The sequence below is a fragment of the Mytilus edulis genome, chromosome 2 (genome assembly GCF_963676685.1).
Source record: "Mytilus edulis chromosome 2, xbMytEdul2.2, whole genome shotgun sequence".
In the NCBI taxonomy this organism is placed as follows: domain Eukaryota; kingdom Metazoa; phylum Mollusca; class Bivalvia; order Mytilida; family Mytilidae; genus Mytilus; species Mytilus edulis.
The window spans coordinates 95519459-95639144 of NC_092345.1; the positions used below are offsets into that span (position 1 = coordinate 95519459).

The 119686-nt window shown below is 32.6% G+C and overlaps 3 protein-coding genes and 1 long non-coding RNA gene across 5 annotated transcripts; 2 read left to right on the forward strand and 2 right to left on the reverse strand.

Annotated features, from left to right (window-relative positions):
* Nucleotides 1–4380: 4380 nt before the first annotated feature.
* Nucleotides 4381–10076, forward strand: LOC139511093 (dipeptidase 1-like). Its single transcript, XM_071297664.1, is given in 9 exon segments — nt 4381–4509; nt 5090–5153; nt 5155–5232; nt 5553–5619; nt 7387–7563; nt 8689–8718; nt 8720–8795; nt 9174–9249; nt 10010–10076. Coding segments are annotated over 9 exon segments (711 nt in total). The 5' UTR covers nt 4381–4433.
* Nucleotides 10077–28997: 18921 nt separating this feature from the next.
* Nucleotides 28998–31208, reverse strand: LOC139510722 (uncharacterized). Its single transcript, XR_011661971.1, has 2 exons — nt 30664–31208; nt 28998–29440 (listed from the first exon to the last, which is right to left on the reverse strand). It is a non-coding gene; the product is annotated as an uncharacterized lncRNA (long non-coding RNA).
* A 6585-nt stretch (nt 31209–37793) lies between these two features.
* LOC139511094 (uncharacterized) lies at nt 37794–38540 on the forward strand. The gene has a single exon (XM_071297665.1). The coding sequence runs from the start codon at nt 37794–37796 to the stop codon at nt 38538–38540; it is 747 nt and encodes a 248-aa protein (XP_071153766.1).
* A 28885-nt stretch (nt 38541–67425) lies between these two features.
* Nucleotides 67426–104225, reverse strand: LOC139513550 (parathyroid hormone/parathyroid hormone-related peptide receptor-like). 2 transcript variants are annotated; one of them, XM_071302170.1, is made up of 14 exons: nt 103654–104225; nt 92955–93169; nt 88591–88684; nt 88291–88401; nt 80390–80523; nt 78730–78824; nt 76859–77006; nt 75152–75311; nt 74181–74241; nt 73312–73378; nt 72225–72310; nt 69092–69230; nt 68725–68766; nt 67426–67682 (listed from the first exon to the last, which is right to left on the reverse strand). In XM_071302170.1, exons 2-14 carry the CDS (start codon nt 93033–93035, stop codon nt 67440–67442), a joined length of 1461 nt encoding a protein of 486 aa, XP_071158271.1. In that variant the 5' UTR covers nt 93036–93169; nt 103654–104225; the 3' UTR covers nt 67426–67439. The 2 variants fall into 2 exon arrangements, with proteins under 2 accessions (XP_071158271.1, XP_071158272.1); XM_071302171.1 differs by having other exon boundaries at nt 67426–67940; nt 103654–103815.
* Nucleotides 104226–119686: the final 15461 nt, after the last annotated feature.

The following is a 119686-nucleotide window of genomic DNA, read 5'->3' on the forward strand; positions in this document are numbered from 1 at the left end:
GGCGTGAATCAGATGTGGATACTTAAAAATTCAAAAGATCTTTTAGAGTACATACAATCTAACTCTCTTTCATCTTGTAACAGTATTAACACATTTGACTTTTCTACTCTGTACACAAGTATTCCACATTCCAAACTAAAAGACAAATTGAAAGAGTTGGTATTACTTTGCTTCATAAAAAAGAATTGCCAACGTAGATACAAGTATCTTGTCTTAGGGAGGGATAAATCCTACTTTGAAAAGAATCACTCTGATTCAAACAAAAAATTCTCTGAAATTGATATTATCAAGATGCTTGATTTCTTGATTGACAACATATTTGTTACGTTCGGAGGACGTGTTTTTCAACAGACTGTCGGCATTCCAATGGGAACAAACTGTGCCCCTCTACTCGCCGACTTGTTTCTTTATTATTATGAGGCTGACTTCATGCAGGAACTTCTTAGGAAGAAAGATAAGAAGTTAGCAATATCCTTTAACTCTACTTTCCGCTGTATAGATGATGTTCTTTCACTAAACAATTCAAAATTTGGTGACTATGTGGAACGCATCTATCCAATCGAACTAGAGATAAAGGATACTACAGATACAGTTAAGTCGGCTTCATATCTTGACTTACATCTAGAAATTGACAATGAGGGTCGGTTGAAAACAAAACTTTACGACAAAAGAGATGATTTCAGCTTTCCAATTGTGAACTTTCCATTTCTAAGTAGCGACATTCCAGCAGCACCTGCATACGGGCTATATATCTCCCAATTGATACGATATTCCCATGCTTGCATTTCCTATCATGATTTTCTTGATAGAGGTTTGCTGCTCACAAGGAAGCTATTAAACCAAGAGTCCCAAATGGTGAAGTTGAAATCATCCCTTCGTAAATTTTACGGACGCCATCACGAGTTGGTTGACCGTTATGGAATAACCGTTTCACATATGATATCGGATATGTTCCTTACGTCGTAACTACAATCCCCTTCCCTTTCATAAACATGACCTACCGAATTAGACTATTTACCGGATTTGTAATCACATAAGCAACACGACGGGTGCCACATGTGGAGCAGGATCTGCTTACCCTTCCGGAGCACCTGAGATCACCCCTAGTTTTTGGTGGGGTTCGTGTTGTTTATTCTTTAATTTTCTATGTTGTGTCGTGTGTACTATTGTTTTTCTGTTTGTCTTTTTCATTTTTAGCCATGGCGTTGTCAGTTTGTTTAGATTTATGAGTTTCACTGTCCCTTTGGTATCTTTCGTTCCTCTTTTATATGCCTTCGAAACTAAGAAGATACTTTTTGTGAACTTTGGACTTATTCTTCATGAAAACTATTAATTCTTGTCTTGATTGTTTGTATAATGTACACAGGTGGGCATAACACACTTCTCAGTTTTTGGACTACAAAATGTGTGCTCGAAACACTAAATCGAGTATTTTGACTGGTTTAATTTTGAGTACGAGTACGATAATCTAAATAGTTATTTTTCAACAGCCAGACCCTGAGCAACCTTTAAGGACCCATCACATCAACATAGATACTTATTATATTTGACAAGAATGGTTGCGGCTGGTGGACTTTTTTTGCAAATTTCGACCATTGTTTTTAATCAGTAATGAGTTTTAATTCTTAACATACTTTAACACAATGAAATTGAAAATAACTGCTTTGTCATGTCACGTAGATTTGGTTGATATATAGGGTCAGTCCTCATAACTCCCTCTACTCCAAAGGATCTTATATTGTATAAATGGTTACAATCCCGACCCCTAAGCCATATATATTTATAAGTATTATAACGAATGAGAATGGGATATCGCTTGATATCAACTCGAGCTAGTTAATTTCAATTCAATAATAAACGAGACTTTGGCGAGTTTATTATTACTATTTTACGTAAATAGCGAGAGTTAATAACAAGCGATAGCCAATCTTCACAAGTTATTAAACCTATTTCTCTAATGGTCAACATGTGTTAAAATTAACAAGTTCCCGAAATGTTGATCTATAATCTTTTGCACATCCCAGTATTCTTTCCAGTGTCAAACTTTAACACCACATATTTTAAGACTTTTTGTACGCTTCAGAATTAAAAGAATTGACAAAGAAAATACTGTCAGGTGAAATGTGTTTGGTAAAATATTGAAGACATTACATAGATGTATGTTGCCATGGAAGACATGTACATAGTCTAAATCTTTGAAATAATATCTTCTCGATAAGCCAATCAAATTGAAGCAGATTTTCGTATCAATTTTATATTTATTAAATAAATTTTCATACAAGAAATAGGTTATAATTAAATTTAAGGCCACTCCACAGGGGTCATTAGTGCATATTACTTTAATGTGCCAAACTATTTGTACTGGGATTTGCAAAATTTCCTGCATTTTCATCTGGGAATGACTATAATTATGAGAACTTTGTTTAAGAGACCTTGTAACAGTATCCTGGTTCATTTATTTCTTGTTTATAATGTATGTTGTCTGTGTTTAATAAGGAATTAGAAAATATCTAGGTTATTCCGTGCATGAGTGTTATATATGTATTTTATATATAGTGGTACAGTTTTAACCGTAAAAGGAGTTCCTATAGGAAATTGCATTGTCAATATTTACAGAAATGCAACCTATATAGGGTGAAAAAGGGGAACATTCAGAATTTAACCAAATTTGCTTTATTTCACAAATTTTAAAGAAATTAACTCAAATATGAAGTTTTATAAATATTTAATGAAGATTGATAGAATCCGGGGCCTTAGATATGATGACTTAGCATAAATTCACAGTTTACAGTATGCATAGTTTACTTTAAAAAGTCCTGGATACAAAATTACTTCATAATATTTGCATATTTGTAAGTTAAAGTGCTTATATTTACTCCTCGCAGTCATTGAAACTCATAGATCCTTCCTAAATATTATTTATGAAGTATTTGTGTCCTTTCGATAACCCAAAATTAAGCGCAACACCTAAATCTGCTTTTTTGTCACCACGGCATAATAAATACAAGCTAAAAACAAAAATATCTCAAGAAAACTGGTTATAGTGTGTTCTATCCTGAATATGTACTAAATATTCCAAATTGCTAGAAACAGCAGAATGATTTAGGAAATTTGAGGCCCCAGGGGCAAAAAACATCGAAAATTGCCTATCCCCTGGGTCATAAAACAAATAATTTAACTTGTAAATGCTGATTTTATGATTTTAAAGTTCTTGATATAGAAAACAATAACTATGCTTGGAAGTTATACAAAAATCAGATGTTAGCAGTCATCTCTACAACATTTTAAGTGAATGTATATCTCAGACTGGTATCTGCATACATACAACTATTGCAAATATGGCTTTGTTTGAACACTTCTAGTATATATAGTAGCTAAATCGTGTCAGATATATGGTTACAGATGATACTGTTGTGACAAGAATTCTAAATTGACCATTTGAGGCAGAAAATGTGTTCTTTAATTGACAAATAGGCATACAGTAAGATGTGGACTGGAGACAGAGGCTGGATTGAATACTTTATATAATCTTGAATGTTGTAATGATTGACTGCTAAACATTACATTTATAATATTCTGATATGCTTTCAATATGTTATCAAAACAGTTTTTAACAGGTTCTAAGCATTTTTTATTAGAAAATATGCAAATAGGGTAAGCTGACAATAATTAAAGTCTTGTTTTCAAATTCTTTAAAAAAAAAATGAAACAGGGGAGGGGGTATAAAATGTATAGTAAAGAAAAACATAGAGTATACACAGTGATTTCTTTAAGACTATAAATCTGATAAATGAGTATTAATGTGAGAAAAACTGATTTTTAGAAAGTTTTCTATTTGTGTAAATAGGTTGCACTTTGTAAATACAGCTGTTTCTGAAAACACGCCTCTTTTGGGGAGAAATTGAATATTCATAGAAAATAAATTTTGTTTACATACTGGTTCCCAGTTATACTCTCTGTGTTCCATATCGCAGAGACAAAACTTAGGAACGTTACCAGTAAATAAACACGTGCATATTGTTTACATTGAAATCTGTGGTAACCTTTCATTCGATGTAGGGGTAGTTAAGAAAATTAGTGTAAGTTTAAACTCTGAGAAGGAAGTTCAGAGCATATTAACGTTGAAAATATGCCGCACAGCCCTATATTTTGACCTTTGAAAAAAATTGTGGTGCAAATGAACTTTCAATTCTAGGATAAGATTTTTTTCGAAACTTCATAGTAAAAGTGGTACAGTTTTAGCCGTAAAGGGAGTTCCTATGGGAAATTGCATTGTCAATATTTACAGAAATGAAACCTAAAGCAAGAAGAGATATATATGACCTCGTCGTATACTGCAAAGCAAGTTTTTGATAACGTCTTTCTCTGTTTATTAGTTTTGGGCAACCTTCGGTCCATGCTCTGCACCTGGAAAGGATGCAATACGTATTGGTATGGACCAAGTTGATGTGATCCATACATTTGTTAATAAGTATGATGACACCTTTGAACTAGTGACAACTGCACAAGGTAACTTAATCAATTACTAATTGTAAATCAATTATGATAAAGTTGGAGGTTTCTGTACTTGAGGGGGTTGGTTATTGTTCCAAATCTATTAGACCTATAAGACATGAAAAAAAATATGCTGTTGTATTACAAAATTATCATAATTATATATGCACAATCATGCAACCTATTGATATTATACCTCATGTGTTGTTATACTAAGTACATTGCATTTGCAATTACAATACATAAACTACAATATTAACTTAAACATTTTCCACTTATTACATTTGCTCTAAAAGATATTGTCTAAATGTATGAGTATACATGTTTGAAAATGATTGTATATAAAAGAAAGACATTGTCCACTCATTGTGGTGAGAGAATTATACTTTTGGTTTCCTCCGGTTGTGTGTGTCGCATTTTCAGTCGAATCCTATGAGTTGGCGGATATCATCTGTTTTGTTGTTCGATGTTTACGACATTACCTTTTATTGTCAGATTTTGATAAAATAGTCTGTAATTTTCCATTCAATTGAATTGCATTTTGAAAAAAGAAAACAAGGATTATCATTTACAATTATACTATGTTCTCTTTCAGGTATACTTGACGCATACCTCTTAAGGAACATAATTGCGAGTCTGATTGGTTTAGAAGGTGGTCACATCATTGGGTGTTTTGCGGTCATTTTATTCATTAGGAGTTAGATATATGACACTAACTCACAGGTGTGACACTGCATGGTAATATTTTTTCCATTCCATATATCTGTTTATTTTTTTACTAAATTTAATGTAGTCTGAGTATATATTATCATTGATAGTTGAGACTTTAATGAAATATTAAATTGGGAAAAACAATCTATCAGAGTTTGATATTTTAATGCAAACTATAATTCATAAAATGACATAGCAGACATATAATCTATTATTCTAAAACATGTGTGTTTAATATTTTGACAAAAAAAAAACACCGTATGAAACATCCGTTTTACAATTTAATATTATGAATATTTTTGTTTGGAATGTTTAAATCAATTATTTTAATGTGTTTATTCATACCAGGCAGATAACTGGAAGCAAGATTGAAACCTGACCGGTTCACGACGTGGTTTGTCGCCATTTGGAGAGGTTACACTATCAATATAATGAATTCAAACGGGACAGTGTTAAAGCTATAAAAGTAAGTTTAAAATAAATAAAACCAGCAATCAAACACAACATGATAGACCAATATGATTACAGATTATTTTGTTTTGTATATCCACCGATTGACTTAAGGAGGTATTTGTATTATTTGTTTTCAAACCTCACAGATAAGTTACCATATGTCGCATTACAAAAAATTAAACATGTTCCATTCCAGCATACTTCGCTACATTCATTCTCCTTAACTTACAGTTGGTATCAACCGTACAAATGAAGATTATAATAAAATACGTGTAATGTGCGGACGCAAATGATATCATAAGAGTTTGGCTTCCAATTCAGATAAAAGTTGTTCAATTTAAGTCATTGGTAACATTTGATAATGAATCATTCGATGAAGGATGAATGTCTACATACAAATACTGCGTCATTGAAATATAAATCGTAGGATGAGTTTTATGATGGTTTTGGAAAGTTAACAAAGATGCTAATATACAGTCCGCCAAAAGTTAAGCACCACTGAAATATAACTGGCAATATTTTTTTAACTATTGCGAAAAATGTATTAATGTTTGGTGTTATGAATTACGATCAAAAAGATTGAACTCCGATAAAGCAGTCAAGCAACCTTTTATCAATTGTCATCTGAGCGTTTACAAATACAGTTTCTCCAGGTGGTCGTGTTATTGTTCGTAAATTGGTCCTTCAAGGCAACCGAAGGGCAAGTCGTGGTGTATAGAGACCTGTACTTACAGGCAGACACTCTACCGCCAGGTTCCAATAGAATAATGACTATCTATGCTTCAACATAAGAAGCTGACAAAACACTCATTTATCAGATGGGAGTCAGTTAGTTTCTTTCACTGCCAGTAGACGCCATAATACGAATTTCGCGAGGAACAATGTTTGCACAATGACTACATTCAGTGCAGGTGGTGTTCCAGTACGGGGTTGCTTCTTATACCGTTATAAGCTGGGTATGCATATTCTGCAGGGTAACATAAATGGACAGACACAGAGATTTGGTGCTTAAAACATTGTAGTCTTTCATTTTAATAATCCCCCACTTGCGTCAACATTGTCAAGACCCTTGTACATGGACGACAACGCTAGACCACACAAGGCAAGGATTTTAACCGATTCCAAAGAACAACAAGCCATTTTCAGTGACTATGTTTTTGCTTTCCATGTCTCCATACATATACATTATCAACCATGTCTGAGATGCCATCGCAAAGATCCACCTTCACAATATTTTGTCGATTTAAAAGTGGCATTGTTGTTTAATGCGACAGATTTTCTCAACTAAAGTTTTGAAGGCTTGTACCGAGAATGATACGACGTGTTATGAAACTGTACCGGAATAGAGGTTGTTACACATGCTATTAACTCAAATATTGACATTAAATTTGCCGAACATACCAAAGATTATGTGTAAAAACATTTAATGATATTGGGTGATCAATTGTTGTAAAAATTAAAAATCACAGTGAAACTTAAATTCCGTTTCTGAATTGTGTAATTTACACCATTTCTATGAACGAAAAACCTACATGCATAGAACCTTCATAAATGACCAAACTTATATTGTGGTTTGTTTATGGTATACATTAGCAAAATTGCTATATGATTGTTTTCTTTTTTTCGAGGAATAATTGATTTTTTATATTTGAAAAAAAATCGATGCAATAAAATTAGGTGTGCTTAACTTTTGGCGAACTGTATACTTCTAATTGAATCATTTTGTAGATTGTTGTCAAAGAAATGAACCGCATTGGCATGCTAATAGACCTGGCGCATGTAGCAAAACAGACGATGATTGACGCCATTAAAACATTAGCTGCACCGGTCATCTTCAGTCATTCGTCAGCTTTTGAAAAATGTCAGCACTACCGAAATGTACAGAACGATGTTTTAGAGATGGTGGTACGTATTATAACTAAATGTATTAGTATCGTTATGCACTTATATGCACAATGTTTACATAAAGACAACAGTAGTATACCGCTGTTCGAAAGTCATAAATTGATTGAGAGAAAACAAATCCGGGTTACAAACTAAATTAAGGGAAACACATCAAATATAAGAGGAACAACGAAACAACAGCAAGACTAAAGTGCAACCAAATCAAACAAACGACTATGCAACACACACAGAAACGAACTATAAGATAACAATTGCCATTTTCCTGACTTGGTACATGACATTTTAAGAAAAAATGTTGGGTTGAACCTGAAAAATATACTACGCTTCAGTGTTAAATTAGTATTTGATCTTATCTGAAGGTCAATTTCTAAATAACAAAGTAAAGATTAAGTCTTGAAGATTTCAAGCTTTTCCTTTAGATATTTTCACTCAATTTACACGTACTTCATCTTTAAACTTAGCCAAACAGTGCTAGTTTTGCACATGTGCTGTAGTAATTTTGTTGGCCGGCTTTCGTTCTTCTTTAACGACGTTGTGAAAATCTGCCTGCACTGTGTCTACCGTTCTACATATCCCGGCTGAATAAGGGGTAGCATCGATAGTTGAGTTATATGTTACAATGGTTTGAATAATCTGGTGATGTAAAACAGTGCTTACTGCATGGTGGACTTAAATGCAAAACTGCAAATCAGAAGTTTATATTAAGGTAAATCAGTGAAAACAGAATTATCAATAATCACCGGCTTGATTTCTGAAGGAACAAAATGAAAGGACTGTCCGAGGGGTTTTTGCTCCCGTCAGATTTTGTAACAAGCTACCCGTAGCGTTATATAAATAAGGAGATTTGTACGATTGCCAAAAAGACTAATATCCACCAAATTTGTTGTTTTAACAATTTGATTGATTGATTAGTTTTTCTGACTAACATATCGGAGTTTTTTTAAACCAGTTTTTTTTATTGACTCACACAATTGTATTAATATAAATGATAACATATAAACTAAAGAATGAGTGTAGTATTTTATTGTTAACATGAGTATAAACGACCAACCTGTTTAATTCAAAATACAATGTGCTGTAGATAATGTATGCAAGTTAACCAGATAGATACTACTAATTTAACAGAAAAACAATACTGGTTTAGTCATGGTTAATTTATTTTAAAGACGGCTACGTGAGGAAAGGATGCCTTCCTATAAATGCCAAAGAATCAACCATACAGCACGCGATTGGTAATGATAAAAAATAAACAAAATTAACTAAGTTTTAAGAAAAGGGGTTTTATTCCATAACAAACTGACTACATTAATTTGTTTCTCCAAAGGTTTAGCAATAATTATTTCCCTAAAAGTAAAACAAAACCCAATGTTCTGTAATATAGAGCGAACATATTTAAATGTGTAATGCCAAAAGATTTTTATGACTCTTGTTGCATCTTTATGAGTCTAGAGGCAACCTATATGATTTATCGTATACAGAAGTAGTTATGTAGTGAAATTTCATTAGTGTTCTACTATATACATTGTTATTACATTTATCAGTTAAATAATAATTTCATGTTTAATGTGTAGATACCACTAATGTATGACGCTGTATTTATTTTAAAACAGATCACATAAATTACATCAAAGACTATATTGGTGTAGAATATGTGGGTATTGGTGCAGATTATGACGGACTTCCAAGGTCAGATTTGTTTTATTATCTAAATGACATTAGTATACTCGCTGTTAACAATGATTGTACATGTTTGTACTACACTGGTACATTTGTCCCAGTAAAGTTGTATGTTACCTTTGTAATAAGTGACAGAAGTCCCAGGTTTCATTTAATGTTTATATTTAGCTTTTTTGTTTCTTTTTCTTTTTCATGTTCATGATATTTATATAAACCAATTTAAAATGAACCAGTATCAACTTGTTATGTAATACAAGTGAGAGGTTAGCTAGCTATAAAACCAGGTTCAATCAACCAAGTCAGGAATATGACAGTTGTTCATTCGTTTGGTGCGTTTTATTATTTGATTTTGCCCTTTAATTAGGGACTTTCCGTGTTGAATTCTCCTTGGAGTTCAGTATTTTTGTGATTTTACTTTCTACTTATTTGCTAAAGTTAAGAGTTACAAAAACTCTCATTAAAGATCTTTTCTATATACTAAGGATTTTCTTATTCCAGACATACATTACCTTAGCCGTATTTGGCACATCTGTTTTGGAATTTCGGGTCCTCAATGCTCTTCAACTTTGTACTTGTTTGGATTTATAACTTTTTTATATGAGCGTCACTGATGAGTCTTATGTAGAAGAAACGCGCGTCTGGAGTATTAAATTATAAGTCTGGTACCTTTGATAACTATTTCCCCATCTTTGTTATGATCGTAGCATTATCCGTTTTGCTAAATCATATACAAGATGATTCAGAATAAAACTTTCTTTTTAATTTTCAGCCTACCTGTTAGTTTAGAAGATGTATCTAAGTATCCGGATTTGTTTGCAAAACTCAGACAAGGTTGATGGTCTACCGATGATCATAAGAAGTTGTCAGTAGAAAACTTTATACGAGTTTTTAAAGATGTCGAAAAGGTAACCATAAAAAAACTTGCTCACAGAAAATGGCAACGTCTTTATGATCGAGCAAATGCCATGAGGCGGCATCTGAACTAGTTTTTGAACAGAAATAGTTGTATATTCAATGTCAGATTGTTGTGGACGACGTCATCAAGTTTTAATTCAATGGGTCTGTAAAAGGGAAAATATCATGAGTTGGTTGTATTTTGTAATGTTATGCCTCGATCACACGTACATTCTGATTTCAATTGAATTCGAATCGAATGTTAATCGAATTTTTTAATCGACTTCACATGTGAATGTTATTTTTGACGTAACGCACGGGTTTTGGTGCTACTCAGCGTTACACGACAATCCTAATAAAACGATGATTTTGACGTAGTTTCACAGAAAGTTGCAAACGTTAAAGCTTATAACCTACTTTTGTCAAAAAAAGTGTTCATATGCAGAGATTTTCGAAGTTGCTTCTTTATATTCTTTCATTTTTTCAACCGACTTAACATTAATAAATGCAAAATTCCATAGAAAAGTTAACAGAATTTTAAACACAGAAAAACTGTTTACAACAATAATGTTAAGCACTGAATAACAAGTTGATGTCTAGTAATAGGATTAGAATAAAATTGAGAATGGAAATGGGGAATGTGTCAAAGAGACAACAACCCGACCATAGAAAAAAACAACAGCAGAAGGTCACCAACAGGTCTTCAATGTAGCGAGAAATTCCCGTACCCGGAGCCGTCTGTTTTTATATTGTTTTGCTTATTTTATTTTCAAAATTCAAAATGTTTTGCAACTTAAAAACTGAGTATTATTCTATGAGTGAAACACATTCAGGAAAAATCCGAGGCTACCTCTTTACTATTATGACAAGCGTGCCTCAAACATATATATTTATGACATTGACTGTCTTTGCTTATAACCTTCGATGTCTTATTTTTTTTTAACTTCGTTTGCTAGTTATGTTTTATAAGTTTCTTCTCTTTCATAAAATTTGGCAATGTTCTCTTTGCCAGAAGACGTATGCAATATTGGCTAGTGAAATTGTTGATATTTCGTTTCTTGTTTCTGTCTCTTCTCCCCAATTACGAATGAGTTTGCTGTAATTTGGTAAATTCTCTCCCTAATTTTTTTTCAATTTACGTAAATATTCAAATGCTTATTTAACAATTGGATTACGTGACAGATGTTGGTGGTAGATCGCCAGATATTTTTCTTTTTATAATCTCCTTTTATCAACCCTTAATTTTCTACATTTGCAAATGCCCGTACCAAGTCAGGAATATGACAGTTGTTGTCCATTCGTTTGATGTGTTTTGTCTTTTGATTTTGCCATTTGATAAGGGACTTTCCGTTTTGAATTTTCCTCGGAGTTCAGTATGTTTGTGATTTTACTTTTTATTCATTAAAAGTCTGTTTTATTTATTTTTTCTTAAAAAGTGGGTTATATTAGCATTATTATTCATATAATTTGTTTGATCGGGTAATGCTAGTGTAATTACACAATCTTAACATCATTTTCGATTTTATGGAATTTATGGTTTTCAAAATTGCATTTTTTCAGGATAAAAAGCTGAGGAACCAAAAACGTCTAGAATTAAAATCTTTTTTCGTCATCTGATTTTGGGGTTTATATGACTGTAAAGAAAAATAATTGGCAAATGAAAAATCATATGGTGGTGAATTTCTTTTTTTTTTTGCTGAAGCCATATGAAAGTACCAAATTTTGATGATTTTGCCATGTTATCAATTTATAACCATATTGGGCATTAATATGAATCAAGCACAGTTTCACAATTTAACATTTTGTGTGACTTTCACTACACCTGAATTTTTGTAACATAGATCTAACAATAAATGTTCGTGTATCTTTTTTAACACATAACAGTTCTTATATTCTTATTTGTCATTTAGGTTGAAGAGAATCAATAGACACTCCAACCATACGAGGACTTTTTACCAGAAGATGAGGCCGTTCCAAACCGCATGTGGTGTACATCGTTTTAAGGCAAAAGATGATATATTACATTTAGGTTTTCAATAAATTTGAGATATGACGCTTATAGTATATATCATATACTGCAATATACTGAACTCTTTACAATTCTGTTTATGAAAATTAATCTGAATTTTATATATACCCATATAAATATAGAGTCTAGTTCAATACTAAATATAATTATAAACCAAGCGGGAATCACTTAATGAATATAGCACGATCAATTGTATTGTTATTCATTTTGTAATTGATATAGATGATATATTTGTAAACATGGATCACTGCTTTTTCAATTCTTGCAATTGTATTGCTGGGAGTGTGTATGAACTGTCTTCTGAATACATTTTTTTTTTTATAAAATTGGTCTGAATTTTATTTAAGTGTCATATAGTTTTATTGAACCTTTGGTACTAGTCGTATCTATAGCTTTTATCAAGTTGGAACTTTTATGATGAGAATTAATATGGGAAATGTGTCAAAGAGACAACAACCCGACGAAAGAGCAGATAACAGCCGAAGGCCACTAATGGGTCTTTAATTCGGCGTGCTTAACCTGGCTCATAAACAAAAATCTATAATAGTTCAATGCATGGTCATGGACGTAATACTAAACTCCGAAATATATGAAAGAAACTAAAATTAAAAATCATACAAGATTAACAAAGGCCAGAGGCTCTTGATTTGGGATAAGGGCAAACATGCGTCGGGATTAAACATGTTTTTTGATATCGCAACCCTTTTCTATACCTCTAGTCAATGTAGAAAAACAAACACACAATAATTCTCACAGTAATACTCAGATTATTAGAAGTCCGAGTCCGATGTCAGAATAAGTAACAAAAGAAACCAAACAAAATGACAATGATATATTAATTAACAAAAGACTACGAGCAGTTACTGACATGCCAGCTTCATGCCTCAATTAAATTGATTGAAAGATTATGTTTTCAATTATTTTGTTTTACATGTTGTAAAATGAAGATCAAACATTTTACATAATCTACAATGTAATATTTTTCGGGAATATTACTGTACGTTTCTTATCTTTTCCATGTAATTACCTAATTTCCCAAGCATTATCACCAACTAGTTCTATCAATACTTGGAGATGCCCGCGAAATAGCGGTTCAAATGGGCAAGTGTTGAAACAAAGAGTGGGGATACAGAAATAAGAATAACACAAAACGGATTTGAACACGGTTAATGCATTTATTTATATTCCTTTGAAGAGATGAAAACGAGAAACATAATGCAAAAGACCCCATTCATCTCGGACGGAAAATAAAAATAATACCCTAGAAAAAGTGTGGCAAAGTGTGATTTTCAGTAGTTGTTTTACCCTTTTAAGTCAATAACCGTATGAGCTACGTAAATTCGTTGGCATTACCGAAAGCGGTCAAAGTGAGTAACACTATGTAATGGGGGACAATCTCATATAAATCGGATGAAAAATAAAATCTTACTACTACAATTTGATATTAATAAGTATTGTAATTTTCATTGTTATTGATAAATGGAATATCAGAATTACAAATCTAATCTTAAATAAATTCTTATTTTTACAAATTCAAATGTGACGTCACTTTGTGTTTTTTTTTGAGAATTTCGAATATGACATCACTTTGTACGTTGAGGTTTTGGCTAACTCGGCTGTGTATTTTTATGTGCTGGATTAAGTTGTTTGATTACAAATAAAGTATTAAAAAGAGATCAAGGTAAACTTAATACCTATTTTTCCTTTAAAACTCTTTTTTGTTTTGAAAAATATTTGGATCTAAAAGCTTTTAGATTAAGGCAATCAATTTGTAAGATTAGAACAAGCATTCATTCATTAAGGGTTGAGACTGACAGATATGCCAAAATCTATGTGAATAGACACTTAGAAAATGTTTATACTGTACGTTAAATAAAGTTGAGGATGAGATGCACTTTGTGACTGAATGTCCACTATATTTTGATATTAGAAATGATTTTTTTACTGAAATTTCTTTAACTTGCAATAATTTTAAATCATCAGACTGACTAAGATTGAAAAAAAGAGTTAATTACATTTGAAAATCGTCCAACTCAGTTATTCATATTATGTCCATTTGATATGAAAGCGTGATGTCAAATAAAAGCTGATACATCACTCTGTCATCTGATAACAACTTTTTGACGATATCGTTATACGGTAACTTATCATAAGCCATTCTGTGTTTGAAAATGAAAAAGAAAAAAAATCAGAAAGTCACACTTTATCGCGATTTAAAAAAAAGGCTGCACCGTGGGAAAACTCTACAACAGGACTAAAATAAAGGTATAAAGTTCATTCTACTAGACTAGTATCTTCATGTGTATTTCAGCCGTGAGGTATTTCGGTCCATCCAACTCATTAAATAATCGACCTTTTCCTTATTTTTCACTCCACTATTTTTATATAATGTTCTCACTGTCATAACTTATGAAGGATAAATAATGATCCTAATGAAAAAACATTATTTATTGTTATAGCCAATAGGCGAAGGTCAGTTGGTGGTTAGTAAAGTTAAGGTATGTACGCAAATAATTATCTTCTTCATAGTTTAGATATAATTTCTCAACTTTCATTTCTAGGGGGAGTCATTAAAATTTTATGAAATAAATGATGTTTTATTTTATGTATTTATAATGGGCAAATTATAAACATCTGATTTTGGAAATATTTTAAATAATCAATCGTCAATGACTTGTTTGCAAAAATATAAAAAAGAAAAAGGAAGATGTGGTATGGTAGCCAATGAGACAACTCTCTACAAGAGACCAAAAATGACACAGAAATTAATAACTAGGGGTCACCGTACGGCCTTCAACCATTAGCAAAGCCCATACCGCATAGTCAGCTATAAAAGGCCCCGGAATGACAATGTAAAACAATTCAAACGTGAAAAACTATCGGCCTTATACGTACAAAAAATGAACGAAATACAAATATGTAACACATAAGCAAATGACAACCACTGAATTGCATGCTCCTGACTTGGAACAGGCACAAACATACAGAAGGTTAAACATTTTAGCGGTATCTCCCTCCCTAACCTGGACGGTGGTATAACAGTACAACATGAGAACGAACTATAAAAATCAGTTGAAAAAGGCTTAACTCTCCAGATGAAAAAGTTTTGTTGGAACTCGTGTATTTCAGAATTATTTTACATTTTTGCATTTCGTTATTTTTTTTACCCCTGTTTAACTATATACATTGTATCCTTTATTTTAAAACTATATGCGTCGTGTAATATGCTTTGATGTTCCAAAATTTCGATAGAGTAGCTAAAAACAACTAAGGCAATCTGAGACACTGCCTTGTATTTAAAATATTTTGCACCAACATTTGCTTCACAGGTATGTTAGCGTATACGTAAAATACTTGTTGGGTTACTGTTACAATAGTTTACAAATCTATTAGGTGTAAAACGGCATTTTTAAATATCATTGACATTGTAGTAATATCGCAACGGATAGTTCTGTACTAAGGTGGCATGTTTATTAGAAATTTTAAAATTTTCAAAGTGTTCGAAGATTTTACTAGTTTAAGGACATGGGAAGGAATCATAGCTGTTATGATTAATTCTTCTTTTGTGCATCATTATAACAAATTTATCCTTATCGGGTACATTTAATACCTTTGTTGCTTTAAAGTTAATTGTTGTTTCTTTGTAACAGCGAATTTCCGTAGCCTCGATTAGATAATACATATTTGTATACAGAAGCCATACGGCCTAGAATGGTATTAGTTTTTATGTGTTTGCCACCCTTCCAATGGTTTCAAGTGAACGTCTCTCGTATGTTAGGCGCTCTATGACTGGTTTCAAATGTCAAAATTAAGTTCACGTTATTTAGCTTACCTTTCGTGTACTTAGGATGATAAGTGAGATGAATAGAGATTTTGTCAAATTTCATGAATTTAATATTATTTGTAATTTAAATCGCTGGTTTTGTTTACATATTTTCTGGTTTATTCAGGGAATTTAAAACAAGATTCCCTGAATTCACACAATAAAATAATACTCTTTGATCTATATTTATTCTGAATCGGTTTTCCTAAGTTTTGAGCACCAACTCTGATAATCATGTAACATTTTTGATAGCAGTTTACTTTTTAAAATTATTATTTGATGGAGAGTTGTCGCATTTTGGCACTCACACCACATCTTCCTATATCTATTAGTTATGCAAAAAAATAACAAATTGTCCTGTTCCCTAGTATCTTTGTAGAATCGCAGTGAATTAGGCGCAAAGGAAGCGCACAGGAACGGATCCGCTAGCTAAAAAATAAGAATATGATCAAAATCATTACCGCATAGTAAGCTATGAAAGAATCCGAAACATATAAAACAAAGAAAAATCTAACGATCTAACAGGCGTATGAGGAAAGTGGCAGAGTTACATGTTTGTGAGCACTCAACCCTAACCAGCTATATTTTTTGTATCCCAGACCAACTTACCAAACCCGATCTCTACGCAACCACATTCGATCACTCTTCGATTTCTTCTCGGCCATACACGAGTATACATAACTGCTACAAGATTCTATAAAAATGTGTGCAGCTCTGATTCACACTCATAACTTTGCTTCTGCAAAAATATATTGTTTCTCTCTATTTTTAACTGTACACAAATTGCTCCATGTACAGTACGCGTCTGTACTTTTGCAAGAAGGTGTAAAAATTTTAAAGAGAGAACACAAATACCAAAGGAACAATCAAACTCAAAGTTCAAACCGACACAGCCAAAGCAAAAAACAAGAGTCGATGAGAGGATTTTTCAAAAATAAAAGTAATTATGCATTAAATAAAATTGAGAATGGAAATGGGGAATGTGCCAAAGAGACAACAACCCGACCATAGAAAAAAACAACAGCAGAAGGTCACCAACAGGCCTTCAATGTAGCGAGAAATTCCCGCACCCGGAGGCGTCCTTCAACTGGCCCCTAAACAAATATATACTAGTTCAGTGATAATGAACGCCATACTAATTTCCAAATTGTACACAAGAAACTAAAATTAAAATAATACAAGACTAACAAAGGCCACATACTCCTGACTTGGGACAGGCGCAAAAATGCGGCGGGGTAAAACATGTTTGTGAGATCTCAACCCTCCCCCTATACCTCTAGCCAATGTAGAAAAGTAAACGCATAACAATACGCACATTAAAATTCAGTTCAAGAGAAGTCCGAGTCTGATGTCAGAAGATGTAACCAAAGAAAATAAACAAAATGACAATAATACATAAATAACAACAGACTACTAGCAGTCATGCCAGCTCCAGACTTCAATTAAACTGACTGAAAGATTATGATTTCATCATATGAACATCAGGTACATTCCTTCCCGTAAGGGGTTTAGTATCATACCATCATAACATATATGAGAAGAACATAACCCGTGTCATGCCAACAACTGGTTTTTGAATAAATGTGTTTAGTTCCGATGCAAAGACCCTATAAGTGAATCAATATTAACGCCAAAATATGCAATCTTTAATGACCTGAAAACAGTATCGTAACTATATCCCTTCTTAATAAGTCTATTCAAAGGTTTTGTTAGTTTTTGAGGTGAATACTGACACCTTTGTGCTTTATAAAGAATATTTCCATAAAAAATTGGATGTGAAATACCTGAACGTATAGGAAGTCTGCATGTTGAGCTATATTTACGAATGATGTCCTTATACCGATGATAAAATTTAGTAAATGTTTTGACTAGTTTGTGATATCGAAAACCCTGGTGTAATAATTTTTAGTAATACATAAATTTCTCTCGTTAAAATCTAAAACATTTTTACATACACGAGCGAATCGTACAAGTTGAGATAAATAAACACCGTAAGATGGTGACAAGGAAACGTCACCATCTAAAAATGGATAATTAACAATACGAAATGAAAAATCATCTCTTTTATCATAAATTTTAGTATTCAGCTTTCCGTTAGTGATATAGATATCAAGATCGAGGAAAGGACAGTGGTCATTGTTAGTATTAGCTTTATTTAAAGTAAGTTCAACGGGATAAATTTCTTTAATATACAATAAGTGGTGCACAGTTAGTCCCCAGTGGAATTCCGATAATCTGACGATATACGGAATCCCCAAAGCGAACAAAAATGTTATCTAGTAAAAATTCAAGGGCATATATAGTATCTTGTCCAATTGACATAGTTTTTTTGTTTATTGCTACTAAAAAATGACCTAAAAGAGTTTGAACATATATATTCACATTCTGATTTTTTAAATGCCCATTTAATTAGGTGTGTGAATTTTTTCTTAATGAGAATGTGAGGCAATGTGGTATACAGGGTAGAAAAATCAAAACTTTGAAAAGATTCAAAATCACCAATATAAGCATGCAATTTATTAAGTATTTCCAACGAGTTCTTGACACTCCAAAAGTAATTAATTCCACTATTTTCGAAGGCCTTATTTGAACAATTTATTATCAGGTTTTTAATGGTACCAAGTGTGCTGGTAAGAAGAATAGACAATTTAGTAGTGGAACAATGGCTTGAAGACGAAATAAATCTATATTTGTAAGGTGTTTTGTGTAGCTTCGGAAGCCAATACATAGATGACTTTCATTGTATTTGGCTCTGCTTGTAATTTAAAGCGGTAGCTAAAAGTTTATGTTTGTTACAGATGTCGTTTTCTGAAAATGGAGTCAGTTGGAATGTCAAGGTGAATTGGTGATTTCTTTTTTCAGAACTTCAATGTAAAATTTACGTCAAACAATAATAATATTATTAGCAACTTTATCAGCCGGGACAAAAACAAATTTCATGGCTAGTGCTTTTAGTTTATGTTTGATACGAGAAATAGGTTTATTGTGGTTATTGTTAATAGTAAAATGTTCTTTATAATGTTGAATACGTATATCAACTATCTTCATTACTGAATTAAAAAAAGAGTCCAAAGATTTATCGTCAGCTTTTTCCCGTTTTATCCATTTCATACAGTAAGTATGGAGTGAGTCGTGGATGATATTACGACACTCATTCCAATAAATAGTTGACGGGGACGATATTTAGGTCCTTTACTGAGGAATGATTTTAACTATCGGTCTTGAACGATGTTAAGATCTCCTGTTATAACATGGGAAATGGGTCAATAAATATATTCGGAGGTACTACAATTACATGAAGTAGGTGTAGTTTCACTGATATTAACATCTTTACACAATTGACTATAATTAAACACAAATTTCCGGGTAGATTTCTTGTAAATGTAACAAATAAGAGGTAGCTCAGTATTGTCAAAATATCCAGGAATTTGCTCTTTAACAGAATGGTCGTTAAATATACCGGCAATATTTACAAAATCAAAACCTTTATTGACATAATTTATTTCAATAAAATGTTTTTTATGATCTTCAGGGCGATCAATTTTGGGAAATAGTTTAGAATAACAATATGCCATAATAATTTGAACAATTTCATACTTAGGACTGCTATATGCAGTCGGAAACCCGGTTGAAATAGAACAAAAGAATCGAAGCTCTTTGTTAGTGAAGGCGATAAATGTTTACTGTATTGTTTACTATAGTGACAACATTTTAAAAAGTTAATAGAAACAAACAAAATTGCAATTTTCTTCTCAATTACGAGGTGTTTTATTTTAAAAACACCATTTGCATAAGTTTTTAATTTATCTAGTACATAGTTAAGCAGAACAATTAGATATCAAGTCGACGACATGGGTATCTTTCAAGTTGGATGAAGAAAATGCATAACCTCCGATTTTTATGAAAAAATTACCACGGACGGAAAACATATCAGTCTATTATTTCAGTAATTTTCGTGTCTGCCCTTCCATTATGTGACTGAAGAAAAAATTCCCAAAAATGGGTAACAATTGTATCGAAAAGAGAAAATCGAGTGCACCTTTTTATGTTAGGGCGTGTTTGAGTTGAGTATTCTTGTCTTGATATCGTACAAAATAAGAATATTTCATACATCGTCTCGCTTCAGATTCTATCATTTTTATATATTAAAGCTACAGGTTGGCTTTATAACACAAAAAAATAACAGTACTAAAAGATGAAATATATGGGTCAAGTGAAATACCTATCTAATGAGTCAAAAAAACAGAGAAGGTGTGTTCGAATAGCTATTTTTTTTTACTGAAAGTACTTGACGACAGTCTTTCAAGTTGGATGATGAAAATGCATATCTTCGAAAAATTCTAATTTTTTTGTGTGTGATTACTAGGGTTTACAGTCTTCATACACTAAAAAAATCTAGTCTGCCCTTCCACGAAATATTTAATTAGAATTTTTTTTAAATGTTTATGAATTTTCGAAAATTCCACCTGACAACCGATCAGACAATAGTTTTAAGTTGAATCAATGCAGACAAGATTATTAACTGATGCTAATTACATGTAGCTAGTTGATACATTTGTCTTTTAAAATACAACTGACATATAAGGATCGTAATGATGCAATGTGGATAAATTTTTATCGGTTCCCAAGAGCAATATTGGTAGCGCGTCATCCCTACAATGGCTTCCATTTCTACGATTGTGAAAATGAACTGGCGTAATGGGGAGATAATTTTGACGAAGTAGACTCCTGACTGTATACGATCAAGTAGATTTGTTCTGGCAGAGATCAGGCTGAGACCGAGCATAGTTGATTATGTCTAGCTATTTGAGTAAAGATCGTACATAGAGATCATGAATTTGTCGGATTTATGGAATATGTATTCAATTAGTGGTCGGGTTGGAGTCGTGATGGAATCATCAAGGAGTCAGGAATGGTCAACTAAAGCTCGTATACAGTCGTAACTATAGCAGTCGGTTAGAAGTCGTGAACAGGTCCAATCAAGAATTTTGTCACGTTCAGTCGTGGAAATTTGAACAATCGGGATCATCGAGTTGGTGTGATAGGCATTGTGTAAATAAACAACAAAAACTATAAACATCAGTTGCAGCTGTCTAACTCAATATATCAGTATAAATGGCCAGTGTAAATTCATCTAATCCGGTGTAGATGTCGATGCACCGGGAAAAGTAAGCTGACCCTGCTCAACGTGAGTCACCTGTCGTGTCATTGTGAAATTACAAACACAATAATTTGGTCTAATGCAGTAGGTCATCTTCGAGGAAAAGAGGACAGAATTGTGGCTACGACAATTGAACATATAGTATCTGTTGTTTCCCTGTAACTTTGGTGTGAAGATACCAGGATTAAAATTTGTATTTACGCCAGACGCGCGTTTGGTCTACAAAAGACTCATCAGAGCTCACAATCTGCCTCCGGAAAAAGCATACATTTTTGTTAATGTCCCTTTTTTCTGTTGAGCTAATAGGAGAAACAGAGGTAATATCGAAATAAAAAAATAACCTAATTACAGAAATCGCTTAAATTTTACAATTATTTAGTTTATGTTCAGCCTATTTGAAAACAATAATAAAAAATATAGGTCACAGGTGAGTTAAAAAAGATATTTCACATTTAATGCCAAAAAATGTCATTTTTGCACCAAAGGGAAATAATTTGGAGCTTTTTCAATGATATAAACATTTTAAAAGTCATCTGGGGCCATACCGAATCGTTTTTTTTGGGTTGATTTTTGTACCATATCATAAAGTAATAACTAATAGTGTAATAAATAAAATTTGTAAAGAAAAAATAAATGTTTAATTTTTTGCTGAATTTGTTGTACCCACGAGCCACCTTAATGGGACAAATAAAGCACAAAGTTGAAGAGAATTGAGGATCACAATTCCTAAAAGTTTTGCCAAAATCTATTCCTGAGGTAGAAATGTATTTTAAAAGTTCAAATGCTTTGTAAACAGTTTTGTACACAGTTATTTAATGAAATGATTAAAAGTGATTCATTTGATGACAACAAAGTACGGATTTGTGTCGAGAATAGGTTGTAAAAAATTTTAGCACATCGAAAGATAGGTATTTTTTGTTCCCATTTTTGATATAGCCATTTAATCCTATAGTGCAGAAAATCAAAATCCGAAATTCTATGTTCAGATGTAAAAAAATCAGAATTCCTTATGTTTCAATGATCAAAAATGAAAATAATATGTAAACTCATATATTTTTCTCATGTAGATATGCTTGAAATCGACAGTATTTATCGTCCGCACTTTGCCGCAAACGAATTTAAAAAAAATACAAAAGCGCGCCATTTTTCAGTTGACGTTGGCCGACGCAAAATAGTCCAATTTTCGGCGTAAGACTACTGAGCGCCGCCGAATCACATTTTGGCCGAAAAGGCACATCCGGTTGTCCTACTGACTAATGTCGTGGAGGTGAGACACAGCAATTCTTTATTCCGTGACGTCGTCGTCAATGACGTCGGCGTCTTTTTTATTTAGATCGTATGTTTCTCGTGTGATTTTTTTTTTACAAGTGTCATTTCGGGATGTTTTTAGCTTACTATGCGGTAAGGACTTTGCTCATGGTTGAAGACTATACAGTGACATACAATTGTTTCCTTCTCCATGATTTGATATGTGGTCGAGAGATATCTATATGGCTATCATATCACATCTTCTTATCTTTATACAAGGTTAGGATTTTTATTGCAGTTAATAAAACTGTTTTGTCGTGATAAATTTGCAAAACTCCATGAATTGTTATTAAACTTGCATTGAAGTTAATCTTTAAGGTCAAGATAAATCATCTACAGAAAAAAAGCCTTTTTTCTGAATTTTGTATGTTACAGAAAAATTAGCCTTTTACAGTCAATATTACAAATTTTGCCCTGACAGCAGCAATCTCAGGCGTGACGGAAGGTTTCATGCAATCCTTCACGAATTTATTATAATACTGATTCCATTTCAGAAATAGGAAGGGGAAAAAACAGCCGTACTAGTGTGGGGATATCCCCCTTATGTTCGAAATAGGTTTTTTTTAGTATTTTGATTGCCGTTACCCCTTATCATACCAAATAACTCCGAACATCAACTCGAACTTTAATTTGAAATTTAACTCAATGGATAGCGACACTCATCCGACGCACATTAAACAAACGACATATGGAAATCGATTTAAAGATGGATGATGGGGTTTTTTTTTCTTTCAAAAATAGTCACGTGGTTTTATCTCATCATCAAATAAGTTGCCGGCTTAATCAATTAACAAGTTAAATTCAACATGTCGACTTCTTATTACCATGTCAATATATTTATATCAGCAAGTCGACATTGTAATGCAACTTTTTCTTCATCATTCCAAATCGACGTGATTTACGATACCCCCATTAACACTGTGCTTAAACGGCTGTGGGTAACTTAAGTTAAGTTACCCACAGCCCAAGATGGCGAACTCTAAACTCGTTGATATTTAATTCATACAAAATGTACCTTTTGCGACGTTTTTCATGCAAAATGTAAATATTTATAGGATTATTGAATAAAGAAATAACTAACAATTACCATACATTTGTTAATATAGAGTTCACTAAAGCACAAGGCCAAATTTAAAAAATGCATAAGACGTCCGTAACTTTTTGATCGAAACTAAGCAGACTGTCCGTAACTTTATTTTCAGATGAGCGTATCTTTTGATTTAAGATTTTAAGAATTATAATTTCAACAATTGAAAGACAATTAACATCATATGTGTAACCTTCACGGCCGTTTATACTACTCATTCACCACTAAATGTGATTTTATTAACGCATCATACTTACACCACAGAGGTTTTATGTGGGGTTTGTGGTACTCGATCCTGGTTATGGTTTGAACTTTTATTAACTGATGTGCGTCTTATCGACGGTTTCGATTCGCACCATGGATTTGTCATACTCTTTAATTTTTTTAGTTTTATTATCTGTTTGCGGTTTATTTTCACCCCTGTTTCTTTTTATGTGTATTTTGATGAATACTCTTTGACGCTGCTCGGTATTTATATATCCCACCAGTAAGTTATAGTGTTATGTTTTTTTGAATACGTTTCCTAGTATGTTTTTTTTTATTATTTCTCTTTGTATGTTATCAGGAATTGTTAAACTATTAAATTACCCTGTTGTCTTAGTTATTTATATTTTCATATACTATTTCTAATTGTTACACTATTTTGATTGCTCTATTCCTTTTATGTCACTGAATTTTAACTATTGTGTCTTTTAGTTTAGTTCAATGTAATGAAATTTAATGCAACTTGCATACAAGTGAAATATGCAGCTAGCTGTAAAACTAGGTTTTATACATTTTTACAAAATGTCCTTTCTTCAAGTTTTCTCATTTACTGCAAATCTATAAAGTTCGAGCATCGAATGCAACAGGCCACTATAAATTGTAATCGAATCGTCATTGGACTTAGAATTAAGTGATTATTTTTTAATTTAATGGAAATGAATATCTTTTGAATATAATCGTTTTTGGCTGAACATTTGATAATTGTCATGCAATTGTGCAATTTTGGCACCCTCCCCAAAAACAAAATAATCCCGGCTTTACGCATGATCTACTCTTGTCATTTGCTGGCAGAAAATCAATTAGTGCATTCAGCATTTGTAACCGGGTGCATACACGCCACATGCATGTGTAAAAAATACTTGTGTAGTCTACTTGTTCAAAAATAAAAAAGATCAACAATGATGTTTCAACAGATTATCTGCAATGGTAGGAAACCACCCTCCGAACTGGACGATTTGGGTATCCCGACTTTATAAAAAAATCAAACCCGAGTTAAACGGATTTATCGTTATTTTTTTCATATTATTCCCAATTTTGTCTTCCATTCTAATTCAAATGAATTATATCATACTAGAGATCTACTTCATTTCTGATTATGTATTTGATGCAATCTCTATCATAAAGTTACATTACATCCACGTATGTCGATTCTTTGAAAGTTACGGACATTCCTATTGGTATAATGAAAAAGTTACGGACAAGTTGTTTTTAAGTTACGAACAGCCTATTAAGCGTTTTTTCAAATCGTGCTGTGATCGTTTATTTTGTAGAATTTAATCAGCTGTTAAGTTTAGGGTTTTCCCTAAACGATTAATACAACTTTTTAATTCAGTGGTTTAATTGATGCCGATCCATGGTATTGTTATTCTATAGAAGAGAAGTCCCTAATCGACGCAAGGCGGCTCCATCTTGGGCTGTGGGTAACTTAAGGGCATACGATACAGTTACAGGGGAGGTAATGACGTTGCTAACGTAAAATGTTATTTTCGCGACGTCAAACTGTGACATATCGGGAAAAGATGCATTTTTCAACCGATTTTTATCATTCAAACTGATTTAATTTGAAAACGAGTGCATGGACCCCCATTTTTTAAAACGACATTTTGTTTCATTTTTCAGGGAGATTATATGGACCAAATTTTATAAAACTGTAAATAGTGCAACTTTTTTAATTTTGATAAATATACAGCAAAAAATGACGGTTTTTTTTCTCAATTCATGACCATTTGATAAAAATGAGTTATTTCTGAACAAAAAATGCACAAATTTTTAGAATACTAATAAAATACAGAAATTACAAATTATTTAACAAAAAAACAATTTGTGTTTATCTTTTAAAACAAAAAAGTTATGTCTTTCTTTCAAAAGGGAAAATACGGCCGCAAATCCGAATTTTGAGCAAATATACAAAATATCGACCTCATTTAACTCAAAAAGTAGCACATGAAGGTATATTTTTTATTACATATTTGATTTAATCAGGTAAAAAATAGCCTATATGCAAATTTTCATCAACTTGTAAATACGGGATCAAAACTGTATCGTATGCCCTTAACTTACCCACAGCCGTTTAAGCACAGTGATTAACACACTCCACGATGAAATGAGCGAACATATATTGTACAAAGATATCAGGTCATCGACTAGAAAGGTGAAAAATAGAGGCAAACTCTATTGGAATAATGAATTGAAGAATCTGTTCAAACGAGCGCGTAACACGGAAAAAACTATCTTAGGTTCAAAGGTGATCATCACAGGAAACTTACATTGAAAATGGAGTTGAAGAAGGCAAGAAAAACATTCGATAAGACACCGAGACAGGAAGAACGAAAATTCACCAGTGGCGTAGCTATGCTATTTTTAAGTGTACGCTCCAACTTTGAACATACTTTCGGGACTTTTAAAAAAAAATCTTTTATGTTTAATCAGGCGGAAACCCGGTTGAAACAGAACAAAAGAATTGAAGCTCTTTGTTAGAGAAGGCGATAAATGCTTACTGTAATGTTTTCTATAGTAACAAAAAATTTAAAAGTTAATTGAAACAAATAAAATGACAATTTTCTTCTCAATTACGAAGTGTTCTATTTTAAAAACACCATTTGCATAAGGGTTCAATTTATCTATTACATACCGTCGGAAACCCGGTTGAAACAGAACAAAACAATCGAAGCTCTTTGTTAGAGAAGGCGATAAATGCTTACTGTAATGTTTACTATAGTAACAAAAAATTTAAAAGTTAATTGAAACAAATTAAATGACAATTTTCTTCTCAATTACGAAGTGTTGTATTTAAAAAACGTCATTTGCATAAGTTTTCAATTTATCTATTACATAGTTAAGCAGAACAATTAGATATCAAGTCAACGACATGGGTATCTATCAAGTTGGATGTAGAAAATGCATAACCTCCGATTTTTTTGAAAAAATTACCACGGACGGAGAACATACTAATCTATTAGTTCAGTAATTTTAGTTTCTGCCCTTCCATTATGTGACTGAAAATTACTGAAATAATAGATTGATATGTTTTCCGTCCGTGGTAATTTTTCAAAAAAATCGGAGGTTATGCATTTTCTACATCCAACTTGATAGATACCCATGTCGTTGACTGGATATCAAATTTTTGGTAGAAGTTTTAAATTCAGTTAAAAGGTTATATGAAATGGGCATGACAAATGAAAAATAAATCTTTAACGATAGCTTTTTTCTGAACTAATACCCGTTTTGTTAAGATATACATGTACCTTTTCACAGTTTTGGTCTTTTTTGTGAAAATGTTGTTTGTGGTGTATTTATAGGCCCCTTTAACATGAAATTTGTTTTGCATGCACACGTATACAATTGTGGTTTTTATCCAACGCAATCATAGGTTTGAACGTTGTTTTCAATTTAGAAGATATAAAAAGATGTGGTATGAGTGCCGCAACGAGACAACTCCCCATCTAAGTCACAATTAATAAAAGTAAACCATTATAGGTCAAAGTACTGTCTTTAACACGGAGTCGTGGCTCACACCAAACAGCAAGATATAAAGGGAAAACCAACGGTCTAATCTGTATAAAAAACGAGAAACACTTATGAACCACATCAACAAACGACAACTAATGAACATCAGATTCCTGATTTAGGACAGGTGCAAACGGGTTTAAACGTTTTAATGGTACCCGTTCTAGATGGTCAAATCTGACCCCTTCAAATGCAAGGAGAAAAAAACATAACCCAATTTCAAACAATTTAGCTGAAAATGCAACCCCGTGTGTCGGATCATACCCGCCCCGGTATCATATATATGTTCCAGACCATATGAGTATTTGGACCGTACGCGTACGGTCCGGACCGTATACGTATACTCGTACGGTCCGACCATACGCGTACGGTCGGACCGTATGAGTATACGCGTACGGTCCAGCTGAGCAGACATGTTTTGGGATCATATGGGTTAAATTTAAACAAACATTTATCAAAATCTGTATTTTTAGTTATACAAATTGTTATTATTACAAATAGATGAATAAAGTGAATAAGCGAACAATTGACACTAAATATTTGTTTAATTGTATATCTGAATCCTATTTTGTTACTCTGGACCAAGGTGACACTTGCTACAAATGTACCACAAGGAACGTCATATTTTGTTTTACATTAACATGATTTGTTCATGCATGTTCCTTTGTCTTTTTTTGTAAAGTTCCTAAATATTCTATAACAATTGTCTCCCACATTATGTTTACTTCCGATAACTTCAATTTCAATGAGCATAATGGGCTGCATGCAGTTAACGAATTACTGACATGCTAAATACAGGAGATTAACAGATTAAATAAGCGTGATTATTTTAAATAGTTAAAATATTAAGTTTTTATTTTCATTACTATTGAACTTTTTATATTAATTTGAGACTTAAGTTCTTTTGATCTGTTATATACATTTGTATCTAATAAACTTGATTAACTTCTTAATGTTAATCAGACCGTACGCGTACGGTCCGACCGTATGCGTATTTTGAAAAAGTACGCATACGATCCAGACCGTACGCGTACGGTCCAAATACTCATACGGTCTGGAACATATATATATAGTGAGTATCTCCCGGGTAGATGTAGAATGGTTATTGGGGAAGTGTCACACAAAACAACTATTTCATGTATAGATTTATTTACCGTTTTGGTTGTTAACTGTACTTTCTAATACACCAACTGATATGAGAAAGATAGCTAAGTACATTCAAACTTATAAGTGGAAAATGAACTGACAACACCATTTCTATAAACGAAAAAGACTACTAAACAAACAAAGAGTACACAAAACACGACATTGAAGACTAAAGACTGAGCAACTCCAGCAAATACTAGGGGAGATCACAGGTGCTCCGGAAGGTAAATTAGATCCAGTTACACATGTGGCACCCGTCGTGCTGCTCATGTTATTACAAATCCAGTCTTATTTGGTAGGTCGCATTCGGAGAACAGGGTTTTACTTTCTAAGACAAGCATTTAATTCATATGTTTTACTGTGACAATTATAGACTTGAAACGCGTTTTTTTGTTTGTTGATTAAATAGGAAATCTCTGAGGCATAATTGAAGCCCCCCCTCCCCCCCTTTATGAAAATTGTGGATCCCCCACTGAATCATCATCTTAACGGTGAAAATAAAAAAAAATAAAAAAATGCATGAAGGATGAAATGCAGCTTTTAAACCAAACTGTATTCAAACGTATTACATCTAACACCTTTAGTGCATTTTTATAACAGTGAAAGAACTATGAACATAAGCGATCTTCATTTTGTTTCTCCAGGCATTGGCATATAGAACGTCTCCTGTATTAATCTGGACGGCAACAGTTCCCGATCCTGAATAATAAGTGCCACTTATTCCATCTAGAACAATCAAAACACGCGATATAAGATCACTGTTTTTGTATAATTCAAAATCACCATTCCGAGCATGGTCTCCGCATTGAATTGCAACATAAACGGAAAAGAGGTATATACCGGATTTTTCACAAGTGAAATGTCCAGTATTCTTGAATTTGGCAATATTACTGATTCCTATAGATGTTATGGTACTTTGAAACTTCATGGTATTTCCACTATTATAAACTACATCGGCTGCACCGCGCGCTGTTAGGGCCACTGAAAGAAAAATATTATAGAATTCATAAAATGAAATCAGATTGAAATAATATTTTTAATGAAACTAAATAACTCTATATCTAAAGTTATGATTTTTGTTATCTCTACGCATATCCATATAGTTGTTTGCATTCTTGTCGATTGTACCGTGATAAAATACTATCTTACTGACACTAATACCACACATCTTAACACTTACAATATCGATATGCATGGGTGAAATTACTGCTAACAAAATATTTTTTTTGGCCGATCAATGCATATAAAAAAAAATATTTAAAAAAAATTACATCTTCAAGCCTTATATGTCATGTACTGTAGTACGAAGCTAGATTAACACTGACGTGGAAAGGTAACACCCGGCCACTGAAAGCTTCATTTTTATGAAGCCCAGGTAGTCGTGTGGTCTAGCACGCCTGTTACCGTGCAGGCGATTTGGTGTCACGATATCTCAGTAGCATTGGTAGCATGTTATTGTTACAGATCAGTTAAATTATCTATATAGCAAAGGATCCTACAAATTAATGTAAGATACAGTCATTGGCGGATCAAGGGGGAGGGGGTTCCGGGGGTTGGAAACCCCTTTTTTTTTGCCGATCAATGCATTTGAATGGGGACATATAGTTGGAACCCTCACCCCTTTTGTCCTGGGTTGGGAACCCCCTTTGAAAATGGCTGGATCCGCGCCTGACAGTCACAGAAATAATTATATTTATAAGTACGTCTGAACCAGTGGGAACTCTACAACAATAATATCATTGTTTTAAGAAATTTTATCAGCAAGAATAGCAATCACGCAAAACAGTATAATTATATATAAGACTAGTAAACGATATTATCTCCGTGTCATGACGAACTTAAATTTAGTAAAAAAAAAAAAAACGTCAAGAACAGGGTTGACTTCAATATCGTAGCAGCTACATTTGGCTACGTTGATTTTTTACTATTTAATGTGTAGCTATAAAAAAGACGATGTGGTAAGATTGCCAATGAGACAACTGTCCACAAGAGACCAAAAAGCTAGCCTAGTTGTGATCTAGATCTATTTATCAGCTAGGATCGCTACACAGTTAAAAGTAAAATATCTACGTAGCCCTATGTAGATCTATGTAGCTGCTACGATATTGAAAGCTACCACCCTGGGTACAGTTGTAACAATTATATTAAGAAGATTTAGGAAAACACTAATATCATATTGCCAGTATATCGATTAATATACGTACCGGGTTGGTTTATTTCATTTAAAACCCGTATATCCTTTGAAACAAGCGCATAGTTCTGTTCCAGTGCATCAAGTCGGTTGCCGGAGGAATTGACTGGCGATTGTATTTCCAAATATTTCTGTTCCAACCAATCAAGTCGATAGCTAGACGAATTGGTAAACGAATGTAATGAATTAAACTGTCTATTTGTATCGTTTTGAAAGGAGTTTATTTGATCACTTAAATTCGAATTTTGAATTTTTAGTGCATCATTATCATGTTTAAGAATATTGTTTGCGTTTTGGAGCGTTTTTAATTCCTGCTGAAGTTGTAGAACAAACGTTTCCATTTGTGCGAGTGACTGTTTCTGTATACTTAGCGCATCCGTCAAAATAAGGTAGTGACCGTCGGTCAAGCCGATTGGTCCTACAAAAGATGTGCTTGATCTATTGGTCAATAAAAATCCATAGCAAATTGACAAACTAATGCAAGACAGAAAACAAAACTGCACAGTTAAAACCATGTCTCCTTATCTGGTGCAAGTCCAAATATATACGAATGAATGATTGAATCCCGACATAATTATGTTTGTACTAGTTTAACTTCTACCTCAAATCTTATCATGAGCTATTTTAGTAGAAACATTGTTTATGGCCTACATGGGTGTGTTCACACAGAACTAAACTCTGTGTGGATAATCGTGTAAGTGTACTCAACTCTTCAACTAGACTAGACCCTATTACGTTCCCATTGACAAACACCAATGGCACGACGGGTGACACATGTGGAGCAGGATCTGCTTACCCTTCCGGAGCACATGAGATCAACCCTAGTTTTGGTAGGGTTCGTTTTGCTTATTCTTTAGTTTTCTATGTTGTGTCATGTGTTCTTTTGTTTGTCTGTTTGTCTTCTTTTCATTTTTAGCCAGGCATTGTCAGTTTATTTACGATTTATGAGCTTGACTTTCCCTTTGGTATCTTTCGTCCCTCTTTTGTGTCTATGTATTTTGGCGTTTTTGTTTAGGTTGCTCTTCAGTGTTAGTGTTGTTCAATTGTTTTCTTCTTATAGTTGATGTGTTTCCCTGTGTTTTAGTGAATAGTTTTCTTTCAATCTATTTATGACTTTTGAACACATGTATTCTATTGCTGCCTTTATTTGACTATGTGTAGTCGATAAAGTCGATAGGCAATGTGTGGGTTATGTGCACATGAAACTAGATATTCAAGCCTGAAGGGTGGCTGGAGAATAGAAATATGGTCACAATCTGCATTACAAAAGTGGGGCGTTCCTTTGGGTGTGCTGGATGTACTAGCGTTCGATCATAATTGAGACTTTAAATCGGACGTTTAAACGTTGAATGGTAGGAACAATTTGCAACAACACTAAGCAACTGCTAAGTATTTAGTTTTCTATGTTGTGTCTTGTGTGCTGTTGTTTATCTGTTTATCTTTCTTTTATTTTGGCCTTGGCGTTGTCAGTTTATATTCAATCTGTTAGTTTGACTGACCCTCTGGTATCTTTTGCCCATTTCTTGTATATATGTATTGAATAACCCAGCCTTTCCCTTTTTTGATTCCGTACATTAAAATAATATGTAAACATGTTTACAGTGCGACTTTTGGTGTAAACATGGTCTATATTGCAAGATAAGTGCACGAATGAAGTAATTGAATGTCACGAATTATCGATGCACATTTCTCAATTTATCTTTATTAGAAACGTTCAAGGTAAATAGTAAGAACGGACTGATATATATTTAGCACAAGGTGACAGTGATATTGACTCAAATTTGGACTGATGTTATCTCTTTATCATGTTCTATTGTATTCTAAAAAAGGCACTGGCTGTCAAATTCAAGTTCAGGGCTCATATTTTGATTTATAACATACTAAGTGATACGTTTAGCTAGCTATAAAACCAGACTTAATAACAAAGTCCTAATATATTTCAATTTTCATAGTTTTGCATTAATTTAAAGTTACGTACTTTAAAAAAGTAATTAAAAATTTATCTTAACTATATATATCAAAAATATTTAGTCGATATTGTCGTAATAGTTCATATTTAAGATAAATTTTTAATTACTTTTTTAAAGTACGTAACTGGTGTAATAACAAAATCAAGATAAAGTTGTTCCATATTGTTATCATGTTTAATTTCTTTTTTTTTTTTTTTGCCGTTTTCGCTTTTTATTTTCGATATTAGTCATGAACATGATGAAATGTTTTGCTGTTCGATGATTTTAATGTCTTTTCAGAGATGCTGTTCAGTGAAATTTGACGAATTATTTGTTCCTTCTAATTATAACGATCTCCAATTTGTTTTAACCACTGACAACTTTGCAAATGACTGTAAACGGTGACATACATGTACATGTAAACATGTAGCAAATTTACCTGACGATATCTGGATATGGGTATTTAGTCGGATCTTAACACGTACTTGTGATTTGTTTAAAACCGGTTTTAACGAAGAAATGTCGAAATGTTCAGAACTTAATTAAATCTGTTTTTGGGTAAGATGGTGCAAGCATACGATTTTTATTGCGTCTTACACTTTGAGAAGCGAATAATCTTTAGCTACTTTATTTAAATATTGTGTAAAAACGTTAATTATGAGCTACATGTATGAAAGTCAAGTGGCTCAAGCATTTTACTGAGGAAGTTTTAAAAAAATGCAAAGAAATATTTAAACAGTGGGTTAGATTTCATTAGTCTTTACTATCTATAGATTAACAACTTTTGGTTATAATTATAATTTAGAATCATCATTGAAGGTGGAGCGCGATTGTACAGTTAATTAATTATATTGATGTGCCATTTGTATGCAAGAGTGACATTCCGTTGTATTATGTGCCAATTCGAAAAAGTTATGCGAGTATTGTCTCCCTTTAACAGGTTCATTATTTTATAATTAAGTTTAGGTTTCTGATATAAATTTGAATAGTTACATTATGTATCAATTCAATATATTTCAGTTTTTGTTATTGGTGTATCAAAAACATTAAGGGTTATTTATATAGGTTCACCTAAATAAATTGGTTTTATACACACAAAACTATTTTTCACGTGCACCTTATGGTGCCTCATGCATGAAGAGTGAAGTCATACAGCACGTGACCTATGCCATTATTAAATTGCAATGGAGTAGTGTGGTCGATTCTATGTAGACTAAACTCAATATCATTTCATTTTCATTCATGATTAACTTTATACACATTCATATTTACTGGACTATCAACAGGTCGAGAACTCTAGATTTTCTGACGTCAGAATATATTTGCATAGTAATTTCCAAAACACAAGGCCAATATGGCCTTGAAAAACTGACCAATCGACTCAATGAACTACAATGCATTGTGGGCTACTACGAGTAAACTACTACTTAAAACACGTGGAATTAGTGGGAAAACAGTCAATTAATATATTGTCTGGGACTCTCATTACCAAAGTTTTTATTCTGCAAATATATTTAATGTAAAATATATAACGTAATCTTCAATTTGCATGCTCAGATTAAAAAAATATTGTTTATTGGCTTCACGATTCGACTTTCTTTTTCGCCTTGCAAAAGTAGTTGAACAGGTTTTGTGCATTGTTTTAAATTGACCTGCATTAATTTCACGACATGACACAGTGAAATATCCAATGAAGTGACCACTGTCCAGTAAGAAAATCATTTGAGCTCTTTTAAACCTGTAGAATGTCATTGCAAAATCATTTCTGCCTAGAAAAACACGAAACTTTCATTGAAACACTTCTTTCTGTACTGAATGTGTATTTTTTTTTATCAGGACCTGAACTAATAGTAAGAACATCATAATATTCAGTATGCTAAAAAGAAGTGTTATGAAAGCGGCAGGGGCGGGTCCAACCATTTTAAAAAGGGGGGTCTTAACCCTGGAGAAAAGGGGAGGGGTTCCAACTACATGTCCCCATCAAAATGCACTGATCGTCCAAAAAAGGGGGTCCATCCCCCGGAACCCCGCCTGGATCCGCCACTGAGCGGCTACGGTATATAGCTCAATACATTTTTTATAGTTTAAATTCATCCATCGATAATATCCGTTTGTTGCTAATTTTATCACAAAATATACCTCAGAGGTTTTTTTTATCGTTCGGCTGCTGTCCTGTTGACATATGTAAAATATCTCCAATATTAAAAGTCTCTGGATCATAGTGGATGCCATATTACCTATTATTTTTTTTTCTAAAATGTGCTTTGTATATAGAAATAAGAAGATGAGGTATGAGTGCCAAATGAGACATCTTTCCAACAAAGACATAATTTAGTAAAGTAAGCAGTCATAGGTCCAATGCTGAAAAGTAAGCTATTAATGACCCAAAAATTACTTGTGTAAAACAATCAAAAAAAAAAAACAACAAAAAAAAAAAAACGTCCCATTTAAATATATAAAAGGACAAGAAATCTATCCCATAAAAAAAATATATTGTATAGGAGCCTGTATTTCAGTGGTTGTCGTTTGTTTATGTGTTACATATTTGTTTTTCGTTCATTTTTTTTTATATAATTAAGGCCGTTAGTTTTCTCGTTTGAATTGTTTTACATTGTCATATCGGGGACTTTTATAGCTGACTATGCGGTATGGGCTTTGCTCATTGTTGAAGGCCGTACGGTGATCTATAAATTTTAATTTCTGTGTCATTTTGGTCTCTTGTGGACAGCTGTCTCATTGGCAATCATACAACATCTTTTTTTTTTTATTATAGATCCAACGCTGCAATTTTCACAAAACATATCAAATTTTCCACCTTGTCGCACATACATATTGATAAAATCATTACAGCTTATTTCTTATGCATGTGGAGCAAAACTTTGGTTAGCTTGCTTGCTTGTTTGTATTTTGTACAAAATATAAAATATACAAGTTAAACTATGCCTATATAATTATATATATTGTTTAAAGATGTCAATCTTATTTTCAAAGCTTGTATAAACAACTATACAAACAAAGCCAGCAAGCCAACCAAAGTTTTACTTTGCAGGTTTAAGAAATCAGCTGTAATGATTTTAGTCAGTTTGGCAAATGTCCGAGCCCGTTAAAAAACAAACAAACTGAAACTACAGTTGCTGACTTCACTACCTTCAAATAAAAGGGAACAGTTTGGAAGTCCTATATTCTGAAACCAACAAAAATACTTATAAATTTTGTTAACACTGCCATGTATGTAAATATTTCTTCGCCTTTTTTACGAACACAAAATTCAAGGATCCCACATTTGCCTTTAATTATCTATACGAACATTGCTGTACTCTTGAATATCAGCACCGACTGTTATCGACGGCTTACTTTACACCAGTAAGTTTGTCTCATGGGTAAATGTGTTTTTTCGCTGTTGTTTCGTTGCTTCTGGTGGACAAATACATGAAATCTCTGTGCCATCATCAAACATGTTAATGGCTATATATCGGGTAATTCAAACCCTTTTTTCTTCACATAGAAACAACTCTTCGTTAATCTGAGAATGGAAGTAATACTTTATATCACGAACTATAAATGAGGATACACAAAATGAAAAACTATGCGAAATTGTGAATCCCGCATTGCACGAAAAAATGTGTTGTATTTCAGTAAATAACACGTGTTCTTGGTTGATTGTAAACACGTAGTAGTCCATCATGCATTGTGACTCATTTAGTGGATTGGTCAAAAACCTAGGTAAAAATAAATTGCGTCACATGTAAATAAACAATTACATGTGCGAGAACATAAGTATGCTAATTTATGCATTTCCATATAAGGTAGTGGTCCCGACCTGATCAATATCTTTCCACAATGAGTAGTCGAAAGCGGCCAGCGCGGCATGATCCAAATGATCCAATGCATTGGACCAAAGAACAGTATGTTACCCATTTGAAAAGTATGGGAAATACAGTAAAATCTACTTGGAGATTAGACATGATTCGACAACTGTATTTTGTCAATCAAAAGGACGTTGCAAGTTCAACAGAAAGTGGTCAAAATGGTTCTATGGAATCAAGTATTAGGAATATTGATGAAGTGACAGTTGCTGCCGATGACCAACCTAACGTGGACACTGACCAACCAATAAATGAAAACAATACAATGTCACGTACAGCAGACATGCTAAAGGATTCTACTTCCGCACTAAAGTCGGCAAATGAAGCTAAGTCGGCTATGTCATCTATGGTTGTAGGACTTCTAGCCAATAAAGATGCTTCATCAAACAGTAGTCTGCAGAATCTTAAGTCAAACTATGACTTTGCCTCGGCATATCAAGCCACATACGGACACATTACCCCAATCTCTTCTGTAAATGCGGAACACACCTTCCAAAGACAAGTTGACTCTTCGAAAGGGATTGTATTTGCAGAGGACTTACCAAAAATGGACTACGTGTCTACTTCTTTAAGAAAGCAAATTCTAGAAGGTAAGGATATAAACCTTTCTCTTTTATTGTATTGTAAAAAATGAGGTTCCCCAAACACGCACTGTCTTTTCTGAAGGGCTAACTGTAGAGTTATCTGCTCCTAAGGATCCTCGGCTAGAGAAAACATTGACCCTTGATGAGTTCAATAAGGCCTTCAGGAAGTTCAGGAATATCATCTGTAAAGTATATCCTCAACGGCGAGATGAATTAGATCAATACGAGGCCGATATAAATGATATAGCCTATAACTACGGACAAAGATTTTACAAATACCACAAATTGTTTTCGGCTAAGGCTGCCACTGCTATCATTGAACATAATATTGCAATTAACTGGGGAAAGGTAGACGACCGTCTATTATATCTAGTTATGAATGGGTTACAAAGTAGAGAATGTGAATTATGATGAGATTACGACCACGCAACGAAATTCTGCCAAAAACAAGTTTATCAAGAAACTCCTCCATGCGCCCAACAAGCCTCGACGAACGGTCGTGTTGTAGATAAATCAAAAGATAGGCATGGGAGAAATATCATTCAAGCAGAGGGTCATGACCTTTGTAATAATTTCAATTATGGAACATGCTAAAGGAAAGAATGCAAGTTTACACATGCGTGTCTTAAGTGTAAAAGTAGAGGTCACGGTTTTAAGACATGTGGTAACAACAAGGATACCAGTACTAGTAATCAAAACAAAACTGCTGATAAGCCGAACGTAAAAACATCTAGGTGACTCGAAATGAATGATGCTTATCAACTTTCTCACATAAATGTAAATAACCTTGAAAAAGAATTAGAAAAACATCCAGATAGACATTTTGTAAAATATTTATTAGACGGTATAACAAACGGTTTTGATACCATGGTGTCGAAAACAGAATTACCAACAGTTGAATGTAAAAATCTACAATCAGCTTTCCGAAATCCAGACAGCGTTGATATTATAATTAAACAAGAGGTTGATAAAGGTTATCTAGTTGGGCCATTTAAAAAGTTCCCTTTTGATAGGTATCGTGTGAGCCCAATAGGTATAGTGGAAGGCAAATATTCAGGAAAAAAGAGGTTAATAGTTGATCTGTCGTCTCCACATGAAAGTCAAGATCATTTTAGTATTAACGATTTAATCGATAAAGAGCAATGCTCGCTGTCATACGTTAAAATAGATGATGCAATCAACGCAATTAAAGAATTCGGACGATTATCAATACTAAATAAGGCGGACATTGCCGATGCATTCAAGCAATTAGGGATCAAAAGGGATCAGCATCATTTATACTGTATTAAATGGAGAAATTTATATTACTATTATGTGCGTCTTTGTTTTGGCTCACGATCATCACCTAAAATATTTGACAACTTGTCAGTGGCAATTTGTTGGATAGCCAAGAACAATTACAATATTCCAGTTATACTTCATCTGCTTGATGATTTTTTAACTGTTCAAGCATCAGACACTTCAGGAGACAGAACTATGGCACTTTTTTAATAGATTGAATATACCATTATCTAAGAAAAAGACTGTAGGTCCACATACCACACTAGAGTATCTCGGAATTATATTAGATACAGATCAGATGGAAGCTAGACTTCCACAAGATAAAGTTGAACGCATTAGTTATTTCATTGGAACATTTCTACGTCGACATTCTATTAAAAAACGAGAACTTTTACAACTCTTGGGACATTTCAATTTTGCCGCGAGAGTTATTATACCTGGACGGACTTTTGTAACTTATCTCATTAACCTATCGACTAAAGTTAACAATCCCAATTACTATGTTACACTGTCAGCCGAATGTCGAGATGATTTAAAGATGTGGTATATTTTTCTGAAACAGTGGAACTGCGTCTCCTTTTTCTATGATACTTTCACTACCAATGCAGCGGATTTCGAATTGTATACAGATGCTGCTTCAACACTTGGCTTTGGTGGGTACTTCAAGGGACATTGGTTTTGTAGTTCTTGGCCACCAGAGTTAAAAAAATATACTTGATTCGGATATGTCTATGGCTTTCCGAGAATTGTATCCAATTGTAGTGGCGGCAGTACTGTGGGGCAAACATTGGACGAGAAAACGAATAGTTTTTCATTGTGATAATGGATCTACTGTTGATATTATAAACAAAGGACGACCAAAGGTGCAAGATGTTATGAAACTAATGTGTAAACTCACTTGGTTAGCTGCAATTAACAATTTTACATTTTCAAGTAAGCATATCCCTGGTGTTAAAAATGTGATTGCAGATTCACTTTCTCGATTTGATTTTCAGACGTTCCGGAAAGAAGCGCCGGAAGCAGATGTACAAGCCATGATTTGTCCGCACTTCTCACTCGTAATGTGGAATTAATAGTGTAAGTTGTTTACTCAAAACTTCTATAGCTCCCAGAACACGTTCTCAGTATGAGTGTGGGTATTCTGCCTATGCAACCTTTTTACGAATGACTGGAGTGATTTGGCGTAATTCAGACATGCCTCCGTTAACTGAAGAATCTCTTATTCATTTCGCTACGCATTGTTTTAAAAACTTGCATTTGAAATGTTCAACTATTAAAATGTATATATGTGGGATACGATATAAATACTTAGAGAATGGGAAGCCTTCAATATTTAGCGACAGTTCTGATAAACTTTATCGACTCGATGCGTTATATAGCGGAATAAAGAAAAATGAGAAAAAATCAACAAAACCTAGACTGCCAATTACATTCACGATACTCAAGGACATCTGTCAGTTTTTGAGGAAAGGGTATTATACGCCGACATTCTTCTGGAAGCCGCGTGTGTCGCGGCATATTTTGGATTTCTTCGATGTGGGGAATTTACAGTATTACATTCGTTTGATTCAGAATGCAATGTGAGTATCGAAGATATCCGGTTTCTTAAGGATAAAGTGACCTTTCATTTGAAAGCTTCGAAAACAGACCCATTTCGTGAAGGTGTTGATATTCATTTATTTCCGTCGGGAGCTTCTGTTTGTCCAGTCTTATCTCTGGAACGTTACATGGACTATCGTACTAGGAAATTCAAAGATAGTAAATCACAAGACGCTTTCTTTGTGATGGAAAATAGGAAAGCTTTAACACGAAACTACTTCATTTCTTCTCTAAAAAATATACTTGCCGTACTTGGATACAACTCAGACTTATATAATGGTCATAGCTTTCGCATTGGAGCAAGTACCACAGCAGGTTCAAAAATTGAAGATCACCTTATACAGACACTCGGACGGTGGAGTTCACAGTGTTATACTCGCTATATCAGAACATCTTTATCAACGATACAGCAAGCTCAACAAGCATTAGTCGAGTGAAGATTTAGTGTTTATTGTACATAGGAATATTTCAATCGCATACGTTTTTATCTTGATTTAATATTGTTAGTGCCTTAGAGTATATATAGACTGTTTCATTACCACATGTCAGTTCATCGTGTTTATGAGGTCAACACAACGACATCAATTGCGTTTTTGATCAGTGTTTCAGGGGCATAATAATCCCCATTGCTTAATCTGATATTGGTTTAAAGTGTGTTTCGATAGTGTTGGGGCATAATAATCCCCATATTATGTAAATATATTGACGTATCATTGTCTTCATTATGTCTACATTTATTATGTGTATTTTAATTGCTAAACATATGCATTCGTTTATAATCGCTATCATTGATGTACCATTTTCAATGAATGAGACAGGGTTAAACATTTAAACCAAGTTATAGTAGTATGACAGCTCCCGATTTTGTGTTGATATTTGAACTTACTAATTAACTATGTAGATAAAAGAACATGATAGCATAGCAGATGCAGAGAACATTGACATGTTAATGAAAGTTATATTAAGGTCAAGCAGAACATTTGATTTCATCAAGTCGTAACATTTTTTCTCACGACCGGCTGAGATAGACAGTAGTTAATCAGAACACTTGTGCTTATCACTAAAAATTTCCATGTTTTCCAGCACGCCGGAGTTACATACTGATTAACGCTGAGGATTAACGATTAGTGATGGACGTTTTAATTGCTATTCATCTATTCGCATCTGATACTAAGTTTATTTGTATATTTATTAACATATTCAGATATATTAACATAGTTACAAATCTTTGTTCAAAGATACTGTAAATTCAGATTTGATGCGTGCATTTATCATTGCGATTTTAGAAAATCTGTAAAATATAAGTATCATCTATTAATGCGAAATTTGTCATTGCCATACGCGCTCAGTAAAATTTGAATTTACAGTAACCATCTTCATTTGGGGTTCAGTTGTCTCCTTTAAATACCAGTCATCAACTGTATTTTGGCATATTTTCGTTATTATTAACTCAATTTCCCCAAATTTGATGCAGAGTTGTTGATGTATAAGTTGCTTGTCACAGTTAATGGGACTTATAGCAGTAATTTGGTTAAATTTTAAATAGACCAGACACGTGCTAGAAGTTTCCGGACACTAACTAACAACAGATCCCTGTTCTAAGTCAGTCCTTACGTCAGTCCATGCATGGACTTCTATCACTGACGTTTTTGATCTACATGCTTGTAGTCATAAACAAGAACAGGTCCATCAGTAAGTTCAAGCATGAACATAAAGTTAGTGTCCTATCGGTATCTAAAAAGGTGTCAATCGGCTGTTGTCAAGGACACAACAACACCGATTTTGTCAGGTGTCCCCAGGATCATCTTAAATGTGTTGCCCCGATTTTGTTTTTTTGTCCATGGATTTATGAGTTTTGAACAGCGGTATACTACTGTTGCCTTTATTTATCACCACCGGACCGGAATCTCTGCTGGTGGACAATCTGTCCCCGAGGATTCTACCAGTCCGGTAGCCTAACAGCATGAAAACTAGTAGAACAAATAAAATTATACTGGATGACACGACGCCCAGGATAAAAAGGTGTCAATCGGCTGTTGTCAAGGACACAACAACACCGATTTTGTCAGGTGTCCCCAGGATCATCTTAAATGTGTTGCCCCGATTTTGTTTTTTGTCCATGGATTTATGAGTTTTGAACAGCGGTATACTACTGTTGCCTTTATTTATCACCACCGGACCGGAATCTCTGCTGGTGGACAATCTGTCCCCGAGGATTCTACCAGTCCGGTAGCCTAACAGCATGAAAACTAGTAGAACAAATAAAATTATACTGGATGACACGACGCCCAGGATAAAAAGGTGTCAATCGGCTGTTGTCAAGGACACAACAACACCGATTTTGTCAGGTGTCCCCAGGATCATCTTAAATGTGTTGCCCCGATTTTGTTTTTTGTCCATGGATTTATGAGTTTTGAACAGCGGTATACTACTGTTGCCTTTATTTATCACCACCGGACCGGAATCTCTGCTGGTGGACAATCTGTCCCCGAGGATTCTACCAGTCCGGTAGCCTAACAGCATGAAAACTAGTAGAACAAATAAAATTATACTGGATGACACGACGCCCAGGATAAAAAGGTGTCAATCGGCTGTTGTCAAGGACACAACAACACCGATTTTGTCAGGTGTCCCCAGGATCATCTTAAATGTGTTGCCCCGATTTTGTTTTTTGTCCATGGATTTATGAGTTTTGAACAGCGGTATACTACTGTTGCCTTTATTTATCACCACCGGACCGAAATCTCTGCTGGTGGACAATCTGTCCCCGAGGATTCTACCAGTCCGGTAGCCTAACAGCATGAAAACTAGTAGAACAAATAAAATTATACTGGATGACACGACGCCCAGGATAAAAAGGTGTCAATCGGCTGTTGTCAAGGACACAACAACACCGATTATGTCAGGTGTCCCCAGGATCATCTTAAATGTGTTGCCCCGATTTTGTTTTTTGTCCATGGATTTATGAGTTTTGAACAGCGGTATACTACTGTTGCCTTTATTTATCACCACCGGACCGGAATCTCTGCTGGTGGACAATCTGTCCCCGAGGATTCTACCAGTCCGGTAGCCTAACAGCATGAAAACTAGTAGAACAAATAAAATTATACTGGATGACACGACGCCCAGGATAAAAGGTGTCAATCGGCTGTTGTCAAGGACACAACAACACCGATTTTGTCAGGTGTCCCCAGGATCATCTTAAATGTGTTGCCCCGATTTTGTTTTTTGTCCATGGATTTATGAGTTTTGAACAGCGGTATACTACTGTTGCCTTTATTTATCACCACCGGACCGGAATCTCTGCTGGTGGACAATCTGTCCCCGAGGATTCTACCAGTCCGGTAGCCTAACAGCATGAAAACTAGTAGAACAAATAAAATTATACTGGATGACACGACGCCCAGGATAAAAAGGTGTCAATCGGCTGTTGTCAAGGACACAACAACACCGATTTTGTCAGGTGTCCCCAGGATCATCTTAAATGTGTTGCCCCGATTTTGTTTTTTGTCCATGGATTTATGAGTTTTGAACAGCGGTATACTACTGTTGCCTTTATTTATCACCACCGGACCGGAATCTCTGCTGGTGGACAATCTGTCCCCGAGGATTCTACCAGTCCGGTAGCCTAACAGCATGAAAACTAGTAGAACAAATAAAATTATACTGGATGACACGACGCCCAGGATAAAAAGGTGTCAATCGGCTGTTGTCAAGGACACAACAACACCGATTTTGTCAGGTGTCCCCAGGATCATCTTAAATGTGTTGCCCCGATTTTGTTTTTTGTCCATGGATTTATGAGTTTTGAACAGCGGTATACTACTGTTGCCTTTATTTATCACCACCGGACCGGAATCTCTGCTGGTGGACAATCTGTCCCCGAGGATTCTACCAGTCCGGTAGCCTAACAGCATGAAAACTAGTAGAACAAATAAAATTATACTGGATGACACGACGCCCAGGATAAAAAGGTGTCAATCGGCTGTTGTCAAGGACACAACAACACCGATTTTGTCAGGTGTCCCCACGATCATCTTAAATGTGTTGCCCCGATTTTGTTTTTTGTCCATGGATTTATGAGTTTTGAACAGCGGTATACTACTGTTGCCTTTATTTATCACCACCGGACCGGAATCTCTGCTGGTGGACAATCTGTCCCCGAGGATTCTACCAGTCCGGTAGCCTAACAGCATGAAAACTAGTAGAACAAATAAAATTATACTGGATGACACGACGCCCAGGATAAAAAGGTGTCAATCGGCTGTTGTCAAGGACACAACAACACCGATTTTGTCAGGTGTCCCCACGATCATCTTAAATGTGTTGCCCCGATTTTGTTTTTTGTCCATGGATTTATGAGTTTCGAACAGCGGTATACTACTGTTGCCTTTATTTATCACCACCGGACCGGAATCTTTGCTGGTGGACAATCTGTCCCCGAGGATTCTACCAGTCCGGTAGCCTAACAGCATGAAAACTAGTAGAACAAATAAAATTATACTGGATGACACGACGCCCAGGATAAAAAGGTGTCAATCGGCTGTTGTCAAGGACACAACAACACCGATTTTGTCAGGTGTCCCCAGGATCATCTTAAATGTGTTGCCCCGATTTTGTTTTTTGTCCATGGATTTATGAGTTTTGAACAGCGGTATACTACTGTTGCCTTTATTTATCACCACCGGACCGGAATCTCTGCTGGTGGACAATCTGTCCCCGAGGATTCTACCAGTCCGGTAGCCTAACAGCATGAAAACTAGTAGAACAAATAAAATTATACTGGATGACACGACGCCCAGGATAAAAAGGTGTCAATCGGCTGTTGTCAAGGACACAACAACACCGATTTTGTCAGGTGTCCCCAGGATCATCTTAAATGTGTTGCCCCGATTTTGTTTTTTGTCCATGGATTTATGAGTTTTGAACAGCGGTATACTACTGTTGCCTTTATTTATCAGAAGTTCAAGCATGCACTCAGATCTTCCGATTGATATGATTCTCAAGCTTGGGAATTAATCAATCACTGTGACAACAACCGAGACGGCTAAACGCCAAATGATGTTTATTTTATTGTATGTATATCATGTACTATGTATCTTAGTTTATTATATCTTAATAAATATATATTCTATGTTTGTTGTGTATAAATGTACGAATATAATTTCATAAATTTGAAACGTTTAAAATGATTACATACCAATATAAAGAACCACCGTTCATCATTTTTGAAAGAGACTATGATTGTCATTTGTTTTATTTATCTTCCCTTCATGATAGATTGAGTGGGAAATGAACCAGAGTTATCTAATTAAAAGGTAATCACAGAGAGAGACAAGCAAGCATTTTTTAAATGTAGCTTATTTAACGATAAAACAACTTTCCACTATAAACAAATGATACTTTATCCAAATATAAGGACCTTGTTAGATAAATCTACAAATTTTATTAGATATTATGAATTTTTATTACAATAGATTGATATGCTAAAACATGTTGTCCTGTAAGTAATGAATAAATAACTGGAACAAGCTCCAAGGAACGCACAAAGCCAAAAATGATAATTACCTACTGGTGGATGCAAACATACCGAGTTACGGGAAGAGTCATACGATCAAAAGGAACGTAATACCAAAAAGACAGACGAAGAGGAAATTGTAAAATAGACGAAAAGACACACAGGCAAATGGACCTATTATAGTAGTTTGTATTTTAAAAATGTATTCACTGGAGAGTAAAGAAATGTTCTATTGCTTAAGGCTCCCAGAAACTGTTTCTCAACGTGTTTTTTTTAAATGTCAAGGGAGAAACATTCTTTTACACATTTTTTTAATATCTTCTGCCTAAAAGCTTTCACCCTGATGTTACGTCACTATTACCCATAACGTCACAATAGGACTATCAAGAAAAATCCCGATACGTTGACGTCAAATTTCTATTTTGACATGTATTGTTGAAAATACACTTGATGAGATGACATCGGCAAATAGTTCGAAAAGAAAGTGTAGACAATTTGAGGTATTTGAATTACAAATCAAAAAGACAAAAGATATTTTGAATGAGAAGATTGATAAAAATCTATGCACTACTGATTTTGAATTAAATGCGAGGTAATCATAAAATGTGCGAACTATAAAATAAAATTTTTGAAAATAGATAACGAAACATAAAATGGGATTTCCAGTGGGGAAAATGTTAACGAGGTGAAACAACGAATAAATGTAAGTCATTGGCAAGATTTGTTTCTATGTAGTTTGATATGCTGTTTTTGATTAATCATGATTAAAAATATAAGCGTTATTGATATAAATACACGTTTCTAGTTACAATTTTCTAATTAAGGAATGACTGTAATATTTTTTTCTGTCTATGAAGAAATAACATAAAAAAATTGGTGCACACTGAATAACGCGCGTTATTTTGAATAGACAGAAAAAATATTACAGTCATTTCTTATAATTTAATTCTAAATTCCATTTTAAACCGTAGAAAACTATGAAAAAACGTTGATGACGTCACGGTCACATGACTAAATTATATCTATGGGCTCATAACAAAATATCGTCAGCCAATCAGAAGACGCGTTACATCCAAAATTAAATTATTCAACAATATCATTATCAAAGAACACACTAACGCGAAGGCACGACGATAGCTACTCGCAACACACCACTCGTTTAACGTTTGTTGAATTCTAAAATCTATTTGACCGCAGGAAATAATGTCTTACTCAAATGTGAAATATAAAAATTAGAATAAACCAGTTCAACCTATTAATGTTTCTAACCAATTGCAATTTATGATGCAGTCCTTTTGCGCCAATTACTGTTTTTCAGGGATTACGTATCATTTGCGCAAAATTTTGTTTTCCAAATGTATCAATTTCGCCAATATTCGGAACTTATTTGCGCCAATTTACATGTATACACATTTATCATAAATATTAATAATTATCTTGTGTTTCCAGCTCTTATGTCAATCACTAAATTTCAGCACCAGTGTCATGTGCTTGCAAAGATCTGCAAATATAAAAACCAACGTTGCCGTTTCCCGCTGGTTAACGTGGTTTTTTTTCTGAGAAAGAAAATTCAATTTACTTTTGCCATAATTATAACGTCATAATGACGTCATGGATATTACGTCATTGCTTCAAAATACACTAAGATGACCGATGGTCAACAATGTTATAAAGGTTTAATTATTTACTGAAGTGAAGATTGCAAAATTTTTATTTATAGTATATACTATTGTTGAAACGACATATATGTCACCTTGGCATCAAACCCCCAAACGACGTATATGTCGCTTTGGCATCAACACTAGAACGACATATGTGTCGCTTTGCCATTAATGCCAGATTTAAAAAAATCAACGTTTCGACGTTTGACGTCGCCAGTGCCAAATTCTTTTGACGTCGTCTTTTTTTTGGCGTTTTTGTTTCATATTGAATAATAATCAGCTGTTTTTCTACGCGAACGGCATTCATAAAGCCGGTGTTCAGGAGAACATTTTGATTTTGCTTTTTTGACTGATTAAAATCTTTGTATAGAAAGTTGCATCTCGATAGCCAAGGAGATTCATGAATGTAAAGTTATTAACTGATACATTTTTGAAAATACTACATAGCATTTGTGGAATTTGTAAAGAAAGTATTATGCAATACGTATTTGCCACCTACAATTTTTGGCTACACATTTTCATATCATAACAGTTTTTTAAAATATATTTTAAGGTATTTATGGGCGGATTTAACCAAACCATGTGTTGAAAGACACGGAATTGTCGGAAGTATATTTGGTCATAATTTTATATTCGATTGTGGATTTTTTTCTACAGAGGTGAACCTTTATAATATATATTGCAAACCAATTTGTATAATACACATATCCTCAGTGATTGATATAATCTTGCATCCAGTTCATGTTAAGTTATGGGTATAGAAAACTCTAGAGGAAAGAACCGAATACAAGATAATATCTTAACGTTTCAGAAACCAAAATGTGGACTACTATGCACAATGCAATGCAGAAGAGCTCACTGGATATAGTGCACAGTTGTTTTTCAGTTATAAAACTACTCTGGCTCATAAAATTAAGCATTATAATCAACATTATTGTCATCCGAGATATATAATCTTATTTTTTCCATTGTAATAAAAAAGCAAACACAAACATACCAATACACTTGCCCTCATTGACCTTTCCCTTGAAAATCGATAAAGCGAAGGTTTGTTTTGCAAACATGATCCCATGGTAATGCTTATGTTTTTCTAATGTTGTCTCGTGCTCATCAACCCAAAATGCATACATGTAATACCAATATTAAAATATAAATATAAAAACATATCCACATTTTGGTACTTATGGGTGGGAGAGGGGGAACTTATCAAGAACCTCATCAACCCAAACAGGCAATATGTTTTGCCTGACCAAACATAGCCCTTAAACCAACCACCACTTGGATATTGAAAGAATGAGGATGTATCACATGTACTTCCGCCAAATATATCAACCAATGAGGTTATACACATATCTTTAGTGATTGATATAATCTTGCATCCAGTTCATGTTAAGTTATGGGCATAGAAAACTCTATAGTCCATACAGCATATTTACAGGCCAATCTCAAAATACACCACTAGCAAGGCTTTCCCCTAAGGAATAGTATTCCCAATACTCAAAACAAATTCAACAATTTTATTAAATATTATTCCTTTTAAAATTACTTTAAACACTTCTCAACATTTAAAGATACATGTACCTAGTTCTTTATAAATAGTTCATAATTCAATAAATTCTTATGAATTTGACCACATACAGACTTTTAAAAGTTGATTTAATGCAATGAACTCATATCAAAATGAAAATTATTTTAATAACATCTTCAGCATGTGGGAAGCTTGTAAGCAAAGGGACTTAACCTCCAAGTGTAAACTATGCTGGCTTGTCTCTTTCTTTACTGTTTTTGAATCAAACACACTCTTTACTTCATAATCGGGAATATTGACAATTGTATTTCCACTCGATTCTTCACATGTCTGATGAAAATATATTGTTTATTTGTACTAAAGACAGCATTAGTCACACTTTGAATTTGCCTACAATCCACGTGGAAAACCACTAGGGAATCAGTGTCCCTCGAACTGTAGACAAAGAAATTTAAATTAAAAATTTTAACCATACATAAAATTTAAGTATACATTATTTTGTACTAGTATACAAAATCATTCAACATTATAATCATTAGATAAAACAAAACAAAACAAATATATTGCAACTATTTATTTTTTTAATCTCCCATGACAAAAAGATTTTTGTGGCATATTTCAACACATCAATGAAATTAAATACACATCCAATAGAAAACATCATGAAATTACGGAAAAAATTATTAGCATTACTTTTAAATAGGTTCATTATTTTCCTATTTTCAGAAATCAAAACATGACTTCAACTACAATTTGTTCTCACCATATTCTGATTAGAAAAAATCCTTTCCTTTTAAAAAGGTTGTTCGAACTCATTGACATGAATCATCATGCATTGTCATCTTACGTCTCCTTCATTCGTCAGCCTGTCATAGCTGTAGGTAACACCATCTGAAAATAAAAGCATTCTATTCAATTCTATATACAATCAAACAGACCGCTGAACGCGGACCTCGACGAAGACACCTTATCATTCAATACACATCACTCCGATAAAAAACATGAATATCAAGTGACATGTCACACTAAATTATTCCACTTTCTCAATAATTCTATTCTTTTCTAACAAAGTCTTTAAAGAGCATTTCTATCAGTAGGTACGATGTAATAATAAATGAAAAGTCCACAACACTCAAAAGTAACAAAAGAAACTATTTACCCTATAAACAATTTATTATTCTCCTTTCAACTACAGTTTTCCAAAATGGCCAGAGCCCCCACTTCCACATATATTTTATATAGCGATAGCACTTTGCCCTGCGTTTAACCGGCGCACGGCATAACATATCTGACCACCTGGGTTGATAATTACTACCCAAGGTCTAAATCCCAAAACATTTTGCCACCAAGGTCAAACATTACCATCTAGTTCTATCAAGAAGCCACCAAGGCGAATATAAATGACTACCAAGGTCTTGACGCCCCAAAGGCTAGTATTTTTAATTCATTGTTGCCATTAAGGCAAATGTAAAAAGTCATAAAAATAACCACCTAGGTCTATTGCCACCAAGGCATATAAAAATGACCACCTAGGTCTATTGCCACCAAGGCATATATAAATGACCACCTAGGTCTATTGCCACCAAAGGCATATATAAATGACCACCAAGGTCTTAAAGCCACCAAGGCTATAAATCTCTAGCTTCTGTTAAATCCGAAAAAGTCAGACTTCAAACACAAAACGCTGGTCCCTTTAAAATTTCAAGCTGGATTTGACGCGTCTCATCGCGTTGAAGGATCTTTCATTAGTTGCCGATGAAACGGGCATTGTCAATAAAATCCAAATAATCCTATGCACTGAAGGGTACAGATCGGCGTTTGTTACGTTAAGGACACCAAGAAGTCTATCTGGTCTGTTGTCTTCAATACGACAACGGGCTTTCCATCGTGCGATCTCATCTTCAAATTTTGTTTTTTCACCTAAATCCGAACGGTAAGGGTTGTAAATTTTGTCTTCTATTTCTGGAGTCAAGTTCCCTAATTACGCCGGAATGAAATAAGAAGCAAGGAAGCGTTCCTCGTTGCTAATCAACCGCCGTGTAATCTCAGCAACCAAGTGGTCGAGAAATACGTAGTACAACGAAACTCTCCAATAGTCTGACGGCTCAAGAATTGACGTCCAGCGACATGCAGAACTGATGGCTGGATGTCGTGTTCTGCTGCAATATTTGTTGCTCTTGCAAACAAGGACTCCCAAACTGTATCATCACCTCTTTCATCGGTAAGTGTGGATGGACTGACGGACAGATATTGACGGTCGGAGAGGCGGACATAGTGATTACTTGATGGCACCCGCTGAATGTAAGTAAGGTCTTGATCAATATATTGCTTCCCTATATAATACAGGTATCCTCGAGTAATTACGCAACAAGTTAACGAATGATGTCATAGACGCAGGACGGACCTGATATGCTCATAGCAGCATGATCAAGACCGTTTTCTGATCAAATACCAAACATATGCGAAAAAAGTCTTTCAGACATTCGGCATACTCTGCTAACAATATATATATTTATTAATAGTATCGGAAGCACATGTCTGTGTTTGTTTACATTAAACACGTGTTGATGAGCACATGGTTGCATACCTGGTTTGTTATTGTATGATTTGATTGGCTATTGTATGTCGCAATGCAGGTATTCTACCCGTTTGTACGAGGGTAGGATCGTGATTCTCGTGCAGAATCTCATTATAAATATAAGATATTTTTATAACCAGTTATTCGACGTTCTGCCTTTACCGAGTAGCATACCTTCCGTTTCGTTATACATATCCCCCACCCACCCCACCCATTTTGATACAGTTTAATGATGTGACAAGATAATTTGTAATAATAAATAATTATATTTATTGTGTTTTGTAGATTGTTGTTGATTTTGATTTTTAGTGGGATGGAGTCCCAATACGGTGTTTTGTGTATTGAGAAAATTGTGTGATTTGCTTGGATGAGCAATTTGATGCAGATGAACGTTTTAATTGACTATTGAAATATGAATATATATGAAATGATTTTGATGTTTGAAGAAAAAGAAAAAATAAAGTAAAAGTGTGCTACTCACAAGGAGAGCTCATTCCTATTGTATACATGTGTTGAGTTTTATTGACTAAATAATTTATGTTCGGTTAAGCTTGGCGAATTAGAACATAATGATGAATATACAGTACTTACCGTGCGGGAAATTTAAAGCTGTGACTTTCCGTCCATTTTTGTGTTAAGATAGCAATCTTCTTGTTGTCAGGTATTGTTTGTTGGTGTTGTAAAGACACGATATCTGGGTAAGGGTGATGGTGTTGTCGGTACATGACGATCATGTATTACTTGTCGGAGAAGCTTCAGTCTTAGATGATTCTTCAATATCATCAGTTGCAGTCCTTATAGTCTGACAACTTGGACTCTCTTCTTCATCTTTCTTTCGTTTCGAACGAACAACAAATTTATCCATGTTGAAATTTTGTTTACCTATGCACGAGTTATTAACCAGGATACTAGTATCAGGATTCGAATAGGGGTGGGTCATGTATAAATAATAATACGCATTAGAATTAAAATTTTTAATTTTTTAAATTTTTTTTCCAAAGGGGTATAATCGGCAAATTTATGTATAGGCACGTGCCTAGTTGAGCCTTAGGTAGCTACGCCCCTGAATTGATCGGGAACACCCTTGGCATACTGCGGTCGTTTTATTCATAGGGTGTTAGATACATGACATTGACACACATTTTGTGACACTTCATGGTAAATGTGAAATAAATATTGTAAATGCATGTGCCAAAATACTCGCTATAATAAAAACAAGTATTGACGTAAACAACAAAAACAACATTCACCATATTTTCATAATATACACATATACAATAACTAATTAAGACAAATGCATGAACTAAGTTCACTAACAGCTGTCGAGTTTCCGGCCAGAAGTACAAAGAATTAAGTATAACAGCAAGATACAAAGCGGTCATATGGATACTATGACAAAGTAAATTGGTCTATCGGTAATGAAAATTTATTACTTCCGTATTGTTTTTGTTCTTCAAAGTCCTCCAAAAATATTTGCCATCTTTATACACTATGCCTACCAATAGATAACAAAAGATGATTTGGTATGATTGTCTATTAGACAACTCACCACCAGAGACCAAATCACATAGAAGTAAACAATATCACTTTATCCAACACACCATTTAATTTGCTTCCGTGATAGTCTTTTAAGTTTTGGTTTTGCATTATTGTATTCACCCGGATGTAATACGGTATATTGAGAATATTGATCTTGACAGATTACCTAACGGTGGCCAAGCATTGCGATCGGATTGTTAAAGATCTGGTATCGGATCGTGAATAAGATTAATTGCAAGAAGGTTTTTCGTTACTGTCACGGAGCTATTTTAAGGCACTGGCTTTAAAAACTGATTTTCATATATACATATTCATTTTGTACAAGTTCATATATATACAGTTCCATTGAATTACATTGTTCAAGAGAATAAGAGACAAATCCATTCTCTATCACTAACTAACTTAAACAATAGCATTTTGCAAAAGACAATTAATACAGAAAGCAACCACATAACTTCACGCTACTTGCTTTGGACAGAGACATAAATAAAAAAGCAGGATTAAACATGTTTAAATGGACAGGGTAAAATTTTATTTCAAACAAAGGCAACGAGGTGGACATTGTACATGTATTGTTGTTTTCAAAAAGTCCGTGTCAATGCTTCTGTAGTAGTGTCATTTTTACGTCTATTAATTATATATAAATAATAGTAAAAATATCTTTAAAGTTCTTAAATTAATTCTATTTATAATAACGTTTAACTCTAGAATTTTGATAAAGGAATATTATTATTTAAATCAAATCTACACTTTACTTTTTATATTGAGTTCATGAATATTCAAAAGGTTCTTACTTTAAATTACGTATTTGATTGGTCATTGTGATTTCGCGGTCAATTTATATTTTGTATTGACCAGGGATAATTTGCACGGGAACTTGAAAATTACAGTCGCATTATATTGTATCCCGATTTATATAACTGTGTTATGGTTTTAATTCATTGTGGACACAACCTATTACCTGATTATTGTAAGTTAACTTCTTTATTATATTATTAATATTTTCACATGATAAAATTTAGGAAAGTTTCTGTTGTATGATTTCGTTCTCCTTGTAAAGTTTGTTTTATTACATAAGTATGATAGATGTAGCCTAGAATATTTTATTTAGCTTCGAGCTACCGGTATTTTATTATCTACCGTTAATTTGTCACGATAGAACATAGAACAATATATTTGCTTAGCTATTTGATTGACACAGATAATTTATATTTCATAAATGGCGGCATATTAGACAAAATAAGGAAAAGTGTTAACGTTGATATTTATTAGTACACTTATATTATACATTGAAATGATAGAAGTCTAGCTGTGAATGAACTTGAGTTATTTTGTCATATTGTATATTTTAATATTTTACTAGTCCGAATATTTATGATTGCATTTTGGTTTTAGGACTCCATTGATGTAATTGTATAAAGAATGTATTAGTGAACTGTGCCTTGTCCTTGCCAGTAAAAACTCACTCCACAAGTGGTAAGAGTCAATCTATTTTTAACTATGTAATGTTGTAAACAAGACGTTATGGATTATTTCCCTTTACATATGTGGTTTTTAGCATATTTAATATATTGGCTTAATTAGTCTTAATGAAAATAGTATTTACAATTCGACGATTGTTGTAACGTAATTGTATGTAAAGAACAAACAATATATTATGTTCCGATCAGTTTAATGTTACATTTGCAGTTTTAACTTTAGTTTTGTACATAGTAAACCAGTAAACACTATAGGATATTATTTACGATGAAGGGTTACATTCTTATGTAGTGTATCACAATGTGAATTAAAAGCACACGTGACATTGAGTGCTTCCGGTTTTGGATTTGGATGACGAAGACGCGCCTTCTAAACCAGAGGAAAATCTGATAAGTTTGTGTTGTATAACTAGCCATCCGTTGATGGTTAGTCAATATTATTCCTTATATTGTTTAAGTAGAACTATTTGTGGCCATATTTTGTGCTTTTTTGACACTTATTAAGACTTTCTCACCTCCCTTCACCATGTCTGGTGGAAGGGGGGTTGGTCGTTCCATTAAAGAGAAAACTGTATTAGTGGATGTAGGTGATAACCGGAATATAAAAGCTGCCGATGTCATCGCTAATGTGGAAAAAGAAGTTGGTGAGGGAACTGTCCTTGCATGTGTTCCAAAAAGCGGTAATAGTTATGAGCTGACGTTGACTGATAAAGATGCTTTGGATTTGATTGTAGACACAGGTTTCAAGGTGAATGACTCAAATTTTATACCCAGAGCTATTTTTTCGCGTGATAAAGTTGTCAGTTTTTTCAACGTGTCACATTATGTGCCTGATACAGAAATACGTGAGAAATTACTGGAGTTTGGTGTTATACTTAAGTCGCCTATTAAGCGGAAAATGCACCCTGGTACGGACGTCGCAAATGGTACGAGGTATGTAGTAGTTCGATTTCCCCCTGAACGACAAAGTCTACCATATACTTTGAAACTTTCAACTGGCGTGAGTTCTTTCGAATATATAAGAGTAGTTCACGACGAACAGAAGAGAGTCTGTACCCAGTGTTTTGAGACAAGTCATGTTTATGCAAACTGTCCTGATAACATTTGCTACAAGTGTAAACGCTTCGGACATCTAGCAAGAGCTTGTGAAACTCCGCCGTGTGAAACATGTCATAAAGTGTTATCATACTGTCGGTGTGAGCCGGTATGGAACAGGGGTGAAAATGAAAATGAAACAACTAATAATGACACAGAAAACGATATCAATGCTAACAACTCGAGAAACGAAACAAATTCCGACATTCCTGAACGTGAAACAAACACTGAACAACAAGAAAATGATGGTATGAAAGAGAATGAAGCTGGAGACGAACACACGGATGGAGCTAATGGTGATGTTGATAACATGGAGCAGAGTGATGATGACGATGATAACACGGCGAAAAGTGACGGTGAAGACGATGATGATACCATGGAGGAAAGTAATGCTGACGACGATGCCAAAGATGAACAATTAGTTGAAAACGCTAAAAAAGACAATGATGTAACAGTTTCCGATGAAAAACAAATGTCTGGTGTTGATAATGATGAACTAGATTTGATGACTGATGATGAACATTCAAACAAACAAGAGACAGTAAATGTTGATAATAAAATGCATAAAAAAGGGGGGTCTAGCCCATCAAAATTAGAACCACAGCCAGTTCCTCGTGGGCCTAATTTGACCGATACTGCTGGTAAAAAAACAAAAGTAAATGTATCTAAGGAAGCTGATATTGAAATGACCGACGAGGAATTGGCTGCGAATATGAGTAAAGGTAGGAGGAAACGTTTAGTTTCATCTCCGAAAGTTACTTCAGATGAGCTTAAAAAATTAAGGAGGGAACCCAAGAGTAAAAAATCAAATTCAAGTTCATAGGTATAAAATTACTTTCTTTCTTACTTTTTGTACTGATGGTTAATATTGTATCTATTAATGCTAATGGTTTGAGGGATCAGTCAAAATTCCAAAAGTTTTGTTCTTTTTGTTCGGAAAATTATTATGATGTTGTAGCTATCCAAGAAACTTTTTGGTCAGATGATTTAGTTACTAGTTTTGCTAAGTTTTGGAACGGTAAAATATTTTACTCGTGTGCTGAAACACATAGACAAGGTGTTGCTTTCTTGATAAGTAAAAAGGTTGAACAAGAAGTAAATTATATACAAAGTTTTGACGGTAGATGTATACATATTCAATTACAACAAGATGACAAATTAATAAATATTGTTAATTGTTACGCACCTAATTCTGTTCTTGAAAGAACTACTTTTTTCGAAAATTTGAGCGGAAAATTGATAAATACAGAAAATATTATTTTGTTGGGTGATATGAACACATCTATGTCAAAACTTGACAGGTGCGGAAAAACACAACACACAGAAGACAAATCATACAAAACAATAAATCAGTTGTGCGAAAATTTTAATATTTATGATATATGGCGAGCAAGAAATCCAACATCACGAATATTCTCTTGGCGTCGAGTTGTACAAAATATTTTAATCCAGAGTAGATTGGATTTTATATTTATTCCAAAGTCCTTTTCTGTATTTGTGAAGAACGTTTATTATAAACATAATGCGTTCAGCGATCATTCTTTTGTAAATCTGAATATAGATTTTAGTGAAATTGAAAGAGGCCCGGGCTTATGGATATTCAACTACAAATTGTTAGATGACGAAGAGTTTGTAAACAAAATAAATAAATTAATTGAAACCGAAAAACAATGTCCTCTTTATGACGACGAACCTTTGGTTTGGTATGATAATTTAAAATATAAAATAAAGCAACTAGCAAAAGTTATTGCGCAAGATAAATCGCGTGCCGAAAAATCGGAATATTTTAAAATTCAAAGAGAATTTGAAAAAATTTCATTAGCTGTAGCTAATAATGAAATTGTTGACCTAAATAAATTTGAGGAAGTTAAATTGAAATTAAAATGTCACGAAGAAAACATTTGTAAAGGCGCAATTTTGCGTTCTAAAGCCCATTGGGCAATAGATGGTGACAAAAATTCTAAATATTTTTTACAACTTGAAAAATATAAACAAAACTGTAATGTTATAAAAGAATTAAAAAATAGTGATAATAATATAGTCACATCTACGGAGGCAATTCTTGATGAAGTTCATAAATTTTATAAAGATTTATATTCTTGTACATCAATAAACAAAGATAAAGCAAATGAAATTTTAAATTTTATTTCGGAAAAAGTTTCTGAAGATGATATGGAAAATTTAGAAGCGGAATTTAGTTTAGATGACATAAAAACCGCTTTATTTAGTATGTCTAAAAATAAATCCCCGGGTCCCGATGGACTAACTGTGGAATTCTTTTGTCATTTCTTCCATTCGTTCGGAGAAATATTTTTGAAAATTTTTAAAGCCATTGAAGAAGAAAAACTTATGACAAGATCTATGAGACATGGCATAATTACTTTGGTCTATAAAAATAAAGGAGACAAAAATATGTTAAAAAACTTTAGACCCATTTCATTGTTATGTGTGGATTATAAAATAATGGCTAGAATAATGTCTAACAGACTAAAATTTGTTTTGCCGAAATTGATTTCTATTTATCAAACGTGTTGTATCCCTGGTCGAGATATTGCAGATACAACTGCAAGTATTAGAGATTTAATTGAAATCATTGAAAACGATGATTTAGAAGGTTTTCTTATAAAAGTTGACCAGGAAAAGGCTTTTGACAAAGTTGATCATGATTATTTATATTTAGTTTTAGAAAAATTTGGTTTTGGTCCTAAATTTATTCAGTGGATAAAAATATTTTATAAAAATGTAAACAGTAGCGTAAAATGTAATGGCTTTCTAACAAAATATGTCAAACTAAATAATTCAATAAAACAAGGATGTCCCGTGTCTGCTCTTCTTTACGTTCTAGTTGCGGAACCATTAGGGCAGGCAATAATAAAGAATAAAAATATTAAAGGTGTTGTTATTCCTAATTCAAATAAAGAGGCAAAAATTTTTCAACATGCAGATGATACTAATATTTTTACTGCCGACAAAAATTCTATAAAAGAAACATTTAAAATTTTGAATTTATATAGTGAGGCATCAGGTGCTAAAATTAATAAACAAAAATCTGAAATTTTATGCTTAGGTTCTGGTAGCATAAATGATCAAGAACTAAATACATTGCAAATTCAGCGTTGTGAAACTGTAACTAAAGTTCTAGGAATTTATGTTGGTAAAGATAAACAGTTATGTGAATTATTGAATTGGAAAGATAAAATTAAAAAAATAAAAACAATTTTATTTTTTTGGAATAAAAGAGATCTAACACTACCTGGTAGAGCAGTTGTTCTTACTTCGCTTATAATGTCTAGATTTTATTATACTTTAACAGTATGTCCGTTACCAGAGAACATAAAAAACGAAATTCGATTAATAGTTTTAAAATTTCTTTGGCAACATAAGTCCCATTTGGTAAAGTATCAAACAATAATTGGCGAAAAATTAGTAGGAGGTTTAAAGATTCCAGATATTTTTCTAAAAATGCAAGCTTTTAGATTAAAATTCCTTAGAAAATATCTTGACCCGAATTGTCAATCAATTTGGAAAAGTGCGCTTGATTATTTCATTACTAAAGTTGAAAATATGGATTTAAAACAAAACATTGTGTTCACGTATTTGAATTCCAAGCATTTGAAACACTTACCGCTTTATTATCAAGAAATGTTTAATGCCTATTATAGAATAAAATCCAAGATAGAATTTGAAATTGAAATTCAACATGTGTACAATAATCCTATTTTTTGTAATCCAAATATAAAGCTAAACGGCAAAATGCTTCTTTTCGAAAAATTCATTCACTCAGGTTTGATCCAGATAAAAGACTTGTGTTATGAAGTAATTCCCGGATTTTTTACTTCCGGTTCGATAGTAGAAATAATTCAACAAAATTTTCCTGACGAAAAACCACATGAAATAAAAGCTGCATACGAAAAGATTTTAAGATGTATTCCTGAAATGTGGAAAATTTTACTGAAATCCATAAACCCGTTAAATACCGAGAGTATTCCGAAGTTACTTATTTGTTTAGAAAACGGCAGAGAAGTTCCGTTTTTAGGGGCAGTTACAAAATTATTTTACAAACTCTTACTGTCAGAAATGTTTGAAACGCCCACAGCTGAAAAGCATTGGGAGGAGAATTATCCGTCGATCAATTTTACTAAATTATATTCAGTAGCCAATCAGAATGGTCTACCTCCTGACTGTCATTGTCTGAACTTTAGGTTGGTTCACAGGGCTGTTTTTACCTTAGAAAAGTTGTTTAAATTTGGTCAAGTGGTCAGCAAGACATGCAAAGCGTGCGGCCTATATACAGAAAACTTGTTCCACCTGTTCGCCTTATGTCCGAAGTTGACCCCGATACATAACTTTCTGAAAGATTTGTTACATAACATTTTTATTGATTACCCCCCTGATATTGTGAATTTGATAAATTATGAGGAACTGATGATATTTGGATACCTTGGTAGTTCAAAGATTGTGAACACATATTTTTTGAACTTTTTTCTGAGTATAGCAAGATTATGCATCTTTAAAACACGCAATCTTAAAGTGTTTCATGACAAAGAAATAGACACCGTGAGACTATTCAAATTTACAATTAGAAAATACATAGAATATGCATACACTTATTACAAAATAAAACATCAACAACAGATCTTCGATAAATATTTTCTACGCAATAATTCCTTACTACGTATTGAAGACGAGAAAATAATTTTATTTTTTTAAACACATGAAATCTATATCAAACTGATTACAATTGTTAACTAGCAGTTTTTGAACATTTCATTTAGAACCGTTAAGAGAACATTATAATTTTGGAAAAACAAGGAAAGAAGGAAAATTGTCCGAAAAATCACTGTCAAATAGGTGTGTTTGACTTTTGAGAAAATATTAGAGTTATCTCTCTTTGGGTATACGTTGAATTAATTGCCATTGTTTTACAAACACTTGTCTTTTAAAAAATATATCTAGATGGAAATCATTACTAACAAAAAGGTTAATACTAACAACTCTGTACATACCAAAGATGGCACCAAAGAGGTTTGTCTCTTGGTGTTTTTATGTAAATAGTAAATAAATAATTTTAATGATAAAAAAAAAAAAGCACACGTGACATTAAAGATAAAAAAAAAGTACACGTGACATTAAAGATAAAAAAAAAAAGTACACGTGACATTAGCTCACTGATTGTCTCTTATGTGTATTCGCTATATAGTACACAGTATTAATGTGCATTGTATTTTACCATAACTATATTATGTGTAATGTGTAATTTAAGATACTTGTGTTTTATAATAGATCTGTTATTTATAATTGTGATATTGTTATTTCAGAGTTTATTTTTATACTACTGGTATAATAAATCATCCGAACCCTAAACAGAGTTTATTATTACTTGACCCAAGAATCGACCCTGTTACACTTCTTTATGCTATACATTCTACGAAAACGTTTTTATCAATTTGAGGAAATGCGGTTCTCAGATGATTAATTCTTAAATTCTTGCTTTCTGGCAGCTGAACTTATATGACAAGAACACGACATTGCTCAATTAATAAATAAATATTACATCGTTTCACTTTCCAGATCATATCAACTGTATTAAGGATTTAATTGGTATTGATTATGTTGGTATTTGTTCTGATTTTGATGGGGTACCAAGGTAAGACCAATAACATGGCAGTTTCAATTTAGTTATTTCAATTTAAGGTGGCTAAGACACCAGTTAGGTCTAACATGATTAGACAATGGGATGTCCTTTAGAGTAATTAATCTTAAGAGTCTTCCTTTCCTTTAAAAAAGCCTGAGAAAAGTGGAACCCACAGAAAATGTCAAAAAGAAAGAACATCACAAAATTCTAATGATCATAGGTATTTAGACTTTTGTACCTCATTGACATCATATTTGGTATCGTATATCATCCTAAAACAAATAAACAAACATTTCGATATCCACATTTTTGCATATTGCAGCTCTACGAAACCTACTATTGGAAAGGAACAACAAACACAACGCACTTGTAATCTTCACGATTAGGTTTATTTAAAAGTATTTTTAAAGAACCCGTAAACACCAATAGCCGATTGGTGTTAAATCTGTCATATATGCACCTGTAACATGGCAAAAGGTTATACATATTTGATTTCGGAATTCCGTGCATCGGGGCTTACTTTTAATAACCTTTTCAATTTGAGAAGAAGTGAAAATGCTTAGTCAATTCGATAATTGTTGCTTGCTTAACATTTATATTTCCGGAGGGGAACTAATTAACATTACATCCAAGGTATTTTTTTTACATAGTAGCGTGACAAAAATGATGCGTGGTTATTTCGACGTCACTGAGATATGAGGGTATGATTTTTTTAAACATGTAACAGGTTGTTGTTTGAAGGGTTCCTTAACGTGCAACAGGTGTGGGCTTTTCAAAACACAATTCATCGGATTTAACGTCCCTTTTCCTAACGGACTTAAACAAAGAAAACAGTAGTATACAGCTGTTCGAAAGTCATAAAATGATTGAGAAAAATCAAATCCGGGTTAGAAACTACAACTGAGGTAAAGCATCAAATATAAGAGGAAACAAACGAAACAACATAAACACTAAAATGCAACAAAAAAAATCGTATTTAATCATCCCGTATAGTCAATTGATTATATGCCCAGTCAATCCTTTTAGCATGTTTTGGTTTTCATATTCTAACGTAATTATCGAAAACATTTATTTGCACAGATTTTGGTATATTCGTAGTTCTACTTACTAGTGACTATACATATAACAAAATTTAAGAACAGAAATAACCATAAACAAGCAAGTTAGTTCTATTATTGAATACATGAAAGAAAAGCACCTTAATACAAAGGTCACATAATCTATTGAAATTGGAAGATCGACAACAATAGAAGTGAACACTGCAAATAGATCATATCATTACCTGCAAATCGTTAAAAAAAGCAAGAATACAAAACTGTGATAACTAATTAGGTATTTTAATTTGAATTAAATACATTTACAAACACACGTTTTGTTCTAACATTACCATAGTTGTTTTTGTCATCTACAATCTGTTAATGTTTGCTCTGTTTCATAGTAACGTAACAGGTCTTGAAGATGTTTCCAAACATCAAGATTTGCTGACAGAATTACATAGACAGGGATGGACTCAAGATGAGTTACAAAATCTGATAGGCAAAAAATTTATCAGAGTATTTAGAGTACTTGAAAAGGTATATCCATCGAATAATTCATCATAGGCGGAATGAACAGTAACCTCGTTTGAACAAAAGGTGTAAATTGTATTCCGTGACTTCAATTTACTTCCTTCGTCGTTTTGTATAAATTGCAATGCTATCTTACATGTATGAAGGCATACTGAGTAGCTTCACTGGAGTCATTTATGTGTTACTTTTTGGCGAAATAGCTGTCCATTAAATACAGTCATTTTTGAAAATTTGAATTTAAAACATAAAAGTTATAAAATGGTGAAATGAAGTTTAAGAACAAAAATTAACCAAACACTTCTATTTAGCAAAGGTGAAGCAATTAGCCTCCCTTTCCACATTTGTCATGTCGCTCTCTGTCATAGATTTACTTTACAGTATAGGTTTTGCTCATTGATGAGTACCATAAGGTGAGGTATAGTTGTTAATATTCTAGACGGTCACTAGTGCATAGTTATTCATTAAAAACCGCTACACATTTCGTTAGTACCATACCGAAATTTAGAAGTCGTTTGTCGATTGAGAAAAAAAATCCGGGCTACAAACTAAAACTGAGGGACACACATCAAATATAAATGGAAAACAAAGGAACATCAGGAATATTAAGTGCAATAAAAGCAAACGCCATCATACATAGAAACGAACAACAAAAACAGAAGCCAACGTACATAGAAACGAACTACAAAAGCAAACGACAACATGCATATAAACTATGATATTGCACAAATGCTCTCAACGACTGCCAATTATTCCGCTCTTTCTATTTCTAACTTGTAAAGAAAAGTTATATTTGACATTATTAGGCGTAGGCAAAATTGCCCTGCAAATAAATCGAGAACACGAGTTTTAAGCAATACTCTGTAGTTTCATTTATTCTTACTTTCTTGGCCATAAAATATTCAAGTAAAAAATATGAAAGGGAGATGTTATGTAAGGAATAATAAAGTCTGTCAACAATCAATAAATTCTTATTTGACCAAGATCAGGAATAGGATTGGCTGCAAACAAACATATTTTGATTTTACTCTGTAATATTGTTTCTGCGTCTGTCCAACATCAGGAGCCTATGATTTATTAGTTGTTGTTGGTTGATGTCTGTTTATAAATGTTTTTAGCAAACATTGTTTTTTTTCTTTTGGGTAGTTCGGCAAATTTTCATTATGGAGTACCATTCAGTATTGCTTTCCCATCACAAGGAGGCCATATACGTTGTTTATATCCTTTGGTATATGATGGAAAACTATTCTATTGACAATCTTAAGACATATCAATGTTTCCCGTGCACTAGGTACAATGCGTAATGGTATCACTTGTTAGTAAGTTGGTATTCGATAATTCATTTGCAGAAAATGACAGTTATTACTCATTCGTTTGATGTGTTTGAGTTTTTGATTTTGCCACTTGCTTAGGAAGCTCGGATTTCGATATTTTTGTAGTTTTACTTTATACATGTATATGCTATTCAAGTAAATAAAAGAAACAACATGTTTAAGTTTAATTTGTTTCACCATATGAGCGTATAGAAAATATTTCATTATTGGTGTTCGAAAAATATTTTCGATGTTAATTTTCATTATAAATAAAGCACATTTTTTAGTTTTGTCAAGTAGCAATGAAACAGGATCATGTTGGCACACTTACAAGTCTGGTTGTACCGATCATATTTCATACTGACTTAAGTATACTAGTAGCGTCATTTACATAGTAATAGTACTACAAATACTACCCGTATCTCTATTAATTGCAGATAAAACAGCAGCTAAGAGGAATGCAGCCTTATGACAGAGAATGAGGCAGTTCCAGATCGAAGATGTTATACTTCTTTTTGACTCGATCGAATATTTGTTAATTGTCGAAAATCGGTAATGGTGTACAAATATTTGCACCTCATGTTTGCGGTTTACATCTTATCCGCAAGGTTTTTTTTAAATTTCTGTTGGAATTAAATTAATATTTAAGATCAATTCGATGCCACTGCTGGTGGAGTTTTAATTCCCCGAGGGTATCACTAGCCCAGTAATCAGCACTTCTGTGTTGACTTGAGTCATCCTTGATATGTTCATAATTATGGATAAACTGTTTATACCGCAGTCCCACTAGGCCACAATCGCACTACGATCTTTGAAAAAAAAATGCAAATCGTGTACATCGCAGTAAGGTCGTAATACGGTCGTGGTGAGGTCTTCAAGATCGTGATGAGCGTGGCCAACTTTGAACATATTCAAAACAGTTGTGGTGCGGTCATGGCGAAATCAGGTCATTATAGAAGCGTAGTGTGAGAGCGCAGTAAGGTCGTGGTAAGATCCCAAAGGTCGACGTACCATCGTAGCGAGAGCGTAGTGAAAGCGTCTTTCTATCCGTAGAGACTGCGCTACGATCTCACAGCGACGTTACTACGACCTCACTACGACCATCACGTTCTCACTGCAACCCACCTACGCTTTCACTACGACTATACCACGTTTTCACCACGCTGTTCAAGACCATAGTACGATTCTAGCATGTCCATGCCGTCTTCAGCACGCTCTGCTTACGACCTGACTACGTTCATACGACGACCATCATGCTCATTGTCATTTTCATATACAATATATAAAAGCTCTCCATGTTTTGTTTGTCTGTATGTAATTTGGACCTCTTGTCTTTTTTCTCCAACGGCTCAACCATGCTTGACACATCTGTGTCATCCCTGCTATCGTTCAGTAAAAACATCGTTATGTGAGCTTGATGGACTAGCAGTAGGTTGTGATTCAGGTTTCGTTGGTCGGTCCGACATCTCTGCTAGATCAGGATTCATTACTATCAGAGCCCCCTCTGCCTCCATATCTACTCCTACCACCATGCATACGTGTTCTGCTAGATTTAGGTGGCATGGCTGTGTTGTTTCCAAGAAATCTACGTATTAATCAGAAATATAAGAAATGGAACAGTATCTATATGGAACACGATGTTGAGGTTATTGTTGAGAACGTAGTAAGATCGCGGTATGAAGTGCTATAATCGCAGTAGAAGCGTGGTAAGATCGTGATGCAATCGGATAACTCGTGGTATAGTCGTAGTGAGAACGTGACGAGCGCAGAAAGATCTTGATAAGCGTAGTGAGGTCGCAGAATAAGCGCGGTGAGAACGTGGTACAATCTTAGCGGGATCGTTGTAGAAGCGTAATGAGGACGTAGTAGCATCGTGAAAGCAACGAAAATTAACATTTTCATGCCGCTCATACCGCGACCTCACCACGATCTGAATTTATTTTAGATCGCGGTGAGCGTGGTGCGATCGTGGTCTAGTGGGAATGGGGCTTAATAAAACTTTGCATTTTTAAAATACTAAGGTATTTTTATCTCTGGAATAGATTACCTTAGTTGTATTTGGCAAAATTTATAGGAATTGTTGGTCCTCAAAATGCTTCATCTTCGTACTTTATTTGATCTTTTTTTTAATTTTTGGTTCGAGCGTCTTTTGTAGACAAAACGCACGTCTGACGTTAATTTGTATTTTAATCCTGGTATCTATGATGAGTTTAATTACATCTCATGATTAATGTATTTGTCAATCGTCAATGGCAGATAGCAGGGTTTTAGATCGTCGGTTGTTAGACCTGTTAATCAAATGCGTTTTGTTAAAATATACTTTTCACGTATTAACAAATCAATTATGAAAATCACAAAATTGACAAAACTATATATATGTGGATGATGTATTAAATATTGAATAAAATTTGTAAGAATGTCGGTATTCTGAATATAATGCAAACACTGTCAGGGTAATAATTAATGTTTTTTTCAATTTGAATTGGTATAAAAAAGAAATTTAAAAGTTCAAATAAATAGCATTTGCGGATAGATAATTTTAAAAACTAATCTATCAATAAATACTATATTCCAGAGACACTTTTAGTCCTATATATTAAACAAGGCAAGCATAATCTCCCATATGCATAGGACAAACAATCCATCAAAAAAGTTCAAAAAAAGATAAAAAAAGGTCTATAGAATTCTATCAATGCTTAACAATGTATTAAAGCGGTCCACAAAATGTAATGGTTAAATTAAGTATCTGTAAAAATTGAACTAAAGTGATATGATTAGGATTACCACAAAATTATTACAAATTTGTGTTCTTAGCATAATATGGTTCGAAACATATGTCTTTGAGTTTTTACTTAAAACTTTGTCATACAAAACTAAAATCATATGAACACGGAGGAAAATTCAAAACGGCAAGTCCCTAATCAAATACAAGTGAGAGGTTTACGTAGCTACAAAGTCAGATCTAATCCACCATTTTCCGCATAATAAATGCATGTTACAATCCAAACTGTGAAACTATCTGAACGATCAAAAATGTAACAGTTTTGTTGTACGGACGTTGCCTGTTGCAAGAGATGTTTGTTTATTGCTTTTAAACATGCCCTCACCCATCAGGCGTGATAAATGTTGTTCGATTCAAAAACATGAAAATATATAACAACGTGTTATATGCTATAAGTAATTAGTTTTCTGCAGCAGTGGTCTTTTTATCAGGAAGTTCTCAAGTCAGTACTCGCTTTCTACAATCAGATCTGTCCGCTTGAAATAAATGATGGTTAGCCGTTGTTTAATCTATCTATTTAAAAACAAATAATCTCTATTTCAGAAACCAATTTTTAGTGAGTTCCATTTCTAGCTATTTAATTCAATTGTGTCTCCTTAATACATTTAGATTAACAACTCGTACTTTTTTTCCTGTTTATGTGTAGTCTTGATTTATATTGGCTAGCTGTTAACCTAAAATAGGTAAAACAAAATCGAATGACTATCGCAGAATTTAAGATGATAAGTGCATCAACATGATGATTTCTCTACGTATAACCGTATAAACAACTACTGCTAGAATACAATAAAAATATAAACGTACAAAACCCGTTTATTTCAATCATTCAAAATATGTAAATTTTCGTCTAGTTCCTGAGGCGAATTTACATTGAGATCAACATTACACACTGGTATAGTCAGTTCCGTTAGGTCCATATTTCCGTTTGTATCCCATGTGTCCGGAACACACGTGTGATGTGTGTCATGGTCTATAGCATATGTTTTTGAACGTGATGACATGTTGCTTTGACGACGCATTATTCGCCGACGACGCCAATGCTTCTTGATTTCTCTTTGAACCTGTGAATTACAATTAATAAATGAAATACACTCAATGAATGGCTTTAAACTGATACAAATATCATTGGAGCCCATGGAACTCGGCAAGCGTATACAAATCATATAAATTTCTCATCTAAATTTGGGATACAGCATATGATGTGTCAAGTGTCAAGATATATCATGGTTACTCCTTACAAAAGGTTTTGAACGTGACAAGTTGGTTTTCCTAAATATCATACGCTGTCCCTGCCAATCATTCCTGATCTCTGTCTGAACCTGTCAATTGAAATCGCTCTATGTCAAAACTTAATCAAGAAAACAAAATCTATGAACGGCTTTGTTAGTTTGTTAATACGAAATTACCAATCATTCACAGAGGATGTTTTCAGTGAAGTAGAAAGCATAACACTAAACTTATCTAACTGACACATCAAACTTTATTTATTTTTATTCTTATATAGAAGGCACAGCACTAATTCTTTATGCTTAATTCTCCAATTTCAATTATGCATAGCTCTTAATTCCAGTTCAATAAAGTGACATTCCTTTCTTTTCTAGCCTGAAAAAAACATTGTAACTTGTAACATTTCAACTTGTCTTGTCTTTTGCTTACAAAATGAACCTAACTGAAATTGAATATAAGGTTGTATCGGTTCCTATCTGCTATGTTCTTTCATTCCGGGGCAGGGATTAGTGGTGTTTCACATTTAACTTATAATAAACATATCAAATCCAGTTTTGAGTATCTCTCATATTATCTCCCTTTTTTTTTTATCTCAAATATTATTGCCAATTTCATTGCACAACCAACAGAAGAAGGTTAAAAAAAAATAGAAAAAAGTCAGATATGGCAAAAGCAATCAAACTTTGAAACTGCGTGCAATTATGTTGTTGTCGTTCAAATGTAGGTGATCAATTTTACTTAAATACAAAACATATTCTATAAATCAAAACACCGCAACGTTTGTATTGTTTCACCTAAACAAAATTTAAGTTTTCTGCAGTTAACCATCTCAATGTTTAAACTATAATGATTCTGTTTTAGACACGTTATAATTACCTCTCCGTTCATAAAACAAAATAATAAGGCAACTGCAAATCCCTGAAACAAAACAATAACCAGTTATTGATATTATATGTCACATATCTAATATAGTCAATGTAAACAAATATACTTCTAGATATATCACCCATCAAACTGGTGTAGCCCACCATTTATGTGCCTTTACCTCATTAGGCTAACTTGATCATATATTGTCTTTTTATTCATATCCGGTTTTTTTTATCCTCGAAAAATTTGAGCGTTGGTTGTCGATGTGTTTAGTTGTTCTATGCAAAAAAAAATTGTGATTCCAGTTATTCCTTTTAATTCGTATGTGACATTACAACAAACTGTTCACATTTATGGTTACATCTGCATACCTTACCTGGAATGAATTGAAGAACATTTCCGAATACATCCATATGACCTCTAATTTAGGGTCCATACATATAGGCACTGCTATAAACACTGCATAATACACGCCAAACAATGGAATAAGTACTAATGTTGATCTGGCTAACTTTCTATAAAATGTTAACAATTATCCAAATCTTAAAATAGTTATAACTATACCATGTACCTTTTGATGCATAAAAATATGATTATGGATATAATTAGATGTGGTATGAGTGCCAATGAGACCACCCCTCCATCCAAGTAGCAGTTTATAATAGTAAACCATTATATGCCAAAGCATGGCCTTTGCCTTGAAATTTCCTTTACTTTTAAAATAACAGACATGAACATATGGACCTCTGTTCATATACATAGTTATAATAAAATCAAGGTTAATATAAACCAAATTTTCTAGATTTGAATTCACCAAGCACACTTAAAATCTCCTAAAATGAAAAACCTTTAAATTCGTTAAATGTTTTAGAACATACACTGACTTCGGAGAACAGTAAATAACAGTCGTAACAATGATAAATATGAACTTCCGTCTATTTTTGTGGTGAGTATACGGGTGTTGGAAGTTTGTGTGGTATGATGTACTTTCTGCATTTCCAATCTAATTGATTTACTTGGTGTCACATCTAATTAACCACGTAATGCTGGCTACAAATGTTCGAAAATAAAAAAAAAAGATAAACATTGTTAAGGCGAAGTGTACGTAATTAAACTACACAATGGATTTTTTTTTAAATTTTACATGTAGATTCTACTTGTAAAAATTAATCGGAAAATAAAATAAAAAAAAGGGGGTAACCGTTTTCGTTTTTGAGATACGAGCTGTTGAAGTTGACAGCATCATACACCAAAATTACAAAGGATACATAGGGAAAATCGTGAAATTCGGCAGGAATTGTTACATTTCCTAGATTTTCTATTGTATTAGACAATCTATTTTTTTTTAAATTTATGAGACGATTCTAAAATGTCTGAGGAATCGATTGGTGCAAAGAAAGTCCTTAGCAACCGTGCTACTTTTCAAGCTATATATACCCTGTTAAAGTTGAATCTTGAGTGTAAAAAAACAAAAAAACAACGACAACGTTATTGACGTCGCCGCAACAGTTACGACGCTTCATATAGTCCTATACTTGTATGAAATATATACCGTCGTGTTGCTCGGTCTTTAGTTCTTTATGTTACGTTTTGTGTACTATTGTATTGTATTTGTCTATTATATTCGGGTACGTGCGGAGATCGCCAAGCTAAAAAAAGGTTGACATTTTCTTCATTATGAACTAGAACTATTTTCGACCTTTGGTGCCTTATTTTTTGTTAAAATCTAAACACTGCGACGTGCTTTCAAAATCTTTGCTCCCATAAAACTTTATTTCATCAAGGTCTCTTCTCAGAATATCAGCCATCTGTCTGGCACAGGATAACAAATCAATATTTAAGTAAATTTAAGTTGTGTGGTAATTCTTAGTACATTTGGGTAAATTAATCTTATCTTTGTGCCGCATAAGCATCTCTATAATTCAACACATCCCTGAGCCACGACATTATATATTTTATGCATTGCATGCGTTTCTTTTTATTACAATCTAGACCGGCTAGTAACCGTTGTATAACTTTACACGTCTGAAGACGAATATTTGCGTGAAACTTTATTGTATGATTTTTATTTCTGGAAATCAATCTGAAATCTACAACAGTCCATTTCCGAAAGTCGGACTGGACCTTTACTTTTATGTGCATTCGGGATTTACTCAAATTGTAACCCGAATAATTCAGTCAGTTACAAGTATCACAAAACTTCCTTGACCTATTTTATTTAACCATAATAGAAGGTGGAGGGAAGGAGGGATCCAGATCCCGAAATTCCGGGCTTAAAAACACGAAATCCGGTGAGGTCCCGAATTAAAAAAAGTTAAATCCCGACTACCCGAAATTCGGAAATAGAATTCCCGGATCCCGAAATCCCGAGCTTTAAAACACCCGATCCCGGAGTTCCGATAAAGGTCCTACCCCCTCCCTCCCCCCGTTATTCCATATTCTATTCATTCATAATCTTGAATTGAGACTTGATACTTCAAAATAACATTCTCTAATTACACACAGGCACAATAAAAGAAAACAGATTTCGCTATATATCTCTTCGAAATTGGAATTTGTGAAAGAAGAAATGACATGTTATATTTTATCTTTCATGTGTACTTTCAATTTCAATATGGTTCTAAATTTAGATTTTGTTTTCCCATAAATTGCGGATGAATAGAAGACACCTGTTTATTTTATGCACATGTAGAAAAAGTTGAAAACTGGTAGTTGAATGACATATATTTTACTTATTTTAAGATAAATGTTAGAGTGAGACAATTTTTAAGTTACTGCGTAATTTTTGGGGCATAATTTGTTTATTTTTTGTTTGTTTTCAGTCTTTGTTCTTCCGACTGGTAAGTTTTGCACTAGTGGTCAAATTATTCTCTAGGTATAGTCTGATTTCTTATATGAATATAAATCATGTCTTTAAATTTTCAATAGCACAAAATACGAACATTTCAACGTCTTTTTAATTAAACAATTAAATTCACACTCTTTCATTAATTATTTGTATTAACCTATTATAAAACTTTACGTTGAGTACTGTGTTTTTCGTTCAAGACTACGGTTTTTTTAAAACGATATTGTTGGGTCAATTCAGGTTTCATTTTAATTAATCTGATATCAATAGAAGAAATTTTTTTACATGTTTATTTGTTTATAACTTTGTTGTGAGGCTTTTTTTCCCTTTCTGTTGATATCATATACACGAAATGCCTTCTACGCGTCTAAAAAAAAAAAAACAGTGTTTTAAGTCAGGCTGCACACAAAACAACGTACAGAATGCTGTGATTTCTAATTGGAGTTCTTTAGATAATTTCTATGGGGTTTAAGACAGCACAGGCGTGCTTGTTGGATTCATCATAGACCGCAGAAAGTAGTTTCTCTTTCGTGTGTCCTTTCTTGGAGTAAGGGAGATAACTTGCGTAACTAACGACGAACGTTTTTAATCCCGTATTCCGCTAGAGGTGTGCAATTACGTACACTTCGCCTTAACATAGAAATGACTTGATAAAACATACCTGTATTTATTTGGATCTTTTGTGTGTGCTGCATTCAATTTAGTATACAACACTCGGATAATATTAATGAAAAACACTAGATTTATCTACAATAAAAAAAATAGAAGAAAGAATTTTTAATGAACTTATAATATTGGGTAAATGAAACAATCAAATTAACTCCATGGTGTCTGAATTACAGATATGCAGCATTGCAACCTTGATCAACAAATATCATACACCTTGCACGCACAAAAAAAAAAGACAAATCAGATTTGATATCGAACTATTCGTAAGACATTATGGAGATAGGTAGTTAAATTGCCATTTCCGCAATTTGACCTTTACTGGTAATTAATAAATGAATTACAATGTCTAATGTGATTGTAAATGCTATTTAGTCAGCATCACGTGTCAACATAAATAATGGTCAGTGGTTTTCCTATCGTTGATAATTTCTGCTAAAAATAAATTCTTAACGGGTTGACTACAAAGTTGCCACTTTGTATATATACCCATCTACTGTTGACTGTTGTTTGCACTCTCTGTGGCTTTTGTTGTTTTCAGGTTACACCACATATATAATAGTAAATTCAACATTTATTGTCTGTAAATAACGAATTGTGGTAAGATGCCAGTGAGATTACTAGCAAACAGAGTTACAAAGTCCAGGAGTAAAGCAACTATATATCACAAAGCGACCTTTTACAACGAAAAAATCCCTATTGTATAGTTAGTTAATGGTTCCTTCCTTATAAGACGTAGAAACATTCAAGTGAAACTACCAACGGCCAGATTGTCACACAACAATAAAGACATATAGCAAAACACATTGAGCTACTTTGTTTGGCTTTTTAATTATTTTGATATGAGCGTCACGGATGAGTCTTATGTAGACGAAACGCGCGTCTGGCGTATTAAATTTCAATCCTTGTACCTTTGATAACTATTGTAATATACCCTGATAAAAATCAATGCCAAATAATTTTTATATATTGTCAATATTTATTAGTAAAATACTGTTTTGCTAAATTGACGTGTTTTGCAATATAATAGCTATTGAGTGTCGTATTTTAGGAAGTAACGCTACTATAAATTGTTAACTTACAATACATGTTACCATAATCGGACCTTTGATTATCCAGAAAAATCTATTGTCCATTGTGTTCCAACACCTTAAAACATAAATTTATAAATTAGAAATCATTGCAGCTATATGGCTTTGTAAAGGAATATATCTATTTTACTTTACCCCAAGAAACCTAAGAATAAATCTTATCAGTTTATGAAACCAACGTTAATCCTAGTCGAGAAGACTGTCTACGTGTTCTGTTATACTTGTTTTTTTGCCTTGTTTTTGTCTTTATTTTTTAATGCAATTTTGTAAGAACTGTTCAACGTGATCGTAATTGTACACACCCGTCATTGGGCTAATGACTTGACTTCTTCTTTGTCAAATCTGTGTTTTGTACCCCTGTTAAAATGTTTGCAGAACCAATTCCTTTGTATTTGCTTGTTATCGTGGTCTGTCTTTTAAATCGAATTATAAAATTTGTACATACAAAAAGTACTGTTGCCATCAAGTTTAACTTTGTGATTATCCAACCATTACTAGTATAAAATGTTCATACGCATTCATAAAAAAAGTCATAATGCAAGGGTTCTATTCTAGCTAATATAAGTTTTGTTATGTGGCCTATGATATTTGTCAGAATAAAAAGTCTGGTTATTCGACAGTACAGTTTTGACTATAGCAATATGTTTACAAAAAAAAAAACACATTACTCATAACAGACCGACAAAAAAGCAAGGTAATTTTTCGAATATCTACTATCTTGGTAGTATTGAATGCAAAACCGTAAATGATGCAACTGCATTGCTAAATTTTGTTATTCAACTTAAATGTATAATAATTCAAACTTTCAAAATTTCACAAATTGTATTATAACGTCAATATTGTATAGTGTGTTTACTTACAGTGTGTTTTCGAACATATATCGCACAATTACCCATGGTATAACTGACAATAAAGGCACACCTGAATAAAAGAATTATGTTATCAAAATATGTAAAGACAAACTGCTTCCATTTTGCTTGAATAGGTAAATGTGTTAAATCTACGTTGTGATATGTAATTGTTTAGAAATATGATAAATATTTATCCGTGTTCACCCCCAAAAACTTATATCAAATAATCAATGTAACGTCACTGAAATCCAAAATATGTCTTGTTGAGCAGGAACGGTCTTGTAATGATCCAATTATGTTAACATTTTCAAAAGTGCAAAAAAGTGTCCACCTTAATCAAGAAGGTTTTTTTTCACATATGCTGTTTGAAATCGAATATAATCGAGAGTATTAAGATATTTGTGTTAATCTTTTAGGGGTGCATTTTATACTGCAGTTTTGAAAATTCTTTTCAAAATGTAATTGATGTATACGAAACTCTCTCTTGCTTATATTTAAATTCTGTATCGTAGTTTCACTCTAATAAATACAACTGTTACATATAAAGCTCAAATATTCTAAACACTTGTATGTTCCAATTGTCGTTTCAAAAAACCCGTCCATCACTATTATTAAACCAATCTTAATCTAAAAGGTCATTCTGATCTGAACATCTTTGAAAAGCTATTCTATGGCTTGTATACTGTCGTTTGTTGTGAAGTCGTTTTGGTTTTTTGTTAGCTGTCCAATTTTATTCGACTTATGAGTTTCAAAATCTCTTTGTGCATCTATCTTCCGTCTTTGTTTTTAATATCAAAATATTCTAATATATACTTATATCTATTAATACAGTTTTGTAACTATCTGGTGGAATTTTGGTTGGAATATCAACTTTATCAGTTCGAATGGCACAGTTAGTTGGGTTAAATGTACAGGAACAAAAGAAGACTATTGCCTGTTTTTGAAAGCAATGACATCATCAAAATGTTAAATATACTCACACCATCCTAATATAAGAAATGTTCTGTATATATGTCGTGATACGTTGTATTTTGTCGACAAAACAAATGTATGTAAAAATAGTCCTTCAACAAATATCCACATGAAATTTGCAGTTAATACATAGTAGAAGATGACGTAAACCGATTTACACATCCATGCCTACAAATTGAGCTAAAGATTAATATGCTATATTGATATTACATCGTTGAACGAATTGAAGCATAATATGCCCGAAAGGTTCAACTTTGAGTGCATACATTATTTTAATGAGTAAGGTATGGCTAAATAAGATGTGTTGTAATAACGACATATTACACTAGTCAAATATTAATGTTAACTAGAGAAGTTAATAAAAAATACAAGACTAGAAAGTGTACACGTCTCCCAATATGCACGCCTCATTTAGACTATTTACCGACTTAGTAATAACATAAGCAACACAACGGTGAAACATATGGAGCAGGATCTGTTTACCCTTCCGAGCACCTGAGATCGCCACAGTTTAAGGTGTTTCTTAGTCTATAGTTTTCTAGGTAGTTTCATTGTTCTATTATTTGTCTGTTTGTCTTTTTCCTTTTCAACCGTGGCGTTGTCAGTTTATTTTAGATATATGAGTTAGAATGTCTCTCTGGTATATTTTGCACCTCTTTTACAATAAATCAAAATGTCCAAATTGGGAGTAGAATCAATCGACAAAATAAAATTTTAAAGACCGTTTTGATATCTTCAGATTTAAATCGCGAAAACGTAAATATTTTGTCAAATTGCCTTTTTGTTTATAGATCAAGTAGCTTCTCTCTGACCTTCATTGACTTGACAGAACTCTGTAATAAGGGTTAGGATTTTGTATTATCGAAAACATTAAATCTAAAACGTATAAATACATTGCTGTCATGTCACGCTTGTTATTGCAGTTTCTTGTGATTCACGGACTTTTAATACATTTAGATTGCGTGATGATAAATCACTAGTTCACTGTAAGAGGTCAATAAGTTAATATAACTGAAAACACAAGTCTAATCATGTTCGTGCGAATTTACTCAAAAAAATAATAACTGTTTACATTTCAAAATACACTATGAGAGTTGTTTCTAGCATTTCTGCGTTTCATAAGTGGTGTACAACCTAAATATAGCCTCTCAGTTGACAGTAGTTTAATGTGAACTCTGCTTCTGTTAAATCTACTTGTTATTTTAGTGAATACAATATTGCTTAACTCGTAAAAATGGATATCAATTTTTAAATCAATCCTAGCAAATAATGTGCCGCTTCCGTATTGCATTAGTATTGATTTTTATTTGTAGAAAACAATGCAATAATTACTGATAGAACACCAGATTTGTTATAACGGAAGTATCTATTTAGTGTGGTTGTATAATGTCACATCGTTGTTGCATTGTATGTTTTATATCTTTAACTTTTTCACATTCAACATATTTTAGCGCCTTGCATTGATTTTGAAAGTTTTTTATCATATACATGTTTAAGTGGTTGTGTGCCAAGGTATCATTTGGTAGTCATAATTGATATATAAGAATCTCTTGAGTTATCTATGGCTTGAACTAAGTATTTATGTTGACCATAGTACTCGTATTTAAATTCTATTTTAAATATTAATACATACTTGAATATTCGCAATCTTTCTCAATGCTTATCATTTTTGGTTATTAACTACAAAATATAGAAAGTTAAAATGATGTTTTTACCTGACCAAATGATGTTTCTCCTTCTATGGTGGAGGAGTAATATACCTCAGGTGTTATATCTATGTCCTTGATGAAACAAATTATTGATCGTAATATAAATGAAATAAACATGTTGATGTGAACAGTATTCCTCTGGCAATGAAGTTTTCTGAAATAAACAAAAGATATCTGTATTCACATATTTATTCATCGGATTTAAAAAAGAAAAAGAAAAAGAGTGTTCATGTTCATATTTGACCTTCTTTTGTAAAAGATCATTCGTTAGAAAATACAAACAATTACACCATAACAAACACAATTCAATTGTTATATTCATGTTATGGTTAGAAAATATATAAAATAACATTACTAGAAGCTCAATCCCAATTTTATATTCTATTTTTCGAAATTTACCCGTGATAAATAAACGGCACACAAATACGTTGATAAACTCGTGTGACTTACATTTTATAATTCTATTGTCATGTTTTGGTGTGCTATAATGCCCGTTGTTTTTCTGGGGTTTACATCTTTTAATGCACTGCTATATATTATTCGTTCATGTATTTCTTTGTCCTTAGTGTATCTGCGTATATCTTTACTAAATTCATTTCACGTTATGATGTCATTTTAGCGGAAATTTTAATATTGCCATTTAAGCGGGAAGTATGGGTAGCCTTTAAACCAGGTTTAAGCAACCATTTTACCTTAAAATGACACAGAAATTGGCAACTTTAGGTAGAAGACGACTTTCAACAATGAGAAAATCGCATACCGTTTACTCAGCTATAAAAGTCCCCTAAATTCATGTTTTGTCCTTTTAATTTGTATCTTAATATTTGTTAATCATGAACAATTTTTATCTGAAACAAGTATAAAAGTGCGTTATTAAGCCCATTCACGTGTTTCTTTATATTTCTACGGCAACAAAATGTCCTTAAAAACTGCATTTATCATGTGTGTATGCTATATTAACTTTAAATATTGAAATCCGAAAATATGAATGTAAGCACCCAAATATATAATCCAAAAGCTTATTAAAATTTAGTTAAACATGACGACATTGTTAATGCGACTGTCCCCCTAAAAACCGTATCAAAGGTATAAGTCAGAATTCCGTTTTGTAGTTTTATGAGTTGTTTGGAAAAGAGGGGCGAAAGATACCAAAGGGACAGTCAAACTCAGAGATCGAAAAAAAAAACTGACAATGTCATGGCTAAAAAAGAAAAAGACAAACAGACAAATAACAGTACACATGGTACACAAGACACAACATAAAAAACTAAAGACTAAGCAACACGAGCATCACCAAAACCTTGGGATGATCTCATGTGCTCCGGAAGGGTAAGCCGATCCTGTGGAAGTATTTGTACTTATTCTGTTTAGGACTGATCTCCTGGCGTCAGATCTTAGATGTTTTGAGGTGTAGTATAAATTTTCACTGTCTATTAAATTGGAGATGATTAATGATTCGTAATACTTGCAATCAGTAAAACACCGGATACTGGTCTCTTAATCTTTGAATACTTTATTTCTGGTTTGTCTAAGTTTGTTTATTCGGAAAAAGAAATGTGATGCCTTATGATCGAGGAATACAATTTTGACTTGATGTAAATCTAATTATTCTAACTGCTATTCAACTCAAATAAGTTTATCGTCCAAATAATGTTACTTAGCAATATTTGCTGTGTTTTTAAATGAAAATTAAATATAACAGGATATAAACATTTAAACGTTGGATGCTGAATCAAGTGCCTTTTTTAATTGAATCACAGTAATAATATAGTACAATCAAGTAAACATTTAAAGAAATCTTAGTTATATGCATGTTAATGGTGTAATCAAAAGCCGCAGGGGATACAATATAAAAGATATATAATAAAAATGACTACCTAAAATAAATCATCAGTATAACTGCAACAAGAAGTGAAACCAGCGAAATACCATAACCAATGTTGTAGAATATCTGCATCCTAGGCATATGTTCCTATAATAAACATACAATATATATCTAATAAAGAAAATAATGTACAGATTTCCCGACAAGATGATGTAATGGTCAATTTATATACCATAATGATTGTAGGTTGGCTAGTCCTAATATCTACGACATGGCAAATTTGATGAGACTTGAAGCACTTATCATTATAACACAACCATTTCGTGAAGTCGGATGATAAAGCATATTTATTTTTCTGTATTTAAAAATAGTAATATCAAAGCAAGACGAATACTTATATTAATCGTTTCTTTATGATCAGTATAATGTTGACGAACCACGCGTTGAACGTTATAAATTATAATAAATCGGTTGCTTGCAAAGATGCAAAGCACAAAGGTGTCAGTATTCACCTCAGAAACTTACAAAACCTTTGAATAGACTTATTAAGAAGGGATATAATTACGATACTGTTTCAAGTCATTAAAGATTGCATATTTTGGCGTTAATATTGAGTCACTGATAAGGTCTTTGCATCGGAACTAAACACATTTATTCTAAAAACAGTTGTTGGCATGACACGGGTTATGTTCTTCTCATATATGTTATGATGGTATCATACTAAACCCCTAACGGGAAGGATTGTGTCTGATGTTCATATGATGAAATCATAATCTTTCAGTCAGTTTAATTGAAGTCTGGAGCTGGCATGTCAGTTAACTGCTAGTAGTCTGTTGTTATTTATGTATAATTGTCATTTTGTTTATTTTCTTTGGTTACATCTTCTGACATCAGACTCGGACTTCTCTTGAACTGAATTTTAATGTGCGTATTGATATGCGTTTACTTTTCTACATTGGTTAGAGGTATAGGGGGAGGGTTGAGATCTCACAAACATGTTTAACCCCACCGCATTTTTGCGCCTGTCCAAAGTCAGGAGCCTCTGGACTTTGTTAGTCTTGTATTATTTTAATTTTAGTTTCTTGTGTACAATTTGGAAATTAGTATGGCGTTCATTATCTTTGGACTAGTATATATTTGTTTAGGGGCCAGCCGAAGGACGCCTCCTGGTGCGGGAATTTCTCGCTACATTGAAGACCTGTTGGTGATCCTTTGCTGTTGTTTTATATTTGGTCGGGTTGTTGTCTCTTTGACACATTCCCCATGTCCATTCTCAATTTTATATCATTATCCTGGACGTTACGTAGGTGAGGCAATACATGGTTGCGTCAACTCTAGATTTTAACACAGCACGCATAAAAACCTCTGTTATTATGATGTTTACTTTTTAAATCTTCAATATTGCAATCAGGTAGAAAAGTTATTTCTTCTCATTCGTTATTTATACATTTTCATAAACATATCATATATACAGCATGACAGAAATAGGTGGAAAACTTTCATTAGTCAAAAATTGTTCAAGCTACATATTTTCATCTCATTGAAATGTAAGTACATAAACATGTAATTGATAAAAGATAAATAGATATATAAATTGAAGTCGGTTGAATTATACCGATTGATGTTTTTTTTTTAACTCCAAACGGAAGTATAAAATGTTGTCCAGATAAGAGTCCGTCTTACTGTAAAGTAACCCATTTACTATGTTATACCTGAATGACATCGGGCACTAGTGATTGGTTATCTGTATTGTTTCCAACACATCCGGAATAGTTTGTCCATGTTTTGTTTAATTCGGGATGAAAAAACCAGTCGCCGTTTTCCAAACATATCCGCGTTGCAAAGCCTATTAAAATGGAAATGGTTTCAATCTCACAACATGCATATGAAACATTCAGAGTTCATACATAATTTATTATCCCGTATAACTTATTTTATTGTGCGAAATAGCTTAAGACACGTTATCAATAAAATTAGTTTCGCCTTTTGTAATTTCACTATTCACTATTTGACATAACTCTACGATCTATACAATGATGTCAAGGCAAACACTGCAAAAAAATAGGAAAATACCAGAGTATTCAACAATCTTTGAAACGGTGTTTAAATAGAATATCAGAAATAAAATCGAAATTGTAATTCCAATAACGAATACATTTGGTATAACAAATTATTAGCCTTGTATCGATGACACTTCTTGTGAATGTGTTCTCCCTGATAGTCGACACTTATGTGTTGACATTAAAAATCATTGATATGTTTATTTTTTGTAAAAGAAGTACGAAGAAACTAAGGTTTAGTCGCTATAAACACCAATGCGATACTGCCGTCCATCATATATTTCCGTAGTGGTATTTGCAGTTTTTTTCGCTACGTGGGTTGTTTACGCATACGGGGTATATATCTCCCAATTGATACGATATTCCCGTGCTTGCATTACCTATCATGATTTTCTTGATAGAGGGTTGCTGCTCACAAGGAAGCTATTAAACCAAGAGTTCCAAATGGTGAAGTTGAAATCATTCCTCCGTAAATTTTACGGACGCCATCACGAGTTGGTTGACCGTAATGGAATAACCGTTTCACAAATGAAATCGGATATGTTCCTTACGTCGTAACTACAATCCCCTTCCCTTTCATGAATGTGACCTACCGAATTAGACTATTTACCGAATTTGTAATCACATAAGTAACACGACGGGTGCCACATGTGGAGCAGGATCTGCTTACCCTTCTGGAGCACCTGAGATCACCCCTAGTTTGTGGTGGGGTTCGTGTTGTTTATTCTTTATGCCCGCGTCACACTGTCCCGATTTTTACGCCGATGGCAACACGATTATGAAAATTTGCAAAATCGGGACTGATCGTATCCAGATCGGGCTATTCGTAGTGCCATCTTTAACTATCGTAGAACCATCGGCCACTTTTTCTAGCCTTCGGGTACAACTTCGGGAAGGGTTCTAATTTTTTTAACATGTTAAAAAATCCCCGAAGGTGCGTCCGATGTTGAGGGTTCGTATTGAGTTCGTATCACCATCCTCACCATCGTAATGTCACCGGGATTGCATCTTTAAAAATCGTATTGCATTCGTGTTTCCATCGTTTCCATCGGGCAGTTTTGACATTACGATGTCTACACGAATGAATCACGAAGCTACCCGAAGGTCTTACGATGGCAACACGACTTCGTGAAGACCTTGGAATCCCGTCGTGGTGCCATCGAATAAAAGTACGAAGTGTACAAGATGGAACTACGACGGCAATAAATCCAGCTAAATGTAAGTTAATTTTCGCACTAAAATACATTTAAAGTGCCATGCGCGATATGCACTGGTCAGGCTAATACGACAGTTAAAGAAGAAGTTCACAAAACATGGAGCTCATATCATATGATTCTATGAGAACAAGAAAGGCGACAGCGTTGTTTCTATTAATTCAAATGGAACAAGAAGAACAGCTGTTACAGGCTCAGGATTTACTTTTACAAGTAAAATATTATTTTTTGTCAATTTTTCATATCATAAACGCGCCTCGTACACCAACACTGCAGGTACACGTATATAGGGAAACCAACTTTTTCTTCATTTTCTGATTTTTTATGTATCGTCTGAGTTGTTGTCACACGAATGTTTACTCCATAACCATTTTGATTTCTATATGTCATATTTTGCCGCATTTTTTGCTTCCCCCACATCCTTCCTTTTGTCTATATTATTATGATATTCTCCAACGACCCATAACCTTACCTTTAAGATAGATCAGTAAACATGGGCATAATTATGGGTGATTATTCGGACTATGTTCTTTGTCTCTTTTTCTCTGTGCTATGGGTATCCGATTCCGAACTTTCCACTTCTATATTATATTTTTCTTTTGCTCTTGTACTTTCCTCATACCCCTCTCTCTTCCTCTTCCTCTTCCTCTCCCTGATTTTGGTGGCATTATATGCAGAGACTCAGAGTCAAGTTTTACCCTTCAAGCCCACGGTCTTCCGTCTTATGATTAAACCAGAAATTAAATGTACAATATGATATATATTCAATATTGATCAAACAATTTAATAAAATTAACGGTACCAATTTTCTTACATCAGATGCGCATTTCGACAATACATGCCTCTTCAGTGATGCTCGTGGCCAAAATATTTGCAATCCAAAGCTTATATAAAAGATGAAGAGCTATAATCCAAAAGGTCCAAAAAGTATAGCCAAATCCGTGAAAGGAATCAGAACGCGTGATGCCTTCGGCATATAATTTAAATGCATCGTAAGCTGTACACGACGTCTTTTAGACATCGTATGGCCATCGCGCCATCATCGTAATCCATCGTGTAGCCTTCGTGATCCATTGTGTAGGCTTCGGCTGAGATATGAAGCTTAAATATCCGTCTTCGGTTAACCTTCGTATGTCCATCTTTTGCTATCGTATATAATTTCGGCACCATCGTAAAGACTTTGTTATTCATCGTACTTGCTTCGGTCACTTTTTGGTATTTTAACGAGATCGGGACCAACTTCTTACGAACTTACAATTTTCGCATTCGGGTGTCCATCGTATATAAAAATCGGGACAGTGTGACGCGGGCATTAGTTTTCTATGTTGTGTCATGTTTACTATTGTTTTTCTGTTTGTCTTTTTCATTTTTAGCTATGGCATTGTCAGTTTGTTTTAGATTTATGAGTTTGACTGTCCCTTTGGTATCTTTCGTCCCTCCTTTGTTTAAGCTATTCGACTTCTCATTTTTGTTGGTCTTCTAACTATCTCTATTTAAAAGCTACGGGTGAGTTTTATGCAGACAATGATTTAGTATTCTTAGCATAAAGAATAAGTGAGCAAAATTCTGATAAAACAGGACATTCATTTTAAAACATTTGAGGACGTCAAACGGACAGCATACCGGTTTATGATATGCATGTATGGTTCATACAGCACATGTTCAATCACATTTTAATATACTAGTATTGAGTTTCTTAGGTGAGCTCAACTATTGTAAAATAGATTGCTCCGTTCGACTTAACTGAAATTAACCGCACAATAACCTCACATTTCGGTCGTTTAGTCAAAAATGATTGCAAATGTATTTCCTGAAAAGATCTGTGTTCTTTTATCGATTCCGATCTCTACTAATCTTACTTAATGCTTTTCTTTTGTCAATAGTCATTACGAAGCAAGATATAATGTTATACTTATAGATTGCCTGATGTAACTCTAGGTTTCGAATATACATTAGTTTCAACTGTTTTATACTTCTGTCTTGTGTAAGTACAAACGCATCATAGCTTGTGGTTTTTCTAGTTTAAGAAGGCATTTTTTTTATTCCCGTAACGATAAAGCTTTCTTTACTTTCTTCCTATTTTTTTTTTGTTTTTTGTTGCCTATTTACATCTAGAAATCTACAAAGTTCTCACACAACGATTTAGATACAGACAGGTATTGTCTTTTTCTTTATACCCATGACGATTATTTTTATAACACATTATTTTGTAATTGATTGGACAAACACATTAAACTATTTCCGTTCAATTGCCATATACTCTCTACTTTATAGATGTACATTGATTAATATGTCTGCTGATTCACGGTTGTATCATCATCGATGTCAAAATCAGAAAGAAAAATACGAATAAAGACAAAACTTATAAACATTTAGTAAAAAATATATACAGTAACAAAATGCTTATAATAATAATCAGATGTGCCTTTGTGTATCTTAAAATGATAAAGTTGTCTTTAACCTCGCCACATTATTCATGTGCCTGTCCCAAGTCAGGAGTCTGTAATTCAGTGGTTGTCGTTTGTTTTATGTGTTACATATTTGTTTTTCGTTCATTTTTGTTTTACATAAATAAGGCCGTTAGTTTTCTCGCTTGAAATGTTTTACAGTGTCTTATCGAGGCCTTTTATAGCTGACTATGCGGTATGGGCTTTGTTCATTGTTGAAGGCCGTACGGTGACCTATAGTTGTTAATATCTGTGTCATTTTGGTCTTTTGTGGATAGTTGTCTCATTGGCAATCATACCACATCTTCTTTTTTATATTAAGCTGTGGATGTGTACAGACTTTTGAAAAAGTCTTCTTATCCGTTTTCATGATAAGTTGGATCACATTGATAAAGACGGATTCATAATTGTGTTTAGTTAAGTTTAGACCACCTGGTTCACACGATACAAAGAGATGTAAATTAAAACAAAAATATAATTTCCAGGGAAGAACAATGTAAAAGAAAATGCATAAAAAAAGAAAATGCTTATCACACTTCAAATTGTTAAAACAAACATATTTCTGTAAGTCATGTTAAATAGGTTTGGCCCATTTTCCCTTAGATTTGTTTCCATAATAGAGTCGTCAACTAATTTATGATGAAGGTCACAGGCGTTCATTATTTCAGAGTTTAAAAACTTACACGAAAAGTCTTAACACTAAAAGGACATACATTTCTTTTTAATATGACCTTTAAACATTGTGCTATAATGTGTGCTGCATCACAGAAGCCTTTTATATACTGTTGCTACTTTTGTCTACCTATTAACCTTGGTGATTGCCTTCCGCGTTTACTGCTCTTACACAATTCATTGTATTAAATGATCAATAAAAGAATCACTGTAATTGGAGAGAACCAATTATATTAGGATATTCCTTAGAGACATTCCATTTATTACTGGTTGAACAATTGAATAAGTTGACGTTCGTACGTTGAACCAAACACTATTCTATGCAAGAAATCAGTCCTTGGAAATTTGATGATAACTCTTTAATTGGAACCGTAAATGAAATGGATTTATTTATTGATTAAATTTTAGAAAGGTTTCTTGTCATTAAAAGTTTGTTTTGTAATGTTTCATAGTCAGCATTTAAAAAATGCTTATGTCTTAGTTTTGAAAGGCTTTATTATCATTTAGGTGATTAAAATATACAAAAAGACATAAACAACACAAATGTACAGACAGATTCCAGTCAAAATATTCTGTTTTCTAGAGACAACACCTACACTAACCATTTTGCGAAACATGTATAATTTTTCTAACATAATCGTAAGAAAATTTTACTAGGATAATTTGATATAATTCATGAGGGTGTCGTGATAGGAAAGTGTGAACACAAAATAATAACCAAATAAAAACAAATTGGAACAACGTTCGGGTTTTAACTCGACAAATATCAAGTTCTAACTCGTCCTTAGTAGAAAATTAACCGTAAAACATGTTATCAACACATATTTTCTTAAAGGACGAGAAACATAAGAATAAAATTGGGATAAAATCTTCGATATATGACGGGGTATAATAAGTTCTTTTAGCTTTCATGATCAACGAACATCTTTTTATTACAACCAGTTAAATTACTAATGGTAAATAAACTAGTCAAAAACAGCACTAACGTCATATAGGTGTAATACCCAAAATCAGAGTACGTCACATCAAGTTGAATACGAAATAAAATATTCCCGTGAAATTGACAGTTGTAGGAAAATTATCCTACATTTCATTGCAGTAAAAAAATATATATCTTGGGTGTTTCAAAGCATCATTATTTTTTATTTGGTGTTTCTATAGAATATTTTGGAAACTTTCGATTACATGTTTTATATAGCTTGTACACAGGAAGAAAAAGGGTGGAAATCTGATTGACTAACTTCCAGTGATGATAATTTTCTTATATGAAATGAAACATTATGTAGAATGTATTCTATAGTACTGGACAGTATAAAAACTTTACTCATGCCTAGTATTTCTTTATTTGAAATAAAAGCTAAATTCTGCATATTTTTTTTAAGTGCAAGAAAAAAACATAATAGAGGAAAATCCAGGTGGTATAAGTGTAATAGTATTAACGGTTCAAGTTTACTGACTTGATTCACATTTCGACATTTATGTCTCTTAATTGATGTTTTAAGTGAAAAACCTGATACTATTGTTGAGAGATTATTAAACCAAATACGACGAAAACGTAAAGTCAAACCCGTGGACAGAATCACAGATACACAGGAGCGAGATGCATTCCTAAATTAAAAATGATTTTGAAATTAAATTAAAACAATAATCGTATTTTAATGCCAGTACCAAAGTACTTGCTACTTGGCTTGATATTAAATTATCATCTGTTATTTCATATCGGTTGAGAATAAGATTCTCTTATTGGATTAAAAGGGGTCACATGACATTCATTATTCTTCAGTAATAAATTCCATCGGTCATTAACAGAAAAAAATGGACCAGAAAACCAGTCGTTAAAGAACTTTTAATGACCGGTGGGGCGTGGTTTCCGTCTGATAATGACCGTTGGGGCGTGGTTTTCGTCTGGTAATGACCGTTGGGCGTGATTTCTCTGTTAATGACCGGTTGGGCGTGGTTTCTCTGTTTAAAGAGATGTACCTTTTATAAAACATGTTCCTGTTTTAATATTATATTTAAGTTGTTGAATTGTTTATTATATGTTTTCGTTACTTATAAAATTTTAAAAATACCTTGATTAAGTATTTCTATACTGAAAAAATTGCACTAAAATGAATGGCAGTATTACTACGACTTGTCTTCACTCTTTGCCATAGAAATCGTACAACTACTCGAGTTCGCTGTAGGCATGTTTAATTTATGAGAATTTTCCAAAACATGGTTTCCCAATGAAAGAAACATAATAGTTCTTGGAAAACTGGTCATTCGGCTCAGTCATCATCACTATCTTAGTCAATACCACTGTCCTGTGGGCAGTCCATATATCACGATAATGACCAGTTTTTCAAGAACTATTATATAAATAATAATCTGGCGATTTATATGTCTCCCAAACGAATGTAGGTTTTGCAAAATGGATTGTGTTTTGACGATTTCACGCATACGGAAAACTAAATAACAATAAAGTTACTTCGACACTTATTATCTCTTCAGTGATGCCAGAGGCACAACTATTTTGAAATTCAAAACCTATAACTGGTGAGGAATAAATGACTAAAAGCTCTTCGGGTTTTTACTGCAATTAGTTTACTATTCTATTTAAGTTATAAAACTGTGGTGAAATAAAGAATTTCACAAGCGTATTTCAATTGGTATTTTTATAATCAAAGAAAAGAGAATGGAGTGGTGGCTTCGGCATATTGTAAGTTTCTTTGTAATCTGCGATACAAGTATTCGTAATGATCAACTTAATTTGACATTATGGTTTCTGTACAACATGATGAGATGACTTCAACTCAATGAAGGATATATAGGCACTTAAGCATATTCTTGGCTTTTCTGTAAGTATTCAAATATAATTATTCTCCTTAGTAGTGTACAGTAAACACAGTCGTTATTTCGGTCCTTCATTTTATTCTTTTTTAAGAGACCCAGATATAATTATATGAATAAAAGACATTAGTAACAACTGCACATGTAAGCTCAAAAGACTGTTAAGAAAAAGTATATATTTGACTTCCGGTTTTGAAACCTGATGCAGACAATTACACATAGTTTTGTTTTTTCTATTTTACCATTAAATGAATTTTTGTAATGAAGTTTGAAATACTCGGTGTGTATTGCCTTACACCACGTATATTTTTTTAAAACTCATGCAAAATTTTATAGCATTACGAAAAGACTATTCTAAAATCGTATGAATTAAAGACAGCAATCTTACCATCTGGTTTAAACTTATGGATATATCTTGGACATTGCTGAACGCTTGTGGTTCCATGTTCGACCGGCGGCCAACACATAACACCGTCCCATACTTGTTCACATTGGCTTGCTGCAATACATAATATTTTAAGATAGTGATAGTCAAGTCGATCCTACCACACAACATCAATTTTGTTACTGAATCGTTTTCAAATATTTCAATTGAGGTTATTATAACGCGTTCGAGTAACACAAAATGGAAGAGATATTGTGCTTGGTTTTGTTTATTCCTGTATATTCCAAACCTTTTTATACTTACAGTTTTTATCATTTTGGTTTTTAATATTGGTAAAACATCGCACCAGTTCTTGTTCAATCAAGGCTTGTTGTTGATGTTTTGACAAAATTTGCGTCTGAAAATACAATTACAGGAGTTATGAAAAGACAAGTTCGCGTAATGAAAGACAAAAACTGACGGTGATTGAAGTACTAGTATTCTAAAATAAAGTATAGTTTATATAGATTCTGTGTAAAATTGTAACATTTTAGACACACGCATGTGGATTTTATTTTTATTTTGTATTTTTCAAAAGCAAAAGTCAAATCAAAATGACCTATCATTCACTTATAATGTTTGAAAAAGTAATAAATATTGCAGTGCCATATAGTTTCAGTTCAAAATAAAATCTACACATTAAGGACGTCCTGTTAATTAGAACCCACGTCAATATCGTGACAAATGAATGTCTACTATTTGTCTATAAATAGCGAGAATTCTAGAGAAAACGCATTTATTCATACTCAAAGATGTTAAAAATTATAAAATTAACCGTTTTTTTAACGCATTTTCATTATGAAAACACAACACTCACTTAAAGCTACAATTAATGAAAATACAAATAAAAACCATAAAATGTTAAGGAAAAACGAAACAAAAGTAGCCAGCGTTTAGAAAAAACGAGGAAATGACTATTCTATTATTATTAATAATTAAATCTTTTACATTTGGTTCTGTATGTTTGCATGAGATAATATAAGCGCATGACGTCTATAACAATTTAAGTCGATTCTTCGAGATTTCCGTAATGATTTAACTTTTATCTGAGAGATTAGCTATCTTGAATATTGGTCATTTGCACGGCACTTCCTGTTTAATATATCTTATCACGTTTTGTTAGTCACTTGAGAGTTTTCCTGAAATATCTAATCAATATAAGATTTTGTAATAAAATATGAATTGCACCACTTGAAGATGTATAACACCATGAAATGAATGGACAAATAATATAATTCAAACTAAAACAACAAATCGAAAACAGTAAAGACTGAATGTTAGAACATCTTAGCTATTCACCTGGTTGACCGTAACAAAAAAGGTTGATTATATGTGTGTTTGACAGTTCATGTTAAATGTTTTGGTTTGAAGCCATCACAAAAAAACAGACTCAAAATTCACAATCTGGTCGAAAACGAGTTCTATATTTAATGGTTGTTGTGTGCTTAATTGTAATGGTTTAATAATTAGTTACTATTTTCCTTTCTATAACTATTCACTATTTCAAGGGCTATGTAAGCCATAGAACCTAATCTATTGTAGATAGTAATGGGTAAAAGCATGAAGAGATTTTAATCAATTTTGCCTTTGTTCTAAGCGTATAATTTATATTAAACGTCAGTTAATTTTTCTTCATTAATGTTGATCAATTAATACTCGATTAAAGTGACATGAAAATGAAAAATAAATCCATTTATTTCACTACATTTAATAAAATACATTACGTGAAGTGTCAATTAAACAAGCAAGTTAATAAGAGGTAATTATTTTAAGCGTTGAAGACAATATGCCATATTTCACTGAAGCGTTAAAATGTTAAACAATTTTCTTATATTTGATTTCAAAAAACAGGACGACTCTCAAGAAATAAAAAACCATAAAATATTTTTAACAGTAATGCAAAATCTTTATAATAACTGAAATGACATTCCCGCAAAACTTGTGTCTAGCTTACAATGTTGTAAGTCTTGATTCTTTTTTATTGATTTTATCATTATTATCATTGCTATTGTTGTTGCTTCTATTTTAAATATGTCTAGTCTGCTGTAATGTATAAATATTTCCTCGTCAATAAACTTCTTTACGTAGGTCAATGTCAATTTAAAACAAACTATAAGAAGCAGAAAAATAAAGAATATTATAAGTTATATGGTTCGCTACTGACCCCCTACGGATCCATAGAGGGTAAGTAAAATCCATAGGGAGTGAGGCCGGAGGCCGAATCCCTATGGATTTTTTTTCACCCTCTATGGATCCGTAGGGGATCAGTTGTTAACCGTATAACGAGTTTATCGCACGCTGTACTTTTTTTGCTGCGTTTTGTTGAAAAATAAACAGTAAAACACAACAACATCAATAGATGACGTCACCATTAACGCTTCATGAACCCCCTATGAAATTTACTAACCCCTACGGTCTCATAGGGGGTCACCACGTGACGTTTCTAAACCAATCACAACGTGATATTTTACCTGTGGTGCGATAACATAATATATATGTTTTGCTACTGACCCCTACGGATTCATAGAGGGTAAGTAAAATTCGTGGAGGGGTTGGCAGAAGGCTGAATCTCCTATGTATTTTACTCACCCTCTATCTTCCGTAATGCATTTTGCAGAAAAATAGGCAATGAAATACAACAAGATCAATAGATAAAGTCACCATTAACAGAAGACGTGCTGTCATGAACTGAAATTTACTAACCCCAATAAGGGTTCACCGCGTGACGGCGTTAAACCAATCATAACGTTATAATTTATCCACTAAGCGATAAGAAACATTAGCAATCCACAAACCGAATAGTGTTAAAATAAATAATGTACAGTTACAGAGAAAGTATTTTTTACTGAAAAATTCACCCGAATAATGAAGTGTAAAAATTCCAAAATAGAAATTATTTGCTGAAAAGATCTTAAATACATTTTGTTCGGTAATCCTTATATTTGGAAGTGTGCAATTGTTAACACAATCGTTTCAATTATAAACATTTTATTTATGTGTATACTAAGAATGAATTAAAGAAACCCTTTTTAACTAACAAACAGATAAAAAAAAACGAATATTCGAAAACTATGTTTAGATTGACATCAAGAATTAACTTAAATTTAAAATATAAAAACATGTAAATTAATAAGAAATTAAAAGTATAATTCACTTATTTGCATAAAACGTGATAAGTCAATACCATTCATTATATTTATAATAGCAAGACATCTTACGATATGTGTTATGTGAAATTTGTGAATTCAGTTATGTTTCGATTTAATAAGCCTTCACATTAAGTAATGTTGTATACACATGGATTATGTCATATCTTTTCAATGTTGTTGCTTTCGTTTTTATATGCTTTTACTTACAGCATGACATTACCAAGAGTAAACAAAAACGATTGCATTGCGTGAGCAAGAAAACACCATTAATCATGTCAAAGTATTTCATTTTATCAGGTATTAGTCTGAACAAAGGAAGATATTAAGAGTAATATAACTGATTAAAATTGTTGATATGGTCGATTTTACTATTCTTACTTGATAATGCCTTAAGAGTTCACGTCAGTTTGGCTTAGTATGAGCTTTGATACTATCGTTAAATTTGTGATTTTTCTTCACGCAACACAACCATTCAATTAATATTACTTCAAAAAATATAACAGAAAGATTTAAGATTTCAAAAATATTTTTCATACTCATAAGTTGAGGACATTCAAACTAAAAACGTCTTTGTTAAAAAATAGTATCAAACACCAAAAGACAAACAGTATACAAACTCAAATTAGAGAACTAAAGACTTAGCAAAACGAACCCACCCCAAAGCCAAGGGTGATTGCATGTGCTCTTGAAGGGTATGCAGAAACTGTTCCACTTTTGAAATCCGTGGTTTTGTTTATCTAAGTATAAACTAGGTGATAAATTAAATTTCAAAATGTCACATTTGAGAGAAAGACGAGCATGTGATTACAAAAACTAGAACGTATATGTAATTTAAAAGATGTGACATTTAGCGTTCGTAAAAATCGCTTCGAACGCATGAAAATTAAAAAAAATATATAATGTAATATCTTCTTTTTTGTCAATGTTGATGTGAAATCGTTAATACTTAAAATGTAATATATAGCCCACAAATGACAAATATGAAACAGTTGAAAGTAAAAAAAAACTAATGGCATGATATACGAAAACAAATAGAACAGATATATAGCATAGCGACAAAAGTCAAATTGAGTAAATTTAGTAAGAATGCTGTTAACTCTATATTTGTCTGAAATTTAAATGTGAAATGACTTTGCACTTTAAAAAAAACTTTAATTTGTAAACAATATGTTGATCGTGGACCAGAAGTATATCAGGTAGACCAACACGACGACAAAAATAACAGGCTAGACAATGTTTAATTGGTATTCATCATCTTGACAATATAGATATTAATGTAAAATATACTGAACAGTTGAATGATAAATTGATATACTCTCCCAACTGTATTTTTTTCTTCTTTATATTGTACCCATCATATCTGTACTGAATACAAATATGTCATTTCAATTTAAATCGAAAAATTAATTTAGAAAAACTAAGTAGCCAAAATTGTTAAAATACTGATTCGAGATAGATTTAAAAAAAAACCATACTTACTTTTTGCTCATGACAAATCTTGCTTAATGCTGTTCCCATAAATTCCAAAAACAATTCCAGCATCAACAATAAGTTCAACATGGTCAGTTATTTAGTTATCACTTACTAATAATTTGAATATTTATCACAGAATAATCAAAGGTAAAATATAGTCCTTCCCAGAAATAATGACATTCTTCCTGATGTCTTTCTCTGTCACACAGTCCTGTTACAATCTGGAATTAAAAATAATTGACATGTTATTTAGATGACTGAGACAACTTGGAAATGAATACAATCAACCAACTAGCTTCGTTTGCATATTGCGACACTTTATTAGTTTGATCGATACCAGTACTTACAGTCTTGCTAATGATGTTATGTATTACTTAGTCTGAAATAAGTCTGAAACAGATATTAAGAAAACCGAAGAGCTCGATATTCAGCAAAATAGAACTCAATGCTTTAAATTCTTAAATGAAGTCATTTAGTGCAGTAAATAAAAAGTTTAACACGATATTCTGATATTCACGTATTTGTACTAAATTAATTCCAAGATTTAAATGTGTAAACCCAATATCATATATATATTATTCCCTGGTATCAACACTCTTTGTATTTGCCCTTAAGTATCCGCTTAAATTTTTGAGGTTATTTGTCGTTTTTATATGTATTTTTATTTACAAAGTATACCAGTTGATTTGAAGTCAACTGAACCATTTAACAAAAAAATATAATGAATATAAAGTTGCAAAAACATTTCGTAATTTTAATTTCCGATCAATATTCCTTTTATCTATTGTTTGCTTAAATACAAAATAACAAAGTTAGAAATAATTTGTACTTACGAGTTTACAACCTTTTTTTGAAAACAAAATGTTTTTATACGTCGCTGAAAATTTTCTTTCAACAAACTAAAAACAAATATTTGATCGGGACTTCTTTTATGATTTCGATTTTGATTATTCGATTTTACGTCACATATATATAGTGTTACAATATGTGAAGACCATTGACACATTCTTAACTGCATTTTCTATGAAGGATTTATTGGATACCCATACTTTTAAGATTATAATTAGGTACAATGTAACTATAACATATAGATAAATGTTTACCCCATAGAACAATGAGATCAAAATGAAACTTGATTTTTACCGTTTAAGGGAGATTTTTTTTTCAATTTAAAGACGATTTTCAAGTAAATATCCAAGGCTGATGAACATCAGGTATTTGAGTACTTAATCCATAAAGATATGTGAGCCCGTGAAAAGGTTAGATGTCGATGTAGTCCTTCTTTTCCTTATAAATATGTGCAGGTGTATTTTGTCAGTAGTTCGAACAGTTTAAAGTTAAACATATATGAATATTTCAAATCGCCTTGGTGATCTTCTCTGATTAACCAAGCTTCAGAAATACCAAACTAGATGGCCTGAAATGCCAGCATTAAATAAAAAAAAAACAGACATAGTCTAACTGTTACAGTCATTCCCATCGAATTTGGCCCATAAGTTCCTCACTTAGTGAAACCTTATTTATACGATAGATATCCAAACAAATGTCCCAAAACATATATACATATTCCTGAATTGTAACATTAAGAGATACATGTATTGTTGTGTTCGTTTCCTCGGACGAATCTATAATATTTATAAAAAAAGTAAAATCACATAAATATTGAACTCAGAGGAAAATTCAAAACGAAAAGTTCCTAATCAAATGGCAAAATCAAAAGCCCCAAATCATCAAACAGATAACACGAATGGATAACAACTGTCATAGTCTTGACTTGGTACAGGCATTTTATTATGTATAAAATGGTGGACTAAACCTGCTTTTATAGATAGCTAAACCTCTCAGTTCTATCAGAATTGTGTTATAATATTAATCACCATAAAAACAAACAAATATGTAACAAAGATGCACGAACAGGCATATAGGCAAATCACATTAGCTCAATTGAGAGACAAGAATACAAAAGTTTACAATAGCACAATAACGGGATGTATAAGTACATAGCAAAAATAAATACCAAAAGCTGTACGTGGAATATCGACTACACTGGCAAGTACATTACTGCATCGACAAGCAAATAAACGTCCGTCTTAATGATAAATAATAATCAAAGGTCACTGACTTTGTTTTTTGTGTATTGACTTACCATCCGTACTTAGTTGGTTGCCTCAAAATGGGCGTTTTACGGCTAACCACACGTTGATGATACGCTTATTGGTTGATAACGTTTGAATTTGTTAGTTTTTAGGGAAGTCCCTTTTTCGACGTCTTGTGATATTTTCACCTGATAGTCCACTTTGTTGATGAATTTCAAAGTAACGAAGTCATTTACCGAACCAATGTTTTTACAATATATAAACGTAAAAAATCTATGGATTTAAAATTGAAGATATGGTGATTTTAAGGAAAAGTATGAACGTTGTTTGCCGATTATATGCTCTTTCTATAGAAATATTCGTTTTTTTAGAAAATAAAAGAGATAAATGATTTTTTTTTCGATTTTCTGTTTTAGTTGAAAGAGCCAAAGTAATTGTATTCAAAATTTCACCAAAATCTGTAACATATGTAGCCTATTTATTGAATTGTTTTTACATTTAATACATTTAGATTTATCTCAAGACAAAGTAAAATAACTAATAAGGCACAAAAAGCTATATTTACGATTTCACGGCAGTAGTTTATGTCACAGTCACAGTGCTAATATGTATAAACCTGTACATGTACATAATTTATACCAAATACCAACAATGTAAAGCAGGACAACTGAATCAAAGAAAAAATGTTTTGCTGTGGACTAATATACAAAGCTAAAGTAAAAGTTATGCATGTTCTAATCCAACTGAAAATGCTTACTGCTATCTTCTAATCTTCAATTGTATCGGTCTTTTTATTGATTTATATAAATGAGGGATCAAGAATAAGTCATTTTAGCCGAATAGCTGCATCGCAACGCTAAATGAATTAATAACATGAGATTAAAATGGTACTCAGAATACACACCCGGAGGAAACCAACTCTGAAATAGTCTAAGTGACAAATAATTCATACTGTAATGCTGATTTTTTTCTTAACAACATTCTTATCAGTAGGTCAATAAATGGAATTACATAAGCGTTATTGGTAGTGTTAAATGAATGCTCACGTGATAAATTGAATTGAAGTAGTTATTAGGAGGCAAGAACACTCAGTTTCGTATGTTCGGCTATATTAAAGCAGCAATATTAGAATGGTGTCCGAAACGAAATCGTCGATTAACAGATAAGAACAATCGTAATTAGTTAGTTCATTCAGCTAGTTTCGCTCGAGGAGAAGTTTTTTTAATGCGTTTACCCAAGTCACATGATAAATACCACACCAATAGCAAATTCACGATAATTTGTAATCTTCTTAAATTTCTAAAAATTAGCATTGATATAAAATTAAATATTACTGCTGCAAACGTTTCTGATTCTATTTATAATTAAGTAGTTTGTGTCATTCGTTAAAATGATGACATATTCTTAAGACACCCTGCGCACATATTCACATAATCCAGCCAATCTATTTACGACAAATGCAGAGTGTTGTGATTTGATAGTCGTGGTATAAATGTTTTTATTTTCAAAATTGTGCAAATAGAAATGTTGAAAAAGAGAAAAGAAGTAATGCTTATCTTTTGAAAGTATAACTGTTAACTGTCTCTTTTTGTTTCTTTGAAGTAATAATTATTACAAGTACACAAAACTTACCTTGTTTATCAAGGACTCAAATGATCTTATATCATTCGAATACTAGTATCTATGTGTCATTCATACTAAACAAGTCTGCACACATTTCAATTCGATGTCATTGTCACTTTTCGTTGAACGTCTTGACATAATTGGCAAATTATATTACATTCAATTACACCTTATGTTAGAATCCTTGGTTTTGATTGGTTGGTAGCCAGTGTATTTTTCACCAATTTACTGTTACCAAATGAATATCGTTCATTTTTTAACGCCGCCGGGGTATATGCAAAAAGGATATGCCTTTTTTCCCCTCTCTACTGTGGTATTTGCCAAAAAATAAACTATCAAACTGGAAGCTTGTAACGTCAAGAACATCAATGCTTTTTTGAATGTTAACATTCGCTGTAATTAAATAGATATAGCATGTTCTTGAGGGGTATTTGCGAAAAATATCCCTCCTAAACATGATATATCTGTTCAATATATATATTGGTTTCCTTTAACCTTAAAATTAGTAATGTATTTTGAAATTTCATAATTCAAATATTAACGTTTTAGCTGTTGCAGGTATTTTTATTGTGTTAATTAACTTTTTTGGAATATTGAATATACGAATTAAGACTTATTTAATTCCGACACATCAGTTTCATTTTAAATAGCCAATGCAAACAAGATATTTCATTTCACAATAGAGAGTTAAAATGTGAACAATGTACATATACTTTAATAGTGTAATATAGTGTAAGCATAAATGATTCAGTGAATTTATTAACACTTTAAAAGACCGAATAAATAAATGGAGATGTGGTGTATACGTAAATGATATAGCAAGCAAATGAAGAGAGAAATATAAATCTATAGGGTAACATAATCTTTCAACAATATGCAAATGACTATATGATGTATCAAGATTTAAATAGTATGTAGTCTATAATAATTGTGAATCATAAAAAACAGAATTAATCAGAAAAATAACTGAGAAAAGAAAAACAAAGGGTCCATTTGTTTTTTTTTATGAAATACGCATATTATAATCAGAATCAAAGAGCATGCACCAGACTATTTATCTTTTATGGAGTATTCAATTTCCCCTCTCGGTGCTTATTGTTTTATAATCATGATAAAACCAGATTTAAAGTCTTGAACGCAGAATCGAACTTAAATGACTTGACAATATATATCCTTGAAGATGGCATATCCACACTGCATGCATATCTAGTATTGATATTCAAAGACACTTCAATTAAAAACTGACAGTAATTACTTTACATGAACTGTTGAAGTTTATTAGATATTTACTACATTAGATATATATTTCCCACTAACATTAGCTTATGCATCTAAATCTCAATTTTTTTAATAATTGTTTCTTTTTTAAGATAAAAACATTTCCGGTATATTCATTTCAAGATATGCATGCATCCAATGTTATATCTTAAAGTTTTCCTTATAAAAATTCATTGAAACCTTTAAATTGTGATGTATCTCGAACGTTAGATTCACGGCCGATATTACCTTCATTTTAAATGAGAGGCGATAAATACTAGAGGTACATCATAACCCACAAATCGAAAACAAACCGAAAACACATTGGCTAAAGAAGAAAAAAACAAATACACACTAAAACACAACGACCAAAACTAAAGAATGAGCAACACGAACCGCACCAAAACTCGAGGGGATCTCAGGTGCTCTGGAAAAGTAAGCAGATCCTACTCCACATCTGGCATCTATCGTGTCGCTCATGTCAGTACAAACCCGGTAATAAGATTAATTCGGTGTATCACATTAGGAAAAAAGGGGACGGGCTTGTAGTTACGATCTTTGGGCCATATTCGTTATCATCTCTGAAACATCTATTCCATAACAGTCAACCAACTCGCTATGACGTCCGTAACACGAATGTTTACTAAAGCTGACCAGAAATCTTAAGACAATGCTATTCAACGCAAAATAAAGGTAGTGCAGCAGCCTTGATCGCGTTTAAACAATAGTTTTTTGGCACTGATGAACACTTTACGACCAGAAGAAAACGACTTATATATTTTATCTTATTAGTGTGTCTTGATTGAATGAATATTTCGTGAATATTGTTCTGGAAGTTAAATCGTATGTAGGTCTTTTTTCTCCCTTAGAACGGAAAATTTTAATGAAAAAATACACATTCAAGATTTAACAAAAATAAAATTGTATTTACATTTTACAATTGGCAGAGTGTTGATATTCCTCAACATAAAATTGACTTTTGCATAATTAAGTTTCATTGATTAACCTCTTATATTGATCCTTTTGTAGCAGTATTTTATCTCAAGGTATAAATGTTGTATTTGTATTTGTATCAAGTACTTCTTTCTGTATATTTATGAAAGAATTTACCTGAAATATAATTCGAGTTTTTTATTTACATATCTCCTCACTTCAATGTTAATAAATATTTCCATATACATTCATATCAATATAAAGACCAGTTGACATGAGATGAACTTATTGAAATGTCAGTGAATCAATAGTATTTTAAGAATTATTTTATTTACGATGATATTTTAAAAAATAATAATAAGGAATTTCGTAGATTAGAATGCAAACAAACATCACACGGAAACTAAGGAAAAAATACAATTCCAACATAATAAATAGACAAAGAAGGCGGTACACACATGTATGGCTAAAACTCGTTCAGGTGCATTTCAACAGGAAAAGAAAGCCGAATTTTTTACCACTAATAGGAAATGGGATAATGCATGTGGTTGTTTTCTGTAAAATAGTTGACTAAGTAGAGAAGAGTATATGCATACTTAAAAGGCGCTTTAAATAAGGAACATAAGCTTGTGTATTAATAATTTTTACAAGGAAATCAAATACTATCGGAACTATAGCGTAAAATTAGTCTAATTTTATTTTACATAAAAGAGTGAAAATCTGTATTTTAGTTGAAGTATAGCGTTTATAAACTTAAGATTTTAAAAGACGACCTGATACGTATTTTTATAAAAATCAGAAGTTCTCTGATGTATATTCAATAATAATTTGGCCCAAAAAGGACTGCAAATTCAAAAGTTATCATACATATTCTCAAATTTGTCCTACCTTGACTGAGGTACAAGGGGGAAAAAAATATAAGTTTCATATTTATTGAGTAACCATGGCAACAAACAATGACGAAATTTGTAGCATTTGTAAACATTCTTGTTCAAATTATTTTTTGAATTGACAAAGTCTGTGCACATGCAAGAAACTGCTTAAATTTTGGTGAGCTTATATCAATAGGTATAACACATCTCCTTTAGGAATTAATTTTTTTTTGGCGAAAAACTGCATATTGTTTTTAATTTTTCATTGTTTTCACAGTACTTCTATTTCATTTGAGCCTCAGACGCTTCCATTAGGACTTCTATGTACGATTTCTCAATTATTTATTATCTTTTACGCTTATTTGCGTATTACACAATAACTTAAAAATGCAAAACTCATAACAATTGATGTGGATTAATGGTTTTGGACATTTTTACCTATCATGTCTGTTTGTTTGTCAATATAATGGAATTTATTGACTGCCATAGAAGTGAGAGGTTTTGATAGCTATTAAACCAGGTTCAATCCACCGTTTCTACATTAGAAATTGCATGAAATAAGCCAGGAATATGACGGATGTCATCCATTCGTTTGATGTGTTTTAGTTTTAATTTGGCCATAAGATAAGGGATTTTCCGTTTTCAATTTTCCTCAGAGTTCAGTATTTTGTGATTTTATTTTTTAAAGAATTATGTATAGTCCGACGGTTAATGAAATTCGTACAATCAGTCTTAAAATAAAAAGCAGAAGAGGTGAATTAATACTCTTGCAAGAACAAGGTTTTTTACAAAATTTTTGTCATCAAATCAGGAAATCACTAAAATTCGTAGTATCTCTTAAATTATAGCCACAATTCGTTTGAGTATATGTTATATGCACTTTTTGTCAGCTAAAATTTAAAAAAAAATGAATCTGAGCTGAATAACCAACGATTTCGTATTCATATTAGTTATAACAACCTGCAATCATGACATCAAATTATGCTGAAACTACTGAAAAGGTTCATTTTTGTTGTATATGAACATATACATAATTTATAATCATATCTATATAAAAATGTATAATGCGTTACATTTGTTTATTTGTGTATGCACAATTGTGCAATTGATAAGATTATGTAATAATTCTGTTTGAACTTTCATAATTCAGTGTGATTAAACTACACCTCATCGAACATGAAACATATGCATGTCCAAGTATAAGGTTCCCTTGTTAATCGTTAAATATAGTATATAAGATAGTTATATTGTAAGCCGAATGTCATAAAGATATGAGGGGAGAATAAAAAAATCAGAATACTGTCATTGAATGATTCCAAGCAGAAAATATGTCTAAAAAAATTGTCAGATATCAAGAGCAGTCGTAATTCTGATAGAAAGTTATTGCATAATACCTGATATGCTTAATCTGTTTTTTATAACAATAGAATTTTTTTCTCGTCAGCATTTGAAAGTAGTAGAAAATTTAAGCTCGCATGGATATCTCCAAATAGACCAAAACGATTATTGTCATCTTCATGGAAAAGTCAATCAAATCTACAGTCATAAAATTAGAAATTTCAAAAATAAAGCAAAACATTTAAGGGATACCTTTTCCGTCCCAGATAAATATAAAATACAAAGTAATTGCTTTGTACCTGACCATCGATTTGAATATATTTATCACTACGTAGTTAATCGTTCAAATGAATGTCATTTCCAATTGAACAATATTCCCTTTTTAAATCATACATGAATTACACAATTCAAAATTACCATAAAACAATGTGTATAGAAATTGAATTAGTGATTGCAGGTTTCGATATTTATCTTTGAATTAACGATATGAATTGAAAAAAAGAATGAAATCGATGTACTTAAAGTTTAACAGAATAATAAAAGGATAATACAGAATACTTGTTGAACTTTTATTGGTAACACAACAAATGTTTTAAAAAAACAAAAGGTGTTTGTTGCATGTAAATACCCTATGACAGTTTCTATAGGATTGAAGGATTTTTATTGACCTGACTGAAATTCTTTTAATCAATGTATTTCAGTTATTTAAAAAAAATCTAAATATTAAACGTTCAATGTCATTTTCTCTAAATCATAAAAGCTCGATCAGAGAACTAACTTATGTTTTATAAAAGAACGTAAACAAAATCGAACAGAACAACGCGTTACGCTTAAATAACGAATACTAAGGAACAAAAACATAAATACGAAAAAAAAGGAAAAGCAATGATTATATAAATAGTAATTATAATAGCAAGCTCAAGTTATTAAACATGCTGATATCAAGTAGTTCTACACTCTGATACTAGTGACTGTATATAATAACATATCATATACCATAAAACATTAACAGTACACAGAAAGGTCTCTGTTCCAAGTTTTTGTTTATGATATTTCCGTATTAATAAATGCATATGCATTCTTTTTTATCCGGCAAGGACAAATAGGATGCAACATAGCTTTGAATTATCAAAATTAATAATTTGAAAAAAACAAACTTGGGTTCTTTTTCTTCTTGGAACAAATGAAAATACGCGTGAATCATTGGGCGTTTTGATTTGAAAAAAAATAATATAAAATTTCTTTTTTAAATAAGGTATCAATGAAAAATTGCTTCTTAAATTTTCCTATTAAAGACAAAAGAAAAAAGACTATTGTGGGTTTTTTTTGTATGGATAAAGAAGTTATTTCTTGATTATTTCAAATCAAATTTCCAGACTAAGTTCACTTTTATTTTCAAATGGAAAATCAAATTCGCATGCAGAAACCTTTATTTGTTATAAGTGTATTTTAAAAACAAAGGTCAATGCAGTCAGGTCAAATCCGTTTGATTAAAATTCTTTAAAAAAGGTGTTGATTATTAACATTTTTTTCAGATAAAACAAGACATCTTCATACAGAAATATCTGTATATTAATCCAAAATTTATGGTATTATTCGGTACAAAGAATCAAACGTGTCGCCAATCACCTCAAAAGGTAACTAAACCTTTAAAAAAATACTCATTCAGAAGTGATACAGTTACGATACTGTTGTCAAGTCATTAAAGACGCATGACATTCCAGGGCTTCCGTAAAAGGCGGCATTTTTGAATAAATATTGATTCACTCAGAAATAAACACAATTATTCTAAAACCAGCTGTTGGCATTAGACATGTTGTTTTCTGTTCGTTTAATTTATGATGATATGAAACTAAACACCTAACGGGAGGACTTGCTTGATTTCCATATGAGGAAGACATACATTTTCGATCACTTTAATTGAGGTATGGCGCTGGTATGTCACTAGCTGCTTGTAGTTCATTATTAACCAATGTTAATCATTGTCATTTTGCTTAATTTCTTCTTTTACCTATTCGAAAATCGGACCTAGACTTCTTTTAAACCAAGTTGTACTCTGCGTATTGCTGTGTGCTTAGAGATAGGTCAATTTCGCTGAATCAGTTTACATCATTTTTAAGGGGCAACCTGAACCCGACTCTGAGTGAGCCACATTAGAGACCTATTGATGGGTTAGCCTTGTTTCTTGTTGACACGCTCTGCGTTTCTCTTTTTTCAATTCTATTCTAAGCAGGGAAATTTTAAAAGATCTAAGAATAAGCCTTACATCATAAAGATGTGCCTCTGTTTTCACGTGTAAGATTTACAAATTAATATTTGTAAGGCCGCTTAAAATCATGCATACTCTATTCAGGTTGAACATCATTAATAGCAACAATGTATTAATTACAATCGGATGTGCGTAGGGTAATATACTATTTTATAATGACAATCATTAAGGAAACAAGTGACCGCATATAAATCTATAGTATGAAATAGTCAGGAAATCAAACAATACTTTTTATCATGTATACCATACATAATATATTACTGACCTAGATAGTTAATATTAAGTTAAAAATATTAGTTTAAAGATAAAGTACTCACCTTTACTGTTGATGGGGTATTGTTGTTTCTTTTTGTCCTTGTCATACGTAAACATATATCATCTATTAGACATCCGTGTTTCAGATATGTATTTTCACTTTCCTTATAACCAAAGTAATAACAAAGTTTTGCACTTGATCATAATGATTGTTGTTTGATATTAATTGCAGTACATTAATATGGATCGGTCATGCGTGGGGTAAAAATACATCCGATTCAAACATCTGGATGCAAACAATGAAGTTAAATCTCAGTAGAAATTGTATAGGGACGTGTTATTAAACGATTCCTTTATTTATAGTACATCATCATCTGAGATTTTATATATTTTCAACGACAGTTAGTATAAGTAGTAGTTACCAGTCTAAGAGTAATTAGTGACATTACATAAGTCGTACTACATGACTTTGTGCTCTATAACTGTCATAATCATTCACTCGGTTATAAAAAAATGTATGTTAAAGTTTTATTGCAGACTCAATATCATATTCCAGGACATCTTCATATTGTTGGGAAATAATAGCGAAAAGCACGTTATCTTAATATACACTGCAGTCGAGGTCAAACAAATCAAAATTCCCTAATAGAATAAATCAACGAGTTAGACGAATATAATTTGTGGATAATAAGATTTGCACTTTTGTATTGGACGGGATTTTGAAATATTGATTTAATTTATAATAAAATATTTCAAAAGGACAAAAATATTGTCCTGTCACTACTTATATTTGCTTAGCCTTCCGTTTAACCTACCATAAAGGATAATCAAATATTTAAGTTCTCGTTCATTAGACCTTCATCTATCAATTACACCTTTTGGTAGATTAACACCATTCTTTGATTTCCCTTGTCACCTGAAACCTCGCTTTAGAAATATTCTGATTGAAAATTAACAACACGGAGCATAAGAGGTTATTTATTAACACATTCACCAAAAGTCTTTTGTTAAAATGTGTAAAATATTAAAAACTTTAATAAAAAACATGTCTTATAATTGAACTTTAAGAAAAAAAAATATCTCATCATTTTCGAAATAAACGTTCAGTTGTTTAAGTTTGCAAGTTACCTTGTTGTATTCGACGTTGGTAACAAAGTGGATTAAAGGGGTATTGTATACTATATTATGATTACCTGCATTTTGAAAACTCTTAAATCATTTGATTGGTTTAATCCAAACATCTGTTATGTGTTGTGAGGACAGTTGAGTTATGGATAAAAAAAAATAACAATTCTAAAAGAAAGACCACTAGTGGGTACCATTTAATGACCCTTAAACAAAATCCTTCATTTGGTTTAATATTATACGGATAGGAACAATGAAGTACTTAGAGTATTGATCTTTTCTATTTAAAAAAATCTATCTATATAAAAAAGAAATATAAAAAAATGACAAGATCATTGAACAAATAGTGGCAATGGTAATGCCCTTTCACAGTATTATTGGTAGAGCAGATCCGCTTTATTCTGATGGCATGGCTAAAGATATTTCTCTTTTTGTAGTGTTTTTGGATGCCAACTCAGTGTTTGGTAGGATCATGAAACGAACAAAAAAACTTTTACTATAATTTTGTTTTGATTCTTGATCATTGAAGTCTTACAACTATATAGAATAGATGGAGCAAAAGAATCAATTACTTAAAGATGGCATACCTCTAATTAAAGCAGGCAACGACTTCTCCAGAAAATCACAATATGAGAATGGCGGTTTATTCTATTATCGTTGAGTTCCGGTTCCTGTAAGCTTATGTTGGCAGTTAAGCATAAAGAAATACGGTCATAAAATCTTTGTGTAATCTTTAAAGTTATCTAAGAACCAATGATGATCTATATTACTGTAACAAGTTTTACTGTAAACATTAAAAGTATTTTTTCTGGTTATTATATTTGTTCTATTTCGTTGTGTCAATATTTATTAACATGACCTTCAATTACAGATTAAACATATTAATTACTCAACGCAACATTTTAATTTGCGCATAACTGTGTGATAGTCTATTTACTTTTGTTTGAAGTGCGACTAATTATTTGAATAAATTGTAAGACGAGAGTTTTGCCTCACTGTTGGGATAATTACGCCGAGATTTCAAATTGGTTATAATATTGATTGAATCAGTTTGATCTACATTTGTACCTATTTTGTTGCTTCATTCATTTTACTGCTTCATGCGTCAATTATCAAATGACATATAATACGTTTGATAACAGAAAAAAAACATTTTATTTGTACTACTGTTTCCAGAGGGAAGATCAACAAAGGTCATTGAAGGACAGCCAGTTTAAATCTGTTTACGTATACCACAAGCAATTTTCTATGCGTAGAGTTTTAAAAGAATTGAACACAATCTAAATAATACAAATGATTTTGCGCATCAATAATACAGCCGGAAAAACAAGCTGTTTCAATGGTTACTCTTCTTTAACACAAAGAATTATTTCAAAGTAAGAACAGTTGTAGCCGTTCAAATAGTTTATTATAGTTTTTGATTTATTTATCAGATTTAAATAAACAAACATGTAAGCTTCTCTTCTTTTGTATATCCTACAGAACTTGAAGTTTAAGTAACAACTTACAAGGCTTACTCCGTCTCATTGTTAGACGTATGAATCGAATTTGTCATACATGTAAGCGGTTATCTCAGTTCTAGCATTATATACAAACGAGACGTAATCAATTTTAAAATTATGAATTTCACCCCAATTATTGGTAAATAAGGCCACACCAATTTAATTCCTTGTTCGACGGACCCGCCCTTACCTATTTTTTTCAAAGCAGATTTTTTTTTTTTTTTTTTAATTCCCGCATCCGGAAATGTAATCATGTCCATTTCCCTCACCGTTTTTTTGTTGTTGTAAATATTATAAAAAGATATCAACATTTGTTTTTAAAATCACAGTCTAACCTGTGTATAACTATTTAAACAAAAAAGCACTCCCACCACACTGTGAAAATATCTGTTAGAATATTTGTTTCAGCATGGAACCAATTTATCCCAAGTGGGAGTACTCCGATATAAATATATAACAGCGGAAATACCTGTACAGAACAAAACATTGGTTTCTTCCCCCTTACTTATATTCCCTATCAAAAAATGTTCGTTGTACTGTTGTTAGAATAAAGTACAAAGAACCTCTGAAGGATTTGCCTTCAACTGCAATTATATTGTATGCTGGCGAAACAAAACTATCCATAGCCACTGCATGTGTATGCACCTGTCCTGATTGATGCAGGGACCTGTCGTTCAGCAGTTATCGTTTGTTGATGTGGTTCATTGGCATTTTCCCGTTTGGATATATAAATTAGATCGTTGGTTTTCCTGTTCGAATAATGAATGATCATTTTGGGGTCCCTTATAGCTTGCTGTTTGGTCTTGATCAAAGCCCTGTGTAAAAGGCTGTAATTCATCCTGTGTTTGTTATTATCAGGTTGGGTACAACCATCCCTCAGACTTTTTTACTTAAAAAGAAATACATCATATGTTAAACAACTTTTTTTTTCTAAAAGAGGGGTCCACTTAGTTATTCAATAATTCTTAGTGAACAGGGAAAAAATACTTCATAAATTAAAGAAATGTCAAACAAGGGATAAATCAAGTTTTAAAAATTGTAAAAACCTACTATTTTATGCTTACAAAAAACTATAATCGCTCGCCTTTACTTTTCAAGCTTTGCCTCAAAAATTTGCAAATTAAAAGTTTTTTTATTAAAATTTTCAAATCGCTCGCTCGCCCCAATTTTTGGAGTCCAAAATCTGTAGAACTAGAAAACAAATTGGAGTGGCCTAAACTCATCATAGAAACAAGGATTGAAACTTTGTATTTGCACTAGACGCGCGTCAGAATTCCCCAACTCATTCATTGTCCAAGAGCTTTCAACTGCTATTCATACTTTATAAAAGTCACCAGTGTCTTAGCAGAAAGTTCATGAACCATGGTTTTGTTAAAGGCGTCTCGTCAGTTTTCTAAAAAAAAAAAGGGTTCCATTTGAACAGCGTGCGGTATACTACTGTTGCCTTTATTCATCTGAAGATACCAAAACCTTGTTCATAAATTTTCTATACATTATTCAACTTAAAATGAAACATACTAGTTTTAAGTATGGATTCTAGGTACTTACGTTGTTTAGCATCTTGATTACGTGTTATAGTGTTCTTTTATTTGTCTTTGTAAAAGTTAACCCTTGCTGTTTAGTACAGTTTTGGTAATATCATGTTGGATTAGCTCGGTACAAAAACAGTACATATACGCCATAGTGTTATTGTGCTATTATATTTTTTTCGATTCGTGCTTTCATTTTTGCTTACGTGCTTTGTCTACATGACATTTTGTGTCTCTTTGTTGACTTATTTGTTTACTTTTATAGTGATACAGATTACAACACCATGTTGACTGTTGTACTCCTTTATCTTTTGTTGTATTTGTTTTGTTCACAAATTATTCTCAAGATAATAGAATTCAATACGTCTGTCAAACAAGACAGGTTTAGCTAGCTATACAACCAAGGACGTACGGTTGCCTAAATTTGCATACATGCACTTCATTTGAACTTTTGTGGATAGTGGTCGTATTAGCAAGCATGCCACTTCTCCATATTTTTATATTAATCCACAATTTTACATAATGAAATGCCCATACCAAATCAGAAATATGACAGCTGTTTTCCATCAATGTAATGTGTTAAATCTTTTGGTTTGCCGTATGATAATCAATGTTCCGATTGGGTTTGATATTTCTGTTATATTTAACTGAAGATACCACACACATTAACATCTCTACTCTTTTCCTGTGGAATTCCACCTCGGAGACCTTCCTTTAACAAGTGTTAAGAGTGTTAGAGTCTTTCTAGGGAATCTTACAAACTAACCTGACATCTAAAGACTGCACAACACTCGTAACACTTATCTCACAAAAAATGACCAAAATATACATGAAAAGTAAAATACATTGCTCTGTGCAATCATTTAAAGAGAATCTGTCATTGCACTTCGAAAGGAAAAAAGATGATTAAATATGCTATAGTTCGGAAAGTGATCACAGCTTACATTTAGCAAATAGGTCTTGACAATCGATGTAACCTTTAAAGCTGCATATACACAGGAAGTAAACAAGGATTTTAGTCTGTCAACCGTTTTTTAATTATTTTTTTTGGATAAAACTATATTAAGAAGCTTAATATTTAGGTATACGCTAACTAGACAAATATAAATCTTCAACTGCATAATGCATAATTTGTCACATGTTCATCTAGTAGATATATCTGATATGAATCCTCCTTTTCTTGAAAACTTATTTTGTTCAGTACTATAGGTCATTATTTGATTATGTGTTTTATATATTTTTTATGGCTGTACCAAATCTATTATTTGATTATGTGTTTTATATATTTTTTATGGCTGTACCAAATCTATTATTTGATTACAGGATTTTCGTGTTTATTTCAAAATTCAATCTTTTGTATTTCTCTCACATTTCACATATGCTTTTAAACTTTCTATCAAATATTAAGTTTATAACGATTTACATTATAATAAATAAAATTATTTAGAGATAAAGAAATAAAAATCTTGTGTGACAAAAATATTTTAACAATTATTTGAAACTAAAAAAAGATTTTATCTTTAACTCTGACTACACCAGCCGACAGGTGTGCATATTTCATACATATATTTGTTTGAATACAAATCTCTCAACACCAATTATATAATAAAAATAAAGATACATTATGCTTGAAATAAGACATCTATTCTCCATAGTCAAAGTGCGTTCGAACACCTGAGATCATTCAGCTTTTGGTGGGGTTCGAGTTGTTCATTGTTTAGATTTCTATGTAGGGTATTGTGCACTTTTATTTTGTCTGTTTTGTCTGTAGGTCTTTCTCTTTTTTAGTTGTCAGTTTGTTTTCAACAAAAACCAAAACTCATATTATAAAGCAATTAAAGTAGATAGAGTAAGAAAAATTAAAGCCTTTTCATCTTTGGACAACAAAATAGAATGTGTATGAAGAGACACATTTTATAGGATTTCGATTGAAGTAAACAACATTTTTACCCATATGTGATTGAAGCATCTTCACAGATTTTGAATAAATTTAGTATATGTTTTGTTGTACAATACAATTATCAAATATAAAATAGTAATCCTATAAGTTAAATGATCTATACTGTACTGAAAAAACTGTAGCTATTAACAAAAAAAACGAAGAACAGTTTGAGAGAGAATGGAATAGCCGGCCCTTTCTGTGTTTATACTTAGAACAATCACACAAATACATGAGACTTTTGTTTTTTTTAAAATTGCTAATTTAACCTATAAATCTGGCTCTTTACTTTCCAACTTTCTTGAATCAGATACCATATAATGGCAGTAATATATAGAGCAAACCACGGATGGCCAATTCTTCCTTTTTTTCCCTAAAAATTTGAAACTTGTATTTGTTTTTGTTTTTTTGGCAAATGTTTGATTTTTTTCTTTCATTTTTCTCTATCAAATATTTTTTCTTCTTCAAAATTTTATTATAGCAATAAAACAAAACATAGACAAATTAGTTTGAAGCAGAAAACTCAAACTGTTCTTAAGAATTAATAATTGTAAAAACTGTTAAAATTAACTTAATTATTATATAATTTTCTGACATTGTAATATCTGCATTTTAAAGAATAATTTATATACCTTTGTTTATTATCATGATTATGCATTATGTGTTTTGATAAAATAAAATAAATATAAAAAAAAAATAGTAATCTTAACTATTTAGGCAGAAGATTCGAGGTTTTTCGAAATTATCTACATGTACTTAAGGTAAGGGAGGTAAGTACAATAGTTATAAAATGTACCAGGCTTATAATTTGATACGCCAGACGCGCGTTTCGTCTACATAAGACTCATCAGTGACACTCGGATCAAAATAGTTAGAAAGCCATACAAGAATAAAGGTAAAGAACATTTGTATGCAAGTTTAATGTTCAGGGATTTTACCTTTAGTTTCAAGTAATGTTTTTATTAGAACTGCATATAATTGTTCACTTCTACAATATATTGGTCTTACTTTTATAAATAGTTCAGAGCCATTTGAATTCTTAGAATAATGAAAAAGGAAAGTGGTTGATTTACTTTACTTTCAGATTCTTTTGTATAAGAAAATCATGTGGCTTATTGGAACGAGTAAGTTAAAGGGACCATTCGGCTGTGGTGTTTTACCTTAATACTCCAAGTAAAAGTAACGGATTGCTAGATTAATTAACTATCAGAAAAACTAGAAGTCGGGTTTAATGGGCTGTCGGATTTCCAGAATCTCTCTTATATTTGCTTTTTAAGTCGATGTAAATAAGTATTACGTCTATACTGTACACTTATAAGGACAAGGGAAAAATCACTCAAATACCACTGCATTTGATATTTCTTGAAGTTTTCATACAAGCTCATATCTCCCCATTAAATCCGTTAACAAGAACAAATTAATATACATATCAATATGTTCTCAGATTAATATTTTACATCATTAGCAAATAAACTGATCGTGTTGATAACACTCAACAGAGAAAAAGAATATAATAACATATTTTTTGGATGATACTAATAGTAAATATTATTCAGACCTTCAAACTTATTTATTAACTACATACATGTTTATACAATGAGTAATTGCAATATGTTTCATAACCCTTGTTGAGAGTTCTAGACACTCACTATTCAGATTGCTATGTTTCAATATACTTATAATGTATTAACTTTATTATAACGTAAGTCATTACACAAACAATATCAAATATTCGAATATTGATAGCGTGATCTTCTAATTACACTGTACAAAATAGAACCTACAAAGAAAACGACTAATTGAATGTGCATGAAAGTGAAAATAACATGCATGAAAATGATTAAATGCTACAATTCGTGCAAAGTGTTAATAGTCGACATGTGCGGATGGTTCGGGTGCATCTTAATGTATACTTGACCGTAAGTGTTAAAACTTTAAAAATTCTTTGTGTTATTTCAAGCTTGCTTACAATCAACAATAAATGCTAAATTTTCTTTTGTTACACCTGTAATGCTGCTATAATATTTTATAACTGTTCAAATTTTGACCAAGACCGGTCACTTATTTGAAATTCAAACATACCATACACCTCCTTTTAGGATTGTAAATCAGTTAAAACAATTTTTTTTAAAGTGTCCTTAAGGTTAAACGATTTATTTTTGCAAGGCTTATGAACTTACAACATTCTTACATGTTTAACTCAACTCGATTAAAACTGCCAAGCATTATAATGCCAAGATTAAAATAAAAGAAATACATAACGTGCATACTCGTGATTGGTGTAGTATATTTGATATGATACCAATGCGTCGTCAATGCGTTCGACTCTAACCTATGCAAAAACAATAAATATACCCATCTCAAACTGAAAAAAGCGATGAATTTTATTTCAGTGGTTTCCGACCTCGAAATGTCCTTTTACGTTACTAAATGTCATAAATTTTAGAACAGCCCTGGGTATTTGTGTGCAGTATAATCTTATCCAAGTGTTTCCATTGCCCAATTCTGCATGCAATTACTCAAAAAGAAGAAAGTTGTATAAAAGGTTGAAAAAGGTTTGATTATTTGCTGATATGTTTTTTAACATTTTTTGTTTTTTTTTAGAAAGACTGATCCTATTTAATATTGTGTTTTCTATGTTAGTCTTTGAAAACAGATGAATGCCCTGAGGAAATTATGAACAAACCATTGAATTAGTTATTGCTTTGATATTTTGATTATTGTGAATCAGGCAATAAAAAATTCTAGTACATAGAGTTTTGGAAAAAAAAAAGAAAAAGTTCTAAATATATAAGTTAAATATGTAAGAGTGTGCATTGTCCGAGGAAGTTGTGACCTTTATTTTTGCAAGTGTACATGATTAAATCATAAACAAAACCGTATAGTATTACCCGTACCGAAGCAATAGCTCTTTGGATGATCCATATTGAGACTGACAGGTAAACAGCCACTGTATAAGCACAGTTAAAGTAATTGTATTATACCGATTTGATTTCAGTGTAAGGGAGGACAAAATCAATGGTTTGTATTGCCAACAGAAAAACCAGTGCTGAATTGAGTTTATTTAAAAAAAAAATTAACAGACTTTACATCGTTATGAAAATCTCAATATCAAGACATAGAATCAAATTAAATACATTCGAAGCATGTTGTTTGTTTGTACAAGTTAATCAGAAGATGAGTAGATACTATTGTCGTTGAATGCCGTAAATACTACAATTAAGTTCTAAAGATAAAGTAAAAACATACTCATATCTAGCAGACTACAATATTGGAAATCCCTGCCTGATGGCATTCGATAGAATTATAACACTTCTTGTGTCCACGATGTTGTCAGTCCATATTTAGCGTATTGATGTGGTTATTGCTAATTTTGTATATTTGTTTTTATATTTTCATAGCACTTTAGTTTCTCCAGTGTTAAAGACCGTAGTTTTGATTAAAGTTAATGATTACTGACAAAATTAAACTTCATTGTTGATTCGCGGCTCTATTTACTAGTGTCCATGTATGTACGAAAAATCTCATCAATGATACGAGTCTTCCATTGCAATGTTGAATAAAGGGCACAAATTGCTAAGTTTGTCTACATAGAATGCATCAGTTTCATGCTTCAGATGAAACGATTGAATAGTCTTATTAATAGCGAAGTTGTGGAATTTCAAAACGGCTAGGCTACGCATGGCAAAAATCATCTTATCAACTAGTAGGCTTACGTGAATAATTATGTATCGAATATAGCCTTTTATGTTTTATGTATTAAGACTAAAAAAGAAAAAAAAACATCTTAAACCAAGAAGGATATATTTTGTTCAGATGACAAAAACTGATTAATTACGTATTAAACCTAATCCATTTCGCTAGGAGAACATCAGGGTAACAAATGTAACATTGCATATTGATTCAATAATTAATGAATCGTGTAATTCCAACATAAATTTCTGCAACTCTAAACACAGTTAAATCATTATCCTTCCGGGAATTTGAGTCCTTTTCGTTGCTGTTACTTATAGGATCAGTAATGGAATGATTGCTATCACGACTTCTACTAACCTTATATGGAATATGCACGGTCTCTACAATGTTGATTTTAATCCATCGTATTCCTAGAAATATAAAACAGGCAAGACATATATTTGTATAGCAAGTTTTAGGTGCATTACTAAAAAACTCGGTTCTAATCATCTTTAAAGAAAGATTTTTATAATTCACATCATAATAGAAGATGTATAATAAACTCATCATAGATACCAGGACTAAATTTAGTATATACGCCAAACGCGCGTTTCGTCTACAAAAGACTCATCAGTGACGCTCGAATTCAAAAAAGTTAAAAAGGCCAAATAAAGTAAGAAGTTGAATAGCATTGAGAACCAAAATGTCTAAATGTTTTGCCAGATACAGCTACGGTAATCTATGCCTGAGGTAGAAAAGCCTTAGTATTTCAAAAAATTCAAAAATTTGTAAACAGTAAATTTATAAATATAACCATATCAATGACAATTCATGTCAGCACAAAAAGTGCTGACAACTGGGCATGTGATACCCTGGGGGAAATAAATCTCCACCAGTAGTGGCATCGACCCAGTGGTTGTAAATAAACTCATCATAGATACCAGGACTAAATTTAGTATATACGCCAGACGCGCGTTCCGTCTACAAAAGACTCATCAGTGACGCTCGAATCATCATAGGGAGGAGAATGATTTTCCATAATAACAGAAGGGGTATTTAAAGTAAGAAAAGAATATATGCGAGGTAATTGAGGTTAAAATATGTTTTTTACGAAGTCAAACTTTTTTACTTTTTGTAATCATGTTTAAATGCAAACATTACTTTGCGACTAAATCGTAGGCAACATTGACATAAGTAACCTTGTTTAGAAACACTTGGTTGTTTAAAGCGGGATGTAAACGAACTAAATAAAATGCGGCTGCTTCTTATTTAGTTTAAAATCGTGTTATAGTAAGTCATATTAAATGTGTTTAGAAGTTTAATCGCTTTAATTATTTGAATAAAAGATGCTTTGAGTATTTTCTACATAAGCTTTAAAAATACAAATGCATGTCATTGTGTATGTTAAACACTATAAGCAGTTGTGAAATAACAAAATGAAAAAGTTAAATACCCTTCCTGACCTCATAAGATCATTCGCTGTTTTAGGAGTGTTCGTTTTCATGGTATGCTGTGTTTTTTGGACTGTTGTTTGTCTCTTGTACTTCAAATTTATTTTGTTTATGGTTTTAATTATCTTTATTTGATTCATGGTTTGAGATGTTGATTGTCCCTTTGGTATTTTTTTTACTTTAAAGACATTAATAATGAAAATCGGCCAAAAAATCGCCTCAAAGTAAAGTGAGGACGATAAACGCAATAAGACAAATATCCGCGAAAATAACTTAATTTGCTCACGATGATATATATATAGAACCAAATCTTATCATGATACATTTGGCTACACTGATCTATAATTGTTAAACCTTTTACTACTTGAATAGTGACGAAATATATCAAAGGGACATCAAGATAATAATTAAAAACGAACTGACAAAGTCGGCCAAAAAACGAACAAGACAAGCAACAGTATACAAAACACAACATATAAAACTACAGATTGAGTAACACAAACCCCCCAAAAAAATTTTGAGTGAACTCAGGGGCTCCCAAAGGGTAGGCAGATCATGTTCTACATGTGACACCCGTCTTAGTTTAATTTATAGTGGATTGGGAAACAAGTTTTGCAACTAAAATTATTCGCTTTCCACTTTGCGGGCGCGCGTGCTGCCTTGTAGCGGCATTAGCCTGCTCTTTTTCGAAATCTACAAAGGTGTGTTTAACGTGCAAGAGATATGGTTCTCTCTTAACACGGATCAGCCATTTTTCGTTCCCTTCCGACGGACTTTCATCGTTTCCTCAAGACTATACTCACAAATGGTGTCAAGGAAGAGCCGACAATTCAGTCCCAAAAATTTTCATCACGGAACGGGAATCGAACCAGGAACCTTTGTGTTAGTAGTCCGATGCACTAACCACTACACCACGACTCTCTTTTACCCGTCTTGTGGCTCATGTATTTCCTAACTCGGTGCCAAGCCTTATTCGGTTGGTGACATTAATGGCAGAATTGACGGCAATTTAGTTACGTCGATGGAACTTATCAGTCGTCATCTGGCGAAACAGATATCTCATAATTGTCAACCAACTCGTAGTGGCGTCCAAGAACTTTTCAAAGGGATGTTTTCAACTTTGCATTTTAACTCTGGTTTAAAACATGTTTAAACCACCATTTGTTTTCAAATGTCCTGTACCAAGTCAGGCATATGGCAGTTGGTATCGAAAATCTGTTACTTTGTATGTTGGCGTTTGATTTTGTAGCAGTTCTGTGTTTCTGTTATATCGTTGTGGTCCTCTTATAGTTGATGAGTTTTCCTAGTTTTTGCTTTGTGACCCGGATTTATTTTAGTTACTAGTAAATCGATTGATGACCATTGAATAGCGGTATACTATAGTTGCCGTTAGTTCAGAGGAGTTGAGGCTCAATGAAACCGGTCTCCTCCTTTAGTAGTATAGATATGCAGGCGTTGCTATAATGTTGTTACATAGAAACGAAAAGTTTATAATTTGGTAGTAAAGGGTGTTTTTATGGGTTGTTTTATGCTCATCTCTTTTGTCGTAAAACTTGTTCTCAACCAACCCTCATCATCGATTTCAAGATACGTGATAGAGTAAACTATATTTGTTGAGTCTTTTATTTTCAATTTCAATGGAAAATACGAGTCCAACATTGTCACAAATTTTACACTATTCAGTGAGATGACATCATCTATATAATGGAAAGTGAAGTTACAAGATAATGATAGCTTCTTGTAAGTCGTCATCAGAAACTCTTGCATGAAGTCATTCTCGTATGAAAAATGAACTAGTCATTCAAGCTATTCAGGAAGTCTAGTTGTAACTAGAATCGTTGCGTATTAATGGATATTTTTTCTTCAACATTATTCTTACTTGATGAATTAATGCATGTAAACAATAAACAACGCAATTTAAGCAATCAAGTAGTAAAGTTTTATAATGTGTTTACTAGTTTTTGAAATTCTTTGAAATTTCAATTTTCCTCAATTTATTTTCTATTTATTTTGGTCTAGATTTTCAATTCACATTAAATAAATAAAAGGTCTTTTCACTACATCAATATTTATAATGAAGCTACAAATCAAACAATTAGATAAGTCGAAATATGTTTATTTCAGTCTAGTAGTTACAATGCAGATTGCAATCTGTTAGTTTCACCCCCTTTATTTCAAGCAATAAGATGATTCGCGCACATATTTTTTTACTCTTAATTTTTCAGATTCTTAAGAATTTGTTTATTAAATCTTATATTGACCACATACAATGTTTAAATAGGAAGAAATGCTTGAAAGCTGTTTTTTCGCGGATGGTGGTATTTTGGGCAACTGTATGAGTTGTTATGATTTGCAATTTGATTAGAAGTAAGCATAATTTTAGGAAATTTTATGATGTCAAAAACTTCTTTGATAGTCATTACAGGGTTTTACTTAGTTTTAATTGATAAGCATTTGCACCAGAAAGAAAACTTTGGGTTTTCACACATTTTGTTAACTTTTACTCAAATTTCAGGAAACATGTGCTCTCTGTCAAACATGTCAAAAACACGCTTTAAATATTAAAAAATGCATTTGAATAATGACTGTTAATCTATCTGCTAAAAGTTTAAATTGTTTGCAAATGTGAATTTAGTATATATAAGTCATATTATGCAATCAGGCTGAAATCTTAGAAAATATGCACTTATTCGTCCTTGGCCTTTGATCTTGATTTGACGGAAATTGCACCGTACGATTTTTTTACGACCGGGCAAAACAGATAGTACAGATGTGTAGCTTTCAAATGATATATAATTTAGCCGTGTGTTCGGTAGGTGCATTAAAAATTTAATTTTATGGTTAAAGTCACTCGCCTACAATAGTGATATTAATAAAAGATTTTTTACCTAAACTAAAAAAAAAATGGAAGGTAAAGACCACTGAAGGCCTACAATTCCAAAAGGTTTCACTAAATATCCACAGATAAGATAATCTTTTCCTTCAAGTTTGACGTAGGAAAGTATCATCATGTCTACTTTAGCTAAATTTACTGATCATGTCAAATAACAACAGAAAACTAATCATTTAGTCAAAAATTGTGTCCGAATTAAAAAACAAAAAAACGTAATTATAGACTTAAACAATATTCTGTAGAGACTGCTCTTTGTCAACTAATTGAAAATCAACAGAAATCGATAAACTCCTACATCGACTCTAATCCAATATCACTTCCACTATTCTGTTCCTCGTGGTATGCCGGTGAATGACATGCTAATCACAAATTAACGTGAGATTGACCAAAACAAAATTGTTTAATTTATGAATAAATAGGCCTACCTTTAAAAGTGTTGGTATTTTTATCCTTGCAAATAAAGCAAAATATATTTGATAATTGTGGTTAGACAACTAGAAAACAAAAACACGCACATACGCACAAGTAAAAAAATCTTGCTCATTCAGAAGACAATTATATAATATTAATTCAGTGTGTTTTTAAAAAAAGAAAAGAGTGGAATTTACAATTTATTTTTCATAAATGAAATAAAAGATAGAAATGCGCTTTCAAATAACATAAACATGATAAAAGCAATCACAACTACTTCAAAGCAACATAAAAACAACATCTTAATAACTAGAAAATGGCATTACACATCATTTAGTGTCATTCGTATTTAAGGTATACGATACAGTTACAAGGGAGGTAATGACGTTGCTAACGTATATTATTTCCGGGACGTCAAACTGTGACATATCGGGGAAAAGATGCAGTTTGTTATCATTTAATTAAGGTTGCACATTACAAAGATTTTTATACCTCCTATTCCCCTCTTTTAAACTGCTGTAACTTTCTTAATAATGCATGGATATTTATAAAAGGGGTATGTATGGATAGCCAAGAGATGTATCTTTCAAATGAATGCAGTGTCAGTATTATGCAATCATTATGTAATCAATTATAATGCTATTAGTGTAGAAAAGTGTGTGTACTTAAATGAATTTAGCTTTGTCATCTTGATTGTTAGATAAAAAGTTCTTATCAAATCTTATTCTACACAGCATTGAGCTCCAAAACTGTGTCTCAGATTTTCCTATGATGTTCTATTCTCTCTCATACCTCTAATTAGTGTAAACACTCTAACATCAATATAGTACACAATGATTAATTGGGTGTAAAATTTGTTCTATACATTCCATTACAAATCTGAGACATAGTTTTGCAGATAATAGGCTTAGGAACAACATATACCAAAACCAAGCCTCTAGGGGTACCAATGAAGGAGCTAATTCCAATCAAAGGTGGAAATTTCATGTTAAATGCCATAGTGGAAAAAAACAAATATACTACTTTTCCTCTGTGTAACCTCAATTTTTTGTGTAAATGAGACAAAGGTACCATAGAAACAGCATAGGATTGATTGACCTTTAATCATAAATCAACAATAATGTGACCAGAAAGAACGAATCAATTTACACAATCTATAAATAAAGCTTAAAATGCACACCCTGTATACAAAAATCCGGGAATTGGCGGGAGAAGTTATATCACTTTGACCCAGCTTGGGGTTAACAGCTTACAGATAAGTTCACAACTCCTCCCCCACTGACTAGACATGACCCATTAATTATAACAGGATAACAACAGAAACCTGAGATTGCTAATTAAATACATTCCTCTTCTTTATCAAGGATTATAGTCTTTCAAAATCAAATATCAACTGTATCATACAAAACTAAAATCATATGAACTCCGAGGAAAATTCAAAACGACAAGTCCCTAATCAAATACAAGTGAGAGGTTCACGTAGCTACAAAGTCAGATATAATCCACCATTTTCCGGATAATAAATGCCTGTTACCATCCAAACTGTGAAACTATCGGAACGTTAAAAAAT

Coding starts and splice junctions, on each gene's coding strand:
- LOC139511094 (XM_071297665.1), top strand. CDS start 37,794: ATGAATGATGCTTATCAACTTTCTCACATAAATGTAAATAACCTTGAA.
- LOC139513550 (XM_071302170.1), bottom strand. CDS start 93,035: ATGTTGAACTTATTGTTGATGCTGGAATTGTTTTTGGAATTTATGGGA. Junction 88,402..88,590: donor AAACCAAAATGATAAAAACT/GTAAGTATAAAA, acceptor TATGTATTGCAG/CAAGCCAATGTGAACAAGTA. Junction 68,767..69,091: donor TGTTCTTCAATTCATTCCAG/GTAAGGTATGCA, acceptor GTTTTGTTTCAG/GGATTTGCAGTTGCCTTATT.